The sequence below is a fragment of the Pelobates fuscus genome, chromosome 13 (assembly GCF_036172605.1).
Source record: "Pelobates fuscus isolate aPelFus1 chromosome 13, aPelFus1.pri, whole genome shotgun sequence".
NCBI classification, from domain to species: Eukaryota; Metazoa; Chordata; class Amphibia; order Anura; family Pelobatidae; genus Pelobates; species Pelobates fuscus.
In genome coordinates, this window is record NC_086329.1 from 30,273,374 (window position 1) to 30,417,552 (window position 144,179).

The 144,179-nt window shown below is 39.5% G+C and overlaps 1 protein-coding gene across 6 annotated transcripts; it reads right to left on the reverse strand.

The window, feature by feature from the left end:
- Positions 1-15,832: 15,832 nt before the first annotated feature.
- On the reverse strand, positions 15,833-116,070 carry NOVA1 (NOVA alternative splicing regulator 1). Of its 6 annotated transcripts, none has more exons than XM_063439573.1 (5): positions 116,048-116,070; positions 105,565-105,708; positions 29,165-29,331; positions 27,751-27,822; positions 15,833-19,981 (listed from the first exon to the last, which is right to left on the reverse strand). In XM_063439573.1, the coding sequence occupies exons 1-5, from the start codon at positions 116,064-116,066 to the stop codon at positions 18,974-18,976; spliced, it is 1,410 nt and encodes a 469-aa protein (XP_063295643.1). In that variant the 5' UTR covers positions 116,067-116,070; the 3' UTR covers positions 15,833-18,973. The 6 variants fall into 6 exon arrangements, with proteins under 6 accessions (XP_063295643.1, XP_063295638.1, XP_063295642.1 ...); XM_063439568.1 differs by lacking the exon at positions 116,048-116,070 and adding an exon at positions 107,581-108,485; XM_063439572.1 differs by lacking the exon at positions 116,048-116,070 and adding an exon at positions 107,264-107,311.
- Positions 116,071-144,179: the final 28,109 nt, after the last annotated feature.

Below are 144,179 nucleotides of genomic sequence, written 5' to 3' on the forward strand. Positions count from 1 at the left end.
GTCTTTATCAAGCTTCCTGATCCAATAAACCTGCCTGTGGCTTTAATTCCGTGAATTCCTTAAGATTTTTTACTTGTTTTATTATACGTGTTTTGGATTTGTTGATCCTGCTTCGGTGCACCCGATTTTAAGTGGATTTGAATGCGGTTCCTTTTTCTCTGTTTCATACTGTATTACTGCGTCACAGGTGTCTGCATTTAATCACATAGGACATAGGACATGTTTGATTGGCACGTGACGGAAATACTCAGTAGAAATATATATTTGTCATAATCCAAATAATAGCAGATAATACTGTATATATGTGTGCATATGACATGCGCAACCTTTGCAGTGTTACCATCTCTCTTTTTTTTCTCGAAATGTATTTTATTTATTTGCATCATGCGTTTAGTAACTGGTGACGCACAATGATAAAGATGGGTGAAATCTGAGTGTTCGTTGCAAGTCCAGCTTTTGAAATACACATTTATAGTAACAGAAGAGAATGAATGTACCGTATATTAGACCTTTTGAAGCATATAAGTTATATCAATGCAGCGCTATTACCATTTGATTTAGAACAAGGTAAAAGTAAGAATCGGAACTTGACGTGTGATCAGAAAATACTTTTCAGATTCATCGAACGGCATGATGGCTTGATTTGTAGATTCAGATGAAATGTACTTAACATGGCGATGTCCGTATACGTTACCCTTTAATTACAAATAACGGAGACATTCTAACAGCGCAGCCTTTAATCATTTTGTATGAAAATGGAATATAATTCTCTGAATCAATTAATGGTGTGGCAGGGCTGTGTAGAATAGTGAATGAAAAAATAAGCATGATATTTCATAGTGGCTGATGTATGTCACGGCCAAGAGTACTAGAATAACGCAGACAGGTAACCTGTAATGCACCTTTTATTATAGAATTAAATACAGTGGAAGCAATATATTAGCTGTAAGAATGAAAAAACACGCTTTCTTGACACAAGTTCAGCCTATCACCCATCATGGTAAAATACATAGACATGAGTCAACCAGTATAAAATAGCTTGTTTAACCCCTTAAGGACACATGACATGTGTGACATGTCATGATTCCCTTTTATTCCAGAAGTTTGGCCCTTAAAGGGTTAACTGTACTTATAATGACTTGTGCGTTATTAGTTTGATACTTTATCAAGCAAGAAGAAAACAGGTTAGTTTTTTGTTGTGAGAGAGCTCAGATAGTAAATAATATATTGGATATTCAAATATATATTTTAAAATTACATTGAATTACAGCAGAACATAGATTTAAAGTTTTTATAAAACTATTCTGTCAATAAAGGTCAATCCATAACTATTTTATCATACTATTTAGATAAAGGATTCTACGTTCAACCGGACTCAAATCTGTTTAGTGCATATGTTTGGATTTATTTGAATTGGCATTGTGATTCTTTATTATTATTTTATTATTTATATAGCGCCAGCAAATTCCGTAGCGCTGTACAATGGTTTATAACATATACTTTGCTACATTTCGATTATTTTTTGTGCTTTATTAAGTGTGTTTTGTGAGATGTGAGAATTGTCACTTGTAACTGGGTTTACCTCTGAACTCATGACAGTTTAAGGGTTGGGGGAGAGGCAAGTAAATAGCACTTAATAAGAAGTCCCTGTTTAGGATTAAGCCCCAATTATGAATCTCCCAAGCATCCACTACCTTACCTGCATTGTCTTTTTTAAAAATAGACCTTGTGATTGTCCCTTCTATTTTTTCTGAAAGAAATCATTAAAGGAACACTATAGGGTTAGGAACACAAACATATTCCGGACCCTGTAGTGTTAAAAAACAAACAAAAAACATCTACCCCCATCCACCGCCCCTCCTAAATATAGTAAAATCTTGCCTTTATTCCAGTCTGCTGATGCTGCTGGCTCTGCCCCTGAACTGCCTCCTTGTCTGACATCAGAAGTGGTAGCCTGATCCAATCACAGTGCTTCCCCATAGAATTTGCTTAGCTTATCAAGGGGGCAGAACCAGCACAAGCCAAACACAGCCCTGGCCAATCAGCATCTCCTCATAGAGATGCATTGAATCAATGAATATCTATGAGGAAAGTTCAGTGTCTCCATGCAGAGGGTAGAGACACTGAATAACAGTGCTGCACACTGTGCCAGGAAGCACATCTAGCAGCCATCTGAGGAGTGGCCAGTGGAGGAATCCCTAGGCTGTAATGTAAACTCTGCCTTTTCTCTGAAAAGTCATTGTGTACTGCAAAAAGCCTGAAGGGAATGATTTTACTCACCAGAACAAATATAAAGCTGTAGTTGTTCTGGTGGCTATAGTGTCCCTTTAAGCTAAGACTAGTTTTGCTTGTACGATTTTATAGTGAATGGTGTCTTTACTAATTGTAGTGTTTAAGGCAAAATTAAACCTAAAAATGATGAAGACCACTAAAATGACAAAACCATGATCATATGCAACAATAAATATTATTTTGTCTGTCAAAGCTGTATGAACATCTGAAAACAAAACAAATAAAATGCTCTTAAGTCTCTGCACATGGTAGGTGTATGTAAATAATGCGCCAGGATCCCTGTGTTTTACACATTTCTTTTTTTTTTTTTTTGCGTACCATACCGCTTTGTATTTGCCTTTTATTTTGCTTTTTGTAAAAATTACTCATTTGCTTCCGAGGCAACATCAAAGTAATAGGGTGCCACCTCTCCTCCTTGTGGACATTTGTAAAAGCCCCATTTGAGTAGTATTTCTGGTCCTTCTCTACCATAACTTCTGTGTCTCTTACCCAGCATGCCGTTTTCATCTTTCCATCTTTGGTACTTTTTTTAACGTACGTCAAAACGACAAATACCTCTTTGCTGGTGTGTCCTGGGCAGAAGATCACATTACCCAGAGGACAAAGTATCCCTTCTTAAACATTGTTTACAGAGATACCTCCTTACATATGTTGATCAAACATTGCTACATGAGATTGTGCCCAGCAAAACTATGAATGTTGTAAATTTTATTTATTGGACTGTCTGATAATGATGTATCCGTAGAAAAAAGCATCAATAATGATGATATCCAATACGTCTCCCTCCTCTCTTGTCCCTATATCTAGTGATTTCAGGGTTTCTCCAGGTGGTCAAGGGCTGAGAAGCCAATGTTATTGTCAGGCAGTCCCTGGGGCTAATCCGTATCTCATAGACGTAAGCATATATTAGATGATTGTAAATATTCTAACACAGGAAAAGAAAATCGGTAATTTTCCAAGTAGTTTTTATTTTTGAATAAACGTTTCCCATGCAAACACATTTGTTTAGAAAAATAAATATTACTAGTACCCAATGACATTTATTGACCAGTCAGTTTCAGTGTCCACTTCTAAGGAGAATGCACAACATACTACTGAGTTTTAATGCCAAGATAATAGGGAGACAGTGCACAATAGCTTGCAGTGTTGCATTGATTTTTTTTATTATTTTGTCCAAGCTGATTGTGAAATATTAAAATGAGTGATTCAATTTTCATGCTTTGATGTCTTTTTGATTTAAGCCGGTATAGGTTTTGTGTACATTGCACATATTTTGTTTGCCGGATTACCTGTTAGCTGTGACTTTTCTATCCAGTCTCCTGTCTGCCTTGCAATAACATTACCTGCTCTGTCCGTGGTGCTGAAACAAACGCGTTCTGTCTCAAACTTGTATCTTTTTAATATGATAACACACAGACTGCTTTCCTGCTCATTTTCACTTGACCATTTTTCTGTTTATACATAAAGTGTACAATGTACTGTCTGTTGTTGGTCACTCTCGCAGGACTCAAATTAGAGTTGTGATATCAATTACTGATGACTGCAGGATCTCTTACAGGACTTAAGTGCAATCATCCAGTTCAGGTTCTTCTTAATGTCCATAGTACTATACATTTACCATATATTATTTAAAAAAATAGAACAAGTCATGGGCTTAGAATAACGTGCTTTTCCGATGTGACCAGATTCCTTTTTTCATATGATCTCAATGGATTTGAATTTAAAACAGTCCCATCAGTAGAGTACTGGTATAACATTTTATTCATTTAAGAATCTCTCCAGAAAGTGTATGCTCATTTATTGGTTTACTGTATAGTTCTTGAAATTGGAGAATCTAAATATGTTCTAAATATGATGAACTTTGGTCTCACTTGAGTAACAGTTCTAGAGATTCATCTTATTGAAAGCATTTAAATTACATTAGGAATCACCATAATTGGAATACTCTGACGTACTGGAAATGCAACCAAATTTCCATTTTCTTCATCTAAGCTAGATGTGTTTTGCCACACAACCGTCATTCCATAATGTTTTACCAAAGTTTTTTTTTTTTATTGTAGCTTTAGAACACCCCAATAATGGTATCATGCTTGCTGTTGTATTATTTTATTATAAGTTAAATCTTTCATCTTACACTCTAAGATATTTAAATAACACAGACACATTTGGCTTTCATAATTTCCAAATGCATTTCACCTTATCTTAGTAAAACACACTGTAGCTGTGAAATAAGCATTTTATTAAACGTTCCTCGTCAAATGGTAATCTGTTACCTTTTTTTGTGAATTGCCCCTGCATGACAACCTGTAGGGGATGCAACTCTATACTCTAGTATGGTACAGAAACAGAGAAACACAACCCACTCACGTTTAGATATTCTAAAAATTTTTACTAAAGGATGTAACGTTTTGAGAATTGTGTATGCAATATACATTGTCTCCTCCTCTCCATCTTCAAGTAGTTATGTGAGCGTATTATTTGCCAGTGCCGGTTGGAATATTACCATAGTCAGGATGTGTTCCTGGTTTGATTAAGTAGTAGATAAATACTAAACAATCAATTAATTATAAAATATACATTGACTTAAATAGTAAAAGATTCTTAACCGATACCTGATATATTGTAAAAAAGCACAGATCTATGTCTAGGAGTCTCTAAAGCTCTGTACACCCTGTGATACTCTTTATGCATTGTTTCAAGCAGGGAAACTGGGTTTTAAGAAGCATAGACTTTGTTTTTGTCTTGCTCCCTCTTGGCATTTACTGTATTACACACAGTGAGCCCCGGATATACAATGTCATATCACAATACCCCACAGACAACCAACGCACAGAGGGTAAGAAGGATTTTGTTTGGTGGGGGGGAATCATGCAGTTCTTCTAGTCTCCTAATACACATCAGAGGCTCTAGGTCAGGGTAGACAACCTTTGATACTTCATGGGAGTTATGTTGTCCACAACATTTGGAGCACTGAAGGCTGCCTATCCCTGGGTCCTAGACCTCTTTCCCATATATCACTATAGATTGCAAATTCAGGAATGGGAAATAATTATGGCCTTAATTTAATAAGCTTAATTCAATTCTGTTAGAAAAATTTGGACTACAAAAATTCCTGTACAAAGTTTTTCTAACAGGATTGAACCTATTGTTCCTGTAAGTTTTCTTGTAATTGTCCTATTTATTGTTACATTCCCCCCCCCCTCTCAAAATATTGTAAAGCGCTACGGAATCTGTTGGCGCTATATAAATGGCAATAATAATAATAACCATTTGGGAAACGTAATAAATTGAAAACTCTGTATCATAAAGTGGATGAAGGCCGAATACATTTATATGTATGGGACACCTTGCCTCTTGTTAGTTTTCTTTAACTGATTCGGCTCAATGGTCTTCTTATTTTTCTCTGTGAAACAAATTGTATTCTATCATGTGCCATATATTTCTTATGCATGATGAAATAAAATAAATAAAAGATCTCTCAGGAAACACTGACTTTATGAGTTATTTCTCATTCATATTTTACAGACTATAAGTCATGAACTGCAGCAAAAAATGTTTGCAAGCAGAAAAAAAGACCGACTTAGCAATACTACCCAACCCTGATCTTCTGTACATTATTAAGTTGTCATTTCTAAATACAAATTGATGTGACTTGTTCTGTAACACCATCGGTATGTCCTATCACAACCGTGTATATAAATTATAAGCTCAAAGAATAGCCGTTGTAGCTTGGCAGTTAATGATTCTTTAGATACAAACTCCAACATGTAAGCAGGGTACGACTAAAAATAATACAATTTTTGATTTATAAGTAAATCTGTGCAGGGATTACTGCTATATTGGGCGAGCGTATTATGTACCAGTAAACCAAGTCCGAGCACTGGAAGAAAACACAAAATGGAATATGACAGTAATCACTCATAGAGCTTCATATATAATGCACAAAATTAAAATCGTCACACCTACATCCCAGAAGATGTAGCATTTAAGTAGGCAATGCAGAGAATGTTTGGAGAAGATGTTTCTGCTCTCGGTGGCTGTTCCATTATGTTTCTATATCAAATTTTCATATCTTGTTTCTGTTCCTACCCATTTGATTGTTCGTTATTTGCGGATTTACCTTGCCATTGTTAAACTGTAAAGGACTATGGAAAATGGTACTATAGTATTGATATTTCATGAGTTATGTCCACTACTGGATTAATGTGGATGGATCGAGCTTTGACCTTTAAGCCTTCCTTTGAAAATAGGCTCATCCACGCCTTGATGGACCTTAAGCTCATATAAAGGCTCCACTAGAACCGCAAAAGCCTTGGTAACATTAAAAGAAAAGGAAGCAAAGTAATTCTGTAGCAAACAACGCAGAATATGAATGGACACAACACTCAAGGGTGAAAACAAGATATTTTATTCACCACAACAGGGCAATGTTTTAGCTCCACCAAACTTTTCACAAGCTTTATAAAGGCTAGACAGAGCTGAAATATTTTCCGGTGTTGGTAAATAAAAGATCATTGATTCACCCTTGAATGCCATGTTCATTTGTGTTTAACTATTTTGGTGGGGTCTCTGTGCTACTGAGGGTATTGAGTGGTATGTGCCAATAAACATTTGTCTTGCTTTTTCAATAAGACCGCATATAACTTATAAGATAATGTGGAATGGTTTAATAATTCTATTTTCTTTATTTTCAATAGTAAAACACCAAGCCTTAGAACCAATATTACTGCCCCCCCCTTTTTTTAACCCAAATAAGTATACCCCCATAAGTATTGTAAAAAGTATTTAGGTATATTCTTGTTTGATTGAATGTACTTTAACCTCTTAAGGACACATGACATGTGTGACATGTCATGATTCCCTTTTATTCCAGAAGTTTGGTCCTTAAGGGGTTAAAGGACCTGTAAACACAATCTGTAAATATAATATAGGAATGATTAAGTAATATATTTCAGTTCAATTAGGAAGCTTTTGATGCAAATTAATATAGAAGACACATGACTAACCTATTGCAAGATTCTTACTCCTGATTCATGTACCACTTGTATAACTAGTTACACAGATCTAAAATGCACAGGATAAAGAGCCAATCTGGACAGGAGTCTCAGTGCATGCTAGTTAATATTATATCCTAGAACAATCAATAGAAATTGCAATTATTTTGCTAAGTTCACAAATCGCATACATACCATATAGATTGCTTAATACTTTGTCAGTTAATGAAATGGACTTTAAAGTCTTGAGAATTTGTGCTTCATATTGCATTTGCAGGATATCATGATGTCTAGACTCTAGCCGCTAAAATTTAATTGCCACTTTAAATATTCCACTCTCAGTAAGATGAATGTCTCACTGCTTCAGGGATTAAAAAAAAAAAAAAAAAAGCGTGTAGGATGTTTTATTTGAAAAATTGGACTCCATAATACTTTATTTTTAACCATGAGAACACCATTAGGGCCTAGGCTTACTGCAACGTCTGTCAATTAAAGGGTAGTGAAAATGTTAATACAATCAAAGAACAACTGTAATAATCTATCAACTAACCAAGTAGAGATGTAGTAAAAGCATTTCAAAAACACAGATTTATCTTGAAGCACAAATTAAAACAAGTCTGAAATTTCACACTGGGCGATTTCTTTTGTTTTACCAACACAATGTAAGTGTGAAGTAATTACACATATTTATTTCTTCAACGTCGTAATGATCACGCATGTCTAACAGTGTGACGTGTTACTTCATCGAAGGTCATTCGCCCAACAGAACATTCTCATTGCAACAATTCGTTATTCTGATAATCTGGATTACCATGACCTTTTCTTTTTGATACTGACCTCATTTCAGTTTGGCGTGTGTTCACTAATCGTTTGTTTAACCCCTTAAGGACACATGACATGTGTGACATGTCATGATTCCCTTTTATTCCAGAAGTTTGGTCCTTAAGGGGTTAATAGGACACAAATTTCCCCCCCAAAAAACATATTTTATTATTTAAAATAAGATTTACAAATTTATTTATTTATTTGCAAAATATAATACCTACCAGGTACCTGGGGTGTAGACATATAAGCTTGTGAGAGGATGCTACTGTAACTATGGCAACAGCATCACTATATATAATTATGTTTTGTGAGTAGTGAGCTCCCAGAGGTGTCAATATAATCATTTTCGTCCAAGTCTGGATAACCAACAAAATATGTTAATAGAAAAAGAATTGAGATGAAAACCTTGACTTTGAAAACCTTGAATTTGGACATAATATTTTCACTGAATTAATATTCTGCCTTGACAATAACCCTGTTTTGAGCAAATGCATTTACTGTACATAACCTGTGACAGTTTTGGAATAATGTTTATTATGACCATTTCCTTTTATCACCCGTGCAAATAACTTGGCTTGTGCAGAATTGAGTTAGGTTTCAAGAAAAAAAAAAAATAATAACCAAAACCTCTTAAGCTTGTCTTGTCTGTTGGTCAGATTACACTGATATAAGCAACTTTGTTAACCTCAGACATAACCACTTTTCTCATGGGATATACTCTTTCCTAATCAATCTCATTGCTTTGATGTGATCTACATTATCCAGAATTGTTTGTTGTCCATAATTGTATTGATTACTTTTTGACAAAACCCTTGACACATTTTTGTAAAGCATTTTTATACAACCAAGGTTGACTTACAACTTAATTTTTGTGCATCTTTTGAATTGTAGGGCTTGCTTCCGCGCCCCTTCAATCTTGTGAAATTGTACAGCTGGGCTTTACAGGTGGTAGCCAAATTACTTAAATTTACCCATTATAATGCTTTCACACTGTTTATTTTTTTTAGTTTTTGTTTTCAAGTAGAAAAATATTTCTCATACATTCAAAGTGGTACACAAAAAGAAAATGAGTGGGATTACTTTTTCTAGTTTTCTTCATTTTTTGTCGCTCGTATTTTTCCGATAGCACCATATCGATACATTCTTAACGTAAACATCCTGAGCACTTTCTTAGAAAGCGAGACCAGAATATATTCATTGTCATATATTTTAAATATATATCTATATATAAAGAAAGAAATAAAGGAAGAGAGAGAGAAATAGAGAGAGAGATACATAGATAAGAGAGAGGATTTGGTGACTGTGTGTTAGCCACTGGGATGGAATGGAATATTTTAGAGTACACTGAGAGAACTAGGTATGGTAGGTTTCGTAACTGTGTTTACAGATGTAATGGTAGACAGATTTGTGGGAATAGCAAGAAAAGGGGCAATAACCCTTTCATTGTGATGAGTCCATGCAACACGTGGTGTTGTACGCCCCTGTGACACTGAATGGGCTACCATATTATTGATGAATAGGGCCACTGGAACTCACCTCATGTCTCCAGAGATACATCATATCATTGAGGTAGGTTCCGCTGACCCTAATAACCTTTGAAAAAAGTAAAAGAGACAAAATGTGTATATGTTGACAATAAAATATGAGTTCAGCTCCCCCATGACTTGTGGATGGATGAACATTCTAAAAACTACGGTCAATGGTGGGAGGAATAAAGTCTGTGAAGGTAGCTGAATGAAGCAGTTTGATTGGTTCATCACAGTTCTGTGGTATTGTTTCTCTGAATAGTCACACTAGCTTATGTGTTTGGAGTTCTTACCAATCATATTCACGAGGGTTCCAGAATGGATTAATTTCTGAAAGGTAAAATAGCAAAAGGAGGGAGAAAGGAGTGAAGAGGTAGTAGTGGAGTGATAAGTGGAATGGAGTTAAGGAGAATGTAACTTGTGTTGAGATAATATTTATTTATTTTTTCTCATAGTACCATAAAATATTTTTGCCTAGTATATATTTAAATCCTGTGGTTTTTCTGGCTACAGAACACGATCGAGAGCTACCATCCTTGCAGGAATGTATATTGCTACTCTGTATAAAAGCTACAAATGGTAACCAATTAATATTTGAGGGAGGCATAGAACTCATAGTCTTGTTTTCAAATGTGTTCCCCAAAAACATATATGTATAGTGTTCACGATGAGACTTGGCTTTGGATCTGCTTCCCAATATGAAAATATTTAGGTAGTCCAAAACCTACCTAACGAAATTGTTCCTTCGTAAAGAAGATGGTGGCAAAGGATTATTCATTTATAACTATATGTACTGATCTATAGTTGTTGATGCTTTTGTATTGTTTTTTTTAGTATAGAAGTGGTGTTGTTCACCTAGGTGGCTTTGTAATGGTATTGTGGTAAAAGTAGGTAATACTGAGTGGGTCCACTTTGTCATTGACATCCTCATCACAATTAATGGTAACTTAAGATAACCACTTGGTAACCCAGCTGTGCATACCAGCTACAGATAGCATCTCTATACCTAGAAGAAGCATTTGCTTTTGATTAGTAAACTAAAAATAATAATTTCTCCTACTTTTCTGTATAGACCATGGTGTTGAGAAGATAATATACAGGCCATGGTTGTTGTAGAAAAACATAAAGGGGATTTAGTTATAGCATGTAAGCATACTTGGAGGATGGATGCCTCATGTAAGATGGTCAAAGCAGTCATCAGTAAATAATGGAACTCTGAGAATGTGCATAAGCTCAGAAAAACTTCAGTAGCTTGCCCTTTGGCCAATCTCCACTCAGGTCTCAAAAATGTTTCTTCTCAATTGTGACCTTACAGAGAGAACCTACACCATGTTCATATCAGACTGCTCATAAGGACAGTCCATATCCAGAAAACTGGCAATTTTCCTCTGCATGAGAGATACAGTAACACCACACAATCGTTTTAGCCTTCTTTGGTTCTCCTCAGCGAGGTGTAGTTGATACCCCCCCAGGCCCAATGAGCACAGAGTCCATGTCTAGATTACCTTTTTAATTAGGAAGAGCCTGAGTTATTGATTTCCAAACATGATTGAGATTTGAGGAGGGACCAACTGAAGGTCAAGCTATTGAGGTTTTTCTGAACTTTTGACCATTCTGTTTTTGTTGGTATGGAGTAGGGCCTTCCTAATTGATGGACTCTTTAAAGGCAAGTTTTTGCAATGTATGATCATATGCTGTAGATGTAAATCCTATTTTTTTTTTACCCATATTAGATGTTTAATCCTGATAGGAATTAAAGTCAGTTCAAAGCCATACACAGCATATACCAGGAGTACAATGTGTCTTAAAGTCAAGGTTACATTGTAATTTCCAATTTCAAACAAATTGTCTGAAAATGTTGAGGCTTTATTTCATTTAGGCTCTACATGAGCATAGTCCAATAACCAGACATGTTTTTTTTTTTTAACAATATGTATTTACTGTCTAATGTTTCATGCTTTAAGTAGGAAATAATGCATTGTTATACCTAGAACAACTAATGTGTTCTAATGTGTTGTTAAGATAGGAGAAATGAGCTTGAAGAAAACAAGGGGAATTATTGCTGAAACATTAATATTGTTTTATTTATTTGTCTTTTCTGAAGGTACTAGATTACTCTGGGTGTCTGCCGAAAGACCATTTGTGATTCAAATGGGTATGTAAATGCTTTTTGTGTTACATTATCCTTTTTTTTTTTTTTTAAATATAGATATATCTAGTGTTTGCAGACAAAACGTGCAGTGGGATTTTGTTGACTGAAACAGTTAAGGTTTGGTGGGGGCTGGGTATGTGCTGCGCAGTACCCATTCAATCACAGCAAAGTAAATGAAATATTGATTGAAAGTGTCCCTGAAAAGAGAAAGCCATTAAGGAGGCATAGGAACCGAGACATTCTTCATCATGAGAGCTCCCTCCCCCACATTCAACAAAGCATGAAAATTAAGTGTATTATCCAAGGGAGTCGGGAAGTTGGGGCTTTGTCCCTGAGCACACACTGCTTGCGGGTGAGGAAATAGTGTTCAGTGAACGAACCTACTCAGTCAGCAATCTTGATTCTTATTTTAGAAAACAGGCATCTGTCGTGTGTATCTCAAATCTTAGCACGGTCACTCTTCCAGATTACTGTTCTGATTTTAACATTAATACATATGGTGAAAATCTTAAGAACTTGTCAAGCAAAAGGTTTTCTTACCTTGAATTAGGTTAGGGCTACTCGTATAATTAATGGAAATATTAGGTAACATGTATCCTTGTACAAAGGTGCTCATAAAAAGACCTAAGACAATTATATCTTCTATGTCTCTAAAATATATTTTAAATTTTTTTTTAAATAATGGAACGATCTAAAAAAAAAACTTATCTTTTTTTGGGGGGACAGCTATGTTTGGGCGATGGCTGACCTTGTGTGTATATTCTTATTGGTGCGCCTACTCTGTTCCTATTCCTATATTTTAATTTAAGTAAGAAAGACTGGAATCGCTACACTGTCTTTGCTTGTAGAAGTTTAAGAAGGTGCTGCAGTGAATTAAATGTAATAAAAATTAATTATGGGTAGGGAAACTGAAAGTTAATATTTTCTATGATGAATTGTGTGGAAAGAATTTGATAACTAGAAGCCAAAACAATATCACTCTGTAGCATTCTATTGATGAATTAAGACAGTTTGGAAATGTGGCATACATAGCGAGCTATATATTAATTGGTATATAAACTGACTGTTGGCAAAACCGAACTAGTGTGAATTTTGGTGCCAAAGTTGTTTTGAACTCAGAGCAAGATTTAATCCATCATAAGTATTCCCTGTCCCTTTTCAGGGTTGCACTTGAATACAAAAGCTTGAGTTTTATTCCAGCCTCAAATACTTACTTTATGCAGCGGAACAACATCTCTTTATGGGAGATTTTACCATCAGATGTTCCATAGTGCACCTCACAAGGAGTGGGGTATCACTGTACAATTCTTGTCCTGTGCTCTTTGGCACTTTGTAAAATATAACATTAAATGACAGAACAAAGCAACCCTAGACCCTTCTAAAGCACAGGAACTCACAACTAAGGTCTTCTGTTACTTGATTAGAAGATGGCAATGCTGAATGAATCCATTCACTACATTGATTAGCATTTAAATCCCACATTTTGCATAAAGGAAGGATTGAACATTCTAGAGAGCAGCTGGGTGAGATTGCAAGGACCCTCGCTCTACTGCAATACGTAGCCAGTCATAACAGTCTATGTATGGAATATTGTGCTCGGGCAGAATTAGTGACTGGGTTATACCCTATTGGATACAGAGAGGGAAGCAAAATTCATAATAGCCAAACTATTTGTGACAAAAGGTTATCACAAATGATGTCTGCCTTCACGTGGCCTGGACCTGGAGCAATTACTGATTTGATGCTCTAGAAAAATATCACTTGTCTACTGTAAATTTTGAACTTATTGTTGCTTCTCCAATTAAATTATACAGAATTAAAATCATAGACTATTTGTTCTCTGAAAATAGAAAATCTGTCTGGTCCCTGTAATCTCCCTAGAAGTAGAACAGGTACCACTTTGTTCTATTGAAACATACTACTCCCAGCAAAAGAAAATTGCTTGCACTGGGTTAAATAAACCCCCCAGAATGCGCTATTAAATATTGATCATATTTAAGTCTTTCGCTGGGAGTAGTAAGGGTTGTGTGTTTTGTGGAGTGATCAAGCGTGCCACTCTGAATCGCTACTTTCTAATAGAGTTCTGTGGGATGAAGGGTAAGATTGTAAAGGAGGTGCTGGGTGCAGGAGAGTATATGAGTGAAGCGGAGTTAATGGTGATGCTATAAGGAAGCACAGTGTCAAGACATGAATGAATCGGGCATTCTTTTACAAGTCTCCTGGGTAGTTCTCCGCTTCAAGACGTGCTGCTGGGTATGATTCAGAATGACAGGTATAGAAACCTTCTGTGACCAACCCCCTCATGATGAAGTTAGAACCGTGGTCCTTTCTGGCAAATATTCTAGACTGAGAGGAAGGTAATGGATCCATTGATATACCCATGAACTATACATTGAGATGAACATTTAACTCTCTCACTGCAGAGAAGGGGCTGCAATGAAATGTCTCGGAGACCCTCCTGCATCAGAGGTTCCTATACTGTTGACATGTTGCTGACCCATAGAAGGACTATAAGGCACAATAACAGCATTAGTAAGAGCTGTTCCACCCTAGCTGGCCTATGTCCTACACAACCAGCAATGGAAATGTGTAGTGTGGTCTTGAAGGTTCTCATGCAGACTCTATAACCATAAAGAATCTTACCAGTGTCATATTTATTTATCATACATATATATATATTTTTCATTGCCATGTACACAGGGCACACCACAACCATGGTAAAATAAATTTGTAATTTGTTTGTTTTTGAATCCAAACTTTGCATGAAGTTACAGACTTTATCAGTGGTTCTTAACAGAAAGTGCAAGATGCCAATTCTTGGGGTGTGAGACATGCCAGATTAGTTTCAAACTGCAAAAAATCAAAAACACAGGACGTTAAGTACAGCTACTTTTTTTTAAGCAAACCCATGTATTTATTTGGATAATCAGTGCAAAAGCTGATTTTGAGAACCCAAGTCGTGCCAACTACATTAAAGGTTAAGAACCACTGGATTTAAAAAAAACAAACAAAAACATTTGATAAGGTTTTAGATTGAAAAAAACAAACAAACCGGAATGAATTGATATAGAACATTTTGAAATTAAACAATTTAATTGGCACTGTGTTTCTTCTGTGTCTACAAATTTGGTTCTTGTGTTTATATTGTATTAGACCCAGTATAGAACCACATTAGACAACTAAGCTTCAATAGTTGCATTTTTATTCATGTTTAATTAGGTGTTGTGCCTTAACATATACCTATAACTCAACATTATACAAAAAAGGAAGGTGCCTTATTGCCAGAAATGGTTGCAACATCTCAACAGCGATGCCAAGAAAAGATCTTGTGTGATTGGCTTTATGGGTGTCCACCTCTTGCCGCACACACAATCTGGACCCGAGGGGGCAAGTTTTAGTTCGTCAATGAAATGCATGATGCCCAGCTAAGATTACCGAGCACTAAGATTTGGCAAAAGGGGGAATGTAATTTTGCTTTTCACCCTGGTCAAACTAATTAAATATTTACAACGTCTCTTGGAAGCCACCTCTTTTATTATTATTTTTTTTTTTTAGCAGCCCTTTTGTCTTTATGCAGCATTTCCACTTTCGGGATAAATTTGCTCTGCCTCCTTTTGCTGCTCTGTATGTAGGGGCTGAAAGCACTATATACAGTTAACATCCAGGGTATTTCTCGGTAGAGAACATAACATTATACTAAATAGAGATTTATGGACCTTCGGAGATTGAGTGTGGCAACGTGCCACACTCACAGTATTAACCAATAGCAGAGCTTTATCTGTGGTGGGTGCCAAGTCAAGAAGCTGGCAACTGTAATCAGGGTGGCATCGCTGAGTGAATCAATTCTCTCTAATGCAGTGTGTTCTTTTTAACAAGGATATTTGAGCATGGAAAGCTGATGACCTGGAGCTTTGTGTTGGCGTACCTGCTAACACCAGGACAGTGAGGAAAATAAATCTGACAGGTATTATTCACTGTTAATGTATTATAAATGAATTGAAACTAGTGACATGCAAGGAAAATAATGAGACGGGAGACAGTGATGGTACATGATGAACAAAGCACATTTATAATGATATGAGTAAATATATTCGCATCATCGGCTAACCACTAGTTACACTGTTTTTTGTCATAAAAACGTACAGAGCTACAGAGACTAATAACGATAAATAACCATTACCAATTAAAACACAGTTTTACGACAGCTTTGCTCTTTCCATTTTAAAAACAAGCAATATCATTCCTTTTTTTTTTATATATATATCAGTTTTCTCTTCTTGAAAATGATTTTCGGTAATTAAAGAGAAAGTGAAAATGGGAGGAAAAACAAAACAAAAAAATCAACTTGATCATTAGACTGGAATGGTTGTAGGTCTTCCTGCTCAAGGGGGTCTGCAATACACCAGGTGGTAATGTGTTGCAGACTCCACTGGTAGTGGAGGGACTCAACAATGAACAGAAACTGTAAAGGAGTAAATGGGAGAGGAAGGGGGAAAAAGCAAGTAACAGAACAGAAGGAAACAAAGGTTGGAGTCAGAGTGGTAAATCGTTATTCCAAAGTTCCCAAGGTCCATCAGGTAGGGAACAAGGTTGACACTGCCAAATTAACATGGTAATGAAGATCATTTTTAGATTCAATGAACATAAAATAAATATAATAAAAATAAAACAAACAAAAAATAAAAATAAATCACAGTTCAGAAAGAGAGATGCTGGACGAGAAGCCAGACGAAAGGACATCACAATCATTGTTCAGTTATCAGTTGCACAGGAGAAGCAGCGAAAAAATGTCACTGAGTTGGTTATGATGGACGTTATCAATGGATTGAAGTTGAGATGGAAGGAAAACTGTCGTTTGGGGAATTTTCAGCCTGATGATCCAGAGGTAGCCAGCATTTTAGTTTGTGTTTTTTTTTTTGTTTGTTTTTTTGTTTTCAGTATTATTATTTGCTATTTTTGTGTTTTTTTTTTGTTTGTTTTTTTTTTTAAATTACTTTCTTGTCCATGGAATTTTTTTTTTTTTTTTTTTACGACTGCATGCATAGCATGAGAAGATGCTGGGTTTATGAACGACCACAATTTTAGTGGTTTGAGGTGGCCCAAATGCAGAGGTTAACATAATGATCTGGCTAGTTGGCACTCGGAAACATGGAGGAGGTGACAAATTGGAGAACAAAAAGGCTTCTAAAAGTAAAATAAAATTAATAACAATGGCCCTTGGAGGAACCTGCGCTGCGACAAGTAGACACACGCCGGAAATGAACACTACCTCAGCTAAACGAGCATGCAGGGAAGTACTGACTGAAGCCGACATAAAGATGCCCCACGGAAAAAGAACATGCAGGTAAACGACTATCGGAGCCTGCGGCGGCTGGTTCAGCCTTGCCCCGGAGGGATCAAAAACAGCTAAAAATCACAGATACTGTTCACAGTAAATTCTACATTGACAACACTAAGAGATCGCTAGTGTTAAAATTATACACAATCAGAAGCGTTTTAAAAGGCAACGCCCTCGCTAAGTCGTTGCAGATAATGAAACCTCATCAGCTAACAGTTGGCACTTTAATTTATTGTGTGTGTGTGTGTGCGTGATTTGGCTTAGAAAATTTCCAATACACACACAGCACAAGACTATATCTAAAAGGGGGAAGATGTTAATGGATTGACTGGTGCATGGCTGGCCAGGCACTGCAGGGTCAAGTAAAAATCCCAGTCTTGTGTACCCCAAATAAAAACTATATAAATGTAAATTGAAAGTGTTTTTCTTATATTTTTATTGGTTTGTGTTCATATTTTTTATTTTTATTTTTTACTTCTTCATCCTGATAACAAACTTCACTGTGAAGTATCATAGATGCTTTGAATAAAGACTGAAGTAAGAGGAATGCCTTTTGAAGAATCATTTTGCTGCCTCAACACTACACAGTGGCGGTAAATGGGTTAGCTAGCGCCGCCAATGTGAATTCTCACTGAGAATGTATCGTCAATGTTCTTTTAATGAGTAGCAAACAATGCTATCAGGGTGAAGAAAAAAAATTGCACAGGTGATTCATAAGACGGTAAAAACAAATAATAATAAAATAAAGCAAGACGGGGTGATAGACTGGGGATTAAAATAATTTTAGAGTGGAAGGGAAACCCAATGATGAAAGCAAACAGACACAGCTCTTGCAAAACCAAACTTAGCCCGTCAGAAAAGATTTAATCTGATGGGACCCATGAGTTGTGAATGAGAGAGATGTAACCTGGCCAGCCAAAAATATTCACCATCGTACAGGTTGTTATGAAGACACTGATCTGTAAACTTACCAAAAAGGTTCTTTTTTTTTTCCACAGTTTTAACCATTTTTAATATATATTTTACAGTGCTTTTTTTGCAACTATATTGCTTTTTGATAATATATATATATATATATGTATCTTTTTTGTTTTAATTTAAAACTATTTTTTTTTCTTTTTTTTTATTCCAAAACATGTTTCCCTCATACGCTGCCATCCCAGGGCAAAACGTATGAGTGAAGTTGGACAGTGCTTTTGATATTCTTTACTCCCTTTTGTTTTATAGGTAACTCCCCCACTCAAATCCCCCCTGCTGTTTTCCAGCAAAACAGTAGTTCAGTTACAGCGTCACCTAGGACTAATACTGAAGCCTTGTGGCTCTGAGGGGTACAGTAACACGTGGCTCTGCAATGTACTACTGGACTCTTCAGTGAACACAGGGTTAAAAAAAACTATGCGCCCTTTCATGTTTACATTCAGTTCATTTTCAACTACAACGATGCTGGTAAAATGGCAGGCTTCAAAAAACGTTTTACTTTTGACGCGTAAACAATAAAACCTTAACGAGAGAGAGAGAGAACCTGTCAAAAAACCTTCAAATTAAAAAATAAAAAAATAAAAAAAAACCACTAAAAAAATTCCCTCTCTGGAACATCCGCAGAACATGTATTATTTACAGATGCGCTTTGTCAACACTGTTGCGTTCATTTGCATAATTATATATTAATAACCCGACGCGCACTTCCCCTGCCAATAACAAAAAAAAACAAAAATTAAAAATAAAATTAAATTCAAATAAAAAATAAAATATAAATCGCTCCTGCAAAATACAGTACATCCATGAAAAGAAGAGGGGGGGACAATTAAGTTAACATCCAGGGAGGGGGGAAAAGGACTGAGGGCATTTAACCCACTTTCTGTGGATTCGCTGCCCGGACACCTTGCTCGTAAGTGACTCGTTGCGTGATTAGATACTGCGCAGCTTGTGTGGCGGCTGGCGTGCCTGTTATGGTTACCTTGCGGTTTCTGGTGCCGGGGACAAACTCCCCTTTTTTGGAAATCTGTATCCTGGCTCCAGTCAACTCCTGATATTCCACCAATGTCTTGCCGCCTTTGCCAAGGATGGCACCTACAAGGTTTTCCGGGACAGCGATTTCTACCACGTCCTTGGAGCCGTCCGTTGATTTTTCTGTGCCCAGGATAGCGCTAGCAGCTAGAGGGGAGGCAGCTCCGAAATATCCATTGGTTGCTGCAGTGGCAGCTGCCAGACTGCCCAGTGCAAACGTTCCAGCTGCCCCCCCTGCTGTACCACCCCCTCCAGTTGCTTCACTGGCATATGTGGCCAGCAGATTGGCGGCTGCGGCTGCAGCTGGATTGGCACTGGCAGCGGCGGCTGCCAATGCTCCAGTGGCTGCCGCTTGACTCAATCCCAGCCCCAGAGTGTTGAGGTTGTAGCCATAACTAGCTAGAGTGTTGAGGGCTGATGTGATAGCGACCAGATCGTTACCAGTGAAGCCAGAGAGCACAGCTGGAAAGGCTGCCACCCCGGCTAGGTTGGCATGTCCGAGGAGCCCTGCTGCTGCAGCTGCGGTAGGCAGGACCTCAGCAGTGTTGGCGTAGGGTGATCCTGTGGGATTCGAGTTAGCTACAGGTCCTGTGACATTGGCATAGCTGATATTTAGGCAGCTACCACTCTGTGGGTCCTCCTGGATCTTCTGTACAATCAGCTCTACGGCTTTACGGTTCTGCTCGGGCTCTCCACTCACTGTTACCACACGTTCCTGCAGGTTGATGCCGTCTGGCTTCTGAGAAAGCTGCACCCAGGCACCAGACTGCTCCATTACTGCTTTCACGGTGGCACCTCCCTTCCCAATGATCAGACCTGCAGTACTGTTGGGGACGATGATCTTCACCTGAGTTTGAAGAAAGATGAGGGCAAACACCAAGGGAAAGAGAAAGACAGATGGAAATCACATGAATAACAAAAAAAAACTGAGGTGGATCTATGTGTGACATGTTCATGTCTAGTGAAGGAATATAGTGCATTGCATGTTTGTGCATTTTTACTGTGTGTCTATAATTTGTAAACTGTGATTCTCATAGAAGAGACTTCCTAACTGCTACATTTCAGGAAACCTGCACATTTTAATTCATTAACAATAGCCCTATTTTGGAACATTCATCTCGAAACACACACTCACTAAATAAGCACAACAGTCTTCACAGTAAAACAAACGCCATTCTCAGCCAAGAAAAAAAACCTACCGTAGATTAAGTCAAGCGAAGGTCTTTTTTGAAATCTAATTACAGAATTCATACATAAGGCCTACGTTCAACCAATGGGGAGGCTGGCAAGCATCTGTTCACAAACCTAATCATTATGACTAACATTTGCGTAAAAATACATATATTTTTTGGTTAGAATCCATTTAGTGTGCTTTACAAAGTCATTGGGCAATTGAGGAACGTAAACGTAAAATGATATGGTATTATATAGTAAAATTCTACTATATAATTCAAGGGATAAGATATTTATATTTTTCCATATTTATATGGAAATATAAAGCTACGCTACAATAATGGGTGGTATATTTAAAAGTCTGCTTGATTCTGTGTAACTGTATTCCTATTCGTATTTCCGATTTCTGGTAATAAAGAGAGAGAGTGTACAAACACTGGGAGCCTGAGCTTGGGGCTTGACTCAAGAGGAGGATGTGATCAGGATTTGTAGAAGGGAATGGAATTACATCCCATATAGACCACAATCTTGATCTGCTCTCTTTGTAGATCACCAGCTCAACACAGATATCACTATAGTGCATTTTGAAAGGGTTATAGGTTGTGCACTTCTAACGAATTGGCTGGGTGGAAAGCAACGGCAGTGGGAGTAGCTACTGACAGGCGCTCAGAGGCAATAGAACACCCGTAAATTACAAAATCGCTGGCAGGACCAAAGAGCGCAGAGTGTAATTGACTGTAATGAAACATTGTAATGAAATGATTGATCTAATTAGCCCGGCCTGGTTTATCAGTTGTCCCCTCTGAATGTGGTGAGTTTTGAAGGAGCATGCTCGCTACATGTTGTGTCTACAACTGAGAGAAAAAAAACGATGGGATGTGCTTTAAAAAAAAAAGGAAAAAAAAAAGGGTCTTATATTTGCTGGAAGCAATGGCAAGGTTAAGAATGCGGGGGTAAAAAAAAATGAAATGCACTTATCCTGCACTTTGGAGATGAAGCAATTGTACTCTTATTACGAAGTCACTTTACTGTCACACTGACTAGTGTGTTAGCAAGTGCTGACAGTGTTTGTCCGTGTTTCTTGTAAACACTTCACAAATTGTAAGCTTGTATTTCTGCTATATATTCTATTTGTGCACAGCAGAAATGTTGGTTCGCCCGAACAGATTGCCGTCAATTAGAACAAAATTTGGCCATTATTTTAGGATTGGAATTTTACTTGGATGAATGAAATTTGTGCGAACTGCAGCCGCATCTTGTAGCTGTATGTGCTCAGGGAACTCAGAGTTACATATCTATTGCATAAATAGGGGTATGCAACCTTTTAGCAACACAGTGCCTAAACAACACATTGAAGTTCCTTGGCATGTCTGTCCTATCTTTTTAAATTAATGTGCGTGTAAGTTGCCATATTCTGGTTGTGTACTGGTGCTGCAGATTGCTTTGTAGTGTTGTATTTGTGCATATGTTGGGTGTGTATATTTTGTGGTACTGTGTGTGTTACACAGCCCACATACATATGTATCATGTTATGCGAATAGTGTCCCGCTGTTCCCCTAGCCTGGCCACTGGGAAGGAGCTATTAAATAAATAAAAATGTGGTGTCTGGTGGGGGCTCTACATATAATCATGGGGGGGAGGAACCAATTGTCCGCCTCCGTCCCTACCCACTGGTAGCAGGTTGGTACTCTAAATATAACGGGGCGAGAGACTTTTTGTTCCTCTGCAGCACCCATTCAAAAAAATAAAATAAAATAATTATTATTATTTTCATTATTAAATAACACACACACACACACACACACACACACACACAACCCAACCCACCCACCATCAACTGTCTTCTATCTAAAAACCTATTGTCTTCAGGCCAAATTAAAAATAAAATAAAAAAACATGAAGACCTGTCGCAACTATTAAAATAAAAAAAATACAAAAATACAAAAAGGAAAAAAAAAAAAAACCCCACATGCAATGCAAATGAAAATAATTACTCTTCAACCAGTGTGCTTTGCGCAGACTGAGCATTCATAGCAGGAAAAGCCATTATAAGGACTTTCTCATGTTATGTAAGCACAGTAATGAGAGCTCTGACCGACATTGCACATTGTGGACATATTTACCACACTATGTAATATAAGTCACTCTGTCTCCCACCTGGCGCAATGTGTGGGGCGACAATAGGTCATATAGTATTCAATATAATGGTCATTATATGTTTACATTTAATAACCCTTTTTCTTCTAGAGATATGGTTTAGTGTTTATGCCTTTTTTGTTATGATTGTTTTGCATATTTATTATTCATTAATTTATTGTTACCTTAATAATTAATTGGGTTTTTGTATCTTTTGGAATATTTGTACTTGCAGTTTAATTTGTGGATTATTGCATTTGGCTTGGTTTTCGGCTGAGCAGGGGTTAAAGTTTTAATTAACCTGCCGCTGATGATCTGTGTGAGCCTTCAACTATTTAAACAGGGGGTATTCATTTTAGTTAGTGCCTATGATCACGTGCGCGTTCCCGCATGAAACATGTTAGGTTTGAGGGGCTGGGATAGTCTGCAATAAGGTATCGTGCATTTTAATTCATTTTTGCACAATCAAGAGAATGCTAATTTGTATTTTTTTTTTAAACATTATTAATGTGTATGACACCTTATTTGCATGCTCATGGAGTCCCTATGGCATTATGGGGGATGTAGTCCACAACATCTGGAGTGCTGAAGGTTGCCTATCCCCTGCCCTATGTGAATGGATGGGGAATGCTCTTAGGGGTACAGTACTGCCATAAAAACCTTCATTTATTAAAATTACTAATAAAATAATGGTAATAATAGTAACTGATAGGAATCTTTCATTCCTCAAAGCTGAGTGGCAATGTTTCAGCCATTGCTTGATAAAGGCTTTGCTGAGCAGATATGTCATTGTTCAGCTGTGTGAAAGGATTCCCATCATTTACCTCTCAGAGTACTTGGTCCCTCAATTTAATTGAAACAGTTGCCTAAACTAGTGGTTTTTAGTCAGTTACCTAAACAGTTGCCTAAACAGTTGCCTAAACTAGTGGTTTTTAGTCAGTTACCATAGCACACTGGTGTGTCTCATGCCCCTTAAGAGCTGGATTAACAATTAGGTGGGCCAAGGCAGTTGCCTACGGCCCTGCTGACACCTGTCAGGACCCAGAGTCTTGGCTCTAACTCAGAGACCCTGATTGAGACGGCAGGGTGATCAAAAGATCGCCTTGCCTGGCTCTGCACTCCATCACTGCACTGAGGGAGCATGTAGTGTGCACCTCTGTCAGGTGACTAAGTGCTCCCTCTGAGCTCAACCACCAGGGTTCATACCCCGTCCTGAGAAAAGGTAATCAGAAGAGGGGGCACACTGTTTCTCCCCCATACAATAACATTGAGCCACAACATGTACACCCCACACAGACACACAACGTTTCCTTCACACACACAACTCAGAAGTCAGGCTTCTAGGCAAGAGGGACACTACAGGTACCAAAACAACTTTAGCTTAATGGAGTAGTGTTGGTGTATAGATCATGCTCCTGCAGTTTCAGAGCTCAATTCTCAGTCATTTAAGTGTTAAATCACTGTGTTTATGCAGCCCCAGCCACACCTCCGTGCATGTGACTTACACAGCCTTCCTAAATACTTCCTGTAAAGAGAGATCTAATGTTTAACTTCTTTCATTGCAAATTCTGTTTAATTTAGAAGGCTATAGCCAGAGCAGGACAGAACACATTCTAAACACTACAGGAGATACAGGAAGCACAGACTGCCGCTGGGCAAGTAATACTTCCTGATATTATTTTTAAACCTTTGCCCCTCTAATTTAAGACTATGTCCTCTTGTTGTGGTAGTTTTTCTTCTTTAAAAAAAAGTCTCCTCCTTTACTGTGTTGATTCCCTTTATGTATTTAAATGTTTCTATCATATCCCCCTGTCTCGTCTTTCCTCCAAGCTATACATGTTAAGTTCCTTTAACCTTTCCTGGTAAGTTTTATCCTGCAATCCATGAACCAGTTTAGCAGCCCTTCTTTGAACTCTCTCCAAAGTATCAATATCCTTCTGGTCTCCAGTACTGCGTACAATGGCATGAGCACTTCCCTCTTTCTACTGCTAATACCTCTCCCTATACAACCAAGCATTTTGCTAGCATTTCCTGCTGCTCTATTACATTGTCTGCCTACCTTTAAGTCATCAGAAATAATTACCTCTAAATCCCTTTCCTCAGATGTTGAGGTTAGGACTCTATCCAATATTCTGTACTCTGCCCTTGGGTTTTTACGTCCAAGATGCATTATTTTGCACTTATCCACATTAAATGTCAGTTGCCACAACTCTGACCATTTTTCTAGTTTACCTAAATCATTTGCCATTTGGCTTATCCCTCCCGGAACACCAGAAAAGCTTTAGCTAAGTGAAGCAGTTTTGGTGTATAGATCATGCATCTAACGTTTCACTGCTCTAATCACTGCCATTTAGAGCACATTTGTTTATGCTTGTGCAGCCCTAGCCACACCTCCCCTGGCTTTGACTTGCAGCGCTTGCATGAAAACAAAATACACTTTCAAACTTTAAACATTTTTATCTCCTGCTCTGTAAATTTAACTTTAATTACAAACAGGAGGCTCCTGCAGGGTTTAGCAAGTTATTCAATATTCACAGAGCAGGAGACAAGCCATTCTAAATTAAACAGAATTTGCAGTAAAAGAAGTATAAACATTAGATGACTCTTTACAGGAAGTGTTTATGAAGGCTGTGCAAGCCACATGCAGGGAGGTGTGACTAGGGCTGCATAAACAAAGTGATTTAACTCCTAAATGGCTGAGACTACAGGGACGTGATCTATACACCAAAACTGCTTTATTAAGCTAAAGTTGTTTTGGTGACTTTATTGTCCCATTAAATTTGCATTACCTAGTTTAGGATTTAAGCCTCTAGTCTAGAGTGTTTTATCAAAATCTGTCACCGCAATGTTGTTTTAGTATATTTTTTCACACGATGTGTCAAGTTTGACCATCAAAATTACGATAAAGAGGAGATTAAATTGTTTAGTGGACTTTTTTTGTGGAGACTTCTGTAACTGAGGGAGGTCCAGAGCTACTGTGCAAGATATTTTGCAAAAAAGTACATAATAAATAAATAAAAAAAAAAAAATCCTAATCTCAATAAACCACATAATGTTCAATAAAGCTACGATTTTAAAATCCTCAAAGTAGTGTAATTTAAAAAAATCTGCACTCTGTCATTGTCGCTCACTCATCTCATACTTTGCTTGGTTTTTGTTGCACGTCCTTTTACAATTATTGTACAGCTGCATAACTTGACTGCAAGGTTGCTTGAACTAGACTGGACAGCCATTAATTTAACCCCTTAATGACCAAACTTATGGAATAAAAGGGAATCATGACATGTCACACATGTTGGGGTTAAAGGGGTTAAAGGAAAACTAAGCACCATAACAACATTCTAGTGTTCCTACAATTGTACCTTTCAAATCCTTGCTGATTTCATTATCTTTCACTACATTTCCATTACCTTATGATATAACTTGAGAAGCATAACTTTCTTATTTACATGCTGTACCTGCTTACACTGTGCAAGTTATCCTTGTGGATCTGCAGGAGCTGTGCAGCACAGTGGACAGACTTTACATGTAAAATAACAAAAAATGCAATGATGTAAAAGGTACGATTGCAAGAAAGCGGTGGATGAGTGTGCCTTTTAATTCTACGCTGAAATAAGGTCTATGATTTAGTTATTTTTACTGGCTTTGTACATCTGTTCCACTGAATCAAGTAGTTCTAAGATAATTTTAATTTTATTTGAAAGAAGTACTAAATGAGCCCTGGTCACTTTATCTAAATGACGTGGTCTGGGTGCAGTGGTCCTGTCATTTTAAACCTGCAATGTAAAACATTGTAATTATTTACATTGCAGGGTTAAGTAAACCTCTATTTGCTGTCTTCCTGAGTAAAACTAGTTCATGTGAAGCTGTCATACGGGGCAGCTTGGATGCCTGCATGGCACTCACCGCGCATGCACATCAGGCCCCCAATGGTTCTCTAAAAGATGCATTGGATTGGACCATCGTGGAGGCCATGCCTCCTCCATGACATTGCAGTAGGGGAGAGGACACCTCGGCACTGGAAAAAGATTAGTAAAAATACTTTATTAAAATTTATTGGAAGAGGGAGGCTCTATAACTAGGTCCGACTAAAGTGTTAGGAAAACAGTTTTGTATTCCTAACGCACCAGTGTTCATTCAGTATAGAGGTGGGGGAAAGGTGTCTCTGCATCTGTCTATGGGGCATAATTCCGCTTTAAATAAGTCAGCTATCTTTTACTGTCAGGTTTACTAATCATTGTAACATAAATCTTCTATGAACTGTCGTATAGTACTTAAAGAGTTGCTAATTCAGCATAACCACTACAGCCCACTGTAGTACTTATGATGCCAGGAGTACTATAGTCCAATTCCCAGTAATGGGGCAAATGGTTTAGTAACGGTTTGCAAAATGACCTGGGTCCCCATCTGGCTTTAAGGCTCTTTTTCCTCCTGAGGTATGCACTTCTGGCTTGTGAAGAGCTGCAGCAGCCGATCCAGTTAATATTCATTGGTTGAGAGCAGAAGCTGACCGTTTTCAGCCAAAGAATAGCACACTGGGCAAAACAATTTGCACAGAATGGACATTAGCCAGTCTGAAAAATCTGTTCCGGGCTGGCTAATAAAGTCTCTGACAGACAGTGCCGAAGGTGCAGTTACACCTCTGCCAGCCAAATGGTTAAATTCGGCAAGTGCAGCGTTTCATATCAAAATGCATACAGACTCCAGGCACAATAACCACTTCAATCACTGAACGTTATAGTGCTTGGAGTCTACCTATAGCATACACTAAATATTTAAAATCTCTTTTGTGGTTTATTCTATAAATGAAAGAATAATTGATTTCTAAAAATAATAAAACATTTTTTTTTTCTAAATCTCAGATTCACCTATTGTGGCCTACAATCCCTTTGTTAATTTTCCCCAGTGCAATGATTAGTGGATAACCCATAATGTGTATCAAGGGATTACAGCTACATACATGAAAAAATGTGATCACAAATGAGTACACAAATGTATTTTTTGTTATTGAAAACAGAAAAGTATTTTGCAGTTACATTCATTCGTCTAACGTGGTAAAACAAATCATATTGAACAAACTAAAACATTACTGACAAAAGTTGTAAGGTTGTAACAAACAAGTTGCAACAAACAAGTTGTACAATGTACGTGTATATCTGCAATAAAATCTATGGTCTAGCTATGAGATAGTTAGTAATACGTCCATAAGGCCTCTATCCCACTTGAAGTAAGGATGACATCTAACATGTAGATGGAGCTATGCTTCTCTACGTGAAATAATATGGCACATGGAGAATGGTACAGTACCTGGCTGGCTCTGGAGATGGTCATGGGGTCAGATGGGGAGGACTTGGTGGCTGGTGGTAATGATGACAATGTCTGCAGAACAAAGCAGGGTCAGAAGCAAAATCCAGTCAGCTATAGTAATAAAATTACCCGTTCATTGCAAGAGACGGCCTGTTCGGTATTAAAAATAGAACCACAGACTTGTCTGACAACGAAGGGGTTAAATTAAAGAAAGGGAGGGAAGGGGAGGAAAATAAAAGGATAAAATTAAAAATCATTCCTGGGAACAGCAAGGGTGGAGAGGAGGATGGATGAGATCGGATTCGTGATCGAAAATAAAACAAATCTCAACTGGTAACAAAAGCAAAAAAAAATAAAAATAAAAAAAATAGAATTAAATAAAAAGAAAGAAACAAACTCATATTCACAAGTCCAAGTAAAATCAGTTTTAGATGGATTGTATCAAACAAACAGGAGCCAGTCTCACCCTGTAACACAGAATTGTAATTAGGGTGGCTGGTACCCTATTGTGTGATAATAGTAGTCTCATATACTAACAGCACATCTGCCTGTTACGTGAGACAATATGTTACAACACAATAGAGGGATGTGCAGCTTGTTTAATAATTATTAACCTCGGCATAATTAGCAGATATTCAATATAGAAGCCATTGCTAACATTAGAAGTTTAATAGACTGAGAATTGCATATAAATGAAACAGACAAAGCCAAGAAGTGACTATATAGTGAAATTCCCTGGGACGGTTCTGTTCTCAAATTGGTAATTTTTAACTTCACTTTTAGATTAGTAAGTGCAGTGTAAAGCTGTTGTGAATCAATGTGAATGGTTAGGGAGAGACTAGGTCTTGTTATTCAAATACATACATTTATAAAGCCCAATAAGTGTCAGACCGAGGATGAAAAATATTAAAATGTGTTAGAAGTGATGCTTTATCTTGACTCCCATTGAAAACTGGGAACAATGCTGTTGGTTTGTTCAGGACGTCGACACAAGCCTTCCCATCTCAAACATCAAGGGCCACTAATCTTGCAGAGTATCAAACTGTCTTTAAATAGCCCGTGATTAATATATCAGTTTACAGAGCACATTCCAAAGCAAATGCTAGGACAAGCACAGGGATATGCAACTTATGTAAACACCAGCTTAATGTACTACAACATCCATCGGCTATTAGCCGAGAGTAATGGGACCTGTAGTTAACACAAGCGGGATCTGGCTCGGGGACTCTGGCTATTGGTGGCTCCAGAGGTTTTGATGTTGGACCTGCTTGGGTCAAGGATAACTAAATATTTGTTACTGCTGTTGGCTTGGTCTGTTTACAGCAAAGGTGCCTCATAACGTTATTATATGTGTTAATAGTTTTACAAGACATTCTACTTCTCACTATCTAGATCTATAGAAGTTTACACGTACTTGTTTAATTCGGTCTGGATTCACCGTGGTTTGTGGTTGCAAGATGCTGACGGGTTCGGTCTTGGCCACATTCTGCGGCATCTCACGAATTTTCTCTGCAATGAACCCATGGACTGCATTGAGGGCTTCGACTGTGCCCTGGATTAGACAGACACGCTCTGTGGTACCTATAAAAAAAAAAAAAGAAGACTCTGAAATCAGGAATCGGCCTCTCCATATAACTCGATAGCGGCATGTCTCTTAGCAGTTATATTTCGGACTAGCCCAAACCTGGGACCATTGTTTGGTTTCACATCTAACATATTGTGATACACAGATATTCTCTAAAGTCAGAACAGTTAGGAATTCACAGTAAATTTTAGATGTTTTTATTTTTCAAATTCACAAAATAAATAATACAAATATTTAAAAAAAAAATCTTAGCTTGTTAGATCCCTCTATCATGCGTGACTTTATTATGCTCTAAAAAAAAATATGACATTAAAGAAGAGATTTCTGTAAAGGATTATCAAACACAAGAGTAATATCTGGAATGACATCCTGCATAGGTAGAAAAGACTATATTCTTAAATGTATGTGAAATATCCCTAACTTATGGAATTTAACATATCAACCTGAATCACTTACTCAGGTACATAATAACAGACGTTAGTATCTCGAACATACAGACATTTACTGCTAGACAATAAATATTACACATTGGTTTAGTGCTATTCAATATAGTTTTATAATATTTACCTAGTAGATGTCCTTCATAAAAGAAGATATACTACTAGAAAAGCTACAATTTCTGGGGAAATTGTGTGAAGTGTTCTTGCCTCCACCAGTAGTCTACAACTGGAGTGGGCGAAGTAACTGTTATTATTTATTTATATAGCACATTTAATTGCAACGTTGTTGCCCAAAGTGCTTCACAGTTACATTAAAACATACAGTTATACAAACCATTAGCAGGTGCAAAAGGCCCTGTCCATGACATCACTTGCTGCTGCAGCCTTGCACAGGTCAGAGTATTTTTGCGGTTGCCATCTTCAAACGGTCATATTTTAAAAACTATAAATCCTACAGTGAAGAGCTTTATATTGTGAGAATCTCAAGACCCAGACCTACATTTTGATGTATAGTATATCTCTGAGATATTAACAATGAAGGCACAGTCGCAGTTTCGAAATTGCCCTTCAAATGTGAGCTTTGCAGAGTGGAGTTTCAATGAATGTCAATGGAAGGCGTGAGTTGCAAACAAATGGTCATATTGTGAAAACTATCAGGACTATGGCTTAGCCGTGGACATTTCTAGTGGCAGCAGGGATAGCTGAACGTTTTGATATAAGATTTGTGTAGGTGGGCCTGAAAATGAGGGAGTGGTGGCAGTTTAGAAATCATGTCCTGATTTTTCAGCTTTTGCCAGCTCCCACTCTAGCTTTGCCATTCATTCCTATGGGACAAATCTCGCCACAAGAACGACGATATTCCGTGAACCATTCGGCGAAACGTTCCACAAAGTAATAGCAATCCGATCGGGAACAATCTGCACATTTTGGTATATTTTTGTCTATGTAGTGTAAAAACTGTGGGAGGAGTTAGGGTGGCAAATTTGGCTATAATAAGAATAAGAATAAGAACTAGAAAAGCTACAATTTCTGGGGAAATTGTGTGAAGTGTTCTTGCCTCCATCAGTAGTCTACAACTGGAGTGGGCGGAGTAACTGTTATTATTTATTTATATAGCACATTTAATTGCAACGTTGTTGCCCAAAGTGCTTCACAGTTACATTAAAACATACAGTTATAAAAAATTAGCAGGTGTAAAAGGCTTTGTCTATGACATCACTTGCTGCTGCAGCCTTGCACAGGTCAGAGTATTTTGGCGGTTGCCATCTTCAAACGGTCGTATTTTAAAAACTATAATTCCTACAGTGAAGAGCTTTATATTGTGAGAATCACAAGACCCAGACCTACATTTTGATGTATAGTATGTCTCTGAGATATTAACAATGAAGGCACAGTCGCAGTTTAGAAATTGCCCTTCAAATGTGAGCTTTGCAGAGTGGAGTTTCAATGAATGTCAATGGAAGGCGTGAGTTGCAAACAAATGGTCATATTGTGAAAACTATCAGGACTATGGCTTAGCCGTGGACATTTCTAGTGGCAGAAGGGATAGCTGAACGTTTTGATATAAGATTTGTGTAGGTGGGCCTGAAAATGAGGGAGTGGTGGCAGTTTAGAAATCATGTCCTGATTTTTCAGCTTTTGCCAGCTCCCACTCTAGCTTTGCCATTCATTCCTATGGGACAAATTTCGCCACAAGAACGACGATATTCCGTGAACCATTCGGCGAAACGTTCCACAAAGTAATAGCAATCCGATCGGGAACAATCTGCACGTTTTGGTATATTTTTGTCTATGTAGTGTAAAAACTGTGGGAGGAGTTAGGGTGGCAAATTTGGCTATAATAAGAATAATAAGAATAATAATAATAATATATATGTGAGATAACATTAAGTGGTCTTGCTATGCAAGAACACTTAAATATAGCATAATCTCTAAATTAGAAAAATATTGATTAGCTTACAGGAAATAGTTATTCTATCAGGCATTACGACAGAAGAGATTTTGGTACGGATGCTAACAAATCAAGAATATATATTTTTTTCCATTTAAATGTAAGAATATTTTTTTTGAAACATCAATTTCGTGTACACAAGAATGCACAATTATACTTGATTTTTTTTATTTCTTTTATGGAGTGTCAGACAGATACAATAAATCTATATTTTGCCAGGAAATAGTCTGTGAGTGGGAGAAGAATTATCTCCCTTCATTTTAGTGCTTTTCGCTCCCATAAAGTGGCACAGTAATTCTCAGCGGTGATCCGTACGCCAGTCCCGCTGCCAGGGCTGCGGTTTCCACTGGCAATAAAAAATAAAAAAACGTAAATCAGAAAACTCTGGGAAGTTTTTGTCATGTTTAAAAGCTTTCAGGCTTCATTAGTGTCTAAAAGCAAAGGCAGAGTCCTTCATCATCATCATCATCACTAGATTGCCAAAACAGTGCAGAGCGTTATACTACTGCGGAGTAGTGAGAGATCACATAAAAAAAGAAATATATATATAAAAAAAAATAATAAACAACAAAGCAAAAAAAAACACAGCAGCCCGTAATAAGCACTTCTACTGTAATATAAATCATCTAATTAAACTGCACAGTGAAACAGAGGAAGTCATAGAATAGCTTCCCCTAGTTGTGCCAAAATCATAAACCGAACAGGTGCAAATTAATCAATTCAAAGAGAACCTTAATACAGTGACAGATGAATGAGCAAACCTTGTGAAAAATAAAAATATATAAAGGCATTTCTGTTTCAAATTAACACGTGTAATGTTACTATTCACAAAGACTATTGCTATGCATAATTATCCCCTGTTTTCTTTTCCTGCTTAAGAGCTTCTTTGATTACGGTATCTCATCACTGACACTGAGAAAGTGGTCCGATTCTGGGCGCAGAACACAGAGGAGCTCCAGAATACCTAATGTTTGTTTTACTAAAGGTGATCGGAGTTCTCTATGAATTCTAAAATCTGCAGGACTATTGAAAGCACTGATGGCATTACACAGTGAATGTACTAAATGTGGTGCATTTACATCCCAACATTTCAAATGGACAAAGAGGGACACTTTAATTTTAAGAGTGGGAAGGTGTAACAATTGTAGGGGTATGGTTTACCCCAATATAGGGTTTTTACTTACAAACTGAGGAATTGTAGAGAACCGATATGAAATAAAAGTTCAAAAGAGCTAACCTAGTTAAATAGATGAGCTAGACACTTATTTTTCCAATTTGGATAGTAATGTCATAAAATTTGCAAGTCCTTATTTAATATTCCACAAATCCTCTCTTAATGAATACTCTCGAGGGTGCCAGATAATTAATTGATACAGTATTAATTGCCAGGAATGCAAACTGAACTTTTGATTTTATGGCAAAATAACCAAAAACAAATCTCAAAAGTTACCTTTGTTTTCATTTATTTTGGCCTACAATTTGAAATTCACTTTGAAATTGCTTTGAATTCCTGATAATTCAAATAACCCAGTTTGTTTGACAATGTCCTCCTTCTCTCAACAAACACAAATATTCATTAAATATTTTTTTGTGATCTAGAGAACCCAAAGATAAACATGTATCCTCCAGTTCAGGCAAAGGCACTTGAGATTTGTATGTGAAATTACTGTCTTAATTTGCCAAATGTTTAAACATTCCTTGAGTCTTTACAACCCAAAATACAAGTGTAAGGAAATCTTAGTGTGTAACCCCCATTGCCGAAAGACTAGGAGGTCTAATTGCAATAATTAGCAGGCATATTGAAAGTGCTAATTGTTCTGAGTGGCTAATTGCTGGTGTGCAACTATCAACGGGTGAATACGGTATTTATCAGGCACCGACCCTTCGAAAATATGACACTACAGCATCCAACATGCAAGGTTCTTTTTAGAAAGTAATAAATTAGATATTTAAGCACAGATATTTTCATTTCTAAGAGACATTTAACTGTAAAAGGGATTTTTTTTTTATATTTTTGCCAGTTCTGATGACCAAAATTGAATTTCCCTCCAAGAAAAAAAATTATATCTTTTTGAAAGTATTATCTAAATAATAATACATAAATTAAAAAATAGACGTCACTTGCATACTGTAGCGTGACTTTAATTATAATCCACATTTGCAAATTATGCAATGGAAAACATAATCTGCTCAAGTGTAAATACAAATAAAGGGAACAGCCATATATAAATACTATATTACAAATATTCTACCACCAAACAACACCGTAAGTATTGACCAACACAAACCAACCTACTAAAGCTGACTTCGAGGAAATGTGTGGTCATTCCTTTTAGGCCATTAAATATATTTACATTTATAAAGATTTCAAACAAACATATTATTGGAATGAAACTGTTTGAAAAGGCTGCTTTTATTAGCTCTGTTTACTAAATACATGAAAAATTAACATAATTAATTAATTGGATCACTGTCTATACTTTGAAAACATTAAGTAATACTTTCTCAAGTGAACAGAAGCCACTGGCATCAAACACATGTAAACGATAACGCTATAAGGGAACAGGACTAGAACTAAATTAGAGACTTCAAATTCAGTCTTAGTCCCTGTGGACACTAGTTTTTTGTTTACAAGCCAACTCATTCTATTCCCGATCTTCCAGTGTTTCCTTTTTGTTCTCCAAGATTCTCACAAAGATTCTCGGAGCCCAGGTATAGGCAACCTTTGGCACTCCAGATGTTTTGGACTACACCTCCCATGATGCTTTGCCAGCATTATGGGTGTAAGAGCATTATGGGTGATGTAGTGCCGAAGGTGGCCTATCCCTGGTATAGCCATTACTTTGTAATGCAGAAACTGCCAGAAAGCCTAGCTATTCCCATAAACCACTGCTTATTGGAAAAGTACTGTAATCTGATGGACACTATAAGAACATCAATCACTTCCTGGTTTGGGGGAGTGCTCTCTGCAAGTCCTACACAGCCTTATGTTTTGCAGGAAATTCAGGAACTTCAAATGTGAGTATATTTCGTATCTAACATGGCTTTGCTTCCCTTTGTGTGAAAAAATACAATTTACTGGGAAATAGGCAATGTACCATAATAAATTCAAAGGTGTAATCCAATATTTGAATTTCATGCTACTTAGAGACAGTATAGTGGTTTTGCCACCGAGGTGATAAGCTGTTAATAGAATTCTATTTAATTTTCTTTTCCTTTTTTGGGGGGCTAAATTAATCCAATTCTTATACAATTTTTTTTAAAGTAATAATATATACAATGTATGGAAAATGGCCCATAGGTGAATATTACAGTCACTACCAGGATAGGTAGGACAATTCCCTGTATTGTGTTGAAAAGCCTGGGGTTCTTCATTCTTTCATACCCTATAACAACTTCCTGATTCCACCAGCCCTGAAACTGTTAAACCCACGGCTCACAATGGAGTTTAATGTTTCTGTCAGATTAATGGCACCATAAATAATTCAACGCACAGACTTTTGTATGTGTAATACTGGGAATGAATACATATACATAACTATTGATTTGACAGACGTTTGCTGCTTAGGGTGTTTGGCATATCAGTATTAATAGAATTAATTATTTGAATGAGTATACTGTCAGGGTTTATGATAAGCCACAATGATGTTGCCTCTTGGTTAACCGTTTGCTTTATTTTTTCTGTTTCTAGATTCCAAGTCGAACGTAGCGGATAACGAACACGAAAGATGATGAAGACAAGAGAAACAGAGGTTACATTATAAAATACACACGCTTCTATCTAGCGACTGGTAAATTGAATGTGATACAAGCATTGCTCTACTCATCTGGCTGTAGAAATATATTCTGCTACACTGGACTATAAATTAAATAATTTAATGGAAAGATGTTGCTATACCCAACATAAAACCCAGACTTTATTTGCAAACCTATAGTAGAAAGACAGAGTATTCCGTTACAAAGAATCATGATGTGAAATAGAAAACTACAGATTTGTGATCGCTTTTCCTCCACCAATAATGGACAGGGGTTTTGTAAAGATGTCTTATTGCAGATACACATTAAAGCCCTTTTGACTAAAACCCCTATTCATGCATCAACTCCTGCTGTTATAATCAGCCAAATGACTCAATAATCCCAGATCTACAGAGAATGGTTTGCCGCAGAATTAATCATGCACCACCCTAGAAACAGGGACACAGATTAAGGAAAATATGCTGCAATCTGTATTGATGATTTATAAAAAATAAAAAAATAAAAATAAATTGCAGATCGAGGAAGGAGCACAGATAATAAATCATGGTAATATAATATAAGATACTCAACATTGGTGAGGTGGACTTAGGTCCCAAAAACTGACTGTCAGTTATGCATTAAAGAACAGCCTGGCGGGACTGTTGTCTCTTTTGATTCCGTAATCTTAACTCTGCATCTCAATTAGATAACAAAACACACAAACCATTGTTAGGAGATTACAAATCTTAGCCACTAGAGGGAGATGGTGCATGTGTCTTTGAAGTATATCAACTACCAGTACAAATTAAGACAACATGAGATTGTTTAAAGTAAAGGAAGAGGATATGTAATAAATAAAAAATCTACTTATTTATTTCTGTTAACTAGATATTTTATTCTTCATCACATTTTGCAATTCCATTGTTTTGGCAAGGTCACATACTAGGCTCGATGGAGATTACGGCTTCTCTGTGAAAAGACACCACACCCTGCAACGTGGTAATAATCAATTCAGGGTCCACTTTTACCTTAAATTCGGATTTACTTTTGTTTTAATAATATAAACCAGGGGTGCCCAAAAAGGTAGATCCCCAGATGCTGTAGAACTACAATTCCCATGATGATGTCCATGACTTTGGAATGCCTTTAGAATGGAAAAGCATCATGGAAACTATAGTTTTAAAATATCTGGGGATCTACCCTTTGGGCACCCCTGATATAAACAGTTATAAACGCTACTAGCAACAACAAAAAAAAGGGGAATTATTGGAAAACCCAAAGCCAGTAGCAGATACAGTTATCTGGGGGAAAAAAAAGAATGTGGGGAACACAGGAATCAAATGCGGAAAATGAAAAAAAATATATAAATTCATCTATAACACAATGTTTAATAGGAAACACTAGGTCAAAATAATATACTCCGAGCCCTATAATTTTGGCTGAAATTGTGACGCTTGGCATGGTATAGGAAATTACAAAATGGAACACTTAGTGCTGAATATCAAACTATTGGCAGGACAGTAATCAGATGCTTAGGTCATCTTATATCGAACATGAATAAAGAAAATGCAAGCTTTTGGCAAAACAGACTCTCAACCCTCCCCCCTCCCCCCCCCCAAAAAAAAAACAGCTGACCAAGACTTGGCTTTTCTAAATTTGTGGTAACACAATTTCGGTTGCCTGGTGATTAAACTGACACTATGTATAGGACAGGCTGCAGAAACTGCATTCACCAGGGTAAAAATAAAGAAGAACGTAAAAACAAAATCGACACACACCAACCTATAAAACAAAGAAACAAAAACAAAACCCCGAAACATACTTTCACAGCCACAAACAAAATATCTGCACAGTTTTGGCAGCGGCCAAAAGGGATGGAATAATGGCACACAGGGTAATACTACATATAAGACGAATAATGGTAAATATGGTGAATGTAAAATGTTTGTAAATGCTTTCCCATGAGACCGGCTAAATGCGCGCGCAGCTCTTGCCGCGCATGCACATTCAGCCGAAAGGGAGGATCGGAGGCGGAGAGGAGGAGGAGGAGAGATCCCCACCCGGCGCTGGAGAAAGGTACGTTTTAACCCTTTACTCTCCCCAGAGCTCGGCAGGAGGGGGTCCCTGAGGGTGGGGGCACCCTCAGGGCACTATAGTGCCAAGAAAACGAGTGTTTTCCTGGCACTATAGTGGTCCTTTAATGAAAAATTGTCTGAAATAAAATATAGGATGAAGAATGGCATATGATGTGAAATACTAGAAAGATAAATGAATGGCAATTAAGACTGCTGAAATATAGTTGAGTAAATTTATGAAGCACGTTACATTTTTTGTACACTGCCACGCTTTAGTGGCACTCACAACTACAGTGACCCATTTTTTTGCCTACAGAGGTCTGCACGGATTAATGTATGCTCTTACTATAGGAGCATTGTCTCAGAGAAAACCACAGCATTATATTGGGTTTCTATACCCTTGTCCATCAAAGTCTCAAATGTAATAATTTAAAAATGTGTTTCATTTGATGAAAAAGAAAAAAATAGTAGTAATATAATAAAAGAACCAGCAGGATTTCAGAAGCATTTGACACTGCTATAGCAAAAAAAAAATAAAAAAAATGTTTAGGGGTTTTATTCATTAAACACATTTTGCCGTTTTTGACATTCGGTTTTTAGTCCACTACAATTCAATAGCAATATAATGAAAAAACTCTGTTCAGAAGACATCTTGATCCAATCCATTTGAGTATAACTGATATGATGGGGGCACATTTTTAATTGTCTTTAATTTATCAAGATTACTCAGTACTTCCCCATTTAATAAAATAATAAAGGAAAAAGCTGACATAGTAATGCTGCTGCCTGGCTTATCCAACTTATCTACATCTCTTCTGGGTGGTCCCTTTCAAAATCCGTACACTTGCTTACTATATCCTTTTGGGTTCCATTTAAAAGTTCATAGTTTACGGCTTTGTAGGTGAAGTGTCCCAGTCAATATATCTTCTCTATTTGCAAGAACATTCCATCACAGTCACTTTGCTCTTCCAAAAAACAGCATCTGTCCTTAATTTGTTCCCACACCTTAAACTCTTGCCTACAGGCCTTATCAAGCACTGCCCTATTCTAATGAAACTGCGTTTCTTCTCCTATCCCACTAAATCCCCAATCCTAGTTTATCTGCCTATAGCATTCTTAAGTTTAAGGACTAAAAATCAGAAATGCTTTAGGAGCTGTGACTCCCCTTGTGACTTTTTTTCCATCAAGGCATAATAATATATTACTCCACTCTATCCTTTCTCATCGCCGTTGAGATCCTTATATGTATGTTGTCATGGCGCCCATACTGTCTTATGTTTTCGAGGTGTTCCCGAGCTCATAGGCGTCATTCTCATATAGGTAAATGGTGTTCAAAGAGTCTAATAATGATGACAAGGTAGGTGGGCTGGGGGATTTCCACTGCTTGGCAATTCGTAGTTTAGCAGCTATTTCCACATGCATGGTAATGATGTGAGCTGGTCTTATGAGAGTAGTAGGAAACATTCCCAATAGGAACATTTCAGGTTCCATGGTTAGATCTATTGTAGTAAGCAAATGTATAAAGGAATGCATTTTTCTCTAGTACTATGCATCCGTCTGGCAGCGTTTATATGTACCAATTACCATCTCACGTCTGCAGTGCGTTTCCCAGTGGTTATTGTTTCTAGTCTCCCCTATAATCTGTGTAGATTCATTATTGGGATAGATGATTCTGGCTTAACTAAGAACAGTAGTATATCATCTGCAAAGACAACAATAGACTGTTCCCCTGTTAAGCCCTGGAACTTAATGTGTTTAATTAGTGGTTCTGGCGCCAGGATAAATATAAGGGGAAACAGTGAGCACCCCTGCCTTGTGCCAGTACTGATAAAGAAAGGCTTTCATACAAAGCCTTAGTTGGTAACCGTGGCAGTATAGTGCTAATATACCTTGAATAAATGTTGTTGGAAGACTATATTTCCGTAATGTTACATGATCCAGTCTAGGCGATCATACACCTTTTCGGCATCCAGTGCCAACAAAATTCCTTGTACATTAGATTAACTCATTTATGTCCTAAAGCGTCTGACATTTTCACCAGCCTGCCTTCATGGAATTAATCCTGCCTGTTTCTGTGACACCAATTTGGGCATCAAGGGCTTCAACCTATTCACCAACAACTTGGCTTACAGTTTTGTGTCTATATTCATAAGGGAGATGGGCCTGAAGTTAGCATTAGTATTTGGCGGATTTCCAGGTTTGGGAAGTGTAATTATATTTGCTTCTACTATCTCCCGGATGATCTTGCCAGATGCAAATATGTGGTTGAATAAGTTGGTATGGTGTGGGGTGAGCGTTTTTGCAAATTTAATGTAGTATTGTGAAGAAAAGCTATCAGGACCCGGAGCTTTGTGTCAGGGCATGGAAAGAATAGTTTTTTAAACCTCCTTCTCAGTGAATGGTTTTTTTAATACAAATTTTTGTTCCTCCGGTACTTAAGGAGAGTGATTTTTGCCAAAGAGGCATTTACCCTGGTTGGTGAATCCCTGTCTCTAAAGTTAGGGTGTATAGGGATTTGTAGAATGTTGCTAGCTCGTCTATGATACGATTTTAATTTGTCAATTTTGTGCCATCTGAGTCAAGGAGTAATGTTATTTTGGATTGTGTCTGTTTTTTAAATTGGTCCACCAGAAAATTTTAGGCGTTATTGCCGCACGAGTAACTTTTTTATAGTTTGTTTTTTTTTGTTTTACGTGCCATAGTACTCATTCTGCGATTTAAATTTGGATTACTTCCAACTGCCGTCTGATGGAAAGGATGCTGGTATGTATCTGGAGAGATGGGCAGGGTTTATTGCCCACCTCAAGTTTGGCTAGGGCCTGAATGAATGGAGCCTGTGTTCAATCCCATCCTGGGTTTTTGTGTGCACCCGCTTTGATCAGGACACCTTATCAACAGAATAGACACTACTTTGGATTTACTTTTAGAGTATGAATAAAAGGCTAAGGCATATAGCTGGGATTTGAGCGGAGGTGGTTATGTCTGCAGAAATGTGTTTCTTGTAGACAGGCCACAGCTGGTTTGGTGTTGTGTAATTCAGAGACTACTAATCTTCTCCTATGGAGGGAGTTGAGTCCCTTTACATTGAAGGTAAGAACTTCAAATGTATAAGCCATTCTTAAACACGGGTAACATTTTATAGTATGGAATCCTGTGAGATTGTATGCCTTTTGTTTCCCCTAAAAGTATCCGATAGAGTTCCTGTGGAACAATGTTATAGGGTGAGTTAAGCCCGTCCACAACGCTCAAAGGACCCTCCCCCCACTCCGTATGGTAAGGGCCATGGCCTGTGGTACTATATTGGTAAGCTTTTTGATTTGATGCACATTGGACAATATAACTCAGAACAGAAAATAAACCAAATCCAACTAAAGCATTTACAATGAAATAATGGAAACTAAAGCTACAAAGGTTGACGGAGATTCTAAAGCATAGAGACAAACAATTCAACAGATAGTGCAGCATGAGTGAAAGAATGTGAGGCCGAGAGAGAAGAACAAAGGCAAAATTCAGAGACAATAAAAAGTGTATTTGCAAAGATATATAAGGGGCACTGCAAAATGAAATGCATTTAATCATTGCTTTTTTGGGGGGGGGGGCAAGGGGGGAGTAAATGTAGCAAAATAACACCTCATAGTTTGTGAAGGGCACAGTTATTGCTTGCGTTATACTATTAGACTAATTAATGCATTTAATTTAGAATTCTAGAATGCAGGATTGTGACTTTTCCCAGGAGCTTAACAAGAATACCACTCTTCAAAGCTGTCCAAATGTTCTGTGATTTATTGACACAGCTGTACATTTGTATGTGTACGTCGTTTCTGATAGAAGGATTGGGCATTTTATGAGATGCCATATATGCCAATATCTAGCACATTCTATTAAAAGATTATTTGTTACTCTCATTTCATCTCCTTTTTATGGTCCTGGGCAATCCTGGTATTGATCCTCTATTCGAGATCTCTAGGGACCAGGTCAGAGCTTCCTTGCCTGTGATCTCAGCTCATGCTGTCAATGTATCTGGCTGTGTGCCATTTACTAGATCGCTCGTCCTTACACAGCCATGGAGAAGGCAAAATCAGCTCGCTAAAGCAGGGTGCCCATTTGATGACAGCAACACACAGGAATATGAACGTGGGAGGTAATGTTGGAGAAATGAATGAGAGATAATTTAGTTGCGTTACATTAAACAAAAGATGTTATTTGGTGCTAGGAATAAAAATCTGTCATTTTCTCAGAAAGAAAAAAAAAATCAGGCAAGGAATGAGTAAAAACGTGTAAAGTAAAAGGATTTGGTGCAAGATTCTTGGAAATTAAACTTGGTTGAGGGTTATTTAGCCAATAGAGAGATACTGTAGGCAACTCTTAACTGCTTCACCTCATGAACGTGATCACGGTGTCTGGAGTCCCCTCATGCCACCCTTATATTCACCATTAAACCATTTTTTATATTTTAATGCTAAACAAGAGCCCCAGCAGTCATTGCTCTATGTGCTGCTTTGATTACAAAGATTCATTAGCCTCAACAGCTGTGGGCAGCTGTAACTGGCTGAGAATGTCAGCTGACTGCTTTCAGTCTATCACAGTTCATGCTGCTGGTACGAATCAGTATGACTAGAAGGAAGTGTGTAATCTCTGCCTTAGACACACCTCCAGTAGGGGCTGGGCTGTAGACAGCCAGTGACCCTTATTTATAATGTTAAACTGCTCAAAAATGGGTCAATACTGAATGGATGGTCATTGCCAGGGGACTCTATGCACGATAACCAATTAAATTACATGAAATTGTCATGGTGACTACAGTGTCCCTGTAAGGGTTATACATTTATAACTAAAAGGCTGGCTGAAGCCATGTGTGGGCTCTGAGATCACTAATTAAAAAAGCACATCATCGTAAACCAGTTCTAGGGAACTATGGTGAATACATGACCCTTTTGGGACACTTCTTTATCACCGCTATTTTACTTGCGTTATGAACTTAACCAACATACGACAAAGTTTGATTTAATGGGAATCTATTGATTAGGTGATCATTTGCATATGCTGCATGTATACCGTCAGAAATTCCAAACAGCGTGACTGATACGGGAACAAGGAGAGTTCATGGTTATCGTATCTTCCTAGTTAAGTTAAAGGGTTAATGGCTTCTCTCTACGCTGGATGATCCGTCCTATATTTGTAGGTTTCTGTAGCCTGCTGAGGAATGTAAAACCATGGGGAGTTTCAGAGCCTTATACTAAGCTGCAGAGAGAGAGGCAGAGAGAAGGCAGCTGTTCTTTTTTAAGCAATCATCACAGCTATTAAACTAAGGGGTTGTTCCTTATCTCCATGACACAAGCCCCATTCAGGCATTTACTGATGTCTGTCCATCTGTGGTGGGAAGAAACGGCCTTGCTGATGGCCCCCGACCCCTTTCACAATACCTTTTCATACGAATCAAAATAACAATAGCCTGTATACTATTGTATCAATTCAGTGGCAGCGTGTTAGATATTTAACCCCCAGTATTTCACAGCATACTGCAGTGGCACGAAAAAGTCGACTTCTTAATGCTTCAACACACAAGCAAACTGCAGCTCGAATGTTCAATCAATGGTGGAAACCGTCATGCAGCTGAAGGTTCTACATATAGAATGTGGTGCACAGATGAAAGATTCTATGAAACAAGCATTGTCTTCACTCGAGTCACATTTAATAGGCCTACAATTAATACCTTTTATTTGTCAACTGCTATTTAGCAGATGGAGAGAAAGCTCATCAGGGAGCCCCCCTCCCCATCTCGTCTCTCATTATATTGCCATTTGTGTTTGAATAAAATATTTCAATGTTGTAGTTCAGTAACTCAGGAGTAAACTGTGTTGCTTTGCATTTGTGATTTGGGAGATTGCATCTGGTGCATCCATTAGAAGTCACTATATTACAGTAATATAGAGCACTTTGGAGTGCAGGAGTGGTGAATAGTGACTCAAGGCCTGCATTTAGTATAATGTAAAAGAAGTAAGGCAAAACAGCTTACTTTAAAGGACCACTCCACACATTTAAAGCACTTTAGCTAGCCTAAATATTTTGTGTGTGCAGTGTGTCATCTTTTTTTCATTTAAAAAAAAAAAAAAAAGTGCAGATTTCAATAGAAATTGGCACATTTATAAATTAGCCTTGTTACGCCCACCTGGCTATCAGACAACCACTCTTGCTACTTCCTGGTTTTGTTAGCTCAATGAACCTAAACTCAGGAAGCAGGCATTTGCCCAGAGCACCTGCCTTGCAAAGGCTTCTCATTGAGCTGCATTGTGTAGTTTGTGATTGGACAGTCACAAGAAGTCTGGGTGGGGCGAGATCTGTAGCTTTTGCAAGCCGTTTTTAGATATACGGTACTGCAAATGAAACGGTGTCATTAAATGCATGCATGTTTTCAGTAGGATATATACCTACTAAATAGTGATTTTGTCTTTCTTTTTGGGAGGGGTTAGGGGGGGGTGCAGTGGAGTATCCATTTAATGCCTTCATTTATACCAACTAAATGATAATTTTTTGTAAGCAGAATCTTTAATATCATGTGTAACCACAGACTGCAAAACATTCATGTTTCTACCTTCTAAAACTGTGTCTATAGGTGGTGATAGTCACATTTCTATGAATTGTATAGTTTTAAAGTTATGGCTATTTTGTTTTTAACTTTTATAATGTACTATTCTGCTAATGGTTTTGTGGTCATGTTTGAGTAACATGAATCAATCTTCAGGTAAGAATATCTTTTCATCTATACATTGCAAAGACTAAAGACATCTTTATTTTGTGTTCACAGGTCCAGATCCAACACTTCCAGCAAGCCAGATCACATGATATAATGAACTAGGTTACATCCCAAAAATCTGCAATGCCTAAACCATTGAATTCAAGTCATAAATACAGGCAGGCATGTATGATACATAGATTTGGGTCACAGCGAGAAATGACATACATATTAAGGTATGGATACAGAAATGTTGTCTCATGCATAAACATGACATAGCTCTCAGCAAATCGGAATGTAAAAAGTATAGGTAACTACTAAGGGATCTGCACAAGTCGCCCTCTGTATATGATGTGCTGTGTTGACTATGGGGGAAGCAATGGAGTCCTTGTCATGGTACTTCTAACAGCATTAAGATAATATTGATATATCAGTGTCGACTTTACACCTGCCCATTACACAGCATTACACAAAAACCCAGCACTGTGTCCGTCCTGATAATCTGCAATCAAGAGACCCCTACACTGACAATATAGCCCATGTTGTATTAAAAACAAAATCTAAAATAAAATCAGTCGTGCTTCAATAAATAAAATCTTCTTACAGAAAACCAATTGCAATACAATGAATACTCTGGAAGGTGCTCTGGCAAAGCACAGCAGGGTTAAGCAGCCCCTGTGCAGTGGTTGAGTAAAGCACTTTGTGGGTAAGTGCTTGAATCTATCCCCAGGGTTTTGCTAGATCAATTTTCCAATTAATAAAACACAAAAGCTTGGAGCGGCCAAGAAGCTCAGCTAATGAAACATCACAATTAGACAGAGTCTTGGAGTTAACTCTTAACATGCCACGACTCCCAACGTCTGATTGTGGCTATTTTGTGTGTGTTGCTCTGCTTGGCATTTGTAGAAAGGGCATGTGCAATGCACTAAGGAGACTTAACACTCTAATATTATTTCCGTTTCGGAACGTGAAAGAACATAGGAATCAGTGGAGCTGCACAGTTACATGCTGTGTTTTGAAACACAGTTATTTACTAAATACGAAATATTGGCGTATTACATCTGATTGTCAAAATGTAGACTATAGCGAAGTTGGAGAATTTTCTTAAATCGGCTATTTAGCTACAATTTTATGTGATTCACTAAAATGTATTGTTTTGGTTTTTTTTTACCGAATAATATTGAGAGTGTCTATTTAAATTTTCTAATATACTGCTTGAGAACTTTTTTTTTTTTTGAGAATTATGTGGATGGACGGATAATAGACAGAACAGACAGATATAAATAGCATTTATAAAATATCCATGTTCATAAACGCAATAGAAAGTTGAAGCATGACATGTATCTGACCCCACTGAAATATATACTCCAGGAATCACCCCTTCTTACTATCCTTAATCTTTTCTAATATCTCTCATCACACAATTTAAATGAGAACATGGACTGGATGTGCTTTCTGTGTCACGTGTTATGTGAGGTGTCTTCTGCCAAACCAGAAGGGAATTAGTCACTTGGGGCCAAGCGAACATGTATCAACAGAATGTATCGGGAGCAGTAACGGTAACGTTTAACGTAGGCTCTCTGTTCAGGGCAAAAGTGTGGTTTTAATAATGTTTAAATAATCTTTTTTATTGTAGAATTTTTTTTTCTGTCACTGCATATAAAAATAAATAAATACATACAATGGTTGTTTACCATCTTCATTCCTGAAAATTATTATTTTATTAATCTACAGTCACTGTAGATCTATATTTATTAGATAACAGTGCTCCGAACAACACGAGGCTGCAAGCACCAATGCGTTACCAAAAATAAGGAACCTAAACCAACTAACCACAAAATAGAAGAGCAGGTATAGAAATGCAATGATCTGTCCAAAGCTCGTTAATTTTATTGGTACCGTATTAATGTCCTATGGGTCTCTATCCAATAAACTGAAAGCCGGGGTTTAAAGCAACGGATAGATGTGAGTGAAATGCGGTCTTGTATGAACAATGAAATGTCATACATATTGCAGCATACAGTGCCAGATAAACACTACTATGACAAAATCCCACTTCCTGACGAGTGTAACCTCACCGGCTGATTTTCTTGGACCTGCCTCCCTCCATCTGCTTTCTCCCTGGTTTACCATTTCTCTCAGCAAGCTTTTCCTCTCTCAGATTAGAAGTTGCCCTACATTCTGCCCTACTTCCAGCAACGCAGAGAATTCAGCTGGGGATTTGAGGATCTGATTTTGCTCCCTGTGCTCAGGAGAACACATACAGGGGGTTCATTTCAAGTTTAATGTAGCTCACTGGGTAAAGCAGATGTTGATATGATAAGCATGTGTGTGCCAGACAAAGCACTGTACCCCGCTAGGTATGCAGTCCTTGAGGCCAAATGTGGTAGGGTAGGTTGTGATACCCATTAACAGTCCAAAAAGAAAAATAGTTTATAAATTATACAACATCAAATTCCTGGCCATGTCTTGGGGATCAGGACTTAATAGTGCCTTTCTGATGGAACAAGACATCCTGCATGATTATATACTGACTACTGGCCTTTGGTGAAAATTGAGAAGTCTACAAACTCCTAATGGGATGGTACAAAATCAGTTCTTGTTCTACCGAATGTTCCTGATGAATGCTGGAGGGGTCATTCACACTTCGGAACATTCCTATGTATCTGGTTAGAATGTCTGCAAATTTTAATAGCATCATATATGCAAGAAGTACAATATTATAGGGGTTACAGCTTGTTATCTAAAACCAAAATAAAATAACACAGCATAATACTTTTTTAAGAAAAAAGTCATAATTCCACTCACGAGATATCATTAATATATGGCGCTCACTGGTGTCTCCCCTTGATGTAGGAGGGGGCTGTTGGTATCCACACCTCCCATTCACCTTCTCCTTGTACAATAAAGGCTGGTTTTACTTCACTCTGACACAGGTATATGCCTCTAAGCCAGCGTTTCCCAATTGGTGTTCCGCGGAACACTAATTGGGGTTCCGCCAAAATGTTTTAATATAGCAGTGATCTCCCTGCTCTGCGTCATCGCATGCAAAGCAGTGATGCCGGAGCCGGAATATGACGTCACTCTGGCTCCGGCATCACTAAGGTGCGCAAGGGAGCTGAGCAGGGAGATCACTGCTCCCTTGCCGCCCGCCTCCACCGCTCACCTGTCTGCCCTCCTGACCGCCCGCCAAGCTGCAGCCAGCCCCATTGGACCACAGGGACTCCATGCCAGCACTCCTAAAGGTAGGGGGGCTGGGATGAGTAAAATGTAAAAATAATAATAATTGTGTGTCTGTTAGGAAGTTTGTATGTGTTTGTCAGTGAGAGTGAATGTGTGCTTGTCAGTGAGCGTTGTCAGTGTATGTGTTTGTCAGTGAGAGTGTATCTGTGTTTGTATGTGTGTCTGTAAAAGAGTATGTGTTTGTCAGTGAGAGTGTATGTCAAAGAGTGTGTGTTGGTCAGGGAGAGTGTATGTGTGTCTGTCAAAGAGTGTGTGTGTGCCAGTATGTATCAGTGTGTTTGTATGTGCATGTGGGTGTGTGTCTGAGTGTGTATCTGTGGGTGCAAGTGTGTGTATGTCACTGTGTATATCTGAGTGTGTGTGTGTGTGTGTGTATATTTGTGAGTCAAGATGTGTATGTCAGTGTGTATCTGAGTGTGTGTATCTGTGTGCCAGTGTGTGTGTATATCTGTGTGTCAGATACATATACACACCAACACAGAGATATACACACACACACTGGTGCATACAAACACAGATATACACACCTTGACACTCACCTGCACATACAAACACAGATAGACACACAGATACATACATACATACACACACACACACACAGATACACACTGTGTGTCAAGATGTGTAACTGTGTGTCAGATTCATACACACTGGCACATACAAACAGACACACGCATCTTGATACACAGACACATACAAACACAGATACACTATGTCAAAGGGTTCCACGGGAAAAATTAATTGGAAACCGCTGCTCTAAGCCACAGCAGATTCTGTTCTTTTGTATAAGTTCTATCATTGCTATTCCTGGCTTTGTCTGCAACACTAGGGGGCTGGACTTCAGCTGTGGCTGATACCTGTGCTTCACCTGAGGCAGATCGCTAATCATCTGGGTATTTAAGCACTGCCTTGCCCTGGGAACTTGGTCAGTTCTTTGATTCTGGTGATCGTGTGGTGTTCCTGTTTTGTCTCCTGATACTTTTTCTCCAGATTGACCCCGGCTCCTGATCTTGGCTTTCCTCCATGTTTATCCTGACCTCTGGCATCCTCTGACTTTGGCTTATCCTCGACGATCCTTCTGCTTGTGTCCTTGTCTGTACTGCGAATTGGAGCACCTTTCATGCACAGCCCCTGTGCACAGATTCACAGTCCTGGTGGTTTCTGCCCTTATCACCTTGGACTGTGTATATCTGCAAGGGTGAGCACAAATCTCTGCCTACCGGACTCCCACCTCAGGTAAGACCCTGACATCTATATAATAAAAAGAAATACTGGTCCTTTGTGTTTCATCTATAGCATACAGACTTCCTCAGGGACCTTTACAATAAAAACCTTTAACAGAGACCCCCCCCCCCCCCCCCCATGCCCATATAAATATTCCTGTTCCTTCATTGGTGGATCCATGCACTGATCTTCAATACATCTGCCTCTCACTACCCTTAGGTGGCTGGACCAATTTTGGGTTAGCAATCGGCAAATGTGACCGGACTATCTGGAAACTAAAAGGGGTGTGATCAATTGCCTGGCTAAGCAAATTGGAAGTCGCTTATAAACCCCTTAAATATTCCAGGTATGTGTAGCTGGAGTCTCTGACAAACAGCTGGGAAATCTTGCTGCATTAAAAGGAGGACTAGAGTACACTGTCCACTACTAGTCAGCTACAAAATTCAGGTGATTCAATGAAACTGTCCCAATAAAACATTTTGGTTGATGGTAGCTAACTGTCCAGCTGAAGTACTAGCAATGACTCTGGTATGCATTCCCATTACTCTTATGGTTTTGCTATCAATCTATATATGTTCCATGCTTCATGGTATTTCATTTACCTCGATTGTGCAAGTAACTTACAGACCCGAAGACCAAAACATTTTGTGTTTTTGTATTTCTACAGGGTATACGATTTAAAAAAAATCTTTGCCGGCAACACAAACAATAAGGACTAATACATGTTTACTATATTTATTAGATATTAACTCTCTGACCATAGTGAAATCTGTAACATAAGGGACCTGTGCTTTGGAATGACACATTTTCACACAGCTTTTACTAGGAGTAAAATGTAACATTGCAACATACCCACGCATTTCACTGGCATACAACTAGCTACCTGTACTCAGATGCCAAATTAGTGAGAGATAAATATGACAACAGTGATCATGAGTGCATTTATTAATTTCTGGCAACTGGTATCAGTCATTTTTCCAAATGACTTTGGGTTAAATTGCAATTTGCTCACCTTAATTCGAAAAATAGAGCTACACCTAAAAGGGCACTTTGGGTATCCAAAATATACAATAGCTTACAGCTGGTTATACTATAATTCTTGTTTATACAAACCATTGTGTGGAAATCTATTCACAAACCGGACTTTACATAGGACACGAGGCCATGCGTTTAGACTGGAAGAAAGAAGATTTCGTCTAAGGCAAAGGAAAGGTTTTTTTACTGTAAGAACAATCAGGATGTGGAATTCTCTGCCTGAAGAAGTGGTTTTATCAGAGTCCATACAGATGTTCAAACAGCTACTAGATGCATACTTGCAAAGACAGAATATTCAAGGATATAATCTTTCAATGTAGGGTAATAACTGCTTGATTCAAGGATAAATCTGACTGCCATTCTGGGGTCAAGAAGGAATTTTTTGTCCTAGCTTGTTGCAAAATTGTGCTTCAAACTGGGTTTTTTTTTTTTCTTTTTTCTTTTGGATCAACAGCAAAAAACAGGTGTGAGGAAGGCTGAACTTGATGGACGCAAGTCTCTTTTCAGCTATCTAACTATGTAACTATGTAAATGTTGCTCCATTTGGTTACCCTTTACGTCCCACCCTTCCAACCTGGAATGTTTTTACTTTGGGCTCCAAAAACAGTGCTGTGCATGATGTCATGACTTAGGTCATGAGTTGTAGTTCAGCTCTTCGTTTTCGTAAAAAAAAAAAAAAAAAAAAAAAAAGAAAGCGGACACTTGAACTACAACTCCCAGAAACCCTAGTAGTGCCTAAATTGCAGTGCTTATGAAATGGGTTCGCTGGTACTATTTAAAGTTATATCAACATCAGTCATTTCCATGGTGATTAACATCAATTGCAGAAATACCAAATGTGAATATATTTTATAATGTATTGAAGTGTTTATATGTCTAACGTTTGACATCATTCTGGAAAACTAAGGCTGTATATTGTGAGAAAGAGAGAAAGAAATAGAGAGCAATAAAAAAAATAAAAATAAAGTCAAAATCAATCTGTAGTGTCCCTTTAATTTTAGAATCTTGCCTTGTTGACTACTTCTTGATACCTTCCTCTAAAATGATAAAAGTACACAGCCATTTATACAGGGAAATGGAGGATAACGAGACAAGATATTAGGTGTATGCTGTATAGCAGAAGGGGGTTGGAGTTGTGCAGACACACTGTGTAATTAGAGCAATGTTCTGCCTCTGGCCTACATTCTGCACACACCGAGGGAAATGCACAGAGATTTGAGAAAAAAAAAAAAAATCACCACTATTGTCACTAAGAGTCTAAATTGGCCCGGTCCCCGGGCGGCTGCATGCTATAAATATCTTTTTGGTAGGTTTCCATGATTTCTGAGCGAGCAGCAAAACTAGGTATTATAGCTGCGAGAAAAGGCCTAAATTCTCATGGCAGAGAGGAGATAACAGGAACAAACTCACAGCTTGGGGAAAAAAAGGGTATACAGTATATACTGGATTGGCCTTTCCTGTATACAGGGAAAACAAAAAAAAACTAAAAAACAAACAAACAAATCAACTCAAGCATCAACAACATATTGGTAAACAGATTATAAAACTCATACAACAGAACAATCTGTAAAAGCATGGATTATGTCTCACACTCCCAGAATGCAGTGCGACAATATGCATATTAGGACACTGCATGTGTCTTTTAAATTCCAGCCGCCATATCTATGGGTTTCGTAAATTCAGCATGTCCGTGCATTGAAGTGAACACACAGAACTGTAGCTGGGAATCTTAAGTGTTACACTCTGTGCTAATTAACATACTGTTACACTGCATTCTCTGAGTGTGGAGCAAATATCATATTTTCCAGATTGCTCGGCTCTAAAGGCGTACATGAATTACTAAATCTGGCTAGGTTTCCTACGTGGGTTAAAGAGAAATGGCCACGCAAATTACATAAAATTACTATTAACTTATGTGGTAGGTTTTTTTTTTTAATGCAATGCAGTTTTCTTTAAAATCTATATTGAATTAGCACCCTGGGAATTATAAGTTAAAAGTTTACTCCAACCCTTTTTAATTAAAGGAACACCATAGTGTTAGGAACACAAAAATGTATTCCTGACTCTATAGTATTGAAAACAAAATCTAGCACCCCTGCTCCCACCCCCTCCTTAATATAGTAAAATCTTACCTTTATTCCAGTCTGCTGGCTCTGCCTCCCTGGCTGACATTATCAGAAGTGCTGATATCAGCCAATCACAATGCTTTCCCATAGGAAGAGCAGAGCAAAATGTGAGCCTGGACAGTTAGAATCTCCTCAAAGAAATGCATTGAATCAATGCATCTCTATGAGGAAAGTTCAGTATCTCCATGCAGAGGGTGGAGGCACTGAATGTCAATGCCGCACAGTGTGCAGTACTGCCCCAGGAAGCACCTCTAATAGCCATCGGAGGAGTGGCTATTGGAGGTATCCCTAGGCTGTAATGTAAACACTGCATTTTCTCTCAAAAGACAGAGTTTATTGCAAAAAGCCAGCAGGGACGGACTATACTCACCACAACAACTACATTAAGCTGTAGTTTCTCTGGTGACAATACTGTCCTTTTAAATGTTTGTTTTAAATAATGTGCCCTAGCATTTGACTGGATTGTTCTCACTGGATCAATGCACATACACTCTGAACTGGGTAGGGAGTGGTAACTATAAAAAAACAAAACAAGAAAATAAAAAACCTCAAGGCAATTTAGGAACATAGGGGAACTGTGGGACGGGAGGTGGCACTAAGGGGTCTGAAACAAGGTAGGGGATCGGGTAGAAGGTGATTACGTCTGTTGCCAATGCGGTGTACATGTTAATGCCAGATTTAATTTTTGCACAGAATTAGAATTAGGCTGTACCAGGCTACCTACATTATGTGTGCCAGGGGTGCAACTAGTCCCTAGCACAAAACTGCAGATATCTCTTCCTTGCTTTATGACCACTTCTAAAAAAACAGAAGTGGTCATGGAGGCTGGAGAAATGTTTTAATGTCAAAGAAGTCATTATGGAGCCTGAAGGTCTTGGGCACGGTCTTACCGGTTAGACCGTTTATGAATTGCTAAACCGCAAAGTGCTGCCAACAGTGCCTGTGTTCGTTGCCCCTCTGCCTTCCCTTACAGCCTTTCACTGGGAGCTGGTAATGGGTGAGAGCATCAGCAGATGCTCTCAGCATCTCCCTGGCCCCCCACTGAGAAAAATGTGTTGGAAATTTAAGCACAAACATTCAGACACTTACTAATCAGAAAAGGACTCATTGCAAAAGCAACACATACTGAGTAAGCATAAGGTCTACAAGTATGAATATTTATTATTTTGTATGTTTTAAAATAATTATCTCGATAATGCACGGGTGGAAGTCTCCATTCAATAATATCCATTTAAAGAGAACTTTCTTTTGTCTAGCAACGTATAAATCAGGGGTGGGTAACCTTCAGCACTCTGATGCTGAGGACTACATATCCCATGATGCGCTTACAGCCACAATGCCGGCAAAGCATCAAGGGAGAGGGATACCACAATAATCTGGAGTTCTGAAGGCTGCCTAACCCTGTCATAGATCAATGGTTCTTCACTTTTGGCTGTGAATCTAAAATTGTGCCTACATACTTATTAGTAGTTTTCCATTGGTTAAGAAAGGTATTTAATATTGATCAGCCCGAGGCAACTGCTCATAATAAATAGTTTCTTGTAGTATCCCATTATTTTTAGTCTTTAGGGTTATTTATCAAAGCATTATTTTCTAAAAAAAAAAAAAAAAAGAATAAAATGTGCGCTACAGAATGAGTTAATATACAGATAAGGAGGGGATTTATCAACCACCTAAAAACAGATCCTATAGTAAAAAAAAGCAATCAAACTGAATAGCACCAAAGCATTTTGCAACATTGTAGACGTGTATCACTGCAAACGTCAGAATGACTGCACAGACATCTCTTGAAATTCAAATAGTATTTTTTTTCTTTTTAAAATGTTACATCAATCAACAGAGCATCTAGGTTGACGATAGTTTGTATTGTTTTTGTAAAGCTGTAATGTACACAATTCATTATATTAACAACAGATTTCATTAGACACAATAAAAATGTGTATGTAAATACATCGACATGGCACAAAACGATCATCTCATCTCTCCGATTTTCATCCCCATTCATAAAATGGATAAGATTTTTTCTAAAAAATATAAGCAGACAGTCAAGAAGACTAGGTCATGTAGGAATGGAGCATTTTAGTTATGAAGAAAGGTTAAAAAAAATTAAATCTCTTTAGTTTGGAAAAACGTCGCCTGAGAGGGGATATGATAACATTATACAAATATATTCGGGGCCAGTACAAACCATTATCTGGATATCTATTCATAAACAGGGCTATAAATAGGACACGAGGTCACACATTTAGGCTGGAAGAAAGGAGATTTCATCTAAGGCAAAGAAAATGTTTTTTTACAGTAAGAGCGATAAGGATATGGAATTCTCTGCCTGAAGAGGTGGTTTTATCAGAGTCCATACAGATGTTTAAACAGCAATTGGATAAATACTTGCAAAAACATAACATACAGGGATATGAATTCTTATTAGTGGAGTAATAGCTGTGTGATCCAAGGAGATATCTGACTGCTATTTTGGGGTCAAGAAGGAATTTTTTCCTAGTGTGTTGCAAAATTGGAAGCGCTTCAGACTGGGTTTTTTGCCTTCTTTTGGATCAACAGCAAAAACATATGTGAGGAAGGCTGAACTTGATGGACGCAAGTCTCTTTTCAGCTATGTAACTATGTACGTGATGTTAAATACGTTGATGGTGTAAAAGAAGGGCGAAGAAATGATAAGGTATTTAAACATGCTAAACCTCAAAGGACCATCTGGAAAAGATGTCCATTGCACATACACAGTGCTATGCACAAGTCTTGGAACATCCACTAAAGCTATGATTAAAACTATTATTCAGAGGTACTAAAGAAACACACAAAGCACCATAACCACTACAGAACGCTGGAGTACTTGGAGTGGTACTTTAAGTTCTTATTTTGTCAATACAAAAGGATATTAATAAATACTAATGCAAATAAATAAAATAAAGTCAGTATAAATAAAAAAAAAGGCACTGTTATTGTATTACTGAACACAATTCATTTTCAAAATTCATCAAGGTTAATTAATTACATTGAGTCAGATGTGCCAGAAAAGAATTCGAAAACTAACTATAGAATATGACTTAGTCAACACAAAGTTTGACAGACAGTTTTCCAAGGATAATTTCTTCTAAATGATCAAGTTGAAGAAAGAACTTAAAGTGGAAGACTCAAAAAGTTTTCTGTATCGGATGAGTGGTACTGAGCGTTCTCTTGAGATGTAGACAGAAATTCAATGAAATGTTTGCTCTTGCATGCAGCACCAAAGTACATACTTTGACTGTGAGAAGAACTATCGCACAAAATCGATGCACCAAGGTGCTCTAGTGCCAAGAAATCAGTCTTGTGAAACGGTAAAAAACAGGAACGTTTGCAGTTCACCAACAATTCTATAGCATTGAAGAGTAGCTACTTAATAGAAAAATCTGACACAGATGTGTCTCACTAAGATGCAAATATGTTACAATAAGAGTTTTATTAAAAGTGCATGGATTTCTCGATGCGGAATTAGGTAGAACGCAGTGCTGCCTCGAACATGGTTTGTAGAAACATTACAACCTGTGTTTTAGCTATTCTGGTCAAAATGATTTGGAATTATGCTTTCTGAGAAATAAAAACAGGTCTTAGTCAGTAGTTTACCCACTTTACCACTGATGTACTGTACTGCACTACTAAAATATACCTCCCCTTCTTTCATCACATCATAGACTGACTCCATGATGATGATATATGGCTTTCAGGAGGAGCTGTTGAGAGGTTAGGAATGTGTAGAACTTATATGTATACAAGTTCTACACCGATGTAATATTAAAGGGACACATAAGTTCTACTTATATGTAGAAGTCCATTTCTGCATGACGCCCAGTGTGAGTACAGACTTCAGACATGCTCAGTCTGCTCCTAGGGTTGATTAGTGAGATTTCCCATTGTGTTTGTATGAGGATGCCTGGTTCTGAGTGCTGCTTAAAAAAGAAGCCAAGGAGAAGAAGGTCAGCCTAGTAATATAATGTCCACCAATATCAGCACTGTTTGTTTGCTAAAGATGCCTGCTACATGGATAATAAATAATACATTAGTCCATTCTTATTTACACTGATTGACAGTAAGGAAATCAAGGTGTTTCCCTATGAGTAAGAAACGTTTTAAGAATTTTCATGCTTTTGCAGATATAGTATAATCAACAAGACTGCAATCAGAATACAATTATAATGGCTTCACTTATTCCAACACGTCTTATAAAAGGTTGTACTGCTGTAAGAAAAACTACAATTACAGTTTGCAACCATAACTTCATACATTTCTTTATATATCACTGTTATAGGGGTCTTCTTCGGAATTTATCAAACCATCATCTAGTGCAGTGTTTCCCAACCCAGTCCTCAAGGCACACCTACCAGTCCAGGATTTAAGGATTACCCAGTTTTGTCTAAGGTGTTTTTAGAAAAAAAAGAAAAAACACCTTAGACAAAACTGGGTAATCCTTAAATCCTGGACTGGTAGGTGTGCCTTGAGGACTGGGTTGGGAAACACTGATCTAGTGAATGCTAATCCTCTGTACAACTTTTCCCACTGTTATTTCAACATGCAAAGGACACCCTGATAGCCTAATTCTTCTCAGTAGCACCTGTTTAGGTTATCACAGAAAGCATCCATGAGATTGGGCTCAGTAGTTCTGTTTTTGAAGAAATACATAATTAAAGGGTTATTCTAAGCATCATAATCACCGCAGCCTACTGTACTGGATATGATACCAAAAGTAACCTGGCATTGTTCCCCGATAATGGGGCGAAACATTTTGCAACAGTTTGCCATCTTTCCTGAGGGCCTGCCAGATGCCTGGTCTCTTTTGATGCTGGGTCAACAACTTCTGGCTTCTGCAGAGCTGCAGAAACCGGGTGCATTCACTAGCTAGAAGCATTACCTGATCAGCCAAGGAATGACATTCTGTGTGTAGAAACATGCACAGAAGAGACCTCAGCTAGCTTGGAACGCATGTTCTGGGCTGGCTAATGGCGCCCAGTAACGCTGCTGTTGGAGGAGTTACTGACATGCTGCACTTTCAGACTCCAGGCACCATGACCACTTCAAATCATTGAAGTTGTTATGGTGTTCGGAGTAACTCTTTAAATCATGATTATATCTGTATACACCTAGTTATCACTAGCGCAAAAAAAATATTTAAAAAAAAAAAATCGTTCTCATTTTCTAAATTCATATTTTTAGGTAAAGTTTAGATGGTTATTTTTTCTGGAAAATACACTACTACAATGTTGTGTTCATGCCTATGTCATATGCCTATTTTAATAGCTGCAAGTTGCATATACACATAAGATTTCATAACATGTCACTATGTCTAGTACTGTAAAAACTGCTTCCCTTTAATTCATCTCCAAGGGGCACTTTATCAAAATGTCCTGGAAAATGTGTACAATATCGGTTTCAATGTGTTCAAGTGTTTTAAATGTAGTTGAAAAGTGTTGTCTTTCTTCAGTGGATACAGCAACATTTTGTGCTTTCACATTTATGTACCCGTAACTACGGATACTGTGCAAATACATTATTCTGTCTTGCTTTGAGAACAAAAGAAAAGGATGTTTCAGGCCAAAAAACTTGACAAAAAGTTGCAAAACATTCTGTGACACTTTGGCTATAAATGCAGTTGAACTTTTTGGTTTTCGCTAAATGGTAGTGGACGTACTGTTAAATTTATGTTTGTTTTTTTTGTTACTTGTAATGTTTTTTTCATTTGCAATATCGACACAGGCTTTTTCTTGCACATACTTCCAGCATGATGTCATAACTGAGAGCCCATAAGAAAAGAGGGTGTTGGGTAATGGACATGGAGTCCTTCTGACATGGAGAAGGAGGAGGCCGGGGGAAGTCAATCACACACAGGGTTAGTTACATCCAACAAGATATGCCCTAGAGGATTACAACTTTTGTCCACCCTTAACCCCATTAATACCAAAGTGACCTATTGTGAACATGCAAGTACTGCTTAGAATTACATCCAAATTCTGTCTTATCAAAGTAAATTACATGTATTTGAAATAAAAAAAATACATTTTATTACTAATTCGTGGCAAATCAAGCATTAAACAAGTCTAAATGCAGATATTACAAAATAGAATTAGTTTTTCTCTTACAAATATAAAAATATAGATTATTTTTTGTTAAGTAAATAACCAATTTATCCCATCTAGTCTGCTTACCCCATGCTTGAAAAATCACATCCTTTTGTTCAGTTTAGTAGTTTCTATGGCAACAGAACACACAACAATGTGTTACAAATCAACAGATACATACAAACGAACACTCTTCCATGGTAAGCCGTCAATCATAGTTTCTCTCCCATTTCTTCACCCTCTTCTCACTTTTTCCCTGAGAGGCTGGGATATGATAACAGTTTGTCATCAGGCTGTGTCCTTAATTCTCAAGGTTTAAAGCAGGACCATGACTTTAATGTTTCAGGAACCTCACCTTGACATCACACTAAGACTTGGTGTGACATTAATCTCACAGCTGCTCCTCCTTTGGCTTCCAAATAGACTACGGTGTATTGTGAATGATACATTACCTCCTAGATATTATTTAGGTATTTTTTTAAGTTACGCATTAGGGATCGACCGATATTGATTTTTTAGAGCCGATACCGATAAGCTGTGAACTTTCAGGCCGATAGCCGATAACTTGCCGATATTCTGTACATTTACCATTTTGAAAAAATAAACTCTTTCTAACGGTAAATGCACAAAATATACATGCCACATGTAGTGGATGAAGTGTATTTAGACAGGGGAGCTGTGTGTGTAGTGGATGCAGTGTGTATTTGTGTAGTGTGTATAGTGAATGCAGTGAGTGTTTGTGTAGTGTGTGTATATATATATATATATATATATATATATATAGTGAATGCAGAGTGTGTGTTTGTGTAGTGTGTATAGTGAATGCAGAGTGTGTGTTTGTGTAGTGTGTATAGTGAATGCAGAGTGTGTGTTTGTGTAGTGTGTATAGTGAATGCAGAGTGTGTGTTTGTGTAGTGTGTATAGTGAATGCAGAGTGTGTTTGTATAGTGTGTATAGTGAATGCAGAGTGTGTGTTTGTGTATAGTGAATGCAGAGTGTGTGTTTGTGTAGTGTGTGTGTGTATAGGGAATGCAGAGTGTGTGTTTGTGTAGTGTGTGTATAGGGAATGCAGAGTGTGTGTTTGTGTAGTGTGTGTGTATAGTGAATGCAGTGTGTGTAGTGTGTGTATAGTGAATGCAGTGTGTGTAGTGTGGGTAAAGTGAATGCAGTGTGTGTATATAATGCAGTGTGTGTGTTTGTGTAGTGTGTGTATGTAATGCAGTGTGTGTTTGTGTAGTGTGTGTATGTAATGCAGTGTGTTTATGTAGTGTGTATATATAATGCAGTGTGTGTGTTTGTGTAGTGTGTGTATGTAATGCAGTGTGTTTATGTAGTGTGTATATATAATGCAGTGTGTGTGTTTGTGTAGTGTATGTATGTATGTAATGCAGTGCATGTGTTTGTGTAGTGTGTATGTATGTAATGCAGTGTGTGTGTGTGTGTAGTGTGTATGTATGTAATGCAGTGTGTGTGTGTGTGTGTAGTGTGTATGTATGTAATGCAGTGTGTGTGTGTAGTGTGTATGTATGTAATGCAGTGTGTGTGTGTTTGTGTGGTGTGTATGTATGTAATGCAGTGTGTGTGTGTTTGTGTAGTGTGTATGCATGTAATGCAGTTTGTGTAGTGTGTATGTTTGTAATGCAGTTTGTGTGTGTGTATGTAATGCAGTGTGTATGTAATGCAGTGTGTGTTTGTGTAGTGTGTGTATGTAATGCAGTGTGTTTATGTAGTGTGTATATATAATGCAGTGTGTGTGTTTGTGTAGTGTGTGTATGTAATGCAGTGTGTTTATGTAGTGTGTATATATAATGCAGTGTGTGTGTGTTTGTGTAGTGTATGTATGTATGTAATGCAGTGCATGTGTTTGTGTAGTGTATGTATGTATGTAATGCAGTGCATGTGTTTGTGTAGTGTGTATGTATGTAATGCAGTGTGTGTGTGTGTGTGTGTGTAGTGTGTATGTATGTAATGCAGTGTGTGTGTGTGTGTATGTATGTAATGCAGTGTGTGTGTGTAGTGTGTATGTATGTAATGCAGTGTGTGTGTGTTTGTGTGGTGTGTATGTATGTAATGCAGTGTGTGTGTGTTTGTGTAGTGTGTATGTATGTAATGCAGTTTGTGTAGTGTGTATGTTTGTAATGCAGTTTGTGTAGTGTGTATGTTTGTAATGCAGTGTGTGTGTTTGTGTAGTGATTTAATTTGTGTAAAATGGGGGGGGGGGGGGGATTTTTATGTTAATTATTATTTTATTTTAATATTTAAATGGTGATTTTTTTTTTTTTTCTTTTAGTCCCCCCTCCCTGCTTCTTACCAGGGAGGGGGGGAATATAGAATTCCCTGGTGGTCCGGTGGTTTGTTAAGTCCTGGGGGGGGGGGGCGGCAGCAAACGCTGACTTACCCTCCCAGCAGCTCCTCCAGCTCCCCAGTGTAAATCTCGCGGCCCTTAGTGCCGCGCGGAGCGTTGCCATGGTAACCCGTGGCAACGCTCTGCAGCCGCGGGTCTCGCGAGATTTAGACATGGAGCTGCAGGAGCTGCTGGGAGGGTAAGTCAGCGTTTGCTGCCGCCCCCCCCCAGGACCGCCGAGCTTGTAATGAGCCTGGCGGTCCTAGGAGGTATTATCGGCAATATCGGTAGCTATATTGGCCGATACCGATATTGCCGAAAATACCGAATATCGGCCGATTATATCGGTAAAACCGATAATCGGTCGATCCCTATTACGCATATTGAGTAATAGTTTAATTAGCGTATGCAATTAACCATTTCTCAAATGATTAAACAATCGTTTTTCGTATACTTTTTTTTACAATTCCTGGAATCAATAAACCAAGCATGATTTTTTTTCCCATGGAATTTGGATTCTTGAGTAGCAATTGTCACAGAAAATGCTACCAGAACACTTATTAGAAAGGGGTTCAATCACTAAACTCAAAATTTTAGTAAAATAAGAACTTATTGGACAAATTAAAGGGACACTATAGGCACCCAGACCACTTCAGCTCATTGCATCTCACGAACATATTAAAGGATCCCAGAATGTTTAAATAGTTACCAAGCAAATCCTGCTCAGACCATCCCTTATTAACAATTTAAAGGACCACTATAGCCACCCAGACCACTTCAGCTCATTGAAGTGGTCTGGGTGCTGTGTCCCTATTGCACTTAGTGCTGCAATGTTAATCATTGCAGTTGCAGAGAAACTGTAATGTTTACATTGCAGCACTAAGTCCGCCTCCTGTGGCTGTCTCTTGCACTTCCTGCATCCATATGGAGCTTTGGTCCGGTATCTGACGCTGGATGTCTTCAAACTCCTCATGAGAACATCAGCCTCAGATTTTTTTTGATTCAATGCTTTCCTCTGGGGAGGTCAAATGCGCGCACAACGTATGCAGCGCATGCTCATTAGCGCCTGCTCATCATGGGACGGAGGAGGAAGAGTTGTGCCCCAACGCCGAGGGACATCAGCGCTGAAATAAGGGTATAAAACCCCTTATTTACTCACTTTATTCACCAGGGCAGGGGGTAGGAGGAAGGCAGAGGAGGTATAGTGCCAGGATACAGCATTGTATTTCTGGCACCTACAGTATCCCTTTAAGGCCAAAATACTCAAGTTGTAACTATAGTTAAATTGGAAGATTTCTGAAAAGTCAATAGTTGTTTTGATTTAAATTCACAATAATTATGAGTGCAGGCTAGTAGTTTCACAGACAATATAAATGTTACACATTAACATGCAAATGGAAGGAAATAGGATTTTACTTGAGAAGTCTCAGACAGGTACAGGATTTGAAGAATAATTTCAAGAATAGGATTCTAAAAATCAGTACAAACGGAGCCAGAGTGAGAAAGTCAATGGCAAATAGAATCAATTTTTTGTGCCCTTTTGGTTCATCTGACCCGGTTCCCAAATCAGGTTTCCGGTACAGAAATTCTGCTGAGCCACACTGGCATTCAGGTGTCCCAAATATTTTCTGTTTTTGGGAATCGTTTGGCCGAAACAAATAATCACCTCTCAGAAGTCTTATGGCAAACATTAGGCTTGTCAAAACCCACCTAACAGGGCACAATCCTCTCCCTGATGACAGCGTGGGTGTAATGAATTGCCAAGCGGCTGCTGTCCCATGTTTGAACAGGACAGATCAATGAAGTGTAGAAGGTTTATTTAATAAATAGTGAATTTAAATTCTAACTGCAAAAACTAGGCTACAGTAAAAAAAAAAAAAAAAATCTCTAACTTGGCTCATTGTGTCAAAACGTTGCATATCACAATTCACGTTTTAGTAAATAACTATAAGCACCTGACTGACTTTGTGTAGGTATGCCGTCTATATTTACATCATGGCTTTGTGCTTGTACACTGTGTGCAGAATTATTAGGCAAATTAGTATTTTGACCACATCATCCTCTTTATGCATGTTGTCTTACTCCAAGCTGTATAGGCTCAAAAGCCTACTACCAATTAAGCATATTGGGTGATGTGCATCTCTGTAATGAGAAGGGGTGTGGTCTAATGACATCAACACCCTATATCAGGTGTGCATAATTATTAGGCAACTTCCTTTCTTTTGGCAAAATGGGTCAAAAGAAGGACTTGACAGGCTCAGAAAAGTCAAAAATAGTGAGATATCTTGCAGAGGGATGCAGCACTCTTAAAATTGCAAAGCTTCTGAAGCGTGATCATCGAACAATCAAGCGTTTCATTCAAAATAGTTAACAGGGTCGCAAGAAGCGTGTGGAGAAACCAAGGCGCAAAATAACTGCCCATGAACTGAGAAAAGTCAAGCGTGCAGCTGCCAAGATGCGACTTGCCACCAGTTTGGCCATATTTCAGAGCTGCAACATCACTGGAGTGCCCGAAAGCACAAGGTGTGCAATACTCAGAGACATGGCCAAGGTAAGAAAGGCTGAAAGATGACCACCACTGAACAAGACACACAAGCTGAAACGTCAAGACTGGGCCAAGAAATATCTCAAGACTGATTTTTCTAAGGTTTTATGGACTGATGAAATGAGAGTGAGTCTTGATGGGCCAGATGGATGGATTGGTAAAGGGCAGAGAGCTCCAGTCCGACTCAGATGCCAGCAAGGTGGAGGTGGAGTACTGGTTTGGGCTGGTATCATCAAAGATGAGCTTGTGGGGCCTTTTCGGGTTGAGGATGGAGTCAAGCTCAACTCCCAGTTTCTGGAAGACACCTTCTTCAAGCAGTGGTACAGGAAGAAGTCTGCATCCTTCAAGAAAAACATGATTTTCATGCAGGACAATGCTCCATCACACGCGTCCAAGTACTCCACAGCGTGGCTGGCAAGAAAGGGTATAAAAGAAGAAAATCTAATGACATGGCCTCCTTGTTCACCTGATCTGAACCCCATTGAGAACCTGTGGTCCATCATCAAATGTGAGATTTACAAGGAGGGAAAACAGTACACCTCTCTGAACAGTGTCTGGGAGGCTGTGGTTGCTGCTGCACGCAATGTTGATGGTGAACAGATCAAAACACTGACATAATCCATGGATGGCAGGCTTTTGAGTGTCCTTGCAAAGAAAGGTGGCTATATTGGTCACTGATTAGTTTTTGTTATGTTTTTGAATGTCAGAAATGTATATTTGTGAATGTTGAGATGTTATATTGGTTTCACTGGTAAAAATAAATAATTGAAATGGGTATATATTTGTTTTTTGTTAAGTTGCCTAATAATTATGCACAGTAATAGTCACCTGCACACACAGATATCCCCCTAAAATAGCTATAACTAAAAACAAACTAAAAACTACTTCCAAAAATATTCAGCTTTGATATTAATGAGTTTTTTGGGTTCATTGAGAACATGGTTGTTGTTCAATAATAAAATTAATCCTCAAAAATACAACTTGCCTAATAATTCTGCACTCCCTGTATTATGGTAAAAGCGAGTAGGTTTGAGATTTCCCCGTGTTCTTTCACTGTTGATTACATAGGGAGCAGGTGCATGCGCTATGCTTTTAGATTAAAGAGCAGTGGTTTCCAAGTGAATTGAAAGCAATATCCTAAAATTGAATAGGAACATTTAAACCGACCAGCCCAATCCACTGCAGGAAGAAAACAAACTTTTGGGTACTGATCTTGTAGAGGTTAAGAAATCACTTTTCCGTCAGTGACACACATCTGTCTGCTGTTATATAATGGCACAAACATCTGTCTGTTCTGCATTAGCTCTAATTGTTAGTTCTCATCCTGGCTCAGCTTCTCCATTGGATAAAAGCGTGTGCAGCTACAAACTCCAGCATGCAGGAGGGGGAGAGAGATTACTCACTCCTATGACCAGGTCATCCAACACTCTGCTAACACCCAGCATTAAAGGGACCGTCTTGGCTGGAGTTAACTTTTTTTTTTGGTAAAAACAAATAAACGCAGTAAAATAGTTATTAACCTCTGAATGTACACCATTTACAGAAAATTCACAGGGTTTTCACAGACCTGGAAGAGGTTACTCTTTTTTTTCAGCCAATCCTAATCGTCCCATTTTTGCGCACTGGAACCACTGTACATATTACATAAGCACTGCAGCATTGATTTGTGGGATAGGTACTTTAGCATTTCATTCAGGAAAATGAAAGGGACACTGTAGACACGCAGACCATTGAAGTGGTCTGGGTACAATGTTCCATCACCCTTAACCCTATGTTATTATTGCAGTTTTTATAAACTGCAATAATTACCTGCTAGGGTTTACTCCTCTAGTGGCTGTCGACCAGCCACTAGAGGGACTTCCGGGCTCAAAGGCGACTTTTGGTCACGTAAATGACACTGGATGTCCTAATGCTATGCATGAGGACTTCCAGCATCACCGGAATCCCTATAGGAAAGCACTGAATAATGTTTTCCTATGGTAAAAAATCCACACGTGAGCGCGGCTATTGCCGCACATGCTCATTAGGTCTCCCCCGCTGGCTGACGTGGGTGGAGCCTGATCCAGCGCCGAAGGACATCGGCGCTGTTCCCAAGTAAGTGACAGAAAGGGGGTGAGAGGACTTTACAGAGGGGGTAGCTATAGTGCCAGGAGAACAAGTTTGTTTTCCTGGCACTATAGTTTCCCTTTAACCCCTTAAGGACACATGACATGTGTGACATGTCATGATTCCCTTTTATTCCAGAAGTTTGGTCCTTAAGAGGTTAAACAAACTTGCGGAATAGTTTAATTCAAGGTTTTTTAATGAATGAACCTACTCAGAAACTAAGGTGCAGGTTCCCCATAAAAAGGTAGCACATACAAATAATTTAAGAGCGGTTTGGTTCACGGTCTAGCAATACACTTCATCAATTATATAGAAAACGGTAAATAGTAGGTTTGTGATGTACCAATATGACCACAAGGAAACTAGGTCCTTGCAAGTTTGCAGTTTATTAATGATTTACATATATTAATGGTTTAAGTTTATGGAGACACATTTATGGGGATTAATTTTTTTCCCAAAACATTTGTTTTCCAAACAAATGTGATATACTTTCACTAGCTAAACTTAATAAATTTCACGAGTGGAATTAGCATATGACATTTCCCTTGTGTTAATGCAACCTTTCGAGTTTGATAGAAGTTATGTGATTTAGAATAAAATGTGTGAGACGTGTGAGGTCACCTGAACCAATTATGAAAACCACATGTTGCTCTATTCGATCATCAAAGTAGGTTGGCAAACATTTTTGCTTGTTTGTGTTTTCCAAAGCTGTGACAGAGACCCATAAAGAGTTGGAACGTTGCCAGGTCCATTTGATGACTCAATAAAGCAACTTTCTATTTTTCACACTTGGAGTCACTGGCCTCTCTGCCTACAATCATATATCTAATCGGACAGGAGTACACAGATAGACCTATGTAACACCTAAAAAAAGGTCATCCTCAAGAATACGTAACTCGGTTCTGTGCCACAATGTGGATTTTTGATCTTAAACGAAGAATAATTCTAGACAGTGTAATTGTATGTCTTTTACTTTTTTCCCAATAATGAATCTCCTGGTTTTGTGTTTCCTCTTGCTTTGTTTAGCTAATGAAATAGCTAGATAAATAGCAAATAATGTTTGTTTTTTTTTGCCATGCAAAATAAAGCCTTTTTAAACACTTTCGACTTGCATATTAAATTCAGGGTTTGTTTTTTTTCACACCATTTAAAAGTTGCTGTATTATTATTACAGCTATTTGAAACACCAAGAGCTGTACGCTGTTCAATATTGAGCAGTAGAGATTAGATTACATCAGTCTCAGTGGGTAGAGAGCTTCACTTGGAAGTCTGTGCTTTCAATGAAATCCAGAAAAAAAACAAAAAAGACCTTCCAAACACCCAATTATTATTTTTTAATTTTTTTTTAGAGATGTCATACCATGTTGGTACAGATGCCACAGACTGGACTGCATCAGTTAACACACTGCTGTTGTAAAAGAATAAGACAGATTTTCAAATATTCCCTGGTGAGTTACCCCTGTTGTTCACCCTTGTTGACCCTGGCATGTGCATTGGAAATCTGAGCTCTGTTCTTTGCAATTGGCAATGAAGTAAAGTTTACATGTGTCGTACCAAAACAGCTATTCTCCTCTCCAGCATCTGTATCACGGGGAAAACAGGCAGATCAACAGCCCTCAACCAGTGAGCTATCTCAGTGTTCTTTTCAATATATTTTGTAATAGACAAAATCTAGAAACCACAGGTGGCATTCTTTTCCTTGACCTTGCGAAGAGGTCAAAATTTACTGGGGATTTCATGTACCACAATAACACAGTACACAAACGTATATCATCTGTTCCCGGTCTGACGTGATGCATCATAATGAAGAGTGACATAAGCAGAAAACAGAAAGTCCTACTGCTGAGCACAACAGGCTTAGTCTCGGAATTAACATTGAAACATAGCTTGTAGAGGTCAAGATACCAATAATTGAACCTATGACATATACAATTCTGTAACTTTGTCAGGCTGTTTCCATACTTTAGGAGAAGCTGAAAATACCGCTCCCGAGCTAGTCAATAGATATTTTAGGAGCAAAGAAAAGATACATACCAGATCAATAGAAAATATGACAACCTTAAACAGTACGCTTTTATGAACTATTACTATCCTGAATTTGTCTAGACCTAAGAACATAAGTATATATGGTCTAGATCTACAAGGTTGAATATTGGCCACATCTTTTGGACAATGTCAGATTGTAGGTTCCCCAGCCATCTTGGACAACAGCTGAAGATCTTCAAAGAGTTTGCCTATTTTGAACAATAACAACTTTGTCAAGAAAGTAATTTGGGTCCATTGTGAACTTCCAGAATCAGGACCCAATGGAAGGGTCGTGGCTGAACAGGGAATAATAATTCTATCCAGAAAGCATCTCTGTATAGATAGCCAAGTGTGGCTATTTTGATGCAAATTATTAGCTCTGATATCAAGGTCTCAGAATAATCTAGGATGTGTTATTGAGGGAATCCTATTTTTTTAGGTTTTAAGATTATATATTAAGATCATGTAACTATCACAAGGGAGCTAAAACCAGGGCCGGCCCAAGACATTGTGCTGCCTGGATCCAAAGATGAAATGCTCGGAGGGAGGGGGAGGGGACAGGGTGTAGGGGTGCATGCTGGGGGCAAGGGGTGTGGGAGAAAGCTATGGGGTAGCAGGGTGTGGGGGTGCATGATTGGGGCAAGGTGTATGGAGAAAGGCTATGGGCGTGCGCAGGTTGTGGGGAGGCTGTGAAAAGCATCCCCACTTTGACATACCTTTTCCTTGGTGGTCCAGTGGGATCGCTCTCCAGTCTGCAGCTCCGCCGGGTGTGAGCTGCAGACTACGTGTTAGAGTTCTCACAAGCTCTGGTCAGAGCATTGCTGTGGTAACCTGTGGCAATGGTCTGGAGCTTGCGAGACCTCCATCACACTCGGCAGAGCTGCAGACTGGAGGCTCTCCCTGGGCAGACTGAGTGGAGGAGCCCTACACCCGGCAGCATACAGGGCAAGCCACCGGGCCCCCTTCTGGTGTCAGGTCGAGGACCCAAAAGGTCAGTCAGCCCTGATGATTATGATTATGAGATCCGCCTTTACTGTATATATATATATATATATATATATATATATATATATATCAGAGGAGTCCTGGCCCTTAACGGCCTGCTAAAGTGCCGCCTGGAGCAATGGCTCCAGTCCGTCCTATGGATGGTCCGGCCCATGCTAAAACTGATAAAAAAACTGATAAAAAATGAACCCACATTAAGGTGAAAACGTGGAATAGAGTGAGCTTCAAAAAAAACATGAAGCAAATAGACTTCATATTTCTGCTGGTTTACTTGGATTAAGTAGTTTTGTATAAATTATATTTTTCACACATTTGCTCTCAATTTACAATGCAGAGTGGGTGTAAAGGCCAGGATACAATCAATATTAAATAATGGCTAACTCTCTCATATTCCTATCCCTACCCCAAGAAGCAAAAATGTGCACCCCTAATGTTTTTGCTTGCCTGGGTCAACATTAATATCAAAATCCCATTGTTTTTTTTTGTGAACCTCCTATAATTAAGATCAAATCAATTTTTCCCTTGCAGGGACACTGTACGCACTGTAACCAGTTCATTTAGTTGAATAGGTTAGTGTTTGTATGTAGGAACAGTGCCAGGAGATTCCAATTTTAAACAGCTTAACACTAAGTCACGGCTCTTGGCCACCACTAGGGGCATGACTAAGGCAGAGATTACACACTTCCTTCTAGCCACACCAGCAATAGGCACCATGATGGGTTGAACACACCCAACTGATACTCTCAGCCAATCACAGCCTGCCACTGCTGATCAGGCTAATGCTGCCTCGTTAGCGCACGTAGAACAGAAACGCAAGTTTAGCATTAAACATTAAAAACAGTTTCATGGTGAATAGAAGGATGGCGCCAGAGGACGCCAAACACTATAACCACTTCAATTAGATGAATCGATTACATCGTACATCGTACATCGTACATTAAGATTAAATTGTACATTTGAAATAACTTCTTTCCTATTTAGAGTACAGATTTCAATTAAAGCTTATAATAAATAACTAAGATATGAAAGAATCTAGTTCTATACACTATAGGGTCTATAGAGTTAAACAAATTGTTGGTTGTTTTTTGCTCCCAATACAGTAACAAGATGCTTGCATTTAAAGGACCACTCTAGGCACCCAGACGACTTCAGCTTAATGAAGTGGTCTGGGTGCCAGGTACCTCTAGGATTAACCCTTTTTTTTATAAACATAGCAGTTTCAGAGAAACTGCTATGTTTATAATGAGGGTTAATCCAGCCTCCAAATCCTCTAGTGGCTGTCTCATTGACAGCCGCTAGAGGCGCTTGCGTGCTTCTCACTGTGAAAATCACAGTGAGAGCACGCAAGCGTCCATAGGAAAGCATTGTAAATGCTTTCCTATGCGACCGGCTGAATGCGAGCGCGGCTCCTGCCGCGCATGCGCATTCAGCCGATGACGTCGCGATCAAGATGGAGAGGAGGAGGAAAGCTCCCCGCCCGGCGCTGGAAAAAGAGGTAAGTTTAACCCCTTCCTCTCTCCAGAGCCCGGCGGGAGGGGGTCCCTGAGGGTGGGGGCACCCTCAGGGTACTCTAGTGCCAGGAAAACGAGTATGTTTTCCTGGCACTAGAGTGGTCCTTTAAGCAGGGTAAAGGTGATAAAACCGTAAAACCGATGTAAATTAATTCATTCTGCAATATCTCTTTCTCTTGTTCACTTTTTTCAAATGCCCAATTGAATGATAAATTATAATATTCAATTGTAATTCATAACATTATATTGACCTCCTACTATTCTGAGCAGAACCAAAAATATCAGACTATGAGCATAAAAGGGGTCTCTTTCATGGCAAAAAGCTTACGAGAATAAACATAAATATTCATGTGGGTTTGATCAATTTAATCAAAAAGATGTCCTTGGAAGGTTTCAGCGACAAATAAATGAAATTAAATCAGCATAATTTTACGGTGAATTATTGCCAGAGATATGGCATGGGCTCCCTGCTTCCTGTCAGGCTGTCAGCACTCGAAGGACAATTTATCATAAATATAAGCAGTCTTTATCTGGCATTCCTGATAATACTTTTATGGGAATTTATCTTAAAGAAGTCTCAGTTTTGCAAACCTGCGCTAATAAAAACGTTAACTTGTCTTTTCAATTCAATACGATGGACTAGGATTTGAGATTGGCTATCGCTGCTCGTGGTACCCAAGGGTAAAGTGTAGATGCTGTAGGACAGGAGTGCCCAAAAGGCATCCCATAATGTTTTGCATGTCTTTAGAATGACAAACCATCATGGAAGTTGTAGTTTTAAAACGACTGGGGAGTTACCTTTTGGACACCACTGCTGTAAGATCCTTCCGCTATGTGCGTTTCATTTGCTTTCCATTGAAACCAGCAATAAATGCATTTAATTAATGCCTCAAATGTGTCCCCTAACCACCATTATTGAGCTCTTCATGGCAGATGACTTGCGACTGCGAGCAGAGTCATGATATAGTTTTTATAAGAATGGGATAGATTTTAATACTTTGTGTTGGAGGGGTTAAAAGACGTGTACTCACATACATTAAGTTTGTGTTAATGTATGCTTGGCAACAGACGTGGTTTTATTTGGAAGCTGAATTACAAATCTGGGCAGTCTCAGCCAAGGTGATGTAAAAATGCATTACAAAAAGTTGCCTGCTTTTCCGTGGCTTACTGTCTAACCATATGCGTGAGCCGAGAAGACTGGAATCAACAGACAATGCTGTTCCCTCAGGCAGTTAGCAGGAGGAGTGATGTAGATAGAAATTACCCATTACAAGAGCTATTTGTTCCTCTCCGTGAATGTATCCCAAATAACCTCATCAGCGTCAACCCAAAGTGTTCTTGTCACAGGTGCTACAGATTCATAAACACAGCTGAGGCTTATTCACTAAACTGAGAATTGCACATGTACAGCCGAAACAGCCGAGCTTGAAAAAATAGATTGTTGGAGAATGTTCACCCAAAATTTGCAACGTCACTGTGGCTTCTAATAGTACTGCACTACGGTGGTGAATCGTTGTTGTTGGAAGCTGGTGCACATCAGAGAATAGTAAATCTGATCACTACAGAAGTAAAAGCAAAAAAAAACCGGAATAAAAGACTAGAGGGCTCTCCAAAGGAGTACGGCAAGAGGCCAGTGAGATTTCTGGCAAAGAGACATCTTATTGCTTTGTAAATTGACTTTTAAGCAGCACTTTGGGAGGAGAAACTAAAGACATCTGGTTTTTAAACTTATGAAAGGTGTGGTTTGGCATTTAGCTTTCCATCATACTGACGGATTCTACATCAGTACTTGTGTACAACACTATTGTAAGGGGAAGAATGAATGTGTCAAACGCGTTCGCTCTCCAAGACTATGTGTAACCCAGTGGGTGATGAGGGGGGCTCTGTGTTTTGCTCGCAAATTGGCTAGCAGCTCTGAATCACACTATAAAAGAGGAATCGTCTCCATATAACAAGCTTTTGGAACTCAGTGAAACATCTGTATGCAGTTTGTAAACATAAAAGTCAACATCATGTTGACAAAATTACCCCATAGCCCCTCATCATCACCACCAAGGAGCACCTGTCAGTTACAGGAGGTAATTGGATGGCTCAAGACCAACACTATTAAGATCTGCAGTTCACTGCGGTGGGCTGTAGTGCTATAGGCTGCCTTTCTCTGGTGTATTAAGCACAGTGGTTCGACATAAACAGCATCTGCAATCTTGTTATTGAGCCCGAGATACTCTGATTCTTCTGCATTGCAACTCTCATCACGTTAAGCCAGAGCTGCGATTACGGAATCTGCTGTCACTAGTTTAATTTTTTTTGGGGGGTGGAGTATCCTCAAAAGCACTGTAACATTTAAATTAATCATAGGGGGGGCAATGCCTGGCCAGCAGGCCCTATGCTATATGCCTCCGACTTTTGACTTTTGACTGGGAGACAGGGAAATGTTCTTTAAAATAATCCCCCTCCGTTCCAGAGCACAGCTGGTGACCTCAACCCACCACAGGGAAAACACTGCGTTAAAAAAACAAAAAAATGGAGAAAGATCTTCTCACAGAGGAAGAGGACTCTGGGAGTTCAAACTGTGCAGGAATTCAGTGGGTTACTAAACAGCGCAGTATGTTCATTTCTCAGAGTATAAAGCTACGCTTTAATTAGGTTGGTTAATTTGAGTAAAATGGCTGTAATCATCCAACACAAAAATCTGATGAAGCCGTAATTGCTGGCACGACTGAGGGTTTGTGTGTATTTATTAATTATTGTGTCAAAAGCAAACATTTGATTCGTCACACAGCAGATGGAATCTCAGATCCAAAAATGCTGAGGTACAAAAGGAGACTGTTTTCCCTTCACCATTACTACAGTAGCTCAGTGATGACTAACATTAAGTCGGCCATCTGTTGCGGACTACATATCCCATCATGCAAGCTGGCTACAAGGACTATGGTGTCCCAGCATGCATTGCATCAACCCTTTACAGGGCCAGCTGTATTGGGAAGTACAGGAAACACTTTTGGGTTTCTGCACTAAAACCTGAATTGTAGTAAATCCAAACATGAACTTGGAAATGTAGGCAGAAAATAGCCAAACTTTATCTATAGCAGAGTTGGAAGATTTTGCAAATTTTGGCCTCAACTTTGGAATTTCGATATATTATTCAGGACAATTGAGTGCTGGGTAAATAATCGCATTAAAATTATAAATTTACCTATAAGATACCTCCCAACATTTAAAATGATGAACAATTTAATTTTAGGGGTGAGTTGGGGTGAGTCCAGGGGGCAGGGCTGTTGTGAGAAATTTCAGATGACTTACTAATAAGAATAATTAATGCAACTAAGATGCAATTTACATTTTGTTCTAGTTTAAATATATATTTGGGGAGTTTTATTGCAGTGGAGCAATAAAAAAAAGGGACATTCTAATAGAATGGACGGACAGAGGAATTTGAATAAAAAATAGGGACTGTCCCTTCTAGCTAGGTACACTTGGAAGGTATGCTATATGCATTTGGCCACAGGTATCTGAACATAAAGGGAGACACACTCTGTAGAAATTGAATAGATAGCAGCAAGCTATCCCATGCATATTCTATAACTATATTTGTACGTATCTACCTACCTGACAGGCAGAGTAATGTACATTAGAGGCTGTAAAATTCTCCAAGGGTAGAGAGTTTATTTGCAGCCCTTTACAAAATGAACATTGAGTTTCACACGCTGCTAATTAATGCCAGTATATATTTTTTTTCTTTTCTCCAATGAGCCAGGGAAAAAATAAACTTTGCGCTAATTGAGCAATTACTACATTGCCAGCAATCTTAAATTAACAAGCACTGAGTACAGTGCCAGGCGTCTGTGCCAGGGACCAAGGGGAGACTATATTGTGATATTGTTAAGGCAGCAGCCATAGATGATAAAACAAAACAAACACATGAAAACAAACAAAACATTCTAAATTAAAAATATGGCTTCTTTTGTAACGTATTTCTAAGAAAGCAAAGAAAAGGGACACCTGCAAAATCACAGGTGGCACACACTATGCGCATAATCACTGAAGCAATCAGATTTTTTTGGAATTCCATTAGGATACGTTTGTCTGAAATCTATGGCTGGGGGGGGGGGGGGGGGGTTAGCTACCATCTGAGCTACAGCTGTTAATGACTTTCCCAGCATGCTAAGCACAGGGTGAGCATGATGGGAGATGTAGTTTACAACAGCTGTAGTGCTAGACTTGGCTATAATGACACTTGGCCGCGCTCTTAGTAGAGAGGTGGGGATATCTGTAAACTCCGAGGAAGCCTCTAATTGCACAGCAACAAACGTCTATAATCACACAGAACCAAAGTTACCACAAAGGCAAAGATTCAAATCCATGCAGCTTGTTCTACACCCACAAAACATCTTTATTTTTCAGTTATGGTTTCTGGCAATAGTCCTGGTGGCCACGGATATTCCTCTTGTGGGGAAAAAAGTGCCACTTGCAAATGTGTACTTCATGTCACAGCACAGCTCAGTTTATCTGAATACAGACACAGCTGGAGGTGGCATTAAATGGAACAAAATATCACCCTGTGAAAGTGAATACATTTAACATCTCCCATACATTCTGAGTCCTGGGAAAGCATTCTATAGTCAGGAGGTGAAACGTACATTGATACGCGTATTTGTAAAATTATTGCAACTATAAGCTTCTCATGATTAGTGACAACACAGACCCACACCCCCCAACATTTCAAATGGACAAAGAGGGGCACTTTCATTTTAGGGATATGCGGGGCCCCCATCAGGGGGATACAGTCGTACAAGGCACAGGCCCTGTATCCCCAATGTGCAATGTGCAAGCTCCTGCTGTCTTCTGTAATGTAAAGTGGGGCCCAGAAGACTCCAAGTTCCATCTCTGGCAGTGTCCTTTCACAAGCCGTGGCTGTCAGAGCATTGCTGTGGGTTGTCATGGCAACACTTGCCGGCCTAGAAAAATAAGTAGAGGATCTGCTGCTTGGCTACCAGAGGTGGAAGACGGAGACTCCTGAGACCCCTTTTAAGTATACAAGCATGCTGTGCCACCAGACCACCAGAATAGGGACACTTGAAAAGTACGCCATGCTTCCACCCTTCCACTACAAGTGCTTTAATGTGTGCATAACAAACGAGTGCCCTTTCTGATATACTCATGGATATTCACTAAACTGAGAATTCAGAATTAGCTGAAATGAAAAATGTCTCAAAGTCTCCTATGCTTTCAGTTTGGCTGCTCTGCCCTTACATTTGAAATTTTTCTCACTGTGTTGAAGAGCCCTGACTGTCTTGTAGTCTGTGTTGTGATCGATCACGTGTGCAGCAGCAGTTAGCGTCATTGATGTAAAAGATGTGGAGACTTGGTCGTTTGTATTTTAAAATCTGAAATGTTACCTCATTTTATTATTATTATTATTATTATTAGGATGTCTACAGCTCCAACATATTTTGCAGTGCTGACCAGTTATAAACAGCAAGTAATTGACAGACAATATAATGTGGACAGACACTAGAGGTGATGAAGAGTACCATGCTTAAAAATAAATAAATAAATAAATAAATACTGTATTTATAGAAAACATAATGGAGTCCAGATATTGGATATTTAGCATGCTAAACTCGGAGTAGCACATTTTTGTGTTGACCTGTAATTTCTTTTGTTTCATGGCACAGGATTCAAAGATGCCATGCGAGGCTACTCTAATGGGCGCAGTGACTATAAATACATGCCAACGGTTTTTACTCATTGATGAATATTTTCATTCGGTCATTCTACTACCTCCAAACATTAAAAATCCGACTAGCATCCCAGGAAAAAAACTACAGGCTGCTAACAACCATAATCAGCACCTCTTACATGGTGAATTGAATATGGAACTTAAGCCAAAATATCCAGGTTGTGACACTTTTCACCCCACTCCCATCCCTCAGTGTTTTGAGGTAGGTCCTTCACACATTGTAGGATAATACAAGGCTAATTGCTTGATATCCTTTTTGTTTAAGAAATCCAAAACCACTTATCTGGACAAAGAAGTTTGGAGTTCTTATTTTGTATATTTTACCATGAGCTATTCAATATTCTAAATAACATCGAGCTGCAGCAATACTTTAGTGAATTCTCTTGAACGAGCTTAACAGGCCCACTTTATTCTTTTTAAAATATAAATAACTTCCTTAAGTAGTGCACCACTATACGCCAATTACTAGAATGAGCCATAGCAAAGCACATGCCAGGTGGATCATTTCAGACATCAGTCAACCAAAACGGGCAAGTCTCCACTTTAGACCGGCAGTGGACTTCAGCCGTAATTAATACGGAATCGTAATTCTTAAAAGTGAGTTATGACCGTGTCATCTGGAAATCAGAATGACTCTGGTGCTCCATCTGCAGTGGACTGCAACTCCAGCAATGCTCTGGAAGTCCGTCCGCTTTAGCTTGGTGAGACTTGCAATCCATAGCAAAATCGATCACAGGAACCGCACTCCCAGCGGCCACAGGTGCTCTGGAACAGGACCAGCAATCCCAACACGTTAAGGCAGCACGAAAGATTCCCAGGCACTCAAAATGTGAAAGCCGCATGCAGATTTATTGAAACAAAACAGACAGCAACGTTTCGACCTACAAGAGGTCTTTTTCAAGCTTGCAATCCACAGCAGCATAAATGGCAGACATTGTGTGTATACACCAACATAAACATATATATCACGCACTTTCCTTTTATCAACACTAAAATGCCAAACCTGCTCTGCACCCTTTATGTGACAGAGGCGCCATCAATTTTTAAATGGCATGTAAACTCGCGCAGCTATGGATGGACACAGGGTGACAAGTCAGCTAAGACAGGCTGCTGGTCTGACTCTTGTTTTGATATCAGTATACGGTAGCAGGTCCCTGTAGATTTTCTGAACATTGAAAAGCCGTCATGTACTATATCGCATACTGACAGCTCAGCTGACTTCGTGCATCTACCTTCACCAGTTTGCCTCATTAACTATATACCACGCTTCTTGTTTTATACACCAAACTATACTGTTTGCCGACAGTGCCTCATTTCTACTCTGTGCTTGGATCGGCTGTCCCTTTCTGTAGATACATGTCACTTGTCATTATATTGCCAACAAGAAGAGTGTTTACACATCATAGCAGTGGCTTCATTAAAAAAAATCAGGGCATAAAGAGAAAACCATATTATATAATATATATAACGCCATATATGCAACCACAATATCTTCTCTCTGCAGGATATACGTGTCATGCAGATGGAAAACAATTAAAATAATTACTGCGGGAAAGGAACGTAGCTTGTGAAGTAAGCAAGTCCAACTTATAGACAAAAACATTGTTGCAAATTACGTCTTATTGCTTGAGAGCCGTAGAAGCGGTTTTTAAAGTGTTAGAAAACACATTGTGGGTTGCAAATTTATCTTTTTCCAACACAATTGTGTTAACGAGCCACCACCAAGGTAAAAACCTCGAATTTGCCTACAGATTGTGAATTATATGCTTTCTATACAACCTGCTGTTTCCCCTAGGTCAAGGCGAGGTTTCAAAGTCTGCCTCTCCACCTGTCAAAAAGGGATAGTCTACGCAAGTGTCTAGTTACCTTATTGAATCTAACAATTATTTTCGGAAAGCTAATAAACGCTCAGTAATAAAAGCACAGACTAGATTACAGAACAGTATCTGAGAAGGTAAAGAAAAAGAAAGTAAGACTTTTAAGGCACACTACGAATTTCCTTGCATATGAAAAAAAGTTCTGTGGTTCTAAGCAGGTGGAGCAGGTGGAGCAGAGCAGTGTATTATTGACAGATCTGTTAGGCACATAAAAGTTGAAGGATCTCATGTTTTGCAAAATACAATAGGTAAGTGCTTTGTATGGGATAGAGGGACATAGATGGGGACACTGTATTCTTGTTCTGTTTAGGAAGGAATATACTTTGAAATCACTACAGCAACAAAAACACAACATCACTGGAGAGACCACGTCATTTTCTTCCTGTATTTTGTGAGCACCAAAACAATTTGAGATCTTGAGAGAATCAAGAATCACTGTATAATCCTGCCCAATATAAAGAGTGATTAACATTTACACAACATATAAAAGAGTATGTATACTATGTGTCCACAAAGGAACTATGCAGGTAATACTGTACATGCAGCATATATGGTGTACTGAACATCACTTAGGAGAAAAGCAACAAGTAGGCAGTAACTAGTGTTCACTAAGCTATAATTTAGTGTTGATTGGTTAGATAGCAGCCATACAGTACTGAGCTCACACAGAAAATAGGGAGCGCCAAGGCCTTATGAAGCATACATGGAAGTAGCACACAGTACTCATGCAGTATTTAAAAGAACACTACAGGCATCATAACAACTTTAGCTTAATGTAGTGGTGTCGGTGTAAAGATCATGTCCCTGCAGTCTCACTGCTCGATTTAGGAGTTAAATCACTTTTTTTTATACAGCCCTCGCCACACCTACACCTGCATGTGACTCACACAGCCTTCCTGAATAATTCCTGAAAAGGTGCATTCTGTTTAATTTAGAATTTCCTATCCCCTACACTGTTAATAGCCTTTCAGGAGCCTGCAGCAGCCTCCTGTGTATGATTAAAGTTACATTTACAGAGTATGAGATAAAGACTTCTAAAGCAAGTTAACATCTGATCGAAAATGAAACCAACTTTCTTGCAGGCTGTGTGAGTCACAGCCAGGGGAGATGTGGCTAGTGCTGCATAAACAGGAAGAAACGTGGTTTAACTCCTAAATGGTAGAGAATCGATCTGTGAGACTGCAGTGATTGTTGTTTTGGCGTCTCTAGTATCACTTAAAGGAGCAGCACATATTCATATGGCTCATGCAGTATACAGCCACCTCTGTGTATTCGCCCAGCATATGAGCATTCACACAGAATACAGCCAGTATCACACATTCACACCAGGGCTGGAAAGTAAAAAAAAACAAAATGGAGTGGGGAGGACCACTGTTTACTCAAACCATATGACCTACAAAGGTCTAATAATCAGGATAGAACTCTAGGCTCCCTCCCATAACCTCACCCAGTGTTCTTGGTATGAGGGGCGCACAGTTAGTCGTAAAAGCCCCTTACTTAATTACTAATTACTGCTGGGACCAATTAATTAATCACTCATATTTACATACTTTTCACACATAGCTCCCAATTGTCCCCATTGTGTAGGGATAGTCCATACACAGGGCCCAAATCCCTCTGTCCCTCTTTTCTATCCCAATATCCTTCTTTTCTAGGAGCTACATGTCGCTAGTGTGTTTGAGTGTATAACAGAGCTCCACAGCAATAATGAATTACTCACTGTAATGATAGTTTATACTGCAATAAATGTGTTTAGAAAGCCATCTGTGTAAATAAGAGACATTAATCTTGTTCAAATTTTAATTTTTGCAACATAAATTGTTATTTCATACACTTTCATTTTAGGGGTGTGAGTGGGGGTATGGCTAGGAATGGGTCTGTTCTGACAAATGCTAGGTGATTTATTAACAATATATGCAACTAAAATGACGCTTTACTGTGAGTACTATTGCTGTGGAGCTATGTTATACACTCAGACACATTACTGGGAGTATTATTGCTGTGGAACTATGTTATAATCAGACACATTACTGGGAGTATTATTGCTGTGGAACTATGTTATACACAGACACATTACTGGGAGTATTATTGCTGTGGAGCTATGTTATACACTCAGACACATTATTGGGAGTATTATTGCTGTGGAGGTCTGTTATATACTCGGACACATTACTGGGAGTAGTATTGCTGTGGAGCTATGTTATACACTCAGACACATTACTGGGAGTATTATTGCTGTGGAACTATGTTATACACAGACACATTATTGGGAGTATTATTGCTGTGGAGGTCTGTTATATACTCGGACACATTACTGGGAGTATTATTGCTGTGGAGCTATGTTATACACTCAGACACATTACTGGGAGTATTATTGCTGTGGAACTATGTTATACACAGACACATTACTGGAAGTATTATTGCTGTGGAGCTATGTTATACACTCAGACACATTATTGGGAGTATTATTGCTGTGGAGCTCTGTTATACACCCAGACACATTACTGGGAGTATTATTGCCGTGGAGCTCTGTTATACACTCAGACACTTTACTGTGAGTATTATTGCTGTGGAGCTATGTTATACACTCAGACATACCAACAATACGTAGCACCTAGAAAAGGGGAGCATTAGGATAGAAAATAGGGCCTGAGGAATTTTGGGCCCAAAATATGGACTGTCCCTCCTAAATAGGGACACTATGCTTTCACAGTGTGATTCAATTAAAGGAGTACTTGACACATATTAGGAAGCAGAAACAGGTAGCCTTGTAAAGACTATCTGCTCCGTTAATTCAGCACTTAGCAGAACCCTATCATTTGGTGGGGATGTTTTATTGCCAATAACTATACTTTGATTTTCTAATTTTCTAATTATTAACATGTAGCCACATTTGCATTCAAATTATCTTCAGTAAACAGCATAACTACATGCTTCCCTGCTTTGGGTTACCAATCTACACAAGTTTGAGTGCAGGAATAAGAAAAGTGCCTTTTTGTTTTGTTTTTAATTCCTTCACACGTGGAATATAGCTTGAAGAATGAATTATTCCATTCAGTGCATCTATTTTACCCACATTTTTACAGATTCAGTTCAGATTTAGACCTCTCTATATAACGGAGTACAAGCATTGAAATCAAGGCTTTAAATACATGGGTATATAAACAGCGCTGTTGTGATTTTCTTTCTGATGCAATCTGACCTTGATCTGCACAATTGCTATTGTGCATTCTAATTGCATGTTAATACAACTTGCACACAGCTTATTTTGATTTCAGATCTCCCAGCTGGCGTTTGGTGTCACTTCAGCTGTTCATAGAGCCCCCCTTTTCTCCCCCTATCCTTTTGTACATTAATCCAGAAAAGGCACTCCACTGACCAGCGGCAGGGCCCACACCTACAAACTTCACAAAAGACACACACGGGGCATGGGTCCACCCAGCACTCTGCTTCCTCAGGAAACTGGACCCTAGGAATGTAACCCATTCACCGCCACGCTGGAAAAATTACATTTACTAACAATACACATTGGCTGTAATAGGAGATTAGAGCTCAAGGCAAGATATGGCTGGAAAGGATTTTAACCCCTTACGGACCAAACTTCTGGAATAAAAGGGAATCATGACATGTCACACATGTCATGTGTCCTTAAGGTGTTAAAGAAGAAATACTTTGCATGAATTAATAGGAGGTGAAATGAAGATTTTATAATTTATTAATTTTTTTCCCCTTTAATAACGGCACATTTTGTGAACTGAATACAAAGTGAAATATTTAGGTGAAAAACAGGTGATTTGGAAAAATTCTTCAGCTCGGCTATAGTCATAACTTGGTTCTCATAGCCTGGGTTTTGCATTTTGTGTGGTCATCTGATTTATAAAAAAAAACAAAAAAACAAACAAGAAAAGTACACTAGGTTGGGAATGTTCATTCATGTTGCAATATCCTCAATATATAAATTAAAGGAACACCCTGCGCACCTTAACAATTTCCTCAAAATTAGGTGCCCCCCATTCTACTATTTTCTAAAATCTTCATAATGGAAAACTCTGGTAGGGGCACCACCGATTGGCTTAAAGCAGTTAGTAGCTCCCCATCCATAAAAAAAAAAGTTTTGAAAAAGTCTCAGGGGAGCCGATACATTGTCTAAATTTTTGTACTTCACAATAAAGTCTACCTGCTGAAGAAACTTCTGGGTGTGCCCAAACCTACCTTTTTGTTCCTTTGAAAAAGGTACCGGTCCTTCAGCTCTATTTCAGAAAGTAGACGGACAGGGAACAGAGTGATTTGGCACTAGAGCACAGACTTTGTGTTTAAACTGTTCGTGATCAGTTATTATTATTGCCATTTATATAGCGCCAACAGATTCCTTAGCGCTTTACAATATTATAAGGGGTAGGGGGATTTAACTGTAAATAGGTCAATAACAAAAACAACTTACAGGAACGATAGGTTGAAGAGGACCCTGCTCAAACGAGCTTACAGTCTATAGGATCTAACCCCTAATGGTAAAGATGCGCTAGAACCTCCTAGTATCATAACAAAATTAATTTCAATGAATTATGTATGGTGCACTAACTGGTCCTTTAAGAGAAAAATACATTGCGCAATAATTTTGGAATCTCCAAGCGGCTAGGGAAAATTGAATTCACCAATATTGGTGTCCCGAGGTCATGAAAGGTTTAGATATCCAGAACATATCAAACAGAACTCCCTGCACTCATGTGAGGGACAGATCACTATATCCACGGGAGTCCACAGGTAAATGACCTTGTGCATTAAACTAATTTTCGAGACTATTAAAACAAGATCATATATTTTGCAGAGCTAAGTAAATACTTATTGATTCAAACATCCTTATTTAAATGAATTTGTAGAGAATTTCACTGAAATAAATAAGGATTATAGTATTCCTTTTATTACAGTTATCGGCAAGTTAGTAACAGCTATTGCTAGCCTAAACAGGTAGGCAAGTGCCAGGCACACCCTAGTGCAAAACTGTTTTATCTCCTTTAGTTTACATTGCTCATAATCTAGATAATACATACTCCCCAAAGTCACAATTATGGGCCCTGTCTTGTTGCCCAGGTTTGCACTTTGCAGAGCGAGAACCACATGAATCAACCACATTTCTGCCAACACAAAAGCGACTACAACAGTGCTCTATACATGGGCATAGCCTGAAGGGGGCTCGTTGGCACAACTACCTGCCAACCTGCTGCGCATGCATTCTAGGCTCAAACTGCTCACTGAGGAGGAGGGGGGAAACTAGGAACCTCACCTGGGCCTTGTGAAATCGATTTGTTTCTATAAAATCGATGAGGATTTTTTTTCAGACTAATCATTTCATACAACTTTTTCCAATTAGCAATCTAGAACGTGAATATATTTTAAGCTTGTTTGAAATATATAAATGTTCGGCTGAATGATCAACAGCTATTTAAAAGCTTTAATAAAATAAAACTTTCTTAGCGTACACTTGGCCCCAACAGAACTAACCGAGCTGCTATTATGTCACAACCTGGCTGCAGACAGTCAGAGAAACTACAAGCATGCATCTGACTAGGTGTCCTCTTTTTCTAAAACAGGTTGCTTTGCGTTCACCCCACTAATGCACTAATGCACTAATGAAAGCTCAGAAGAAGAAGCTTCCATCTCTTCTAAAGACAGAGAGAATGTGGAGAGCGGTGTACAGCGGACCCCAGCTAAAAAGTCAAACTACTACACACACACAAACACACACCCACAATCCCTTATACCCCCACACTCACCCTGTCACAATCACTCACTCACACTTACCCTATCACACTCACCTTCACCACAGTCACCCTAATACACACATAGTAACCCCCCATACAAACCTTCAGACTACAAAGCATAGATAGACAAAGATAAAAATACACATGCTCACAAACAGAGAGAGATACACACAGATATACATTCCACACACAGTTACACAGACACTGATATACATTCACAGTGATACACACATACAAGGATCCTCATTGCCAGAGACACACCCTTAGGAATATACAGGAACACAATGCCAGACAGACACATTCTGTCAGAAATAGACGCAGTGACCGTATCTGTCTATATGTGTCTGTGGACTATGTGATAATAGTATGTCTACGTGTGCATGCATCAGCAATGTGAGGGCAACACATACATACACAAACACACACACATTCACTCGTGTGAGTGTGTGATAATGTATAAGTGGAATGATTATAGACTATGTGGCTAAAAAAAATATTTTCTACATATTCGACAACGTAATTTATTTGCATCAATCTATATTCTTAATCTCTTTAACTTCATTATTTAGTAAATTATTTTTAAAAAAGATTTTCAGGCCATACATTTTTATTTCCACAGCTAATGCATTGTCTATGCATGGAAAAACAAAAATTATATTTAAACATTACTTTCCAAGGCACTCATAATGGTCAGATTCTGGTGGGTTTTTTTTTTTTGTTTTTTCTTTGTTTTTTTTTAAACCTCTTGGTAGTGGTGGGCTGGGCTAGTGGAAGGGGTTAAAAAGGTGTGTGTAGTTCAACATATATGCAATGTTATTATGTTGCAGTATTTTATCCCTATGCATTTTCCTCAAAAATCACAAGATGACACAATGTAAGCAAAACAGATTGTATCTTCTATTTTGATATTAACAGTATTTACGGACACATTGTATCTTATAATTACTATTTTGTTTGTTAAAAACCTAGAGATGGAATCCTACACTGTGAAAGCCTAGTGTGCATTTTTTTTTAATTTATATTATAACCGTGAACCGGTGATCTGCCTTACGGGAAAATACCACCATGGGGAAGGTGAGAGTGTTTACCCAATGATTGAGTGGTTTAATAAGGTGTACCGAATTCCAGGATGGCATCATTTATGCCTCACCAGTATTTATATATTATATGATATGTTTTGTTTAGGGTTCGTGTAAGTGTTAAAGCTGTGCATGGCATAATGGTTGGAGTTAGGGTAGTGTAGAGGTTATTGGTTATTGATAGCGTAGTGTGTTGTAGTGTAGAGAAGTGGATAGCGTGTAGTGCAGAGATTTCGCCAAATGGGAAAATTAATATCCTGGAACACCTGAAATTTCTACTAAAAGGCAGTCTTTATTTGAAACAAGGAAGTGGAGACAACGTTTCAGCTCATCTGAGCTTTTACCAAGTTTTGACAAAGGCTCAGAGAGACTGAAAAAAGGCTCAGAGAGGTGCCGAAACATTGTCTCCACTTCCTTGTTTCAAATAAAGACTGCCTTTAAGAAGAGACCTCCCGTGTGCCTGGATATTTATTTTTTTCCCATTTGCTGTCTTCAGGTATTGGCCCTCCCTTTATGGAGCACCCTGCAGGAAGTATTCCCCTCTTTTTTAATGTGTGCGTTTTATTCTTGTTTTTTTTTTTTTGCAAACAAAAGAATAATGCCAAGACATACTACAGGACCCCACTAGTCTTGGCCAGAAGGTAAGTGGCCAGCTTGAGCAGGCGTTTCCAGAATCACGGAACATAAAAGGGAATATGACAGTTCTTAAGGCTGCAAGTTAGTAGCAACGTGCGACTAAGAACTATTAATGTCCTTTTGAATCATTTACGCAACAGTAAGTTCCACTGCCAGCCCCCATCACCAAAGCTGGTTAACACAGGGTTAAGCCTGACAATATATACATGTAGGCTCTCCCACTGAATATGGCTGTCCCTTGTATTATCGCAGACCATCTACATGTTTATTTAATGAGCTTCTTCCTATCAATGAACATGTGGACTCCGAGTCTGAGCATCCGAGTCATTCTTGGTATCTCTGAATTCACACATTGAAGTAGGACAATGCTTACTTAGTATAGGATTGAGGAATCAACATTTCCCTAGGTAAAGATTGGAGGTAAATTGTAAGCATTTGTCAAAATTTGAAAATGGTTTGAGAAACATCTGAGGGATTGTACAGAAAGCTCAACTGAACTGTACAACATGCTGAAGTGCTTATGGTGTTTAAAAGGGCCATTTAACTAGATTTTGCAGAAAGTCTCAAAGGTAGGACAATCTTTAATTTTAAAATAATAGTTGGCAAACTTTAACTCTGCTCAGCACATTACACAGGAATCTGTGCTGCAGTCCAAAAAATGTATTTTGGTTGTAACTTTAAAAAAAAAAAGAAAGGAGAGATCAAATACACAGTAATTGTATTTAGCACTGGCTCATGGGTAATGGTACTCAAGACCAAAAAAAAACCAACCACCAAAGAACAATGTATAGAGAATTTCTGCATGAAACTATAAAGAGGTAATAGAGAGGAAGATTCAGATGGTCCAACAAAGGTTGTTTTTATTCAGAATAATATGGGGAAACATAAGCAGATTGTTCATGGGGCAAGAACATTAATTTCCAATATCACAGATAAACTCCAGACCTCTAAAGCACTTCAGTTTGTTGAAAAGCTTTGTGTAAAGAGTTTTTTTTCCCCATTCTACAAAAAAAGTGGAGATATCAGTAGAAATAGTGATTTTTATAGTTCATTTTACGTCCGATTTTGTTTAGCTCATTAGAGCTAGAGAGGCAGCAATTGCCCAGAGCACCTGCCTTGCAAATACTTCTCATTGAGCTGCACTGGCAAGTCTGTGATTGGACAGACACAGAAAGTCTGGGCAGGGTTATTAGGGGAGGGCTTGCAAAGCCTGCAGAAAAGAGAGCTGTAGTTTTTGCAAGCTGTTTTTGGATATACCTCAGGAAAATCAGTGACATCAAATACCAATCACGTAAAGGTTTAGAATTTAATCTACATAAATAAATATGCAGTTTATACGTTTCATCTGTGACTGTCTCTTTTACATGTCATGTCAATCTCCTCTGTCAAGTTTCCTCGACTGCAGTTAATTTGGCAATTCTGCAGCAACGAGACTTGGAAATGATAAGAACGTCCACAGAATGTGTCTCCTTGTGAGTGACTGAGCTCAGACTTTTTAGGTATCTCTGCCTTGCAAAAGCTGAGAGATTACAGGAATATCCTCACTTCCAGGAGGCGGGAGGGGGAGCAAAAAGTCCTAAATACTGGCTCGAGTCCACATGTCTTAATGAGATATTCAACCTGACTTTTCTACTCCAAGGGTAAATACGAATATAGACAGGAGATCTGCAGAAATTGAAGGTGACAAATCTGTTGAAAAAAGTATGGTGTTGCTAACATGAAGGTGAGAAAGTCCAATTTTCCAAAAGCAGTTGCTTTTGAAGTAAAAAAATAAATAAAATAAAAAGACAATTTTTAAAAGTGCATTGAAGTACTAAACAAAAAAAAATAACTCAAAAGAAAAAAAAATTATACATCACATCTTCAGACACAGTTGTCATTAAAATATTTTTTTCACGCAGACGATCATCAAAGCTTTGATTTTAGATTCAACTAGCAGTACTTTTATTATCGAAAGACAGCTAATGTATTGTAGTTGGAGAATTTTGTATTACAGAAAATAAAAGCAAGTGTTAATTTAACTCTATGATCATGAAACTGATACAAGTTAATGGGGGGGGGGGGGGGGTAGTATTTATTTGAGCTGTGATGTTAAAAATGGTTGCCTACACTTTGTGAAACACACATATTCTCCCCATTAGGAACAGGGGGAAACAGAAAACGTGACTGCTGCTTCTGCACAAGATATTGTCACAAAAACAAAGCAAGCAGCAGACAACAAAATGTGTTTGATGGTTTACAAAGATAGACATAGTTATTTGCCAAACTGAAAATTGAAAGTGAATTTTTAGTTTTAGGCAAAACAGCCAAATTCAAAACATTCCCTAAGTCAGTTATACTTCCAGTTTGGTTACGTTAGCCTTACAATTTAACTTTTTCACTTTGAATTCTCCCTGTAGTGAAAGTCCTGAGAAAGTTGGGGGAAAAGTCAAGGACTGTGACATAAAAACATATTCATTCAAAATTTGCAAAAGGAAGATACTATCATCATTATGACATTGCCTAGTAATTCATTTTTTTTGGTTCTATTAGATGATACGCATGTTTCAAAGCTTTACAGAATAAAATTAAGATTGGCATCTACATTTTATGGGATACAAGGCAGGAGTATGCATTTTTAAATGGTGCTCAATAACCAGGCACTGTATGTGGTCACTGTAGAATAAAACGTATCAGCTGTGATTAAAGAAATACTCTAATGAACATAACTACTGTAATTATTATTATTATTGGTATTTATATAGCGCCAACTTATTCCGCAGCGCTTTACAACATTATGGAAGGTGGAGATTTAACAATAAATGTGATAATGACAAAATGATACGGGAACAATAGGTAGATGAGGACCCTGCTCAGATGAGCTTACAGTCTAGAGGAGTGGAGTATAAAGACACAATGGGAAGGGCATCAAGGGGAACCGCAAAACAAACAATATGGAAAAGTAACAAAACTGGAGGTGAGAATGGAGTATGGCACTTTAGAAGAATGTCAGAGACAAATTTGTGACCATTGTGGTAATGTTGCCGAGGTGCCTTGGCACTGACCCTCGTTTTAATATCAAACTATTTAGGAGCAGTTGGATATAAACCAGGGCTTTTCCCAGCAACTCGGAACTGCGCCATTGGCAGCACTGATTATCTGGAATTAACACTTTAATTTAATTAATGTCAATTTGCTCAACCTGGATGGCATTATTTGGCATCAAACTACAGTGGTTATGTTGGTTAGAGTGTCCCTTTAATCATTAATACCATTTACAATATGAAAGAGTCAGGAAATTACAATTTTTAGTAGGGATCGACCGATATTGATTTTTTAGAGCCGATACCGATACCGATAATCTTTGAACTTTCAGGCCGATAGCCGATAACTTGCCGATATTCTGTACATTTACCATTTTGAAAAAATAAACTATTTCTAACGGTAAATGCACAAAATATACATGCCACATGTAGTGGATGAAGTGTATTTAGACAGCGGAGCTGTGTGTGTAGTGTATGCAGTGTGTATTTGTGTAGTGTGTATATATAGTGTATGCCGAGTGTATAGTGAATGCAGTGAGTGTTTGTGTAGTGTGTATATATAGTGAATGCAGTGTGTGTGTATAGTAAATGCAGAGTGTGTGTTTGTGTCGTGTGTGTATAGTAAATGCAGAGTGTGTGTATAGTAAATGCAGAGTGTGTGTTTGTGTCGTGTGTGTATAGTAAATGCAGAGTGTGTGTATAGTAAATGCAGAGTGTGTGTTTGTGTAGTGTGTGTATATAATGCAGTGTGTGTGTTTGTGTAGTGTGTGTATATAATGCAGTGTGTGTGTTTGTGTAGTGTGTGTATATAATGCAGTGTGTGTGTGTATGTAATGCAGTGTGTGTGTGTGTGTGTGTGTGTATGTAATGCAGTGTGTGTAGTGCAGTGTGTGTGTGTATGTCATGCAGTGTGTGTATGTAATGCAGTGTGTATGTATTGCAGTGTGTGTGTGTGTGTGTATGTAATGCAGTGTGTGTGTGTGTGTGTGTATGTAATGCAGTGTGTGTATGTAATGCAGTGTGTGTGTGTGTGTGTGTGTATGTAATGCAGTGTGTGTGTAATGCAGTGTGTGTGTAATGCAGTGTGTGTGTGTGTGTGTTTGTGTAGTGATGTAATTTGTGTAAAATGGGGGGGGGGGGGGTTTATGTTAATTATTTTAAAAAAAATTATATTTAAATTGTTTTATTTTTTCTCTTTTGGTCCTCCCTCCCTGCTTCTTACCAGGGAAGGGGGATATAGTATTCCCTGGTGGTCCGGTGGTTTAAGTACTGGAGGGGCCGGCAGCAAGCGCTGACTTACCTTGCCAGCAGCAAGCGCTGACTTACCTTGCCAGCAGCTCCTGCAGCTCCCCAGTGTAAATCTCGTGGCCCTTAGTGCCGCGCGGAGCGTTGCCATGGTAACCCATGGCAATGCTCTGCGGCCGCGGGTCTCGCGAGATTTACACTGGGGAGCTGCAGGAGCTGCTGGCAAGGTAAGTCAGTGCTTGCTGCCGGCCCCTCCAGGACCGCCAGGCTTGCAATGAGCCTGGCGGTCCTAGGAGGTATTATCGGCAATATCGGTAGCTATATTGGCCGATACCGATATTGCCGAAAATACCGAATATCGGCCGATAATATCGGTAAAACCGATAATCGGTCGATCCCTAATTTTTAGAACAAAATTGCCAACGCCAGTAAGGGTGTTCTGGCCCCAAATTTGCCATGTCGTTCCTGACAACTCCTGCTTTACTGACGAACCTTTTAAAGAGTTCCCAGATTAATTGGTGAAAAGTTGTAGTATTTTGCAAATCTAGATGCCCAACACCTTCCCCATCGCAGTAAGGGATTAGCATGAAAATCACTTTGCTCACTGTACGTGTCTCCTATAACTCTTGCAGGACACAATATTTAGAATGTTACAAGGTTGCTGAATACTTAAAGGATCACTATGGGGTCAGGAACACAAACATGTATTCCTGACCCTATAGTGTTAAAACCACCATCCAGCCCCCTTGGGCCCATCTTGCCTCCATAAATATAGTGAAAACCTTACTGTATTCAAGCCTAAAGCTGTAACTCTGCATGCTGTTAGAAAACAGAAAAACAAGCAGTCTGCTGACATCGTCAGAAGTGGTAGCCTGATCCAATCACAATGCTTCCCCATAGGATTGGCTGAGACTGACAAAGAGGCAGATCAGAGGCAGAGCCAGCATGATTCAAACACAGCCCTGGCCAATCAGCATCTCCTCATAGAGATGAATTGAATCAGTGAATCTCTATGAGGAAGGTTCAGTGTCTCCATGCAGAGGAAGGAGATACTGAATGTTTGGATGCATTTTAGGCAGCCATGAACCAGGAAGGATCTCTAACAGCTATCTGAGGAGTGGCCAGTGAAGTTATCACTAGGCTGTAATGTAAACCCTGCAAAAAGCCTGAAGGGAATGATTCTACTCACCAGAACAAATTCAATAAGCTGTAGTTGTTCTGGTGACTATAGTGTCCCTTTAATCTAGTGCTACTAATTTTGCACTATATAAACAGATTTTGAAGCAGAGCCATCTTGCTAATTTGCAAATTACAAAATGTATAAGTACAGCTTAGCTAATAGAGGCACATGAGATCTATCACTATGAGCAACTAGGACTATGACACCTTGCAGTGGCACAGGAATAATACTGCCCGATACAACAGGTTTTCCAGGATACACATCACTTCTTCATGGAAAATTGAAGAACTTCAGTATATAGCATACATATGCTGCGCGATAAACTTGGTTTCCCTCCTGCAGAATATATAGTTTACATAATGCAGGGCAGCACTTTTCTTGCAATGCCCATCAATATGTATTAATGATTTGTGCCCAGGAGAAATATAGTGTTCCTGGCAGCTCCGTATGTGAGGTATATGGGGGGGGAGAGCATTGTGTGTCAGGGGGAGGATACTGGTTTCTTCCCTTGGCTGGCACTTCGTTTCCTGCCCCAGAGGTCAGGGTAATCAAGTCCAATGGCAGCTGCACTGAAACTGGAAACGTGCGTGGTTATGATCCAAAAAGCGGAGCCCAATTACCTGCAGATTTCTAGTGACACACATCTCACTGCTCTCCTTAACTCCAGTACTACCAGACTGGCCTGTGCGATGTGAAGTGAATCGGGCCACTCAATACAAAAGAAACAAAAAACGGTTAACCTATAACTCGTTAAGCTCACCATAAAATATCATATGATTAGAGGAGACTGGAGAAGACCTGTCAGTGAGTCTCCAGTCTGTTGTTTTGGTTTATGTGGTGCAGGGGGTGGAATTTGCTTAATTGAAAAGAATATTTTAGTATTTCAAACAGCTGTCATGCTCACTTCTGTCTCTGTCAAAACTCTTTTCCTACTTAGTCCTTGATTTAATATTTTTTTAATAAGCTTCTCAAATGATTTCATATTTTTAGCTATTCTTTTAAAATTATGTTAGTAAAAATAGTGTAATTAGTAAAAAAAAAAAATAGTGTACATAACAAAATATAGCAAGATAATAAAATATGAAAAACATTGAAGGCAGAGTCAGCACCCAAGCGAGACAGACATGCTTTCTGGAGCTCCATGCTCATACACCACAATACCGGAAATACTTGAGCTCCCCCCATCACATACCGGCCCGAATTGGTGAAAGATATGTGCGGGCATAGATGAGAAAAAAAGAGAAGAAATATTGGGCGGATCCCAGCTCTGGGTCCCAAGATATTAGGATTTTCTTGCAGCATTCTCAGAGTCACATATTCTCTAAGAGAGGGCCGTGGAGGCCTGCTCCTCGGCCTTGTGAGAGGCGGACAGCCTGCCTGTGGAACCACCACCCTACTCGTGGCCCAGCAGTGGTCGCAGGCGCAAGAAGATAATACTCCCTCAACTAAGTCATATTTCAAGGCCTGTAACAGGACATTCGAGCCAAGTTTCAGGAGGACATAGCTGTGGTGAAGGAAGAGGCCTTTGGCACTAACAAGCCGCATTGTGGCCGTGGAGGAGGATGTATGGAGTGCCAGGGTGGCACAAACAGCAACAGATGCCACTACGAGTTCTCTAGAGAGGCATTGCGTGGAACGGACTGCTGAAGCCCAGAAAGTTTAGATCAGAGGGATCACAAATACTATTGCAACAGAAGAGCTCCCTCACTATGTTCAGTGGCTCCTTTCCACTGTGATGACCCCCAGACAAGCTAAACAAACAGTGATAGACACCTGCTTTTGGCTTCCCAACACCAAGAAAGCACCACAAGATGCACCAAGGCTTGTAATGCTCCTCTTCTGGACTCGGACAAGAGTGTTCTTATGGGGGCTGCATGAAATTCTCCATCGATACCTTTTGAAGGCTTCCAGCTTACTTTTCATAGTGACCTATCCTGGCAAACTACGCTACGGAGATAGTCGATTGGACAAATTTCTCACTTGTTCAGGGGCAGTGATATGCTCTATAAGTGGGTACTGCATAGTCTCTATGTGAAAAATGACAGCAAGACGCACACTCTCACAAATCTATAAAGCACCGACTTTCCATAGGCCGATGGATCTGCCGGTGGTGTCTGCCTCAGAACCGATCTGCGCTGTCTAGCTAGTGGAGAAAATTCCCCCATTTATGGCATGGGGGATTTTGCCAAAGACGGAGCTGCCTCTTACATGAGATGAGGATCTGCATCATCTGACACCATTTCATTTTTGTTTTCCCAATGCCTTTACCTGTTGGACTCTTTTCCTTTATTTTTTTTATGTATAGAGATATCTCCAGCCCATATATATATATACACACACCAAATGTGCCTCTTAGCTCTTTAAGTACATTATTTTTATGTATGCCCGTTAATTCAGCTAACTAAATGCTACTATAAAATTGTGTCACTCCTTTACATGCCTAACTCTTATCGTTATACAGCTGTATTTGTACACCATCTGCTGCAGAAGAATGTTTTTGTTTTGACAATATTAAAATATTTTTGAAAATATTAAGTAATTTTAAAAATGTATCCAAAAAATATGAAATCATCTGAAAAGCTTATCAGGAAATATTTTTTTTTTTTTTAAATCAAGGCCTTAGTCCCAAGTCAATATCTAAAATCAGGATAAAATAAATCAGCTGACTAGCACGATGATTAGGGTATAGGACTGCCATATGCAACAGGTTTTCTTAGACCTGCATCACTTCATGGTGGGCAGCACACTAAAAGTATTTCCCAGGAGTATATAGAATTCAAATCCCCAGTGCTCCTAACAGACTGGACAACAGCAGAGGAGGCAATTCCTCCTTTCTGACATTGCGAATGGCGGAGAGGTGAGCAGAGTTGAGGGAGCCTCTGCAATGGGAAAAAAGGCAAGTATAAATATTGCAGTGCAAGGCTTAGCTCATTGACTGAAAGTGTCAGCAGATCACCATAGTCACCAGAACAACTACAGCTTATTGTATTTGTTCTGGTGAGTAGAATCATTACTTTCAGGCTTTTTTGCAGTAAACACCGTTTTTTTGGGGTTTTTTTTCAAAGTAAAGGCAGTGTTTACATTACAGTCTAGGGATAACTCCAGCACTGACATTCAGTGTCTTCACCCTCTGCATGCAGACACTGAACTTTCCTCATAGAAATGCATTGATTCAATTAATCTCTATGAGGAGATGCTGATTGGCCAGGGCTGTGTTTTTGACTTGTGCTGGCTCTGCCCCTGATCTGCCTACTTGAAAGTCTCAGCCAATCCTATGGGGAAGCATTGTGATTGGCTCACAGAAATCACTTCTGATTAGGTCAACTGTAAGCAGGAAGATCATGGGCAGAGGCAGCAGCTGCAGACTTGAATACAAGTAAGATTTTGCTATATTTAGGAGTTCAAGGGGAGGCTACATGATTGTTTTAACACTATAGGGTCAGGAATACATGTTTGTGTTCCTGACCCTATAGTGTTCCTTTAATTTTTCCAATTCAACTTTTATGGCCTCAAAAATGTGCATTCTCCCGGCTACCTGTTTTTTGCAGAGGGGGCCCGCAGCACCCTCTCACTTCCCAGCAGCTCCCCTGTCTAAATCTCACGAGTCCCGCGGGCATCAGAGCGTTGCCATGGGTTACCATACAAAAAACACACATTCTGCATGCACTATACACACCGCATCTAATACACAGACACTACATCCACTACACAAACAAACCCTGCATGCACTATACACACTGAATCGAATACACACCCTGTATCTAATATACACCTCATACATTACACAAATGTACAATCTGCATCCATTACACACACACACTACAATGTAGAGTGTCAGGGCCCCCAAAATATCTGATGGCAGACCTGCTTGTAAGTGTCCCTTATTTACAGAAGATCCTCACAACTTCTGCCGTAACATCTTCATCTACTAGAAAATAGCGGAGATCATGAGCCTACCGTAGACTTCCATGACATCTCCCTAAGCAGACAGTTTCATGGAATCGTACAGCGGTGTGGGCATGAAATAAGAAATTACTCACAGCTTCATTTACAAAATAAATAAAAAAAAAATGAGAAGCAGTCAGGTCATTGACTGCAAGCTGACAGAGACGTCAACGCACTCTTTTCAAAGTGCTTTTCATTAATCTCTCATTCATGAGTAAGACGTAGTTAGAAGGTGCGTAGAGAAAACCTATGGGAATGTACTTTTACACACCTTTATCAGCAAATGACTGGTGTTTGAAAGCTGCATAATAACAGAAACATCACAATGATATGAGCAATAAAACTAATTTATACGACATGTCAACACTATTTAGTACGCTTGGCCCACATTATGATGTATCCTATCGATTAGAAAAGGGAAACGGATCCTGAAGTTCTCCAGCTGTGATTGCCCTACAGCTCCAACGCTTATCTTTGGATCTAATTCGCCTGGATTTGGAACATTTAGTGCAACAGCTGGAGAGATAAAGGCTCGGCTGCCACTGTTGTTGAACTGTACCTACTTTGGTGGTAAGCCCTTGGCAGCCAACCAGTTTCACTTAAAGGGAAATTATATGTGGCATGTTCGTTCCCAAGACAACTGTATGTATCATGGTATCCCCTTTCTTGCCAACTGGCTACAACGGTATTTTTCGACCAGACACTAAATACAAAACATAAAGAGGTTTATAAATGGAAAAACAAAAGAGAAAGCAGGTACGTGCGATGGCTATAAAAAATATTTTAAAAAAAACTTAAAAGGAGAGAGAGAGAGAGAGAGAGAGAGAGAGAGAGAGAGAGAGAGAGAGAGAGAGAGAGAGAGAGAGAGAGAGAGAGAGAGAGAGAGAGAGAGAGAGAGCGAGAGAGAGAGAGAGAGAGAGAGAGAGAGAGAGAGAGAGAGAGAGAGAGAGAGAGAGAGAGAGAGAGAGAATATGTGTAACATGGGTGAAACAACAAATATCCTTTTGTGGCAACTGCATGTGGTCTTAGAGCTGCAACTGAATATTTATAGATTCATTACCATCAAAGATAGCATTAAGCACCCATATCTAATAAATAATAATAATAATAAATAACCCATATTCTCTCCTGCAACAGTCATAAAAAAAACACACAAAGTATCCAGTGAATACTATTCTGCCAATCTACTTCTCTACTCCTATCCTGACTCTCTGTGTCAATATACCCCACTCACTCTAGCATGTAAGCTGATTGTGCAGGGCCCTCAACCCTCAACCCCTCTGTTCCTGTGTGTCCAACTTGTCTGGTTACAACTACATGTCTGTTCGTCCACCTAATGTTCAGCGCTGCGGAATTTGTTGGCGCTATATAAATAATAATAAAACAGGGCTGTATTTCTCGGATACATAGAGAATGGAATGTGTTAGAATTTTATCACATTTTATTAAACGGTTATTGAAAGTTTTCAGTCCACTTTGGACGTTCCTCGAGACTGACTGACCGCTAAACCATTCACTTGATCTTGTTGCACAGTCTGCTGTTTGATGATTGATCAATAAATCATGAAGAAGACTGCGAATGCCAAATGTTTAAAAAGATAAATATTGGGACAACAGTTAAACGAGAAAATGGCATTGTGGCCAACATTCACAGGGCTAAGAAACAAAGACAGTGTGCACCCAACATACATCAAGAATGGCTACTTGAAGTTAGCCAATGTCAGTAGCCTTATTGCCATTATTCTTCAATTGAAGGCTCACTTGTATTAATAGTAAAACACTCTCAAAAAAATAGTTACTAATTTCTAATTATTTCACAAATCAATAAGGAGGGTACTACATTCCTAATTCAGTCCTTAAAAATAAAGAAATGATGCAAAAAAATAAATATATATATCCGTACTATTATCGTTTTATGTTTACTTTTAGGATTGCATAAAAGTCACATTGTTCTTTTCTTTTGGGTTTTATTACAGATAGGTATTTTTTGCAGTTCAATGTGTACGTATTATTCAATATTCAGATCCAAATGGAATAGAAAATGTAGCTTCTTGGGAAATGCTATTAGCTCATAATACAATTACACAAATATTTGTGAAGATAGAGTATTTAATGGCTATTCCACACCCATAAACCATTGTCCTCTTTCTCCCCCCCCCCTCCCACCCCATTTTACAGAAAGTGCAGATTTCAATAAAAACTGTCACTTTTATAAATTAACCTTTTTATTCCCCCCTGATGTTTAGACAACTGGTTCTGTTACTTTCGGATAGTTTAGCTCAGTGGAGCTAAACACAAGGGACAAGCAGTAGCCTATTGAGTTACATCGGGAAGTCTGATTGGACAGTCACAAACTATGGGCGGGGTTAGAAGGAAAGGGCTTGTAAAGGCTGCAGACGAGAGATCTGCAGCTTTTGCAAGCTGTTTTTTTACATTATATATATATATATATATATATATATATATATATATATATATATATATATAAAATGTTTTGATTTTACTTCTTTATGGGCAGTGGAGTGTCCCTTTAAAATTCAATTCTGGATTCTGAATACAGTATTTGCATCGGTGGTATAGTATTAATACACAGGTGGTGACCTGTTTGCTTGCCAACTAATGGCATATCCATGTATGCGAGATGTATCTATTTATGACAACACAAACACACGTGCATTCTAAGAGGAGGCAGAAGGAGAGGGCCTGCATCTACACAAGTTAGTTGTATATGTAAAGATAGGTCAGCTAATTGCTTCAGTTAAATAAAGGTAGGTGTGTGGAAGGCTATTCGGGTAAATCATTCCGTGAGATCATATCTGAAATTCTAAAAGTTCACATGCTGTGATTCTTAAAAAAATAAAAAAATATGTTGTGATAACAAAATGATACTAGTAAGAATTCCCATGTCTTCTCACATGGTAACTTATGACTATTTGGAGCTACTAATAACCCACAGGACATAACATGAAGACAAGGAATGGGTATGCGGATATGAAACTATTAAAGGGACAGTATAAGCACCAAACTCAATTCATCTTAATGAAGTCATTTTAGGCCATAGATGCGGCCCCTGCTCTCTCATGGCTGAAAACAGTAATATTTCTGAGAAACGGCACTGCTTACAATTTGCAATGACAACACCCCTAGTAGCTATATTTCAAACAGCCACAAGAGATGTTGGAGTAAAATAGACCTAAACATATTGCATGCTGACACTAGACATACAATTGGTTCAAAATTTGCGAACCCTGGGTATAAATCCAATTCTTCTCCATGAGAAAGGCTGAACTGGTGGATCATGGGGATGTCCAAAATACTTTTCTATGAGAAGCATTTAAATAAACAAAACTAGTTTGACTTGACGATATCAGAGTAGGAGGTTGAGGCCGCAGAGAGGAATCTGTTGCAGCCCCAGATTACGGGTCAGTTTAACTACATTTTAAAATGATTTAAAAGACACACAAACAAAAACAAAAAACATTAGGACCCCTAAATTTAAACAAAACAATATATATATATATATATATATATACACACACACACACACACACACTGTACCTTTAAGATACATTATTTATACTAGCCAACTGTCTTTATTTGGTCAGGGCAGTCCTGCAATTGAGCAAGCACAAAAAGTGGAGATAGATGTGGCTTTGCGAAGGCTAGAATCATAGTACTTCTATTCAACATCAGATACAGCAGTTGACACAGGAGTTTTCATCATGGCAGAAAAAGGCTGGTAAGCACGATATGATTCAATTTTGAGTATTTATTAAGCAATATATTCAAAGCCAAAACTAGACAGAGGCCTAAAAACAAACAAAAAAAAATACTACACATATTTGCTGCAATTGCAAGGTGTTGTAGCTTCTGCAGCAAATCCTAATCAGACTATAAAGTACTGTAGACACCAAGTTTTTTTATGGGATATGCAGATCAGTAGTCAGAAGTGAATTATACTGCGGTGAAAGCTAAAAAAAATAAAAAATATAATATTAAAAAAGAAAAAGACGCGCTGTGCCCTCATATAAAAAATACGAGGCAGCTTGTCGGTGGAGGCGGTGATTTGATTGAGTTGTGGGAAGCATAGTTTTACCCATGTGATGAATATAAGAAAGGGGTGGGCTTATGACTGCAGCAATTTTTGCAAAGCACTGCAGTTATATGCAACCGAGTGCCTGAATATAGCAGCCAGAACACAGGCTGTTATGTCTGGTGTTTCGTGTGTCCCTTTAAAAATCTGTGTTAATAGGACAATGCCACATCTGTCTACAGAATAGCAATGACATGAGACAGTGAGACCGAGCAGCTACCAACGATGAACTTAGAACTGCAGTGAAACAAGTATTAGCAAGTGATATCCAGAACACAATTAACGCAAATGAGGAGCTCAGAAGCTCTAAAACCCTGAAAAACATACAGGCTCCCTACCCACTTTAGCAATACGTCTAAGGGGAACCAGTACCCAAAATTCCTTTACCTTAGTACTTGGTCAGTTTCAAACAGCTTTTTTGACTCTCTTGATTTTTTGCCATGACCCAAAGACACGCAAATAATAATGCACGAGACAAACAAACAACGGGAATAGAAATGAACAGACTTTCTGGAGATCTACCACAACAAAGCCAAGGATATGCAATTGGAAAGAATGATAAATCGCCTTGTTTAGAGTGTTTTTTGGGTTTTTTTTTTTTTTTTTAATAAGCAAACATATCATCATCACAGATAGACAAGATACCTGATGCACGTTTTTATTTTTTGGTAAACCACAAAATAAACAATATAAATTGTTTTTGTTTCCTTCTTGACAAACACAATTTTGGAAAATTATGATAATTAAAGTAAAATGCAGAGCATGAGACTGGAATAAAAAGGACTTACGGTATATCTGTATAATGAACTTTCTTTTTTTCCCCAAGAGACAGATCGAAAAATCGAGTGGTTTTGTATACGTTACGTCACCTGTGTTACCCTTGCAGCAATCAGTTCTCGAGCGCTATGTCACACCGGACCACCTTAAATTATTGGTAAGCTAAATTGATATGTGCATTTGGCTCCGGTATATATTTCACATTAAAGACCTATTTTCATTCATTCAAAGTTTAATTTAAAAAAAGTCATCTATATTCTAAGATTCTAAGCTTTTGGTGCACTGTCTTTGTTTTTATCCAAACCCAAACTTGATAAATAGAGGTCCTAACTTAGATAGTAATTATCGGCCTTGGAAGAAAGAACAGCTCTTAGATAATCAAGCCAAAAGTACAAACTGTGACACTGAAGAAGAGCCTTTACAGTTGATTCATCAACGAACTGAGTTATCACACAAGACATATACACCATTTATTTCTACAAGAGAATGCAACAGCAATCCACAAGAAATCATCAAGTCTAGCAACAATTCATTCTGGAAGCAAGTAACTCCAAGTAGGAGACCTCCTGATTAGTTTACAGACATAGCTTTTATGCTGATGAAGACAGTTCCTTTAACTCATACACGTGAAGGAATCCCAACTGACCAAGAAGCAAGAATACTGATCCAATTTCACCAGCAGCCTTAAAACAAATCAGAAATCTTCTCCGCACTAAACCTCGCTAGGTATATGCAGAAGGCTATGCCTGTTATAAACTTAATTTTCTGAATACAATCATTGCAGACAAGTAAACGTAAGAAGACGCAGCTGCCAGTCAGTGGAACTAGAAGTATCGAAAATACCAGTATTGCATTACTTGGGAGATTTACATGTGGGAAAAAAAGCTTTGTTTAGAACGATCACCTTCAAAATGTAAAAAAATTAGCACTTTGTGTCAGGGTTCTAAGTACAGCTGTCATATACCATATAAGATGCATAAGCCTATTTTGGGCCATTATCTGTCTATAGGACCTTTGTTAGAGGAGTGTGGGAGCAGATATTTCTATGCATGATACATATATATATTTTTTTTTTACAAAATAGCACATATCCCTAAACCTAAAAAAAAAAATGTTGCTTAAGGGCCTTGACAAGCCTACCTCTAAATGCTGCCTTAAAAATCCACTGCTAATTATTTTACATCTATACCCACCTCTGGTTAGTGTTGCTCTATTTACATGATAGATGGATGGATAGATTGAGGACAGATGGACAGACTTGTAACAGTCCCACTTATTAGTGACAGTGCAGGCCATGATGAAGGTCTGAACTGGCAACATGCTATTGATCACTAGTGCTAATAAAATATTCATGTGTATGATAAATACAGCAATAAACTCATCTTATCCTGTTAATTACCATTTTTAATTCTAAACCGTTAATGAATATAAGTCTGGCCTAGAGAACAAGAGGATTTATTTTGTAGCACAGAATTGGTTAGTCCCAATACGAAAAACCACATTCACAGTCATGCGTAGGGGTTTTCAACTTGTTAAGAGTTTATGTAAAAAATAAACAACCTGTCCTATGGATCACACATTATTTGTCTTTTGCATACACTGTGTATATAAGATCACAGTTGTCCAATACAAATATAAAACCTATTATTACATGCATTTACTAAAGTAACAATGAAAGATTACCAAGTTTAACAAGAATATTGAAAATAATAAAAAAATTTAAAAAACTGTTTTTTTTTCTAAAATGTGCTCCTTTACTACAATGATATATGTACGTTTTAAAAGCCATACATAACATTTCTCAGTTTCACACTGTGAAAAGAGGAGTGAAAACCTCACACACAGACAAACTCTATTTCTTAAAAGTGGTGTTTAGAGAGAAAAAAAAAAAAAAAACATGTACATACTTATAGTAACATACACACTGTTATGCTAAAAAAAAAAAAGAACCAAAAAAAAAAACAACAACAAAAAACACGTCATTAGAAACCACTTTATTAGAAGTAGATTTAGAACTGCTGGATAAGAAAAGCTGTTTGCGTGTATGTAATAATACGATATGAAGTACATCCTATGACATCGTTTTAAAGCACAAACAGTACTATAAATAAAAACAAGCTTGTGTAAGTCTGTTTATCCATATGCCTGTATTTCTGTCATTGTCTCTCAGTGTTTTTCTGTCCGTTTTTCTGTTAGTGTCTGTCTCTCTGTCGTTCCGTCAGTGTATGTCTAATGGTCTGTGTGTCTGTTCTGTCAGTGTCTGTCTTATGATCTATGTGTCCGTCTATCAGTCGACATCTATCTGTTCTGTCAGTGTGTGTCTGTTATCCTGTCTGTTGTTAAACCTAACGTGCATACTTTTGAGTCTTTCTATCCCTCATCTATGAACAGAATGTCTGCTTCATCAATATTTTACAAGTTATCAAAATATTCCGTGCATTTAATTTCTACAATAAATATGTTTGTGTTGCTACCGTTTCCGAATGTCATCTGTTGATAAATGAAGCATAACAGGAAAATTTGGACATATGAAGGACATGTTTAGCATATGTTCGCCTCCCTTAATATCAACACCAGAGTAAAGATTTCGAAAAGGATTTAATGAAAAGTTAAAGGATATAAATGATAGGACTATTCCCTTCTTAAATGTCTTTTTTAAGGTTAAAATAGCTTTGCAATCAAAAAAAGGAAAATACCATGTCTCTTCTGTGACAAAAGGGTTCACATGGGAAAACCCAGCCAGCTGTTATTGAACATAGGTAAAGTAGGTGACATCATTCCATTTCTATATATGCAATATGCATGGTCCTCCTTCTAGCTACCAGTTCAAAACTACACACACTGCATTAGTGTACAAAATGACTGACATCTAATATGCATGAAAAATAACCTTATATATACACATAAATAAAAAAAAGCATACGTGAATATACGTATTGTCTCTTTCTACAGTTTCATTATTTTTATTTTCAAGGCTGTACTTACGTAATATTTAAAATAAATCTATTTTAATTTGCATATAATGATAAACTCAATATTTTATTGTGTATTTTCTATATATAAAAAAAATCCTTTGCAATGTATAATGGGCGTATTTTTCCTACAAAATGTACAACATAGAATATACGCCATAATTAAAAAATTATGTAAAACTTACAATCCAGCTCTTTACTAATTTTCAGGACATCATAGTAACATTTAAATAGTAGTAGTTGCTTTATTAGAAAGATAATAGCAATCGCTATGTGTATAGGGTGCGAAAAATAATCAGAACGTAAAATAACAAATCTTTCACTCTCTCAAGCAATGAAAGAAAATACTAGCACGTATGGCAGGAAGAGGTCCATATACATTCAATCTTCTATTTTCGAAAATGTAATTGATAATTTTTCAGTTTTTAGAAATCATGATGAATTGTAAAATCTCCGAACATACCAAGCTGATTAATGAAATTATAAATGATACGCTCACGAGTTTAGCGCTGTGCGTAAGTCCAAAACATTAAATTTACATACTATAGAGTAGCTTAACCCTTATGGTAATGAAAAGAATTACATAGGTATTAAAGAGCTGGTGTATTCATTATGCATATTCAAATACAAAAAGAAGGCACAATGCAATGCATGATAAAAAAAATGCAACAGTTAGAAGAGGTGACCAATTATTGAACCTAAATACATGAAACATTTTTTAATGGAAATTTAGCGTATAATTTAAAGATTATTCCTTTAGCACGGTATTTTCCCAACTAATATTGGAAAATAGAAAAAAAAAGTAAATATATTCATAATGCGGAAAACTGATGTTTAACTGATTTAAGCGAAGGCATTAAAATTTCTTGCGACCTCGTGTAAGTGTTTCGGTAAAATGAAAAGAATATTAAAGATATTTTAAAATAACATAATATTCTAAATAGGACAGACTAGAATAATAAAAAAAATAATAATAAAATTAAAAAAAAAGATAATGGCACTTTAAGTAAAAATGGCTAAATGGATATACTTAAAAGATAAATAAATCAAACTGATTTATAAACATTTTTATATTAGGCCAAAAGGTGTTAATCCAGAACACCTTCAGATGACCAGGTTTGAAAATATTTTTAAAAATATTATCTATTGTTCACGAGGGCATTATTTAATTCGTTTAAAATGACATTTAAGATTTCCTGGGATCCCCCTGTCAATCAGAAAACAATTTTGGGAAACAGTGACGCAAGATGACGTCATTGAACAGCCGCAGACGAGAACATTCTAATGTGGAAAAGAGATAAACTGCATCGGAACTGAGTTGATGGCATAATTACAAATGTATTGCTTTATAGCTTGCAGTGTCTAAAATATGTAAATTACTGAAAAATGATAGTCAGTACTAACAAGTACAAATAAGCTAAAATACCATATAAAAGAAACAACAAAAGTTCATAGCAGAGGAATGTCAGATACAGTAAAGACCCACTGCACTAGTTAAATGCTAAGACAACCAGATGGAATTAGGAACCAACCCTTCACCAATCCAGAATGAACTGCATTATTGGCAAAAAAGGCTTTTAATTAGCAATTTAGGTTATCTTTTATAAACACCAATTTCCTATAATATCTCAGCACATCTGATACAAGCTCATGTATAATTCAAGAAATTCTATTTCATTTTCAGCTGTTAAACAGCAAATTCAATTTGGCTGAGCGGTTGCCTGCCAGATATATTACCTTATTAAATCTGAGCACTAACCCCCACCCCTTTATGCTATTTCTTTTAGCTACTCAAAAAGTAAAATCAAAGCTTTGTTTGCGTTTATATTGCATTTACTGCAAAAGAAAAATAAATAAAATTTGTTCCAAATGAAATTTACTGGTGGTTCTGGAAGATCCGAGACCATTTTATCAATATTTGTGAAAAAATAGAACTAACACAACCTAATTTATCACAAAATATAGGTTTTTATATAAACTTCAATAATATAAATTCAATTTCTATATGAAGAGGCTTATGCATCTACCAGTTTAATATCAACATAGGTGCACCTGCAATTCTTTCTGTGGGTCCCACTGCAGTGAGGATCGAGTTCTGCAAAATTTAAATAAACGTGACGGCACATTTGCCATATCTGTCAAACATTCATAGCTACAACTGCTAGAGAATACAAAGCAATTAATATTCCAAAATCCCCTCATTGGCAAGGCTACTGTAAACATGTATTTAACCACTTTACTTCCAAAGTCAGCACTGAAAGCCCCCTATAGCAAAAGCAATACACAGTGTAGCAAACATAGACAAATATATATAATAACTGTATAAAATAAGCCACTGATGAACTACTGCCACATATAATTAGCACCTAGCCACAAATGGCAAGTAGAAGTGGCGAAATGTAGCTCATTAAAATAAATACTACACTATACCAGGCCTGTTTAACCTCTTAAATACCAGAGCAGAGTATAAGATCCATTTAATTGAATTAGAGCTCCCACTTGCATTTAAAGGGTTAAAACACTGTTGCACCTGGACATGAAAAATAAACTGAAATAAACCACACAATTGTATCTGGAATTACTTGTAAGCGTTTGCAGATGGCTGAGGGTGCCTTATATAGGTTCCATTTGGTTTGACTAATTTTAAAGACTTAGCTAATTATTTATTCGCAGTAAAACCAATAGCTACAAGGAGATTTAAAATCAATAATTTTCGAGTTTATTAAAAAAAATAAAAATGTTTTTATATATATATATATATATATATATATATATATATATATATATATATATATATATATATATATATATATTTAAAAAGAAAAAAAATACCCTCCTCTGTAGACAATTTCGGCCTAGTATTTGTATTCCTGACCCTTTTCTCAGGCTACAAGGTTCGATCTCTAAAGTGACAAAAGTTAATGAGATTGTTGACCTTTCACAGTTTATTCTACAAGATGACACTATGGGTTTAGCAGCTCATTACAAAGGCTATTCATTTTATTTGCTTAAAGGGAAGCAAATGGGAAAAAAGAGGAGCATGTCAAAATATCAAGGAGTGGCCTAATATGTAATGTCACTATATTTAATGAGGGTATTGGGACCTGCCTATCTCCCATTGCTCACACAGTACGCAAGTCAGACTTGGTAGAATTCGCACCATTTCTGAACCAATCGTACACCATCATCTTTTCTAGAAACTGCATTCGTCAATTCCGTAAACGAACGCACCGTGAATTAGCTAATTGGACTGTATTGTTTTTTTCTTTCGCTATTTTATGCAAATGATGGATTTATCAACTGCACAGAAGAAAATCCATTTTGCCGCAGCCTAACTAAAATAATCCTACAATTTTGTGGTTTTTCTACCACATCAATCTCCAAATGCTGGCTTTTAATTTACAGCCACCTATTCTGGCTTTCCACTTATACCTGGTCTAGAAATCAGAGTCACTTGGGAACAACCTGCCAATAATTGCGACATGTCACTATCCCCCTGAGAAGCTCATCAAACATGCTTCAAAATTCAGCGATCTTCTATACCCTTCTCAGCCTCAGTATTAAGACAAAGTCAACATTTGAAAATACATCCAACTCTATAGTCTGTCCTTATCCTTTCAGATCTAGACATTCATATATACATATGGTTAAAAAAAAAAAATTCAACCTGTTATATAATGGAATAAATTGTGTTCCTACCTGGGTAAAAATCTTTGGATTTGGACAGTTTAATGGTAGCCCCTGTCTCCTTTTGCAGTTGGACAATGGTTTGCCCTCCCTTTCCTATGATAGATCCAGCGGCGTAACTAGGAATAAGAACTTTCAGGAAAAATTGTCCGTCCTCTGCAGAAAGGGAAAGAAAAGGAAATCAACAGTTAGAGTACATTGAAAATTTTCAGAACCAATATTCATGTTTCGCAAGCACCATCCTAAGGTACAAAAATGCAAAATATAATGCACCCGCTCTGTTGCGCTCTCTCGCTGTGGGAACTCATACCTGTACATAAATGCAATTTTGCTATATATATATATAATGTATAACGATAATAAACTGATTTTTTTTTTCCGTCTATGTTGAAAAAACAAAACAAAAAAACAATAGATTACACTGATCATAGAGGGGGGAAAAAAATCTATTCTACAGTTACAATGATTTACACAAGAAAAGGCTGCACTATATGCAAACAACATGACACCTCTCAGATGCAAAGCAATGGAATATGGCAATACATGTGAAATGACATATATGACAAGCAAGATTGGAGAGAAATGGACGTTCTCAAAGAACATATTACGAAGTCTCACCTCTGAACAGCATGTTTAATTTGTAAGTATTAAAGTGATTGCCAAAAAAAAAACAAAAAACAATAAAAAACAAACGACTCAGTGTAATGTAGAATCACTTCCAGTTCTAATCCCAATGTATTTCTTTAGCTCCTTTCAATCTCTCATGATCCTCCTATAAGCTTATTAATTAAAGCAGTTTAAGAAGATTTCCCCCCCTTATTTCTAAGTGATCTACAGATTAAATCACAGTTATTTATGGTTACGCGCAGGTCATCAGTGAGAGTCACATCATACCCATTGCAGAAATAAAAGCAATTAACAGAAGCAAAAAAAAAAAAAAAAATTGAAAAAAAAAAACTATGAATAAAATGAAAGAAGGCAAAATAAAATAAACAATGTCATCTTGTTAAATGGAATGAGAGAAAATGTTGCATGTGTATTTATTTTAAGATAACAAGTCACTGACTTTGCATAACCTCAACATGTTCCAGTAAATATATATCCCTGTACAGTTTATGATAAAAGTGCAGGTCCATTTGTGATTCCTGTGCTGGGTAAATACATCCAAGCCAAGAAAAAAAAAAAACCCACTGATCCTCCTTGAAAATCCTCAGCAAATGCATTCACCTCTGCATCGTTGCATTGTTATGGCTCCAATAGAAATGAAGGCGAAGATGCTGGGACACATCACCAGGATGCAGGAAAGATGCACCCCCCAGCTCCTGTGAGCTGAGCCTCTCTCCCCCCTCCTCCCCCCACCCCCCCAGCTCACAATTGATGGTGGGGGGATACAAAAAGACACACACACACAGTATTACTCCAAAATTCTGGGCAGTGGAGAATGTGAAGATGTGTCTTGTTAAATAAAAGGATGCCCAGAAACAATGAGAGGGGACCAAAAGGTGCAGGCACTGATGTGCAGCTGACTGTTCTGGTCCCTGCCTCCTCCATGCATCTTCCTTCCAGCACTGGGATTTAACCTCTTAGTTGCTGGAGGGAGAAGGGGGGGGGGGGGGGTATGGCTGCAGTCTATGAACCCCTTTCACCAGCACCCCTTAAAATCTCTCCAATCCTTCAGTCCTTCCATAACATAATTTGTAAATATACTTACCATGCATCTTAGTAACCCCCAAATAATAATGAGGGGCGGGCATCCAATGCTATATTAGATTGCCAATTCTATTGCAATGAAAGCAGTAGGACAGGTTGAGGATATGAGCCATAAAATCCCACAATAATAACAGATGAAGACGCCATTTTGACCATAGATTACAATGGGCAGGCTTGGGGAAGCAGCCTAGCCATACAGTGCTGCACCCCGGGATGGTGCATTCACTGGGGGAGGTTTAAAGGCCCGGGGGGCGTTTAGAACCTTCATTAACATATGTATCCAGCCCAATGTAGCAGATTTGTAGCCAGTGCACTCACCTCCTGTGTTGGTCCTCTTCGTACTGCCTGCCTCCGGCGGTGCTTCCAGGGGTCTCTTCCTAGAATCTGGGGGGTCTAGGTCTATGGGGACCCCGCTATGGGTCCCGTTTTGCTGAATGGGAGCTGCCGCCATCATGTTTGTGGGCTGCAGCAGGCTGAACGTACGGGGAAAGGGGGGGGGGGGACACAATTGGGGAGAAAGGGGGGGGGCAATACAGGCAGAGGCAGGAGGAGAGTGAGGGGGTAACCTCACTACCTGCACTGCGAGCACTGCTAAGGGGGGCAGCCCCCTGGTGCACCTCCAAAAAACACAGACACAAGCAATACAAGGGAGACGGGAAAACAGAGACAGAGGAGAGCAGCCCTAAAATAAATAAATAAAAGAGAAGCCAGGAGGGGGAGGTAGGGATGGAGAGAGAGAGTGGGAAAGAAGAGAGAGAGAGAGAAAAAGAAAAGAGAGAGAGGGAAAGGAGAGAGAGAGAAAAAAAAGAGGGGGAGGGTGCAGAATGGTGGGGGTGGCAAGGAGAGCGAGTAGGGAAAAGGAGACAGGGGGATGATAGAGAAGGATTGGGGGAAATGAGAGAAAGATAAAGGAGGGAGGAAGCGGCGAGATGGCAGTCAGAAAATAATAAAGAGGGTGGCTGGGATGGAGAGACACAGAGAAGAGGGGAGGGAGCCAGGGGAGGATAGGAGGATGAAGCAGGGCTGAGGAGAAAAGACAGGGAAGAGACAGAGAGAAAGCTATGTGGATGTGTGTGAGCAGAGGAGCGCTGATTGCAGGCTGTGAGTTGTTTCCTTGCCTCTCTCCTCCTCCTCCTCCTCTCCTCTTTTGTTTCCTAATAATCCCCCTGCCTGCTGCTCACACTGGCTCTCTTGTGGTTGCTGCAGCTATCTGTCCTCTCCTGGCTGGGGTCTGAAGTGTCTGTGTGTATATAGAGGATGCTGAAGCACATCCCCAACCCAGCATCCCACACAAAGCTCCTCTGCTACCTACACCTACCTACTGTATATAGGTCAGCCTGTAGCTTGGGTTCAGTACACTACACTGAGTGATAGGGAACTCACCAGACTGATAAACACAACAATCTGATTTTCAGCCACGTTTTACTATGATCTAGTTATTTCAAGCAAGTAAACACAGTATCTGTTTAAGTACACATAGCCCAAACAAATGCAATAGCCAGCTGGAATGAAAAAATGCATATCTCTATCCCTGACTAGATCAGAAGTATCCTCTAGGATACAGTAGCAGTAGGTTAAGAAACGTTGTGCCAACATTCTATGGCATTCTAAGCTGTCTAGATGGGCATAGCAGCAATGGCTTGATATCTCTACTACACAATCTATATTATCATGGTGATTTCCTATAACGTGTTGCACCTGTAACTTGACACTACATGCTTGAGAGATTGAACCAGCCTGTAGTTTTCATATTTAAAAGAATCATTGCATCTTTCTGGCTGGTCAATGCATGCTATATCTTTCCCCCCCCCAGAGTATGTAAGTATAGACTGAAATTAGAACAAGAAAGATTTGGCTGAGTATGACTTACTATTGTGTTGTTGTTTTGAATGAGAAAATATGGTACTTGAGATATTTCAAAACAATCTATTGTTCAGATACAAACAGGTAAACATAATGTTTGTTGTGAGATTCAGACAAAAATGTTTACATATTTTTTCCCCATAGTTCACACTAGCTATTTAAAAAGGTGGATTTACACCCATTAGTCATGATTAAAAAAAAAATTAAAAATAAATTAAAAATAGTGTACTTAAAAAAAAATACAAAAAAATGTCTTAATTCTGAATGTTTCCCAGGATTCTGATCTGTGCTTATTACTTCATTAAAGAGGTAGTTGAGATCATTATTGGTGTCCTGCATTACTTGCTTGTGTGAACTTTTCACATTCCCCCCCTCCCCCCCAACCAATGGGATGCCATTTACAACTGAACGGTGTATGTGTACATGGCAATATAAGTATGCCTAAGAAGGACTTTGAGCAAAGGGGTTCTGGGTATCTCAATGTCAAGGAAATCTTTTTTTTTTCTTTTTATATCTGAGCAATATTTCATTTGAAGGAGTGTAGTGAGTACCGATAATTATTTATAAAAACAGTTATATGGTATAAGGCCACAAATTAATTTGCTCACCATTTTGTGTTTATATGTAATTGATATGAAAGTCTATTAAGGGTCATTAAGGGCATATGATGTCAGCCACTAAACACATTAAGTGTAATAAATAACTAGATTGTTTAATATATAAAAAAAAAAACACTTATTATAAATAAAAGTTAATAAAAAAAATTAAAAAAAATTAGACCTGTTAGGTGAATTTACCACTCATATTTAATTTATTATTTTCATAATGCATTAAAAATTAAATAAAAAAAAACAAAAACTAGGCCCCTTTTGCAGTGATCAGTACTGGTCTAAGGAATTGGCTGGAAAATTTTGACCACTCAGCGGCCTCCTTTTCACATACATAAGAAAATTTAAAGTAAATGTGTGCATGTTTAAAGGGTCATTCTAAGCACCAAAACCACTACATCTTAATGTAGTGGTTTTAAAGCACAGACCCTGTTCCTGCATTCTGAAAAATCTAAGCATTGTCATTTGTGAGAAATAGCACGGTTTACATTGGTCACTATGGATGACTAATTGGCCAAGTGCAGCAATTGCATTCACTTAAACAAGCATTGGTACTTTTATAATATCAATTAAAGAACGTGCGTGCTACATTGTCCATCTGGATTGTGCAGGGGTTTGTGGGAAAGTAAAACTGTGGATCTGCAGTGCTCTGCTAACTTTTTTGGTATTCTGTTCAGGACAGAGGTAAAATCGGTCAAAATCATATCCTTCCAGCCAGTGCTTAAACTCTAAAGCAGGAGTAGGCAACCTTTGGCACTTTCGATGTGAATTAAATCTCCCCTGATGAATGCTTTGCTAGCATTAAGGCTGTAAGAGGATTGTGGGTGATACTGTCCATAATGGAAGGCAGAAGATAGCCTAGCCTATCCCTGTTTTAAGGAAACATGCATCATCAATATCCACATCCCAGAATAACAAACAAACTAAACAGAGGAGACCTAAAATTAATAGTATAGGCAGATATTGGCTACCTTTCCGATTTGCAATCATATCAACCAAACATCTGCATGTGCAAAATAAATAGCTGGATATAGTGGATAGACATATACAGGTTACCTCATTTGGGCAAATGGTTGACAATGTTTTTTTTTTTTAATCGGGGGTTAATGCATACACCTATGCCTTATGAAGCCAGTTACCATTAATATAAGATTTATGGATATTTGTCTATTAAAAACACTTCCATAGCTTTGTGTTCTACAGAACAGAACTACTAGCCTCTTATTCTAGACAAAAGCAATGATGGAGTTACAGGTGTCACGGAGGTCGCAAGTGCTTCCAGGCTTCCTGTGTTCGGCCTGTCAGGCAGGCCAAGGATCTTGTTCACTAAGGCAGAGTAGGCACCTGCTTATCCAAACGGCAGGTGCCTACTCTGCCTAATTACAGTGTGTCTGGAGTTAGGCAGTAACCAGGCTAAGGGGGAGCTGTCATCTTCTTGATCTTATTGAGAAAGGCTTTATTCCATTTTTGATAAAGCCCCAGCGGTGAAACGCGTTAATGGTTTTTAATATTGTGTTATTTAAAAATAAATGATTTTTGGTTAGATACTTGTACCAAATCATTTTTTATACACTATTATTATTATTTATTTTATTCTTTCCTGGCATTTTTATACTGAATATCCTGAAGTGGGGATTATACCACTAACGCTATTTCTCAAGTGCAGTGTGACCTGCACTTTATTTGTGAGTATATTTTATCTCATTTTATTCACCACCTTTAAATACCATCAGAGAGCACTATCTGCTGTTTTTATCTCCCTCTTCTCCTGAGATTTGGACGAACCCCTTGGAGGACAAGCACCAATATATCCTGTAAGCGGGGATTATACCGCTATATGCCTACAAACCCTGAGCTGGCTATAGCTCACCTAAATGTGAGTGTAACAAATATATTTTTAATACTATCACACTAAGTGTATACACTCCGCACGATTAGTCCTTCTACTTTGTGTTTTTCATATCACGAGAAGGTGGGAACTACTACAACAAAAGAACCCACCCCCACAGCGGAATTAAGTGACTATACCTATCTTATCTCCAGAAAATCATTGGAACTATTTTGTATTTTATATTTTTCATTTTTTATATTTACATTTTGATACTTTTTATTCTAAGTTTTATTTTATTTATTTATTTCTTATTTTTGGCGCAACCTTTTTTCTCTTTTTACTGTGTATCTGTTATTTAGAGGGTTAGAGGGTTACCCTCTAAAAGGTCGCTGCCTGTTCATTATATTATTAGCGCTAACCTTACCTTTTTTTATAAGGACCAGTCCTTGCTGATGTTTTACTTAATTGACACCTGCCAGGAAGATCAAGTGCCAATTTTCTTGTGGATGATATATATATATAGATATATATTTAAATTTGTAGTAAGGTGCACTCACAGGACTTTATGAATAACTTGCTTTATTCCAAAATGTGAATTACATGTGTAGATATGTCATCAATCGACGTTTCGACCCATTTAGGGTCTTTTTATATATATATATATATATATATATATATATATATATATATATACACACACACACACACACACACACAAATGTCAGCTTATTGTGTACAATGTACCTATTGCTTTGCTAGGGTGTGTATTCAGCTCTGGCGGCCCAAAGCTTGAATGATGTGCCTAAAAATAATATTTAATTTGAACAAAAGTATGGTCCAGGCACTCAGGATTCAATTCAACAGCAGATTTATTGGAAACAAGTACAGCGTTTCGATCCCACAAGGGATCTTTCTCAAAATAATATTAACACATTGGCAGTATGTCTGTGATTACTTCTTTCTTTCAAGTAAAAAAAAAAAAAAAGTATTTATTTTCAATAACCTTATCTATTGTATATCCAGTGACCCAGGTCATGGTATTCTATGTGAAAGAAAGGGACACATTTACACACAGAATATACATAACATGTATGCAGTTTGTTATATACCGCAAGGGAATCATTTATCCCCAAGAAAGTATGAAGCTTGATCAAAAGTGTTTAGGTAATATTTATGCAAGGCTGTTTTATGAATATTATTTGACAAAACAAGAATTATGTAAGTATGACATCATTCTCATTACTTGTCAGTGCCTTTCTGATTAAATAACAAACAAAACAAAAACAAACACACTCTCACACTATTACAACTTGTTCCATAATAGGACCACAAACAGCTTTCTAAATAAATCACAAACTAATACTTTGGTTACAATGGAGCTAACCTTGATTTTTATTATTAAAAAAAAAATGCTATAAATAATAAATATTTCTGTGAACCCCACTTCCCCCCCTTTTTTATTTTATTTCATCCATTTTATTTATATTTTCTTGAATTGCACAGACAAGAACCACTTGGATTGTCTAGGCTGTTAAAATGAATAAAAGGCTAAAATAAAATGCAAGGATCCTATTATTGTCCTTTTAGAGATAGGCCTTTCCTTAGCAACACGATTCAACCAAACCTGTGATGATTGCTGTCCCTGACAACAGGAGACAATCTAACCTTGAGCCGTGCATGGGGCGGGGTTTCCCACGGTCAGCTGCACTTTGCGGACACAAGATCCAGCCAATCCCGAAGGAGGAAAGCAAACCAGTGCGACTGGACCGGATAGCCAATCAACGCGCAGTAGGGGTGGGATAAAGTGCTCGTGACGTTTTTCGATGACGTGTTTGCCCCTTGTATTCACGAGGGATGACAATTCTTAAAGGGGCAGCATGTGCCTCTGCCAGAATCAAACACAGTATGAAGGAAGTCAATCGATTTACAGTGATTAAATGGTTAAATATTGCAGTATCCACCAGGATGTCAATATTAACCTATTGACAAGAATATAGGTTGAATAATAATAATTTTGGAGTCTTGTAGTAAGAAAATAATATATATATATATATGATAAATATAATTTATATATAAAACTTTCTATTTCTATAGCCAATATTTTATTTTGCCAAATTACTAAAAGGGTTTATTGACTAACAGTGAAACAAACAAACAAAAAAAATATAAACAAATTGCAAAATTGAGGTTAAAATTGCAGTTGCTAACTTTCTTAGTAAAAATGACCAGCCATGCTAATTTTCATAATTATTTATATATGCGTGTCATCAGAGGGAGTGACGTAAAAGAAAAATAGAATACATTTGGAGGAGGAAAACTGCATAAATTAAAAAAAAACAAAAAACATTTTGTCATTTTTTTTTTAACAGAGGGATTGCACTGCAGTTTGGGGAAGATAAGACTGAAGAGGCATCCCTCCTGAGTGCGTACTTAATGGACCCGGCGGCTGGCTGTCTGCGTCACAGCCTTGTCCCTCGCAGGCGGTGCGTTCTAGAATTGGACACTGAGGGCAGGGACTGAAAGGGGAGGGATGCTGAAGGAGGAGTTGCGATCTATTGTTCGCCAGTAATAAGTGACAAACTATACCACCAGTGCCATTCGAAGCGGTCTGCTGAGCGTGTGCAGCCGTAGGTGTACCGGCCATGAGTAGAAAATGGTCTTGCTTCGGTTCTTTCGCCACTATTCCTCAGCAATCGCTGTGTTCAGTCTCATGGGGCAGGGTTGTACAGAGATCTGTCTCTATTAGACAGAACACAGCGATTACAGAGTCTGACCAGTAAAACATGCCGGTATTGGCATTACTGGTATTTTTGCAATATCGGCACTGGCCACTGAGCCCAAAATACCAGCTTTACTGGTAAAATATCAGCAAGGTAGCAACGCAAGTTAAAGGGACACTATAGTCACCAGTGCAACTACATGTATTCCTGACCCTATAGTGTTAACACAACCATCTAGCCCCCCTGGGCCCCTCATGCCTCCATAAATATAGTAAAAATCTTACTGTATTCAAGCCAGAAGCTGTAAATCTGCATGCTGTTAGACTCAGGAAAAACAAGCAGTCTGCTGACATGTGATAGCCTGATCCAATCACAGTGCTTCCCCATAGGATTGGCTGAGACTGAAAAGGAGGCAGATCAGGGGCAGAGCCAGCATGATTCAAACACAGCCCTGGCCAATCAGCATCTCCTCATAGAGATGAATTGAATCAATGAATCTCTATGAGGGAAGTTCAGTGTCTGCATGCAGAGGGAGGAGATACTGAATCACAGGATGCTCGTGCACAGCAGATCGTATGCCTCCATCAACTCAGAAGTCCCTCTGAGTGACTGCAACTGGAGGTGTTCCTAGCTTTCAATGTAAACACTGTATTTTCTAAGAAAATACAGTGTTTACATGAGAGGCTGCAGGGAGCTATAGTTCTCACCTGAACAACCTTATTAAGCTGAAGTTGTTCAGGTGACTATAGTGACCCTTTAAAAATAGCCAAGCTGTGATTATAGCCTGTTTTTAACCTAACTATTGCAATCCAATTTCAATTTTCTACGATTCACAGTTTAGAGAATAAATCCTGACAGGTCTGTATAACCTAAATGTTTTTGTATTACAAAAATAAAAAATATGAGGATATGACTAATATACCTCCCAACATTGCAAGCTGTGAGTGTGAGCTGCGGGAGGTGATGGTTAAAGGGACATTGTCAGCACCAAAATTACTTCATGAAGTGGTTTTGGTGCGTAGACTCTGTCCCTGTAATTTGGCAGTGTAAAAAAAGACTGAAGTTTCAGAGAAATTGATTATCTGTGAGCAGCATACAATGGGTGAAATATTGCTACACAAGCCCCCAAACATTTGTTGGGATTTAGGTATTTGAAGAGGTAAATGGTACAAACGTGTGTTCACTCCTAAAATGGATTAAATTACAAAACTGAAAGTCTGAGCTGAAGTGTTGATTCTGCAAATAATGTCTTCCACACTACAGACCTTGGATTAGCATGTATTGACGACGTCATGATTTTTGCACTGGAAACTATTGCTGTCAATTTATACAAGTGAAAATCTTATAAATTATCGCTGCAGGTAGGATATACTTTTTGCTCCCAAAACCAGGGCTATTATTAGGTAGAAAAAAGAGCAGTAATATCAGCATAATTGTATGGCCCTTCCAAAATAAACCCCCACCCTAAACCTCAACATATGTCCAAATTTAAAAAAGGTAACAAATTCTATGAATCCCATTATGACATCAATCTATATTACCACCACACCACCTGAGGCTTAAAATCCAACCTGGCTGCAGCTTTTAAACCTTAACCCACTGCATCAAAATCTGTACCCAAAGCAATACCCCCACACTGTAAAAGAAGAGTCCTACGGTAGTACTATAGCACCACCGTAGTGGTTATGGTGCTGTGAGTCTGCCCTGCCTCCCCTCCATTATTGTATGTAGCGAAGCCATTTAAAACAGTTTAACTTTTTTACCTGTGATCTGGGGTGTCATCCTCGCCTCCCCTTTGTCAGCCAGAACACTGGAAGCTCTTTGTCTGAATTAATCTCTGCAGTGCTCGTTGGCTGAGAGTGATTAGCTGATATTCTCAGCCAATGAGCTAGCCGTGCACTGCAGGGCTTGTCTGAGGACAGCAAATAAAAGTTCCTAAGCTTCCAGCTCTCTGACTGAGTTAGTTGAGCTAGGGAGCAGTGTTCAGCAGACCCCAGGTACATATTCAAACCATTATAAAATGGTTTCCCTACTTACAACAGTGAAACACCCAAAGTGTACTGCGGTAGTTATGGTGCTTGGAGCATTCCCCTAAGAGGGACTCTGAGTTAAAGAAAGGGAGTCTAACCGGGCTTCACAGGAACAAATTGTGAGTTCCAGCCTGGTTAGCCCTCCCTAGAAACTCTCCTGCCCAGAAGGGTTAAATACTTAAAATTAGCATTACCTGGCTTCAAATCATTACCAATAAAGGGAATTAAGTGAGATACATGCCAATTAAAGGGCTACTCTGTCCAAATATAAGTGTTTTCATAAAACACTGTTTATTGTTTACAGTACCCCTTTCTGTGCTGTTTTGTAAACAAAATTCTAAAACTCACCTTGATCCAGAGTCAAGCCCAAGTTCTCCCTGCAGCCCAATCCTCAACCAGAGGGTGTGGGATATCACAGAGCATGGGCTGATGGGAGAACATACGGCGAAGTGCTGTCATTGGTTGTCTAGACTAGAGTAGGCATTCTGGAATTGCCAGATTTTTACAGGATTTACACAAGCCACCCAAAGTCTTGTTCCAGGCCCTAATGACGCGGCTGGAGGTGGAGTTCAGCAGCAATGGGATAAACTCTGTATGTGCTGAGTTTCTTAGCAAACACAGAGACTTGGAAAAAAACCTTTAACTTGCCAATATTTTTTTTATTTTTATTCCTACGTATTAAAAAGGTTCTGGGCCCCCCACGTGAAGTCAAGGTTATTTCCTACAGTGAGAATTTAAAGTGAATTTCAAATATAAAGCCAGATTAGCCGATCTGGAACCATCACTGACTTAAAAATATTTTCCAGTTCGACTCCTTGACCTTTACACTTTCACTTTAAATTCAACACCTATCTACACATTTAACTAAAAAGCAAAAGTAGATACATTACCGGCAATAGCGAAGGAAGCAATCGCGAATTACAATGTGACGATGCTACATGAATACAATGAAATAAAAAGATTGTGGAGAATTACATAGTTACAGAAAGGAAATGCCAAGTTTATTCCTATAATTAAACTTTACTATATAAAAACAAATTAATAACACAAAGATTAAATTTTTTGTCAAGCCTGTTTTGCATTTCACTCACTGTTAAATTATCCGTATAACAGAAATATTTCTTAAAACTTAACCATATGGATAGATACCCGTATTTGTATGGTCGTCTTAAAGGGTCACTCCAGTCACCAAAACAGCTTCATCTAAATTAAGTTGTTATGGTACCTGGATTGTTCCTTGGAAAAGGTACATTTCTTTCAAAGTAAGCAAAAAAAGTATACACCTTATACACAATGTACCAGTGGATAAACACAAGTGGGTATATATACGATAAAAGAAATTACCCAAATATTATAAGGGAGTATGAAGATTCCTCAACATCTTCAGAAGAAACACAAATGTATAATACAAAATCTCCCAGTATAATCACATTGAGCGTAGACAGGAGGATCAATGGAATTCTCTTTTTCCCAAGGATTTCGCTTAAAGGGAAAAATAAAAGAACATAGTGTACCACTTTAAGGATAGAGGAAACACTTTATTGTATGCACTTACAAAATGCCAGAAAGTTAAAAGCCCATCAAATATCCCATAAAAGCCCATCAAATATCGTCCTTAGACTTCGTCAGGGGCATCCGGCTGGTCCAGACCAGCCGGATGCCCCTGACGAAGTCTAAGGACGAAACGCGTAGGGCGACAGGAATACTTTACATTACGGACTTTTAATTTGTATTTTAAAGTTTTATTTTGTTCGTGCTTCTTCCACCTGAGTTCCTGAATTTCCACCTTGGGATCCATTGAGAAGTTGGCAACGATATTTGATGGGCTTTTAACTTTCTGGCATTTTGTAAGTGCATACAATAAAGTGTTTCCTCTATCCTTAAAGTGGTACACTATGTTCTTTTATTTTTCCCTTTAAGCGAAATCCTTGGGAAAAAGAGAATTCCATTGATCCTCCTGTCTACGCTCAATGTGATTATACTGGGAGATTTTGTATTATACATTTCTTTCAAAGACAGTTTTGTGTATGGGTACTCACTTATTGGCTGAGAGTGTCAGCTGACTGCTCTCAGCCAATCAACAGCGCCCTTGCCCGGCGGCGCTCCAAGCTTCCTGAAAGTGACATTTCAGAAGCCGGATGCTGCCTTGGGGGCGGGGGCGGGGCGGGGGGGGGGGGGGGGATGGCACTGCAGGCAACTTTGGGGTTAAACTGTTTTAAGAGAATTGGTTAATCCCTTAAAGTAAGAGTGCGTTGGTAGGCTTCCTGGTACCATAACAACTTCATTTAGATTACTTTTTTTGGTGCCTGGAGTGTCTCTTTAATAGACCCTTGACCATTTGCCTTTCACCTTACCTCCCAACATTTCAAATGGTCAAAGTGGGAGAATTTTTATTTTAGGGATGTGAGTGGGAGTGTGGTTAGTGCAGGGTTTCGGAGGAATAGGGTAGGGTTTTTTTGGGAAATTATTGGTGTGACTTACTAATAATTTAGGCAACTAAAATGTAATTTAGAACAAGCACAATATTTCTTATATACACAGACTGATTTCTATTATAAATAAATAATAAAATATATAATAAAAAAAGTAATAATTTATTATAATTTATAGACACATTGCTGTGAGTATTATAGCTCTGTGATTTACTCAGATACACCAACAATATGGAGATTCTAGAAAAAAGGTCTAGAGAGATTTGGGACCAAAATAGGGACTGTCCCTCCTAAATAGGGACACTTGGGATGTATGTTTCACTGATAACCCTAAATTTTATCATAGGTTTGCATAGCCTATATTACTTCCTAGTTGCAATTGTAATTACATTAAGGTTTTTGAAGACATTATTTGCATTTTAGGATTATTGATCAATTCAAAATAATATAAAGTGCATGCATATGCATTTATCCACTTGTGTTTTAATAATTGTTTAGGCCTACTTTGTGTTAAAATTCTGGAAAAATCTACAGAAAAACTATATATTGTTTGAGTGTATCGTACTCACCAGCAGAAAAGCAGACCTACTTATCCTAAGTCCCACTGATTTCTATGCAGTAACAGGGAAGCAATACGTAGCCATATACATAATTACTGAAAGACGAAAGGTTTAGAATAGCTAAACAGATATTTTCTCACAGTGGATGTCAGATGTAATAAAATTGAGCCATAATATATAAATGGAAAAAATAACACTGCTATCTACACAAAGGCACGGCAATATTTCATAATTTGCAAACCGTCATCATTATTTATTGCTTATTATTACAGAAAATAAAACATACATGTAATATAGCCTTGTTGTCTAATAGATTGTAATTTTATTATTATTTAGTGAACCTCCAGGCGTATGTTGTTGGGGCAAATATTTAGCAACTTTGACCAGAAGTACAGCCTTAATCAAAAATACCCCTTGCTTAATCAAAAATATTCAACAACCATTGAAAATCAGGTTTATTGTCAACATTTACGGACTTTCAGCCGTATTGCAATGAACAAATCATACAGAAGCAATTGAAACACAACAAATGCTTCAAGTGGTTTCCTCAAATTCAACTGAAAATGCTACTTATAATGTCTTCTCACGACAGCACAAATATGCAAATCAGGTGTTGTCTCAAGCACACCTGATGCAACTAATCAAGGGGTTCATTAGTTGCACAGGTGTGCATGAGCTGGAACACTTGAAATACCTGTACTGGCTAGGAGTTTGTTGACTGTCACGTTTGACTGCATGTTAGAAATAAGTCAAAAGAATGTTATGAGAAGAGATCATCGCCCTTCACAAACAAGGAACAGGATACAAAAAGATAGCGAAGGCACTGAATGTTCCTAGAGGCACTGTTGGAAGCAAAGTTTGAAAGTTCAAAGTTGAAGGAACAGTTGAAGGAACAGTGGTTACACTACCGGGACAGGCAGAATAAGGAAGTTCTCAATGGCTGCAACCAGATTACTGAGAAGGCAGGTTGTGAAAACCCTTGAATGACTGCAAAAGACCTGCAGCAAGACACTAAGGTTTCAGTGAGCACAGTAAGGTGCGTACTAAACACAGAAGGTTTCCATGCCAGAACTCCAAGACGTACACAACTACTGACCCAAAAGCACAAGAAGAATTGTCTCCAATATACTCAAAGTCATATAAATAAGCTACAGAAGTTTGGGGGTTTTGTTCTGTATAGCGATGAAACAAAACTGGAACTTTTAATGCCAATGGATCAGTGGTATGTCTGGAGGAAGAAGAATGAAGCATACGCTGAAAAAAACACTCTGCCTACAGTTAAGCACGGGGGTGCCTCGTGATGTTCTGGGGCCGCATTGCTTCCTCTGGCACTGGAAACCTGCAGCGTGTGGAAGGCAAGGTGGATTAATTGAAGTATCAGGACATCCTTGGAGAAACGTCATGCCGTCTATGAGGAAGCTGAAGCTTGGGCGTCATTGGACCTTCCAACAAAACAACAATCCAAAATATACCTCAAATTCCACCAAGTTTTGGTTGCAGACATAGTCTGGGAAAATACCACAGTGGTCATCACAGTCACCTGACTTGAACCCCATAGATTTTATAGAAAACACACTTTTTATTTATATGTTAGCATTTCAACATACTACACACACACAGAAATAATGCATTTTCCTTTAATAAAGCAGCTTTCTGAATGCCAGCCCATTTTATATATTCTAGTAAGTCTTCAGTGCAATTAGGTGAAGTATAATTCTAGCATTTCATTTTATTCACTGTTTGTTGATAACTATTATTCCTGCAACTCAAATACTCTCTATAATATGGAGGTACAAACAGCAGTTGTGATGCCAAAGGCTTTTGAGCAACAGGTGTTAAATACATTGTAGTCCAGTTTTCTACCCTTTGGAAACGAAATTCTTACATATTTTTTTTTTCCTGAACATAATATTTGTAAATATTTGAGATTTCAAATCTAAGTATCAAGGTCACTAGGGAGAATATTTTTCTATATGTGAAATGTAGGGTTACAAAACATAAATATTATTTTGAGAAGCTGTAATTACACATACTTGGCTAAATCTTAATGGGACACTATAGGCACCCAGACCACTTCATCTCAGCAAAGTAGTGTGGTTGCTGTGCTGCTGTCATTTTAGCCCTGCAAAGAAAAACACAGCAGTTTCAGAGAAGCAACTGTTTTTTTATTTAGTTTTTTTGAGATTAACTCCACCTCTAGTAGCTGTCAATCAGGCAGCTACTAGATGGGGCTTCATGGTTAGCAACTGAGTAAAACTGGGTTATTTGACGTTCCATGTCCTCACGTTTTGAATGAAGACATCTAAAGTCATCTATATTCAACGCTGGCAGCTCTGATGTGAGCATGCATGCATTGAAACCTATTACTGCAGAATCCCTATAGGAAAGGATTGATTCAGTGTTTTCCTATGGGGAAAGCTTGAATGTGCGTAGCACTCCCTGCGCATGCACAATAGGTCCCCAATGCTCCTCTGCTGGCAGAAAGCGCTGGGGCAGTTTTCAACGAGGAACAATGGACAGAAATTTATATTCTGAGACTTCAAAGCACTATCTCCTCAAAAATACAGAGACAATTTACAAGCACCTCTTGGGGTCTCACAGGACCAACAAGCTTTTAAACTCCATTTTTAGAAATCAGCCTAGCTCTTGTTGGTGATTTGGAACTGGAGAGGGTGTACTTCATGTTTGGTGCGAGTGTTCAGAGATAATACCATTATGGAGGAGCATCCACATTACCCTGTGCCGCTTACTGGAGAGCCCCCTATGGCAAAGATGCCTCTGCCACGAGTTATTGGAGGAGCATGCTGGCTAGCGTCCTGCCCAAGGACCATGGGCCACAGGGCCGCCATCAGGGGGTGACAACCATAACGGTTGTCACGGGCCCGGCGGCCCTGGCCGCCCGGGCCCCACGTGTGGGGCCCATTGGGTGGCCCACACACTTAGGGCCACCCGATGGGCCCTATATCTTCAGGGGCCCGGTCAGCGCTGTGGCCGTTGTATAGCGCGACCGGGCCCCTTTAAAAAAAAAAAAAGCAGCCGCAAGTGATGCTGGGAGGAAGTGGTCACTTCCTCCCAGCACACTCCGCGCGGGAAGAGCGCGCGCGCGCCAGTGAAGAGGCAGCCGGGCCGGCGGCGACTCCCATCATCCCTAGCCACCCTCCTGCAAAGAAAAGGTAAGAGACAGGAGGGTGGTTGGAAAATGAGCTCTGTGTGTGTCTGCCTGCCTGTATGCATGTATGTCTGTCTGTATGTATGTCTTTATATATGTATGCATGTATGTCTGTCTGTATATATGTATGTCTGTCTGTCTGTATGTATGTCTGTATGCATGCATGTCTGTCTGTATATATGTATCTCTATGTATGTCTGTCTGTATGCATGCATGTTTGTGTGTATGTATGTAGGTATGTCTGTCTGACTGTATGCATGCATGTATGTCTATGTATGTATGTATGTCTGTGTGTGTATGTATGTCTATGGATGTATGTATGTATGTCTGTATGCAAGTATGTCTGTCTGTAGGTATGTCTATGGATGTATATATGTAGGTCTGTAAGTCAGTATGAATGTATGTCTGCATATTATTATGAATGTATGTCTGTGTGTATGTGTATATGGATGTCTGTATGCATGTATGTCTGTATATATGCATGTATGTCAGTCTGCATGTATGTCAGTCTGAATGTATGTATGTCTGTATGCCATTATGAATGTATGTCTGTATGCCATTATGAATGTATGTGTGTATGGATGTCAGTGTCTGTATGTCTGTCAGTATGTCTGCATGTATGAATGTATGTGTGTGAGTATGTATGTCGGTGTCTGTATGTATGTGTCTTTATGTCCTCGTGCATGTGTGTCTGTATGTATGTTAGTATGTGTCTGTCTGTCACTATGTATGCCTGTGTGTATGTCCCAGTATGTGTGTGTCAGTATGTATGCGTGTATGTCTATTTCAGTATGTGTGTCTGTTAGTATGTATCTGTGTCCTTTTGTATCAGTGTGTGTGTTTGTGTCTGTGTGTGTATTCAGCCTGCAGCTCCTCCGGGTCCTCCTCTTGTGAGCTTGGAGCGTTGCCGGGGTTACCACGGCAACGCTCCAAATCTCGCGAGAGTGAACTCTAGCCCTGGAGCTACGGGCTAGAGTTCACTCTCCCCACTGGAACCACCAATGAATCCCACTGGGACCACCAGGGATCAAGAAATGTCCCCCTCCTCCCAGTAAAGGTAAGAAGGGAGGGGGGGGGGGGGCATAATTAATATTTCTTTTAATTAAATAAATGTAAAAAAAAAAGCCCCCCATGCCTTATAACACACTCTCACACCCTACACACACATTGCCCCTCCCACACATATACTGCCCCCCATTCACACACACTGCCCCCCATTCACACACTGCCCCCATTCACACACTGCCCTCCCATTCACACACTGCCCTCCCATTCACACACTGCCCTCCCATTCACACACTGCCCCCCATACACACACTGCCCCCCATACACACACACTGCCCCCCATACACATACACTGCCCCTATACACACACACTGCCGACCATACACACACACTGCCCCCTATACACACACACTGCCGACCATACACACACACTGCCCCCCATACACACACTGCCCCCCCATACACACACACTGCCCCATATACATACTGCCTCCCATACACACACACTACCCCAGACACACATACACTGCCCCCCATACACACATTGCCCCCCCATACACACATACACTGCAACTGTCACACACACATACTGACACACACATACATTGCCCCCTAACACACACACTGCCGCCCTCACTCACACACTGCAACCTTCACACACTGTCCCCCTCACACACACACACACTGCACCACTCACACACACCACTGCTCCTATGCCCTATGTGTAACGGACCGTTTCAGCATAAAAGGGAATAAAATCTGTTTAGGCGATAATCCCCTTTTGAGAGACCGGCACAGCTACTGCAGAACACCAAACTCCCGAACTGGATACAAGATAGCACTCCGAACTGGAACAGCTGAACAAGAAAAGCATACAATCCGCTTACACTCCTGGCAGTCAGCTTACAATCCAATTCCCCCTAAGAACGAGACGACACTTCATTTTGAGGGTTAAACAGGAACTCTGGATTGGCTCATCCAGCCCGGCTTTTATTTCCATCTCACACATACAGGCCACACCCAGGGGGAGGCATAAAATAACCAATGACATAGATGTTACCTCCCACACATCCCCTCCCCTTAGTGTGACACATAATCCCATTATGCATACAGTGTAAAATATACTTTTACACAACTCTCATAACTTTAAAACCATACATCACATTCACATAAAAATACATATCCACAATCAATCCATTCAAGGGAACAACATATTAAAAAATGGCATGAATCCGACCAGGGGTTCAAAAGTTACTAAAAGTATCTTTTGTCCCTTACTAGCCGCATGGCAAACCAGTTTACAGGGAGTGCAGAAATATTAGGCAAGTTGTATTTTTGAGGATTAATTTTATTATTGAACAACAACCATGTTCTCAATGAACCCAAAAAACTCATTAATATCAAAGCTGAATATTTTTGGAAGTAGTTTTTAGTTTGTTTTCAGTTACAGCTATTTTAGGGGGATATCTGTGTGTGCAGGTGACTATTACTGTGCATAATTATTAGGCAACTTAACAAAAAACAAATATATACCCATTTCAATTATTTATTTTTACCAGTGAAATCAATATAACATCTCAACATTCACAAATATACATTTCTGACATTCAAAAACATAACAAAAACAAATCAGTGACCAATATAGCCACCTTTCTTTGCAAGGACACTCAAAAGCCTGCCATCCATGGATTCTGTCAGTGTTTTGATCTGTTCACCATCAACATTGCGTGCAGCAGCAACCACAGCCTCCCAGACACTGTTCAGAGAGGTGTACTGTTTTCCCTCCTTGTAAATCTCACATTTGATGATGGACCACAGGTTCTCAATGGGGTTCAGATCAGGTGAACAAGGAGGCCATGTCATTGGATTTTCTTCTTTTATACCCTTTCTTGCCAGCCACGCTGTGGAGTACTTGGACGCGTGTGATGGAGCATTGTCCTGCATGAAAATCATGTTTTTCTTGAAGGATGCAGACTTCTTCCTGTACCACTGCTTGAAGAAGGTGTCTTCCAGAAACTGGGAGTTGAGCTTGACTCCATCCTCAACCCGAAAAGGCCCCACAAGCTCATCTTTGATGATACCAGCCCAAACCAGTACTCCACCTCCACCTTGCTGGTGTCTGAGTCGGACTGGAGCTCTCTGCCCTTTACCATTCCATCCATCTGGCCCATCAAGACTCACTCTCATTTCATCAGTCCATAAAACCTTAGAAAAATCAGTCTTGAGATATTTCTTGGCCCAGTCTTGACGTTTCAGCTTGTGTGTCTTGTTCAGTGGTGGTCGTCTTTCAGCCTTTCTTACCTTGGACATGTCTCTGAGTATTGCACACCTTGTGCTTTTGGGCACTCCAGTGATGTTGCAGCTCTGAAATATGGCCAAACTGGTGGCAAGTGGCATCTTGGCAGCTGCACGCTTGACTTTTCTCAGTTCATGGGCAGTTATTTTGCGCCTTGGTTTCTCCACACGCTTCTTGCGACCCTGTTGACTATTTTGAATGAAACGCTTGATTGTTCGATGATCACGCTTCAGAAGCTTTGCAATTTTAAGAGTGCTGCATCCCTCTGCAAGATATCTCACTATTTTAAACTTTTCTGAGCCTGTCAAGTCCTTCTTTTGACCCATTTTGCCAAAGGAAAGGAGGTTGCCTAATAATTATGCACACCTGATATAGGGTGTTGATGTCATTAGACCACACCCCTTCTCATTACAGAGATGCACATCACCTAATATGCTTAATTGGTAGTAGGCTTTCGAGCCTATACAGCTTGGAGTAAGACAACATGCATAAAGAGGATGATGTGGTCAAAATACTCATTTGCCTAATAATTCTGCACGCAGTGTAGAAAGGTTTTACATAGGCCTCTATCCTGGAGACAAAGAGGAAAGTAATCCAATTATCCAGGCTAGAAGCAGACTCCATTAACCACATGGTTACAGAAAGACATAAAACACTTTAAAATACAGAAAGTTACTTTTTATCCATAACACACAGACATTTCACATATCCCCAGATAGCTGGGATCTGAGCGCACAAAACTACCGAATAGCGCACAGATCCTATTCACACAGTACAATTGCCATGGAGCTAAAGTCTTTCCCATAGTCTTTCATTATATGAATAGGCTCCATGGTATAGCTATCTGGGGTATCACATTCCCATAAAGTCTGGTCCATAGTCCAAAGGCAAGAGGCGGGCAATCAGCCCCCTCCAAGGACACGTGGCGAGGTTGGTTTTGCCACACTATGACAGCCCCATTTCCCAGCAGACCTCAGGTAAGTTGTCAAACTGTTCTTAAACGGTTTGACTACTTACTCTGGGAGGGGGTCCCGGCACTATTGGCACCATAACCACTACACTGAGCTGTAGTGGTTATCGTGTCTGGATTATTTAGTTAAATAATCTACAAGTGCCCCTCTCGAGATCAGGCTCTGGATCCGCCACTGACCCAGTGGGCATATTTGGAGGCGGGCCCCAGGGGGCCCAGACCCTGAGCTGAGTTAGGGGCCCCAAAATTTCTGGTGGCGGCCCTGATGGGCCATGTAAAAGACCTGTTAAAAGACTTTGTTCATGAGGTTTCCCTGTATTGTTCGAGAACCGAACCATAGACGTGCGCAGCCTGTTGCATTAGGGTGTGCACCCTAAAGCACAAACACACACGCCGCGTGTATATGTATTTTTATATACACATACATACATACATACACACACAAACACACACATATATATATATATATATATATATATATATATAGACGAGAAAGGAGACAGGAGCACTCACTTGGATTTTCAAAAAATGTATTTCAATAAATTGTGGAGGTGATTTATTGAAATACATTTTTTGAAAATCCAAGTGAGTGCTCCTGTCTCCTTTCTCGTCTATTTATTGCTGGGAAGCACCCGGGTTAAGTTACACTGTGAATATTGGAGGTTGAGTGCCAGAGTCTGGACATTTATATATATATATATATATATATATATATATACATATATATATATACATATATATATATATATACAAATACAAATATACGTAGGTGCAGTGTGTGTGTGATTGTGAGCGGTGCAGTGTGTGTGATTGTGAGCGGTGCAGCGTGTAAGGGGTGCAGTGTGTGTGATTGCGAGGGGTACAGTGTGGTGTAATTGTGAAGGGTGCAGTGTGTGTGATTGTGAGGGGTACAGTGTATGTAATTGTAAGGGGTACAGTTTGCGTAATTGTGAGGGATTCAGTGTGTGTGGGGTACAGTGTGTATGATTGTGAGGGGTGCACTGTGTGGGCGACAGGGGTTAGGAGGGTGGAGGGGCAGCGACAGAGGTTCGGGGGTAGAGGGACAGGAGGTAGGGGGGTGGAGGGGCAGTGACAGGAGGTAGCGGGAGTAGACGGTTAGTGACAGGGGTTAGGGGGTAGAGGGGGAGTAATGGGTTAGGGGGATAGAGGGGTAGTGACAGGGGTTAGGGGGATAGAGGGGTAGTGACAGGGGTTGGGGTAGAGGGGCAGTGACAGGGGTGGGGGAGTGGAAGGGCAGTAACAGGGGTTCAGGGGGGTGGAGAGGCAGTGACATGGGTTAGGGAGGTAGAGGGGCAGTGACAGGGGTTAGGGGATAGAGGGGTAGTGACAGGGGTTAGGGGGGGTAGTGACAGGAGTTAGGGTGGTAGAGGGGCAGTGACAGGGGGTGGGGGGAGTGGAGAGGCAGTGACATGGGTTAGGGGGTAGAGGGGCAGTGAGAGGGGTTAGGGGGGTTGAGGGGTAGTGACAGGGGTTAGGGGGGTAGTGACAGGGGTTAGAGGGGTAGTGACAGGGGTTAGGAGGGTAGAGGGGTAGTGACAGGGGTTGGGGTAGAGGGGTAGTGACATGGGTTAGGGGGGGTAGAGTTGTAGTGACAGGGGTTGGGGGGTAGAGTGGTAGTGACAGGGGTTGGGGTTAGAGCGGTAGTAACAGGGGTTGGGGGGTAGTGACAGGGGTTAGGGGGCAGTGATAGGAGTTAGGGGGTAGTGACAGTGGTTAGGTGGGTAGTGACAGGGGTTAGGTGGGTAGTGACAGGGGTTAGGGGGTAGAGGGGTAGCGACAGGGGATAGGGGGGTAGAGGGGCAGTGACAGGGGTTGGGGGTGGAGAGGCAGTGACATGGGTTAGGGGGGTAGAGGGGCAGTGACAGGGGTTAGGGGTTAGTGGGGTAGTGGCAGGGGTTAGGGGGTAGTGAAAGGGGTTAGGGGGGTAGTGACAGGGGTTGGGTGTGGAGAGGCAGTGACATGGGTTAGGGGGGTAGAGGGGCAGTGACAGGGGTTAGGGGTTAGTGGGGTGGTGGCAGGGGTTAGGGGGGTAGTGAAAGGGGTTAGGGGGTAGTGACAGGGATTGGGGGGTAGAGGGGTAGTGACAGGGGTTAGGGGAGGTAGTGACAGGAGTTAGGGGGGTAGAGGGGCAGTGACAGGGGTTGGAGGGGTGGAGAGGCATTGACATGAGTTAGGGGGCGTAGAGGGGCAGTGACAGGGGTTAGGGGGTAGTGACAGGGGTTAGGGGGTTAGAGGGGTAGTGACAGGGGTTAGGGGGGTTGTGACAAGGGTTAGGGGGTTAGAGGGGTAGTGACAGGGGTTAGGGGGGTAGTGACAGGGGTTAGAGGGGTAGTGACAGGGGTTAGAGGGGTAGTGACAGGGGTTAGGGGTTAGAGGGTTAGTGACAGGGGTTAGGGGGTAGTGACAGGGGTTAGAGGGGTAGTGACAGGGGTTTGGGGGGGGGTAGAGGGGTAGTGACAGGGGTTAGGGGGTAGTGACAGGGGTTAGGGGGTTAGAGGGGTAGTGACAGGGGTTAGGGGGTTAGAGGGGTAGTGACAGGGGTTAGGGGGGTAGTGACAGGGGTTAGGGGGTAGTGACAGGGGTTAGGGGGTAGTGACAGGGGTTAGAGGGGTAGTGACAGGGGCTAGGGGGTAGTGACAGGGGTTTGGGGGGTAGAGGGGTAGTGACAGGGGTTAGGGGGTAGTGACAGGGGTTAGGGGGTTAGAGGGGTAGTGACAGGGGTTAGGGGGGTAGTGACAGGGGTTAGGGGGTAGTGACAGGGGTTTGGGGGGGTAGAGGGGTAGTGACAGGGGTTAGGGGGTAGTGACAGGGGTTAGGGGTTAGAGGGGTAGTGACAAGGGTCAGGGGGGTAGAGGGGTAGTGACAGGGGTTAGAGGGCTAGGGACAGGGGTTAGGGGGGTATGGGGGCAGAGGCAGGGTGGGGGGGCAGTGAGTGACAGGAGACAGAGGGGGGTTTAAATACCTGCCCTGGTGGTCCAGTGGGCGCCCTCTCTCTTCAGTCTGCAGCTCCACCGGGAGTGAGCTGCAGACCACATGGTGAGTCTCGCGATCTCCAGTCAGGGCGTTGCCGTGGCAACGCTCTGACAGGCTGGAGATTGCGAGACACCTCAGTCTGCAGCTCACTCCCAGCGGAGCTGCAGACTGAGGCTGGATCTCCATCTGGGCAGACGGACAGGAGGGGCCTCTCAACCGGCGGCATTGTGGGCAAGCCGCCGGGCCCCCTCCTGTGTCGGGTCCTCGGTCATAGACCAAGGACCCGACATGTCAGTATGCCCAGAGGCAGTGCAGCACGGAGGTGTGATTAGGGTGTGTCCAGGCACACCCGGCACACCCCGTGCGCACGCCTATGATTACCGAACAAACCCACAAACTACAGACCACCTCTGTGCTTGATAACCCCTATAGACCTCTCCTGACACCTCAATCATCATGGATTCTAATTGTTCGCCTGGCCATCTTGTTCGCACAAACGCAGGCAGCGGTGTATGGTCGTCGAGTGAATGGATCTAAAATCGGACACTCTAACACGCGAACACCACTAAACTGTGAACAACCCCCTCTTTCGTTACTATTTATGTCAGGAGAGTGCCAGTCGGTAGGATTGTTTGCACGAACTAGGCAAACAATCGCTACTTAGGAGCCAGAGGATCGGTTCAGTATTTCGTTCGGTTTTAGACTCCCGAAATTGACCGACCGCAGAGGCGGCTCTCTAATTAGGTGGATAAAGCGGCCGTGTGCAGTCTGGGGTTTCGCGGCCCCTAATCTGCCATAGGGCAGACTGTGTCACTAGGAGGGGGCCCGGCGGCTTGCTGGATATGCCGCCGGGTGCTAGGCCCCTCCATGCCATCTGCCCGGGAGGAGAGCGCCCATCTCAGACAACGGTTTGCAGCTCCGCAGTGTGCAGAGCTGCAGACCATGTGTCTCATGAATTCTGACCAATCAGAGTGTTGCCGCAGGTTACCACGGCAGTGCTCTAAATGGATCTTGCGAGATACATGGTCTCACAAGACCACCAGGGAGCGTAAAAAGGTATTTAATCACTCCCTCCCAGTATTCTCTTCACCCCCAGCATTAACCCTCTCCCTCACAGTATTCTCTCCCCCCAGCATTAACCCTCTCCATCCCAGTTTTCTCTCCCCGGCATTAACCCTCTCCGTCCCAGTATTCCCCTCAACCCCAGCATTAACCCTCTCCCTCCCAGTACCCCCCCACCACCCCAGCATTAATCCTCTATTTCCCATTATTCCCCCACCCCAGCATTAACCCTCTCTTTCCCAGTATCCCCCACAGAATTAACCCTCTCCCTCCTAGTGTTACCCACCCCAGCATTAACCCTCCCCCAGTATTCCCCCACCCCAGCATTAACCCTCTCCCTCCCAGTATTCCCGCACCACAGCATTAACCCTCTCCCTCCCAGTATTCCCCCACCCCAGCATTAACCCTCTCCCTCCCAGTATTCCCCCCAAACCAGCATTAACCCTCTCCCCCAGTATTCCCCCACCCCAGCATTAACCCTTTTCCCTCCCAGTATTGCCTCCCCACAGCATTAACCCTCTCCCTCTCAGTATTCCTCACCCATCATTAACCCTCTCCCTCCCAGTATTCCCCCCACACCAGCATTAAACCTCTCCCCCTCAGTATTCCCGCCACCCCAGCATTAACCCTCTCCCTCCCAGTATTACCCAACCAGCATTAACCCTCTCCATCCCAGTATTCCCCACACCAGCATTAACCCTCTACCTCCCAGTATTCCCCCGCCCCAGCATTCCCCAACCCAGCATTAACCTCCCAGTATTCTCCCCACACCAGCATTAAACCTCTCCCTCCCAGTATTCCCCCCACACCAGCCTTAAACCTCTCCCTTACAGTATTCCCCCACCCTAGCATTAACCTCCCCCAGTATTCCCCCACCCCAGCATTAACCCTCTCCCTCCCAGTATTCCCCCCACCCCAGCATTAACCATCTCCCTCCCAGTATCCCCCCCGCCAGCATTAACCATCTCCCTCCCAGTATTTCCCCCCACAGCATTACCCTCTCACTCCCACTATTCCTCCCACAGCTTAACCCTCTCCCTCCCAGTATTCCTCCCACAGCTTAACCCTCTCCCTCCCAGTATTCCCCCACAGCTTAACCCTCTTCCTTTCCAGTATTCCCCCACAGCATTAACCCTCTCCCTCCCAGTATACTTCACACAGTATTAACCCCTCCCTCCCAGTCTCCCACCTACAGCATTAACCCTCTCCCTCCCAGTATACCACACACAGTATTACCCCCTCCCTCCCAGTATCCCCCTCACAGTATTACCCCCTCACTCCCAGTATCCCGCCTCTCAGTATTACCTCCTCACACCATCACCCCTCTCCCTTACAACATTCCAACCACACAGTATCACCTCCTTCACACACAGTGTCACCCCCATCACACAAACACTGTCACCTTCCCTCACACATACTGTCATGCCCCTACACACTGTCACATCCCACAATGTAGTGTCACCATACTCTCACACGGCAGCCTCCCCACACACACGGTCAGCCGCCACTCAAACTGTCATCCCCCCCACCCACACAAACTTTCAGCCCCTTTATGCATCCACACACACATTAAACACTCCTAATCGTTTTAATCTCACCCCCTCCAACTCACCTGCCCTCGCTCTGCCACACTCACCCAGTCAAATTAACCCCCCTAATTCTGTCACACTCACCTTCTCTCATTCTGTCACACTCTCCCCCCAACCCTGCCACACTTATCCTGTCACATTAACTCTACTAATCCTGTCACATAAAATGCAACCCTATTATTTTTTTAGTGGGGCGTTATGTTTGAGTTTCGCCTAAGGCCTCATAAAGTCTAGAGCCGCCTCTAAGTCCGACCGCTACCACTTTTCTTATGGAACTATTTTGGACAGAAGCCGTGTTTGCGCTCGGTCAGAAGTTGACTCCCATGGAAAATCCAAAGCACTAAACCGATCTGAGTGATTTTTGGATATGATTGGCACTCAGATCAGGGCTATCCGGGGAAGTGACTATAGAGGGGTTTCCATGGATTTTAGGAGTACTTTTGGGGTGTTTTAAATTGTATGTTTTTCTGTGCCTGGAGATAATTGAGTTTGTACAGTTCCTGACTCAATTACCTCTCAGGCACAGTGTAGGAGTTTACTGTGTGTATAAATTCTGTGACTGTGCCTGCATTAAACAGATCACTTCCCAGCATTAAGTCTTGTCTAATGTGTGGGGGGAATGCTATTCTGGCTATAATTACTGCTATACAGCTTTACTCTCTGTAGGAGAGCTTTGACCACTGGGAGCTGGATCCAGACACTATACAGGGTGGGAAGAGACGGTGAGACTCCAGCCAAGCTGTGGCAGCTAAGGGGCTAAAAAGTGTTTATGGTGTCCCGGCGATAGCTAGGAAGCGTGTTTGGCGGAGGTACCCAGCCGGGGTACCAGGCGGTCCACCACACCCCCTTACCTCCCCATTTCACCCTGCAGAATACCTGTTCCTATATACTAAATGACCTATCTCTATTTATAAAAAATCTTTGCTCAAACAAGTCTAGAAAGCTGCCGAAACTCTGATCCTGCACTCGCCCTCCAACGTTTCAACAAAGGTCGAAGAAACTATAATCATAGCGGAGATGACGGCCTCTCTATATCAGAGTCAGGAGCGTTATCGCTCCTTTTGGGACCTTTAGCTGTCATTCCTAGATGGGGTCACCAGGGGAGTGGGGTATGGGTTCTCGGGCCACGGAGGGGGTAGGTAGAATCTTTTTTGTCTCTTGATTGCTTTTATTTTTTGCTCTCTGCCTTTCCTATCTCTTCCCTCTGCCTTTCTTCTTTATTCCCTGTTTTTTTCCAGGGTAGGAGTCTGCCCTTTAATCCCATATGGACCAAACTTCTGGAATAAAAGGGAATCATGACATGTCACACATGTCATGTGTCCTTAAGGGGTTAACCTACCTCACTCTCTTTGGTACATTAACCATAGCCCTTAACAAAACACATCAGCCTCCGGGCTATGTCCATATTTCTTTGTTCTACTCAAGTTACATTATCCTGTTCTTACTGAAAATACAGAGTTACATGCACTATTTGTTTGTCGTTTCCATGAGCTGTTTTCTACATTATATCATTTCTATCTCCTTGTTACCATATTCCTGTTTTATTTGCCTCCATTGCGAGGGACATTTTTTTTTCTGATGTGTTTAGGTATTTGTTTGTGAATTGATGAAAAATTGATTGACAAGAAAAAAAAAAGTAGATAACCTTATTATTTTGAGTATCTGCTGATAAATGATAAATAAAACTGATAGATAAGATAGCTGAGTACACGCTTTTTGTCCTATTTTATGGCTACCTAAACACATATACATCGCTGCTTTTTTTTGGCAAAAAGATCTGGTTCTGGATGAGAGTGACAGACTCCAAATAATTTTAAGTGGGTTGTAAACACGCAGTAGGCTAAAAAAAAACACAAAATCAATTTGTTCCTAAACAAGAGTGTGGGTAATACTATCGTTTAAAATTGGGCTCTTTTAATGAACAGACAAAAGAAAAGCAGAAGAAAATATGGTTTCGTGACACGTTATATTACTATTATAAAAATGAATATTCTACTCATGTTTTGCTGTTTTGTATATCAAGAGAGAAGATGTCTACTAAACAATTCCTGGAACATTCTCAGTGGTATTCATCTTCTATTCCAAACACTAAATATATTTTTTTCCCTGAAGGGGAACCGTAAAGTTGGTGTAGTGGTTAAACTAACAAGGCTCAAGAGTTGTTTGAGGAAAGTCAATAAAGTGGTGATGCATTGCTTCACACCAGGAACCAAAGCCCAGGAGCGTAGAAAACTACTGATCACAGCAAGGAAATAAAATATGGAGTAGAATGTTCCAGTGTTTACGAATAAAATAAATGAGGCAGTGGCTGAGCTAAGGAACAGAGGGCCCTGGCGCAGGACATTTTTTGCTTCATAACCCCCAAGGCAAATCAAATTTAAGCTTAGGGCAATTAAGGTAGAGGAAAAGGAGGCTCGCTGCACCCTTGCAAGGAGTGTAGGTTTCAATGGTGTCTCTTTAAGTAAATACATTTTACTATAAATTTGGCTGAGAGTGAGTAGTGTCTTAGACCTCTGTCATAGCCCTCAGTTAAAACTCAGCTTCCTGCTGAATGTCTCCCATGGTACCTACAATGTTTATACCTTGCTCCCCAGGCTGCTCATGCTGGGTACTCACTGGTATTTAAATATATTCCGAGCCACTGATGTTTACCATCTGTTAGGTCTAGTGTTCTAGGGCCCCCGAGAACTTCTCCAACCTTCAGCAGGTTCTCTGTAACATGTTCTGACTGACAACACATGCAGGGAGAGAAAATTGTATCTCAATAAAGGAAAACACTGGCCTGAAATATGCTTAGTTCATACACTAATCAACAGGGCTGGACTGGGACAAAAAATAATCTGGATATTATTAATATTATTATAATATTAATATTATTATTTATATAGCGCCAACAAAAGTTTGTAGCGCTGTACAATGGATGGACTAACAGACACGTAATTGTAACCAGACAAATGGACGCACAGGAACAGAGGGATTGAGGGCCCTGCTCAATGAGCTTACATGCTAGAGGGAGTGGGGTATAGTGACACAAAGAACTGTGGAGTGAGTTGGGTGATGTATTGGAAGATGTATTGGAAGGGGAGGGAGAGAGATTAGAGATCTCTTCCCTGATTGTAGAAATCTTCTGAGTGAAGTGAGTTACAACGTTTCAGGCGGACAGGGTGGTAAGAGGAAGGGGAGCAACAGGGCGAAGGAGAGCATTAAAAGTGTGAAATAGGCATTTGTGTTGGGGGTACAGTGTGCTTATGAGGGTGTTGAAGTAATTTACTGTTGCAGAGGAAAGAACCAGAGTGTAGGAACCCAGCATACATTTATAGTGGATGAAGTCAGGTTCAGAGTGAGACTTTCTCCAACAGCGTTCAGCAGTTCTGTAACATTTTGGAAATATCGGGTCAGCTTGGTGTGCCAGGGTTGTAATTGGGAACGCTTGCTGCATTTAAATGTAGGAAGTGCCATGATGTCTAGTTGAGAGTGGAGTTGTAGAGTGAGGTTGCAGACTTAGGGCAAGTGAGATTTGAGATGAGTAAAAGGAGAGTTTGGTGGAGAAATGCTGGAGATCAAGGCTGTGGAGGTTTCTTCGAGATTGGAGAGTTGAGGGTGGTGAGATTTGGGTATGGGATATGCCGATGTCAAAATTCAGAAGATGGTGGTCAGATGAAGCAAATGGAACAATGGAGATATTAGAGGTGGTACAGAGATTGGTGAAGATGAGGTCAAGAGTGTTTCCTGCTGTATGAGTTTTTGAAGTAGACCACTGTGTGAGGCCAAAGGAGGAGGTTACAGAGAGCAGACGGGAGGCATCAGGGCAATTGAGGTTGTTGATTGGGATGTTAAAGTCTCCAAGTATGAGGGAAGGAGTGCTAGAGGAGATAAAGTGGTGTAGCCAAGAAGAAAAGTGTTCAATGAATAGCCTAGGATGACCGGCGGGGCGATAGATGATGGCAGTTCTTAAAGGAGTGGGCTTAAATGCAGACAGTGTGAACTTCAAAGGAAGTAAAGGATAGGGCAAGGGCAGGGAGGATAGGTTGAAAGGTACATTGAGGGGAGAGAGGGTTGCCTACACCGCCGCCTATACAGTTGAGTCTGGGAGTGTGGGAGAATTGTTCCACCGAAACATAAAGAAGCTGGAGTAGCGGTATCAGGGGGGGACAGCCAGGTCTCAGTGAGTGCTAGTAGTGTGAGGGAATTAGAGATGAAGAGGTTGTGTATGGCTGTTGATTTAATATTACTACAGATGAAACGGGAGTTCCAGAGTGCACAGTGAATGTTGGTAGAGGAGGATAAACAGCTATGAGAATTATATTTAGGAGGTGCAGTTTTTTTGTGCTAATCCAGGATATTACATAACATATCTATTCTCATTTTCACCTTCTATTAGTTGTTGTCTCAGGGCTTCAACCCTTGTCTGTATATATATCTTAGTACTTCTACCTATAACTCATACCTTGAACACAGATCCTTGTGTCTCTTCTTATGTCGTCTCTCACATATATATATACCCATGTACCCTGCCTCATGTCTGTCTCTTCATGTCCCCTACCGCTGGTCTTTGTGTCCATGTTAGCTCCATGTGTCTTTCTCCATGCTTCCTCCTTCCACCCCGTAATTGTAACCAGACAAATGGACGCACAGGAACAGAGGGATTGAGGGCCCTGCTCAATGAGCTTACATGCTAGAGGGAGTGGGGTATAGTGACACAAAGAACTGTGGAGTGAGTTGGGTGATGTATTGGAAGATGTATTGGAAGGGGAGGGAGAGAGATAAGAGATCTCTTCCCTGATTGTAGAAATCTTCTGAGTGAAGTGAGTTACAACGTTTCAGGCGGACAGGGTGGTAAGAGGAAGGGGAGCAACAGGGCGAAGGAGAGCATTAAAAGTGTGAAATAGGAATTTGTGTTGGGGGTACAGTGTGCTTATGAGGGTGTTGAAGTAATTTACTGTTGCAGAGGAAAGAGCCAGAGTGTAGGAACGCAGCATACATTTATGCTGCGTTCCACAGGCCATCCCTGTGTTCCACAGGCCATCCCTGTGTCAATCTCCATGCTTCCTCTACCCACCGCTGTGTCTATCTCCATGCTTTAACCAGTCACGCTTGTGTTTTCCTACATGCTTCTATCTCCATGATCTCATCATCCACCCTGTGTTCTCCGCATACCCTAATGAATAAATCTTGTATTTTTTAATATCTTCCCAAATCCCTGCCTTCCTGTACTCTCCATCTCTATCCATTCCATTCCCTGAGTCCTCTCTCTCTACCTCTTACATTGATAAATGTAGCATTACTTTGTGGGCTCCTAAGACCCTAAACTCTTTCCATCTAGTCTCCTTAATGCAGCTTCAGCTTTGTACAGTGTGGACTGGAGTGTCAGGATAGGAATCCATATTCCTACTCCTCTATCACCAATGACAGAGAGCATGTGAAACGCCTCCTGCAAAGACCATGTTTGTCTCTTATGACCATGCTGCATTAAATCTATGATACAGCAGGTACAGAAGGTATAGTTGGAGTGGCTCCCTAGGGCCAGTGGAGTCTCTGAAACTAATGCTACTGGTGGACCCTCACTAACTGCAGTAGTGTTGTATAAGTTATAACGGTCTGTTTAGGAGGTCTCTTATCTCCCCAGCTAGCCTTTGGCCATGAGCGTCAGGGGCCCTTTGTGCATTAGCCCACTGCTCACAGCCAAAATAACCCCACTGCAGCTGCACTGGCTAAACCACTTGTAGTTGTGTCCTTTTTCAAGTCAACAAAGAGGGACACTTTTATTTTAGTGGTGTGAGTGGGGTTGTAGCCAGAGGCTAGTCTGTAACAGCTGGAGATAGTTTAGGTGACTTACTAATAATTTATGTAATCAAATGTAATTTAGAATAAGAACAATGTATCTTATTTATACAGACTGATTTCTAGACACATTTATTGCAGGTTACAGACACATTACTGGGAGTATTATTGCTGTGGATCTCTGTTATACACTCAGACACACCAACAAAATGGAGCTGATAAAAAAGGAAGATTAGGTTAGAAAAGAAGGACTGAGGGATTTGCAGCTAAAATAGGGACTCTCTCTCTTAAATAGGGACACTTGGATGGTATGTAATATGAGCTATGAAATTTTTCTACATGTTGCTATACATGTAGTAAGTAGTAATGGATAACTACATGGAATGAGATGATGTGCAGTATTAAAACAACATCATTCACAAATTAAAGGAGCATTTGTGTAGTGGGGATGTTACTAAGAATCTTTTTTTTTTTTACCGTTTGGTGTCATTGTGTTCAAACACTTAAAGATGGCCCCTTCCTAGCCTCACTGGTAATTTACACATTAGCAATATCATTCTGTCCAATCAGGAAGGCAGTGGTAGAGTGAGTGCATGATTTCAGTGATGTGTAGGAATACTTTACAGAGTGTAGGAATGCTGTGAGCTGTGTGATTGGTATCAGATGAGAATCAATGCAATAGATAGGTTTTTATTCCTGTGCGTAGTGAGTATTATTCATTATGGATACTGGATGAATGCTATTTGGGATGGTGTGAATGCATTGTTTGATACATGTTTGGAAAAAGTAGACTACATCCATTATATAGTGATACATTTACCACCAACTGCATATTTGGACTATAACAATAGAAGGACATTCACCTGGTCAATTGTATTGGTGCATCCAAGACAAAGTTCACACATAAGTGTTGTTCAATGTATCTTGTTTCTGTCAAACTCTATTTAATTATCATTGTAATGAAAAGAGGGAATGACAGTTGAGGGAATTACAAATGTAAGGCCAAAATTGCAGAACGGGAAATATTATCTTACTATGCATTCAGTTTGGCTAATTTAGCCTTAAATGTGAAAGTCACTTTGAATTCAGACTGGGGCAAATAGCCACATATTCCTGCTTAAGATAACAATTTACCAATTAACCTTAAAAATACGAGGACTGAATAGGATCAACACCATCCATAATGTGCTTATGTGTTACTTTGAGCTCTCAAGCTTTCCAAATATTAAAATTATAGTAAATACAAAAGAGCATGCAGAATGGTCTTGGTGTGAAATTGGAACAGGTGGACAGGCCTTCAGAGGGCATCACCAGTGATGCCCATTATGGGAAGACTCAGCAACATCATGCATTCCAGACGGCCAGACTGGCAGACAGCCTCCCAGCCAGCCCCCAATATTCAGGACCATGCCAAGGATGATACTGAAGCGTTTCCTGCATGGGCTTGTGCCTACTGCACAGCATAAGCATGTCTAATGTAATCTAGCTGTGCTGGTGGAGGACAGCTCCCGGTGGAACAGGACCCGGAAATGGAGTGGACCACCGAAATTGGGACTGTTGGGAGTCCTGACAATATACAATGCAAGGCATGGAACAGATTAGAATGGTGAGCCATAAAACAAGTATTCACTGTAAAAATGTTGACTTTAAAAAGCAGAATTAAAAAAAAAAAGCTTATGATTCCAAGAGCATGAGTGATTATTGAAAACAAAGACTTTATAATCTTTCTTTTGGTATACATATACATATACTCTGTGTGTATATATATCAATAAAATCTCTTCAGGCCCAGTATGGCTTAGTTTCAAACCATAATATCTGAGGAAATTATTATCAATATTACTTCTGATGAGATTGCCAGTGAAGGATGTCATGTTTCATTACGTCATAGATACGAATTCTGAATAGGCAAAGCCTTATAGATTAAAGCATTCAATATTTACTTCTACATGCATTGCAGAAAATGTGTCTTAAAGGAACACTCCTGGCACCATAATAACTTTATCAAAATTAAGTTGTTATGGTGCCAGGAGGTCCCTGACTGGCTTACCTTTAGTTAAACTGTTTGTGAACTGTCTGTGCTCAAGTGCCGTTCTGCTCTGTCCTCCTGTTCTTCTGCTTTCTCAAATACTTCATAATGGTGGGCTCGGGCAGAATCGGGCAGGACTATCTCTGATTGGGTTATAGCGGTCAGCTGTGAGTAATACTGTGAATATTATTGCTTTGGAACTCGGTTATTCACTCAGACACACCAGCAATACGTAACTCTTGGAAAATAAGGACAGAAGGATTTGGGGCCAAAATAAGGACTGTCCATCCTTAACAGGGGCAATTGGGAGGTATGCACTAATCGTGACACCTTGGAAAAAATGTAAGCCATAATAAATTGTGGATAATTGACAAAGAAATGCACAATAGCCAAATTGGTCTAAAATGTGCAACTCCATTCTGCAATGTTCTTAATTTAGTGAATATTCTTCAATGAGTTCCAATGGTGTGATGGGTCCAATCTGGGATCTGAGTGGATGCGCTTAAAGCAGCTCTGTCACTCAGGTGACATGGCCACCTGCATTATGGCTTGCAGGAGAAGCTGAAGGTAAATATATTTAAAAATCTCTATTAAGCAAGTTCTTCCATCTTCAGCTCCAAGTGCTCTCTGGCAGGGGTGCATCAATGTTATATTCTCAAACACGAGAGTACAAAGGCCATTGGTGGATCCAGTGACTCGAATCGATTCTCCCTAGACCAACTTTCACGACAGGATGACCATTTCCCATGAACATAGCTGACAAAACGTGGCTCAGAAACTCTGCCTTTTGTCAATTTCAGTTTTGACCATAAGTCTATCACTGCCCGTCCATTTAGAGAAATAGTGTGTATTATTTCTCAGAACGGATGGCCAGTAATAAGCTAAGAGCATAAGCTGACACTGCAGGCTTTTACCAACCATGCAGTATACCTTCCTGGTACTGTGGTGACCAGGATAAAGAGCGTGAGGTGGCAGGCACCGGGGGACAAACTTTGTGGTTAAATTGTTGGAAGCTAGTCTAACCTCTAAAGATAAGACTGAAAGTGGAGGTGTTCCTTTAAGTCTACGTTTCACACCTCACAACACATACATGTGTTAAATATAGAGGATACATAAATATATTAAACAATCCTGGGGAGTGACAGTTTGTCTTTAATTAAAGGTGAAAGTTCTTATTGCTTCTCTGGACTGAATTAAAAGTTTGACTCAAACATCTTAGCTAGTGACAGCAGTTCACTTACTTCTGATCTTATAATAGGAATGTACCTGACGTGAAAACTACTTGCAACTAGATTACCAATATGAGGAGCAATTAAGATCTCACCATAGCAGCCGACCTCTTACTCATGTCACAAGTCAGATATTTTGTTGAAATAGAACATACTTGAAGCATATAATTAAGAAAGGAAAGAACTAAGGGTTCTAGAACCACAGAAAGTAGCATCAGTTGATATACGGAAAATATGTTGGAACATTGCAAAGGAAAACTCAGAAAATGTGGTATCATTTGCCATAATGATTAGTTTGCTTACCCATTATATAGATGTCAATAGATCTGTTCCATATACCTGTTCTGGGGGCCTCCTACCACCATTGCCAATTGCCCTAAAGAGTCTGGGGCTAGGGGATACTATTCAACAAAAAATTACATTTTGGTTTCACAGATCCACATCTGTGGCTTTACACCATAAAACCCTCCCTAGTATTAACACTTTGGACAGCATTGCCACAATGGTCTGTGCCAACTGGAGCATGGACAACCCTTCCCTGAAACAAGTATCAGGATAAAAAAAAAACATTGCAGATTCACATCTCAGTGCACATTGTAGATTTGCACATTGTACGCACTGCACTTTATAGATTACCTAGTTGTAGAGCAAAGTAATAAAATCCATGTCACGGTCAACACCACATATAAAAAGAGAAATTGCCCAGAGGCAAAGCTAGAGAGGTAAAGCGTAAGCATAGTAAGCTTATCTTTCCAATCCCTGAAGATCTACAGGGAGTGCAGAATTATTAGGCAAATGAGTATTTTGACCACATCATCCTCTTTATGCATGTTGTCTTACTCCAAGCTGTATAGGCTCGAAAGCCTACTACCAATTAAGCATATTAGGTGATGTGCATCTCTGTAATGAGAAGGGGTGTGGTCTAATGACATCAACACCCTATATCAGGTGTGCATAATTATTAGGCAACTTCCTTTCCTTTGGCAAAATGGGTCAAAAGAAGGACTTGACAGGCTCAGAAAAGTTAAAAATAGTGAGATATCTTGCAGAGGGATGCAGCACTCTTAAAATTGCAAAGCTTCTGAAGCGTGATCATCGAACAATCAGGGTCGCAAGAAGCGTGTGGAAAAACCAAGGCGCAAAATAACTGCCCATGAACTGAGAAAAGTCAAGCGTGCAGCTGCCAAGATGCCACTTGCCACCAGTTTGGCCATATTTCAGAGCTGCAACATCACTGGAGTGCCCAAAAGCACAAGGTGTGCAATACTCAGAGACATGGCCAAGGTAAGAAAGGCTGAAAGACGACCACCACTGAACAAGACACACAAGCTGAAACGTCAAGACTGGGCCAAGAAATATCTCAAGACTGATTTTTCTAAGGTTTTATGGACTGATGAAATGAGAGTGAGTCTTGATGGGCCAGATGGATGGGCCCGTGGCTGGATTGGTAAAGGGCAGAGAGCTCCAGTCTGACTCAGACGCCAGCAAGGTGGAGGTGGAGTACTGGTTTGGGCTGGTATCATCAAAGATGAGCTTGTGGGGCCTTTTCGGGTTGAGGATGGAGTCAAGCTCAACTCCCAGTCCTACTGCCAGTTTCTGGAAGACACCTTCTTCAAGCAGTGGTACAGGAAGAAGTCTGCATCCTTCAAGAAAAACATGATTTTCATGCAGGACAATGCTCCATCACACGCGTCCAAGTACTCCACAGCGTGGCTGGCAAGAAAGGGTATAAAAGAAGAAAATCTAATGACATGGCCTCCTTGTTCACCTGATCTGAACCCCATTGAGAACCTGTGGTCCATCATCAAATGTGATATTTATAAGGAGGGAAAACAGTACACCTCTCTGAACAGTGTCTGGGAGGCTGTGGTTGCTGCTGCACGCAATGTTGATGGTGAACAGATCAAAACACTGACAGAATCCATGGATGGCAGGCTTTTGAGTGTCCTTGCAAAGAAAGGTGGCTATATTGGTCACTGATTTGTTTTTGTTTTGTTTTTGAATGTCAGAAATGTATATTTGTGAATGTTGAGATGTTATATTGATTTCACTGGTAAAAATAAATAATTGAAATGGGTATATATTTGTTTTTTGTTAAGTTGCCTAATAATTATGCACAGTAATAGTCACCTGCACACACAGATATCCCCCTAAACTAGCTATAACTAAAAACAAACTAAAAACTACTTCCAAAAATATTCAGCTTTGATATTAATGAGTTTTTTGGTTTCATTGAGAACATGGTTGTTGTTCAATAATAAAATTAATCCTCAAAAATACAACTTGCCTAATAATTCTGCACTCCCTGTAAGTGACTATGTAGAACGGAACCTTGTGGGAAGGTAAGGAACATGTGCAACGATAGGTGCTTCACCTTGCAACAAATTCTTCTTGACTATGTACACTCGTAAAATATGCATCTACCCAAGAGTCTAATTGGGTTGACATTGCTATCTCCTGGAATGCTTACGTATCTCATTGTGAGAGGTAAACTGAACTTTGCGATCAGTTACGTATTTACATAGCTGAAAAGAGATATGCGTCCATCAAGTTCAGACTTTCTCACATTTGTAGACAAATAAGGAATTGCAATTTTGCATCTTGAAACTGTGTAAGCAAAATAATTTATTCCTCTTTAATAGAGGATTTATTTATTAAACTTTGAATTGCAACATGTAGAAATAATATCCATATTTTCCCTTAAACTGCAATTCAGATGTTTACTAAGTTAATTCAGAGATTCGATTAAA

Excerpts from the sequence above, each read along its gene's own strand:
- NOVA1 (XM_063439568.1), bottom strand. The coding sequence starts at position 107,716 with ATGATGGCGGCAGCTCCCATTCAGCAAAACGGGACCCATAGCGGGGTC. Across the intron at positions 27,823-29,164 it reads ATCCAGACCGAATTAAACAA|ACATTGTCATCATTACCACC; the intron begins GTACGTGTAAAC and ends TTTGTTCTGCAG. Across the intron at positions 19,982-27,750 it reads CCATCTCCAGAGCCAGCCAG|GTGAAGATCATCGTCCCCAA; the intron begins GTACTGTACCAT and ends CTTCAAACTCAG.